General features: G+C 41.5%; 11 protein-coding genes across 21 annotated transcripts in view; 8 read left to right on the top strand and 3 right to left on the bottom strand.

Annotated features, from left to right (window-relative positions):
* The window catches only part of arl16 (ADP-ribosylation factor-like 16), a 3063-nt gene extending 482 nt beyond the window's left edge, over positions 1–2581 (top strand). The window contains exons 2-5 of the mRNA XM_066675442.1: positions 1405–1459; positions 1784–1900; positions 2170–2285; positions 2416–2581. Coding sequence (XP_066531539.1) covers positions 1405–1459; positions 1784–1900; positions 2170–2285; positions 2416–2581 — 454 coding nt within the window. The remainder of the gene's footprint in view (positions 1–1404; positions 1460–1783; positions 1901–2169; positions 2286–2415) is intronic.
* Positions 2582–3850: 1269 nt separating this feature from the next.
* On the bottom strand, positions 3851–22922 carry epn3a (epsin 3a). Of its 4 annotated transcripts, none has more exons than XM_066675432.1 (11): positions 22633–22922; positions 17237–17986; positions 13772–13890; positions 9385–9474; positions 8824–8916; positions 6891–6977; positions 6087–6225; positions 5798–5962; positions 5621–5692; positions 5268–5504; positions 3851–4973 (listed from the first exon to the last, which is right to left on the bottom strand). In XM_066675432.1, the coding sequence occupies exons 2-11, from the start codon at positions 17832–17834 to the stop codon at positions 4690–4692; spliced, it is 1884 nt and encodes a 627-aa protein (XP_066531529.1). In that variant the 5' UTR covers positions 17835–17986; positions 22633–22922; the 3' UTR covers positions 3851–4689. The 4 variants fall into 4 exon arrangements, with proteins under 4 accessions (XP_066531529.1, XP_066531527.1, XP_066531528.1 ...); XM_066675430.1 differs by having other exon boundaries at positions 5621–5695; positions 22633–22921; XM_066675431.1 differs by having other exon boundaries at positions 5621–5695; positions 8824–8913; positions 22633–22921.
* A 1897-nt stretch (positions 22923–24819) lies between these two features.
* Positions 24820–31046, bottom strand: rsad1 (radical S-adenosyl methionine domain containing 1). Of its 2 annotated transcripts, XM_066675436.1 has the most exons (10): positions 30756–31046; positions 29992–30302; positions 29554–29687; positions 28854–29058; positions 28081–28446; positions 27712–27775; positions 27494–27641; positions 27332–27386; positions 26862–26965; positions 24820–26557 (listed from the first exon to the last, which is right to left on the bottom strand). In XM_066675436.1, exons 2-10 carry the CDS (start codon positions 30103–30105, stop codon positions 26434–26436), a joined length of 1314 nt encoding a protein of 437 aa, XP_066531533.1. In that variant the 5' UTR covers positions 30106–30302; positions 30756–31046; the 3' UTR covers positions 24820–26433. The 2 variants fall into 2 exon arrangements, with proteins under 2 accessions (XP_066531533.1, XP_066531534.1); XM_066675437.1 differs by lacking the exon at positions 29992–30302.
* A 30254-nt stretch (positions 31047–61300) lies between these two features.
* On the top strand, positions 61301–62578 carry LOC136699437 (GTPase IMAP family member 9). Its single transcript, XM_066674143.1, has 2 exons — positions 61301–61328; positions 61554–62578. The coding sequence occupies exons 1-2, from the start codon at positions 61301–61303 to the stop codon at positions 62576–62578; spliced, it is 1053 nt and encodes a 350-aa protein (XP_066530240.1).
* A 1654-nt stretch (positions 62579–64232) lies between these two features.
* si:dkey-120c6.5 (GTPase IMAP family member 7) lies at positions 64233–68695 on the top strand. Its single transcript, XM_066675440.1, has 3 exons — positions 64233–64324; positions 65393–65454; positions 66582–68695. The coding sequence occupies exons 2-3, from the start codon at positions 65439–65441 to the stop codon at positions 67541–67543; spliced, it is 978 nt and encodes a 325-aa protein (XP_066531537.1). The 5' UTR covers positions 64233–64324; positions 65393–65438; the 3' UTR covers positions 67544–68695.
* Positions 68696–69361: 666 nt separating this feature from the next.
* btr02 (bloodthirsty-related gene family, member 2) lies at positions 69362–79149 on the top strand. The gene is made up of 7 exons (XM_066675435.1): positions 69362–69452; positions 71502–71798; positions 72591–72680; positions 73445–73672; positions 76191–76332; positions 76494–76520; positions 77393–79149. The coding sequence occupies exons 2-7, from the start codon at positions 71505–71507 to the stop codon at positions 77935–77937; spliced, it is 1326 nt and encodes a 441-aa protein (XP_066531532.1). The 5' UTR covers positions 69362–69452; positions 71502–71504; the 3' UTR covers positions 77938–79149.
* A 406-nt stretch (positions 79150–79555) lies between these two features.
* Positions 79556–82078, top strand: cldnk (claudin k). The gene is made up of 2 exons (XM_066673850.1): positions 79556–79814; positions 81046–82078. The coding sequence occupies exon 2, from the start codon at positions 81212–81214 to the stop codon at positions 81860–81862; it is 651 nt and encodes a 216-aa protein (XP_066529947.1). The 5' UTR covers positions 79556–79814; positions 81046–81211; the 3' UTR covers positions 81863–82078.
* A 3045-nt stretch (positions 82079–85123) lies between these two features.
* hgs (hepatocyte growth factor-regulated tyrosine kinase substrate) lies at positions 85124–97330 on the top strand. Of its 7 annotated transcripts, none has more exons than XM_066674874.1 (21): positions 85124–85262; positions 87980–88064; positions 88207–88282; positions 88443–88535; positions 89607–89730; positions 89839–89891; positions 89979–90047; positions 90188–90312; positions 91031–91166; positions 91595–91693; positions 91779–91874; positions 92107–92145; positions 92232–92393; positions 92628–92838; positions 93026–93198; positions 93284–93424; positions 93611–93794; positions 94995–95128; positions 95294–95389; positions 95544–95630; positions 95745–97330. In XM_066674874.1, the coding sequence occupies exons 1-21, from the start codon at positions 85226–85228 to the stop codon at positions 95856–95858; spliced, it is 2334 nt and encodes a 777-aa protein (XP_066530971.1). In that variant the 5' UTR covers positions 85124–85225; the 3' UTR covers positions 95859–97330. The 7 variants fall into 7 exon arrangements, with proteins under 7 accessions (XP_066530971.1, XP_066530970.1, XP_066530975.1 ...); XM_066674873.1 differs by having other exon boundaries at positions 89610–89730; positions 92625–92838; positions 95745–97329; XM_066674878.1 differs by having other exon boundaries at positions 91058–91142; positions 95745–97329.
* A 74-nt stretch (positions 97331–97404) lies between these two features.
* zgc:103625 (methyltransferase-like 26 B) lies at positions 97405–99272 on the bottom strand. The gene is made up of 7 exons (XM_066673503.1): positions 99150–99272; positions 98501–98703; positions 98192–98354; positions 98041–98100; positions 97805–97872; positions 97631–97709; positions 97405–97508 (listed from the first exon to the last, which is right to left on the bottom strand). The coding sequence occupies exons 2-7, from the start codon at positions 98701–98703 to the stop codon at positions 97437–97439; spliced, it is 645 nt and encodes a 214-aa protein (XP_066529600.1). The 5' UTR covers positions 99150–99272; the 3' UTR covers positions 97405–97436.
* A 1744-nt stretch (positions 99273–101016) lies between these two features.
* On the top strand, positions 101017–103585 carry mrpl12 (mitochondrial ribosomal protein L12). Its single transcript, XM_066675095.1, has 5 exons — positions 101017–101265; positions 102333–102525; positions 102618–102692; positions 102797–102934; positions 103402–103585. The coding sequence occupies exons 1-5, from the start codon at positions 101207–101209 to the stop codon at positions 103516–103518; spliced, it is 582 nt and encodes a 193-aa protein (XP_066531192.1). The 5' UTR covers positions 101017–101206; the 3' UTR covers positions 103519–103585.
* Positions 103586–106928: 3343 nt separating this feature from the next.
* Positions 106929–116549, top strand: slc25a10a (solute carrier family 25 member 10a). The gene is made up of 11 exons (XM_066675228.1): positions 106929–107332; positions 108597–108716; positions 110865–110979; positions 111219–111267; positions 111354–111395; positions 111613–111656; positions 112850–112920; positions 113003–113095; positions 115057–115134; positions 115401–115457; positions 115765–116549. The coding sequence occupies exons 1-11, from the start codon at positions 107159–107161 to the stop codon at positions 115870–115872; spliced, it is 951 nt and encodes a 316-aa protein (XP_066531325.1). The 5' UTR covers positions 106929–107158; the 3' UTR covers positions 115873–116549.
* Positions 116550–142163: the final 25614 nt, after the last annotated feature.

The raw sequence follows: 142163 nt of genomic DNA, 5'->3' as shown, positions 1-142163 counted from the left end.
TATATAAACAATAACGTTTGTGGCCAGAAGCGTACATAAATGACTTGTGTTTACGCAGCTTTTTATTGTCTCACCGCTTAAAGGGGAAATCCGCCAAGTTTTCAAATTTCAGCCTTAATAAGTGGTATTAAATACCAAGACAGTGGTGGTGATAGGAACGAGGCTCCTGGAGTATTTAATTTTTCTAAAGCTTCCTTTATAAAAATGTTAGTACATTAAATACGTATGCAACCTTAAAACTGAGACAGTTTTTAAGAGCCACTTAACCTAAAAGAAGAAGAAGAACAACAATAATAATAATAAATGTCATTTTTAAAGCGCTTTTCAGTAACCCAAAGACACTTTACAATGAGATGAACATGTAAAAACAATCAAACAAAACAAGAGGAACAAGGAACAAAAGTAAACAACACGGGCTAAATGTATCTAAGCTTTTTTTTATCTTTAATTTTATTTTTTGTTTAACTGTTTATTTGTTTATTTTTATTTTATTAACCTGTCAGTGCCATGGCTGAGCATTTCTGCTTCGAAACTACAGTGTTCCAGAAGTAGTTTAATACAGGCAAAGTCAGACAGCCAGGGTTTATGTCAAAAACATAAGGAACAAGTCCCAGTAACTTGTGGGGCACGGCTTTCTAAGAGTAAAAAGAGTTAGACGTGGGGACTATTTGTATATTCATATGTACATAGAGGGCGGTAGTGTCGCAGTCGCACAGCTCCAGGGGCCTGCAGGTTGTGGGTTCGATTCCCGCTCCGGGTGAGTGTCTGTGAGGAGTTGGTGTGTTCTCCCCGTGTCCGCGTGGGTTTCCTCCGGGTGCCCCGGTTTCCTCCCACAGTTTCCTACCTCCGGTTTCCTACCAACACATGTTGGTAGGTGGATTGGCGACTCAAAATTGTCCGTAGGTGTGAGTGTGTTGCCCTGTGAAGGACCCCTTCCTTGCGCCCAATGATTCCAGGTAGGTTCTGGGCCCACCGCGACCCTGAACTGGATAAGCGCTTACAGATAATGAATGAATGAATATATTCATAGACACTTGCACACTAAATGAAAGCAAAGTTGTAGACTTTTAAGAGTTTTTTATTTTTTTTCGGTAAGGCAACACCCTGCATGCTGGGAGGCAACACCTTTTAGACTTCACAGTATTCTATAAGACTCAAGTGCATTTACTGGGCATTTTGGATATTAAATAAAAATGCAATGTGTTGTTGATACATTATCACTTTTACCTTTTACAACTGAAAAGAGAACGTTTATCTTCAGTGGGCCATTTTACATCAAATGACAGTTTAGGCCATATCTGAACCTCTGAATCATGTGTAATATTTAAAAAAAATATATTGGATTCCTCGTTAACCAAATGAACAGCCTCCTAGAATGGAATGCTTTCTTTAGCTAAAACTACAGATGTGCCAACGGGATGGGACTGATTTAGGTGAACCACCTGCTACGCTGCCCACGGTAAGCTATTCATTCTGATGATTTGAGCAGGACATATATTCTGAAGTCTGATTTTCAGAAATCCACAGGAAATAATACATTCTCCCTCAGGGTTCTAATCTCTGAACATGTGGCTTTGTTTGACCTGTCAGATGTCATATTTTTTAATAACTCAGAGACCTTCGCCATTACTGTGGCAAATTATCAGTGGCTACACCAGCAAATGTGACAAGCCTGACCATACAAGTCAGATTTGGTAACTTGTGGACACTGTCAAAACATCAAATTACTCCAATTGCTTTGAAATGGGAACAATAGCTCTTTTTAAATTTGATGGAAACATAGGTCGGCACAAACCTCACAGACCTGACCCTGAGGAAAAAGAAGGTGATCGTTCGAGAGTTGGGTGGCTGCATGGGTCCCATCTGGCCCAGCTACTTCATGGACTGCACATCTGTTATCGTAAGTGCTGAGGAAATATGAATTTAATATTGTGTTATGACATGTCTCGTAACATTTAGTGGTTGTGGAAAATGAACAAACAATAAAACAATGAGAATATGAGTATGTTTAACACTGAGGATGTCAGTATACAGTTTATTAACTTTGAATATTTAAAAATATATCAGCAATTATCTTTATAGCAGTTATCTTTATTGTTTTCATATACCAGATTCATACATTCCAAGTGTCTTTTGTGGAAATTAACTGTGCTATATTTATGTCTTCAGTTTATGGTGGACTCCGCCAACATCACCCAAATTTCCTCATCCTGTATCCAGTTGCTTTCTGTTCTGGCTGCTGAGCCTCTTCAGACGGCTTCTGTGCTCATTCTGTTCAACAAGAGGTCTGACTGCTCAAGAAGTGATCTAATTAACGAGGGCTGTGATTTTGCAAAGCAGAGATTATTTTTGTAATACTAAAGCTAACAAAATAATTAAGTCTTATGTGTTTCTAATTGCAAACTGTCTTTCTAGGGACCTTCCGTGCACTATGTCTCTTGGTGAAATGAAATCCCTTTTCAGGATGGATGACATCATTGCATCTGCCGCTCAGTCAATCACAATTCTGGAGCTCAGTGCACGCTCTGGTGAGGGCCTTCAGGATGTGCTTCAATGGATGGACACTGTTCAACCTGATTGACCATGGGCCTGTCTCACTAAGAACTGCATTTCAGCTTAACAACACCTAAAAAATGCATATTTAACAGCTTTTGGTGTTAACTTAGGTTTAAATAATTGAGCTCTGGTTACATGAGAGCATGACATTCATGCTGAACAGCCAGTTGTATAAAACATGAACAAGTGGGTTTGTATTCTTAAGACATACCTTTCATATTACTGATACCACAGGTGTAACAAAGCCAAAAGAAAAAGACAAGGATCAGAAGTGGTCAACCTCAACCTAGATCCGATTGTTGGGAAGAGCCGTTCATGCCATCCCAAAATCTGGAGCAAGTTAGGAATACTGCATATAAGTTACTATTGTGATACCAGCAAACATCCAGGATTACACCAAACTGAGGTTAATTTTAGTTGGCCAAGATGGCAATCCTGAAACAGACTCCTGAGCTACAATATTTCAGAAAAAAAAAAAATATAATCAATAAAGGTCCTTAAATAGTTCAATTTGATATTTCTCATTTCCAGTAGTTTTTTTTCTTCCGATCTCAACATTCAATTCCAATTCATGATGAAAATGATAAGGTGAAAGTTAGTCTTCTCTCTAATATTTTAATAAGCATCCATCCTGTCATTCAAGGGCTGCCCCAGTCTCATGTTCCTGTCCAATACGAGGGAAGTTTGCAGTAATGTCACAAGCCATGAATCTGAAATCTGAATTTGGAACATCCTGAATAGGCTGTCACAAACTCAGGATGAAATGGTTTGTGGAACAGTGCTTATTTGGACGAGAACTGGTTAAACACTTGCCTCATAGGATTGGTGCAGTTGTTAATGCCACTGGACATGAAACCAAGTATTAGACCAATCTTTAGCAAGTTACATATACAACCAAATAAAATTCCGTTGAATTGTTATATTCAAATTGATGTTGTTTTTAAACTATTTTTATTTATTTTCACTTAAGCTCCTTTCACACATGCTCTGTAACCCATGAAACTGCCAATAATCTTCGTCCCGGACATTACCCAGACTCAACTCTGCCGGCCCCCAATACAAAGTCCATGTAAGCATGTGTGTGGACAGAGCCAGTAATGTTCCAGAAAATCATACCATCCCTCGCAGGCACTGCCCTACGCATAAAGCATGGGAACATTTACAGTTGTGAGAATGCGTCTCACCCAGAAAATCTACAAATGACGTGTGAATGTCCTGGCCTGATTCTCTGGATTTTTTCAGGAGTTCACACATGAAAACTGCTTAGGTGTTTGAAACATTCTATCAACTAATTAGCCTCTTAAGGTTCAGGAAACAGCTGATGAAGAACATGTCACATGGAGAAAAATAAATAAATACTATGTCAAATCATGCATCAGATCAAAGTTGCAATTTCATCCCTATATTTGATGGGAAATGTTTCATATGTGATACAGTCACCCAGTCATACACTGTTAGTATGTTGCTATGATTCAGTCCAAATTCCGCAGTAAATCCATTCTCTCATTGGAGTATTTTCATGTAGCAGCCAATTTCAATTGTTAAACCAAACATTTCTTAAGTTACTGTAACTGTGCTTTGAGACCACCAGTCAAACCTGGATGAGATTTTTGGCTTATGTCCATGCTGTTCATAGACACTGGTCATCAGTTTGTAACAGGAGGGTGGGTAGGAAGTCCTCAGGCAATCTATAACCTACTAATGGAGCAATAATAAAGCAAACTTGGAAAGCTATAGCAGGTTTTATAGCTAAGCGTGATAGTGTATTGTAAGTTAGTGGATGTTACGGGTCATTACAGGAAGTCTGAGAAAGCAAACAGTTTCATAGGATATGGGTGAAGCTATGATTAGATTAAATTTATCATTTGTGCCATTCACATGTAAATTGTTATAAAAGCTGGGTCCTCCAGTGCTGAGCTTTCGTGAATATGGAAAGACGAGCTGCAGTAGCAAAAAAGCAAAACCAGAAGGCTATCAAAATAGTTAAGCCAATATAAAACAGTAGTGTCATTAAACGGGGAGTTCCAGTTTTCATCCAAGGCTGTGGTTAAACTGTCACGTCATTGCAGGCATTATTACTCAGGCCAGCGAGCTTACGATTGGGCTATGTTTTGGCGATGTTCACAGAGACCCTCATAGGAATGGGTTCTGACTGTGGTCTTGCTGTCCAAGTGTAGATGTGGAGGACAAAGGTAGCAGTGGCTGAGGCAGGTTTCCAGGCATGTCCAAGGGTCCCTGTGCAGGCTGGGTGAAGGAGCTGGGTAAAGAAGTGGGCTGGCTACTGGCAGGCAGGGGTAGAGAGGCACTATATGGCAACGAGGAAGGAGCCGGGGATGTGGAGCTGGGGCGCATCTGATTAAGAGTGAGCCGGGGTGGTTCACTCTGGAACGGGTTGGTGGCTGAAGGAGCGCTAATACCTGAAGGAAATATAAAAGTATATATCACTGGCAAAGCCCACATGCAACCTTTCCAGTGTAGCTTTCCACAGAGACTTGTCAAGTCCAACCACCGTGATCCATTGTCTTTAAAATGCTTATGTAGACAACACTGAGGTACAGGACAAATGTTATAGTCAAGTATACACAAGGCTTTCTGATGCACCTGCTCATATATCCGAAAGTATTAGAAGCATTGTTGGTTGGTCAAGGACATCATTTCATGGCTCAAACTCATTATATTTAACTACGATTTAACATTCCTCATGGTCTCACCTGTTAAAAATGGGTTTAAATTCTTAGAAGCTGGATTTGGAGGGATGAGAGAGTCCAGGTTGACAAGTGAGGCTCCTGCGGGACCCAGGAAGGCCTCCGGGGTATGACAGGCTCGAGGGGTTGGGTCTGTGAGACTCTCTCCCAGCCGGGACAAATCAAATATCTCTGGACTTTCCCCACTACGGCCATTAATGTTCACCTGCCCGCCATCCATGGCCTCGTCAAAAAGATCTCCATCTACAATAAAGACCAATCATTCTCATTAAACACTCAAAGACCTGTGGGGTTCTGTTTGAGCAGAAATGTATTACATCAGGTTAATATTTAAGTCAGCAAAAGCCTGTCTTAATTACCTGAGGGACTTCCAGGCCTTGGAGATCCTGTCCTGTCTGCTGTAGATGGAGTAAAGGGATCTATTCCTTTGGCTACTAGAAAAAGCCACAGAGTGACAGGATTATCTATAGCATTTATTAATATATTATTTATATTGTACATACATTTGTACTCTACAATAAATATCATGTTTGTACCAGTTGGAACAGATGAAATCCATGTTTGATTGTGGGGAACAGGACTGGTGGCATTCTGTGGATTTTCCCATGGGTCAGGAGGACGATGATGGTCCCAAGGCTGAGCATGAACACTGGATCCCACAGGGGCCATCCAGGGAACTCTAGCATGACTTGAGCTAGGATCTGTGTGAAAATAAGGCCCCTTAAATACAATGCTGAAACAAACGTATCATTTCTGGTTGTACATCAAGTGGTACATGCAGCAGGACAGTAAAAGGCATTGTGTCAAAGCTATCTATGACCTTACCCATAGAATCCCAAGGGTCAGTTTTCAGATGACCAGCTGCCTGAGCTTGGGCACCTGCTCCAGTCATTTCCCATGGCTGAACACCAGGGGGCGCGTTAGGGACTGGAACAAATATATCCACCAGATCCAACATGGCAGACTGCCAAGGGAGGGGAGAAAGTAGCACTTTAAGACAAGGAATTTTTTATAGGTCACTTCACACCACTCATTTCAAACAATGCCAACACATAGCATTTGGGGTCATCGGGCCAAGAATGTGGCAAATAAAGAGAAGACCCTGTCCTTCTCTGACCATTCACGCTGATGACTGTAGTTTGTATCTAAACCAGCAGTGTCTAAATGGATCTTCATTATAATAAATTAAAAGCTATCCAATGATATTTCCTGCATTTATAACATTTTTGTTCAGTAAGAAATAACACTGATATGTTTTATGATTTTTAAACTTGGATTTGTCGGGTAGCTTCAATGTCAATGTTTTTCTTGTTGTATACGCATTACCTCAGCCTAGTGTACGTTTGGTTTTGCATGTTTTTAAGTACATGCTAATTATATTTAATAATGCTTTATAATTCTTTAATGAAGTCCTATATTTTCAAAGTATTCATGATGACATCTAAAAATGGAAGCTTTGACAGAGCTGTTTTTGACATTATATCCTTTGTCTCTCTGTTTGCACATAAACCAAGACTAACGGATTTGCAAAGCAGGTTTACAGCATAATGTTTAACCCTTAACTAGATGCAAATTAGTGAGTTCTCTCAAAACAGTTAAAGCAAATTCTAAACAACTGTCTTTTCATACCCCTCCTCCTTTGGCTTCCATTTCTCGTTTACTCTCCTCAAGAGCTTTCTGGAGCTGCGACTCATCTCCAAGGCGACTTTGTTGCTCCTAACAACCACAAGACGAAACATTGACACAAGAGACATGTCAAGAATGAAGGCATGCTCATGAATGGACACAGTCACAAATTTCAGAATCTGACTAACGTGTCCTCTTTCAGTCACACGCTGATAGAAACCAGTGCTGCTAGATGTAAAGGCATGTTGCACTGGAGCACAATAAATCTTTGGGCCAAAGTTGTGAAGCACGATTTGAGAGAAACACATTTCAGCAAGTTCCTCCATTGTACAGCGCTGGCAAAGTAAGCAGGTGCAGAAAGTAGGGGCAAACAGTGAGATTCATTTAAAACATAAGAGGTCTTGTGTTAGCAAAAGAGTCTGCAGAGAGGGGTACTAGGAACCAGATAATTTTTTGAGGGTATCAAAAGAAAGGTGGACTTAGAAAGGACTGTCTGTGACTAGATGTTAGATGTGTACATAACAAAAAACATAGAAAATATAGGTAGGGTACCAACATGGACAGAACTCAGCTTCAAAACAAATGCTTACGTGCTTGAAAATTTAAGATGGATAAGTTTGTTAACCTGAGACGGTTGTGCTGTAATCTGTAATGGACTAGACATGAAAATTCACGTCAGCATTATGCTCCAGAAAATCCTCAAAAGCAGTAACATCCCATTTACCAACAGGTTTCCATACTGGGTTGTTATGCTGGGTTGTTATGCCACTCACCTTTCAGTTCTTACCAAGATAACAATGCAAGTTTGGCCCAAATTTGGCACAATTGTAGTTCTATTCTGGTCCACATTTGGCTTTGAATGACGGTGTGAGTGTGGATGCCTCAAGGTAGTGACAAGTCTACCTTAAATGGCTAAATGTCAGGTGTGTTTTGAACTAAATCAAATCATTTGGTCAACGTCTAGCCCACACCTTAACACAAGTCAAGTCCAGCTAATAATATTTGGTCTGCGCCAAGCACACACAACACTTGCCAACGCTGTAACTGCCAAAAGTGACACAGATTAGGTTCCAATGTGCCTGATATCTGGGTCAGACTTAATACTATACACTTCAGATACATACTGGATTAGAACTATGCACATTAAATCAGATTTCAGAAAAGTTAAATAGGATTTAAACAAGACAAATACCGTATACCTACCAAAATATCAAATAGCTTATGAAATACCTCTAAATTATTAAAAGGCCCATTTCATTTATAAGAGCCACACATTTTTTAAATTCTACACTAACTGGAGTTAAGCTTATGTTTGCCATATGTGGGGGGGGGGGGGGGGCACTCCAGGAGGAATTAATCTACCTGAGGATAATGCCAAGAGTGTGCCAAGCTGCATTAAGGCAAAAGAAGGCATAAATTGAGGAGTCTAAAATAGAAAATATTTTCCCCTTCAGTTTGGTCACAACCATTTTCACTTAAAAGTTAGTGGTCAAGTGCATCCTTTGAGAAGCGCAACCACATTTTCTCTAACTTACACCAAGACGCAGTTGCTGGAGCGCACAACAATTTTGGAGAACACTATTAATAGCCATTTCTGCAGTTTTAGTTAACAGCCGCATCACTGGATTTGGTGAGAGAGGAGACCGGTAATGTTCTCCCTGATTCTCAGACACATTGCTGGGGATTGTACCTCTTGATAAAAGGATCAATGATTAAACAAGGGGTGTTCAGCCTTGTTCAGAAAGGGCTGGTATGGTTACAGGTTTTCATTCTTACCAATCAACAGCAAACTCATAACTTATCAGTTGTTTGAAGACTGATAACAGATCAAACAAATGTGCTTTTTTCGGACGGAAATAAAATCCTGTGGTCACACAGGGCTTTGTCGATAATATTGGTGAACCCTGGTTTAGACAGTTGGGCCGAGGGACTTTACCTGCTGATGTTCCTCCTTGCTGAGGCTCAGGGCAATCTGGAGCTGCGTCTCCTCGTCCATGTCCATGGCAGCACCAGGAGGAGGAGCCACCTTCTTTTTTTCCCCAAAGACAAACAGAGGAGCAGGAAAAAGAATTTAGCTTGGGCTATGATTATCAGGCATTTGGCATACATAATGGTGACTAAGCCCCCATTTACAGGATATCCAGGCAAACAGGCAGGTCTTTCTTTTCCACACCCCAACAAAGGGTCGAGGCCCATTTCACCAAAACAAACAGACGTGAATAAAGAAAGGAGTCGTCTTTTTCCTGAGAGATGCAATGCAAGCTGGTTAGTGAAACCAATAGCCTGGACCTGTTAGGAAAAAAAAGGAATGCATGCAGTTGTACTGGTCAGGGTACCAGGGGATGAGAGGCCAAAGCTGGGATGAAAGGTGAAAGAGTGGGTAGTTCATGCGATGTTAATCGCAAACATAGGACATCAAAACGGATGCACTGTGCTGACAGAAGGGGGTCAGAAATAAGAACAGGAGGGGCAGCAATTGTGCAGAGCATTGCAGTACCTTATGGGCCTCCTCCTTGCTGAGGCTCATAGCAATCTGGAGCTGAGTCTGTTCATCAATATCCACAGGAGGAGGAGGAGGAGGTGGTTGCTAGAGAAGATGGGGCATGGGGTTAGAGGTGGGGTAACAGCTACATACCTTACATTAGTTAGGGAAAATTGTGTTATTTCTTACTTTTACCAAGCTTTTATCACATACTTCTATAACCTAGCCATCGCTCAGTAAACAGTTTGTATAATAAGTATTTACTATGTAAACAGCCAGAGAGTTAATGCATTGCCTATTTATGAGACATGTATAAGAGTAAACCTATATCTAAATATATATCAATACTCTCATTATACCAAGTAATTAAGATGCAATGTATTAAAGTGAAAGGTAAAAATGTACACAATTTAGAAATGCACTTTATGACAAATACTCTCAGCTAGCACTCAGACACAGATACACTGACGTAGATCTTCACTCCATCAACATCAATATGGCATACTGAGCAGACCAATGAGCACTAAATCAATACTTGAGTCCAATACCATGTTACCACACTCTCCACAGTGAGATCTGACAGGCCAGCAACATCCGATGAAGGATACTAAAGCTCTCTCCTCACATTAGGGAATAAGAAGAGTCAGATAATGTCTGCAGTTTTTGAATGGAGCTTAACAGCTCTTTTAATAGAGGAAAAAAAACACCAAAATTTTGTTTTTCCAAAATGGCAGCTTTATAGGAGGAAGCTATTTTTGGTTTCTTAATTAAAATATTTTTGGTTCTCAAATTTTTTCAGGAAATCTTCAGGAAAATTCCATGCTTCAGCCTTAAAGGCTAAGCACCAGCTACATGAAAGTGTTAAACAAATAAATACAGTGGAATTTGAGTTCCTAACTTGTGTTCATTGATAGTCAGAAAACATGTTATTTCTTACTAATTCAAGGAATAAGGTTTAAAAGACAGTTGCCCCTCCCGCCGGTGTTCGGAAACTCTAATAGGCGTCTTGCCTGTGACGTAGATGGTGGACAACAACTCTAGAAGTTGCACTTAATTTAATGCAAAATGACGAAAATGTATGTACAGTGGGACATCTGTACACAAATGGCCCAAAGATTCCAAATTATCCAGAAATTGACTGTGTCAACTTTAAACGGGCACTTTGGAAAGGACCATCCGCTCACTCCGTTATCTGTAGCTCATTTCACTGGCGCTTTTCCAACAATATGGGCATGTAAGGAAACCAACGAAAGGTGTTCAAGAGCCTCTGTAACATGGAGGTAAACAGGGTAAGGACACTTCGCCTGTTTTAGTTGGTGTTAGTTAACGTTAGCTTGACTTGCTAAAGTGGCTCAGATTATACTCGGCTACGTAGCTGCATTACGGAGGTCTATAGTGTCGGATGAATTCGAGTTCGACTTCGATCACATTTACAAGAATAACGGTAACTCTACATTTGAGTTTAGCTTATTGCTAGGCTATTGTCATGAATAATGTTGGTTATTTAGCTAGATACTGTCATAACAGTCAGTCATAACGGTGTTTTACCGCGGCGTTGTTCAGCTGTTGTCCACCAGTGACGTCACTGTTGCATTCAAGAATTTCTGTAGCGAGCTCGGGTTTTTCCGTCAATTTAATAAAATTGTCAGTTTTAAAGCAAATTAAGCTGCTATTTTCATTTTAATTCATACTTATATCTGTCAGTAACTAAAATAATGTGAAATATTCATGGAGGTCCATTAAGTGGTGCTTAGCCTTTAAATATAAGGTATTTTTTGTTACACCCAGTAATATTAATTCTTACACATCAACACATTCATAATAAAGGTTTTATTTTATATAATGAGATGATATAATATAATAACTATATGAAAATAGGATATATGCTCTTTCTAAATTCAAAGCTAAAAAGTTCTTTTTCATAATCCTATTTGACTGAAACATCTGCAAATGTCATCAGGGTAGAGTTTCTATATTAAATCTACATGTAACAAACACACCTAAATCAAGAGGGTTGTTTTAAACACCTTGTTATAAATATGACACCAATGCTACAGGAAAGTAATATTTTGTAAAATCGTGCTTTGGCACTTAGAGATTAGTGCCTTTTATAACATTTTGAATATAAAAGTAACCAAGGACAATAGAGAACAATATCCTTCTCACAGTAACTCAAAGCAGCTGACAAGAGCACATCCTAAAATATGCATGACATCTGAAAGTGTGCAAATTTGCTGATTCAGGCTGTTGACAGCTGGCAAGCTACGGACTGGGTGTTTCAGCACTCTATAACCACACATAATAGAACTGTAATAATATTATCAAAATCAAATTAAAATATTTTTAGCATTAAAACTTAATCTGATATATTAGGCGACTGGATAAAACAGGGCAGTATAATATGATGATTAATTTAAACTCATGTAACCGAGTGCTCTCCCATCTCGCACAGGCGAATAGAATTAGTTGTCCATTAAGGTGACAATTGACAACGCAATACTGAGCAAAAGGATGCAGTATACAATGACGCACACTTTAGATTAAGCAATTAATCTGTTTGCAGGATCTGGATTTTGATGTCATTTTTACATCCAAGAACTAGCAATCAAAAATTATTTACGGATTAATGCTCTGTAGAGTGGGCCCTCCATGGGGGAAGACATTTAAAACACATGTAGTACAGGAAACGAGGTGTCAGCAGATATATGTTTAAGAAAATTTGAACACATTCCTCTTTAACGACAAAGTCATTTTATAAATCATACTAAATGTTCTTTTTATACCCTTTTGTGTTTCTAAGAAAAACACAGTTTTAGTGAGGGTCTTTAAAAGAGTGCATCAGTTCCACTCAGTGATATTCAGGAGATGGAGGAGGGGGAGGTGAATCATAATAATACTGGTTAAATATTAATTCCATTGATTTTTAAAATGGTCTCTCAATCAAAGATGTGAATTCAGAGAGGGTTGAAATGAATGTGAATTGTTTGATATCAAGTGTTCACAGCTGTGGGGATAGGAACCAGATGTGAATATATCACCTTTGAAAGCTTCCTCAAATGAATATTATTTATGAATGTTCTGCCTGATATCAGAGATATTATTTTACAATAGTTCTAGCATAGGGCTTTCTTTTTCATAACATTTTGTAAATCCATTAGTGCCAGAGAGGTGCAAGCAAGGCTTTGAGGAACAGATATATTTGTTATTAAAAGGTAAACAAGGCTAGACTGTTTTGCTGTGGACTTACTTATCCATGGTTCTTATCACCACAACCCTAGAGAAATCTGACTCAGCAAGATTCTCTACAATTAACCACTGCACATCAAACCTCTGAACGACTCTTATTCACAACTTATGATGGAATATTTGTTTGCTGATCCATTGTGATGTAATCAGACGTAAATTTACTATATATTGACAGGAGACACTATGCTAACAAAAATGTATATTGTTGCTGTACAATTAAATTATATTGTTGCTAAACAATTAAAACATTCATTCATTCATTATCTCTAACCCTTATCCAGGAATCATTGGGTGCATGGCGGGAATAAACCCTGGAGGGGGCGCCAGCCCTTCACAGGGCAACACACACACCTACAGACACTTTTGAGTCACCAATCCACCTACAAACGTGTGTATTTGGACTGCAGGAGGAAACCGGAGCACCTGGAGGAAACCCACGCGGACACAGAGAGAACACACCACACTCCTCACAGACAATCACCCGGACTGGGAATCGAACCCACAACCTCCAGGTCCCTGGAGCTGTGTGACTGCGACACTACTTGCTGCGCCACCGTGCCGCCCTCAATTAAAAAATGCATCTCCCAAATTAATAACTATAGAGCAGAAGAAAAAACTTAAATTTCAATGGAGGTTAATGTAAAAAGATTGTATTCCAAGTAATTTTGGAGCATTTCTATTAGTCCCTTCATCATGAAATTTTACCACAATTTGAAGGACAGCTGTTGTGTTCAAATTATGTAGTAAACTAAAAATCAACAAAAATGGAGATACATGTTTTTAATTGGAGAGCAATGCTATATTAGATTATGCTAAATGATTTGTAAGACCAGAGACATAAGCTTATTGCCAGTTAATTAATGTGAATGTAACAATGCACTAGCCAACACAACATGTAGCAGTATAATCACAACACTATCATTTTTTCTGTGTCATGCTCCCCCAACAGTATCAGCTAAATAACTCTGGTAGGTCTAGCTAAGTGGAACACATTGCTGCTATATACGCAAAACATAAGGGTTCAGTGCCCCATCCCTACATCCTAGGGCAAGATTCCTAACACTCATGAGCTCGCACCTGTAACATGATAACGCTACCCCATCTTCACATATCCCATATGAGATTGAATAGTAGCTTAGATGTGTGAGACCCTTACCTTCTCGCTCTCCTCTCGGCTCATAGCCAACGCCAGCTGCAACTGCAGCTCCTCCTCTCCACTGGTCTTCGGACGAGCCTGCTCCAGATCAGGGGCCAGATGAGGGGAAGAAGAGGATGCTGGGAGGAAAAGAGAGAAAGCCATAAAGCTAAGTTTAACTACGGCTGGGCAATATGACAGCATTTTTTCTCATTATGAAATATTATATGACATGCCATAATATGCTTTTTTGAACCAAGCCTTGTTGTAATCATTTAAATAGCACTCACCATCTACATAGTTCAAAACAAATCATATAATCTTTGTAGCTATAATTTTTGAAAGAATTATCAAATGCAAAACGCCTCATGAAGCTTGTAACTCACTCATCTTTCACATTAATCAGAGTCAAATTATTTTTAATGTTTTGTAAAAGTGGTGATTTCCACCAGTAACACTGTTTGTCCTATATGAAATGAGGCACTCCATTGTTTGTCTGTTCCAAATCTCAGAAAAATTTAATATAATGATGAATAATGTGCATTAAGTAAATGTCCTGAAGTCCTCAACCTTATATTTATTCATTAACAGGAAAAGAGCCAGCAGAGGCCAGTATGCCAGTGTGAGTCTGGCACTGCCTCTGCATATTAAGTTTGTAGTAAGCAGCCGAATGGCAGCGGTTCCAAGCCCAGGCTGGGATAGCTTCCCCGCGCCTCTTTGACTCTGAGAGAAGAACAATGGGGTGTCTGTGTGGGGCAGTTTGGGGTGGGGGTGGTGGGGTCATGGGTGTTGGTTATTCCTCCCTCTGCAGTCTACACCACACACAGATCCATGTTTGGATTGGCAGTGGACAATTCTGGAAGCCAGTCCAAGGGAGGGTAGAGAAGCAGACATCAGCCTAAGTACTGATTCCTACCACTGCAACCAAAAAACAAAACCCCTGGGTCCAGCCTGGAATTCAGTACCAGCATTTTCCCTGCCCATCTTCTTCTGTAAGTGAAAAATGAAGTCGCTCTATGAAGATAAGACACATCATAGATTACTTTATTCTCTGACAGTAAAAGAGCCATATCCGTTTCATTCTTCTAGTATTTAAATGTTTCCTTGTTTTGTTTTTCATTATTTTTGGATTAAGAACCCTGCATGAACATTTCTTTACTGATCTGAAGTTCAGTCTTAGAGTTTTCTGATTCTTCTCATCCACGTAATCCCACACACATTCAGTGATGTTGAGGATGGGCTCTTGGATTAGCGAATTGTCTTTTTTTACTGGCTCTTTCCACTATTGTCTTCTTAACAGTTCCACATACTTTCGGATTCATAACGTAATAGTGAAATGGTGGGACCTGGTTTGTGGGTTCGAGTCCCCTTCCAAAGTGTGTTCCTGCCTTGTACCCAGTGATTCCGGGTGTGCTCTGGACCCACCGCGACCCTGAATTTTATAAGCGGTTACAGACAATTGATGAATGAATGAATGAATGTTCCATTCGAACACCTTACATTTTTGGTTACTCTATTTGCTTCAATATTAATTATGAATTATTCATCCAGTCATTGCTTGCATCCACTTATCCTGTTAGGGTCAGAAGCCTGCCTGGAATCACTGGGTGCAAGGCGGACACACACCCTGGACGGGATGGCAGTCACACATTCACACTTATGGGCACATTCAAGTAGCTAATCCACCTACCAACGTGTGTTTTTAGACCGTGGGAGGAAATCGGGCGCACCCGGAGGAAACCCACATGTACCCAGGGGTGGGGGACACACATAACTCCTTACATACAATTACCCAGAGCGGGACCACCCCAGGACCCTGGAGCTGTGTGACAGTGACAGTCTGTTGTGCCACTGTGCCGTCCAATTAAATTAGATTAATCCATTTAAAATAAGATGACATAATACACACTTTTATATTTACCAATATTAAAGACATTGAAATACGCAATGCCTAACCTCCTTTAATTGCCATTGAATCAATAATTTCCTAATATGCTGATACGTTTTCTGATAGGTTACATAGTCAGAAACCACACATGCAAATCTGGTTTGTGGTATGTGTAGATAAAGGCAAGTTAAGATGCTTAGTTATTTTATCTTTTCTTGATATTTACATTAACCTCCAAAACCCTGTACATAAACTAAAAACAAAGAGCCTGTGGTTAAATGTGGTTAAGGACCACATTTGAGATGAAAATGAAAGTGTGTCTATTTGAATTCTGACTGAACAAAAATCTTCAAGCCACACTATGCAGTGCTGTGAACTGTGCTGCCCATCCCTGTTTAAAACCAAACAAACCTCCACTTCCTGCTGGCAGGGAAAACAGACCAAGCCGCATGGATATGTGATTACTCATGAGGCCTGGGACTATTCATAGCATCACTGTGTCTGTCAGGAATGTAAAAATATATTGATCTGAATGTCCTGATTTAACTGCATAGATTGTGTTTGATGGGACCAGCTTTTTTTGGGTGCTTTTTGAAACATAAAAACTGAAAATAAGAGCTCTATTGTTTTTATTGTCAACATCCCTCTAGTTACCCTAATTAAATTCTGCCCAAAATAGGGCACACACCGAGAGGGCAAATAATAATTTTATACTTCTTTATACCCTATTAGCTGTGCATTTCATGGTTTTAAAATACATTTTACAAAGCCCACCATATAAATGTCATTTTTGTTACACTTCCACATTTCAGAACTGTTATAACTCATGTGCTAAAAAATAATGAAAACAAAACACCTAAGTGTAGTAAAGCATCATTGTGTGCTTGTTAGAAGAGTTAAAATTTGGAGATTTCAGAATGCACTGAATCCTTTCCTAAAGACCTGTAATCAAATCAAATTCTCACATCACTTGTGTGAATACATCATTTACAAAAACACAAGCTGTTTGGGCACTCAATATATTCTGCAAATTTTCATTCATTCATTCATTCATTCATTCATTATCTGTAATCACTTATCCAGTTCAGGGTCGCAGTGGGTCCAGAGCCTACCTGGAATCATTCCTTCACAGGGTAACACAGACACACACACACATTCACTCACACACTCACACCTACGGACACTTTTGAGTCGCCAATCCACCTACCAACGTGTGTTTTTGGACTGTTTGAGGAAACCGGAGCACCCAGAGGAAACCCACGCAGACACAGGCAGAATACACCACACTTCTCACAGACAGTCACCCGGAGGAAACCAACACAGACACAGGGAGAACACACCACACTCCTCACAGACAGTCACCCGGAGGAAACCCACACAGACACAGAGAGAACACACCAAACTCCTCACAGACAGTCACCCGGAGCGGGAATCGATCCCACAACCTCCAGGTCCACTGGAGCTGTGTGATTGCAACACTACCTGCTGCGCCACCAATATTTATTAAAGAAAAACAATTAAAATTTGGAAATTTAAAGATGCTTTAAATTATTATATAATAGTTGGAAACTCAAAATTTACTTCTGGGCATTACTCACAGGTATATGAGGAGGGAGAGCCTCTGGACTGCCTATATTCTTCCCCATGTATTCCTGCCATGGTGGATTGGCTGGTACGGCTTCCAGGGTAAGGTGGAGGTAAAGAGCCATATGCTACAGCGCTGCTGACCCCAGCCATTCTCTCGCGGGTTTTGTGGGCTTGGCTCCTCTCATGCCGGAGTTTCTCCTCATCCCGGAGCAAGGCCACCAGCTGCTTGGCCTTCTCCCTCACATTCACGCCCTGGTCCTGCCCATCCCGGTCGATATACTGGAAATCCCGGAGGGTCTGAATGGCATAAATATTCTCCCGGCACTGCTGGGCCACACGCTCGGACCCGGCCTTGATCAAATAATCCAGCAGGGTCAGCGCCTTGTACACGTGCCTCCAGTTTTTGCCGTGGTCATTGAGCCGCTTCCAGACCATGCCCATGACCTCCGTGAAGGCCACCACGTTGAAGGTCAAGTCAGCAATCTCCATCATGAGCGAGCTCGAAGGACCCCAGGGGTCATTGGAAGTGGCCTCCCGCACCTTGATCTCAGCCTCTGTGTAGTTGTTCACCATGTTCTTCACAGAGCGGCGCAAGGATGAGGTCGTCATGGTGACGGGATTGTTTTGGCGGCAACGAAAGCGTGATAAACTTCAAGCTCTCCTCTTTGAAAAGAGCCGTAACAGTTTTTGCTACTCAGGGGTAGAGAGACGATTCAGGCTTAGACTCAGCAACTTTCAGAAGAGCCCACAGCACTGCAAACCTGGTGTAAATAGAAAAGAGAGTGAGATTTATTTAGGTAAAAATACTCTATGTTCTGCCAGATAACTTAATCATAATCCCAGCATATTTTAAACCTTTCTGCTTACCTAAATGGTTAAGAGGTAAATAGAGTTATTCAGAATGGAAATTCACCATTCCAGACTTACTCTGTCAGCAATGTTCTAGGCTGTGGTGATAGAAAACAGATGTCTAAAGTGTTTCATTCAATAAAAGCTATGAAATTGCTACTAATACAGGAGACATTGCTTTATGAAAATCCATTTAAGTAAAGAGGTATATGTAGGGGGTACTAAGGCAAAAATATAGATTTTTTTTTTTGTTTTTGTAAAAACAATGGAATTATCCATTAATAACTATCACATTTCAATGCATACAAGACAAGAATTCTTCAACACCACCAGAATTAAAATAACAAACTCAGTACCTCCCAGGCTTTTGAAACATGAACCATGTGGTAAATAACTAGAATAAAAGAAAGCACAATCCATTAAAGTCGGCTGCTTTCTTCACAGTGGGAAATGTGTATTTGGGCATTTGTCAAATATTTTCCCACAAGTGAAGAAAGGAGTATTCCGGATGCTTGCCTGACAGTTTAAACCTAGTCCCAGAATAAAAAGGATTTCCAGTGGTGAACAGCTCATGGTAATGTTATTAAAGCATGTACCTGCTTTGAACAACTGTCATAACATTAAATTAACTTCAGTAAGAAAAAATGTTTCTTTGTATACGCAAAGTATTATATAGTATATGATGTATAAGATATAATAATAGAAAAACACTGCTTCCATTATAAAAATAACAATATTTCAGATGTTTAAATAAATGTAATTATATATTGATTCCATACTTTTGAATGGTAGCGTCAATCCAGAACAGTAATATTGTCTTATATGCCATCTGTAAACACCTGAAGGTGGAAGACATTTCCAGACGTGTGTAAAACATTAAATACATACAGCCTTACAGGAAAAATGTGAAAAGGGAAAGTTTCCTGTTTCATGTCTGAAGACTATGTGGACATTGTGGTTTGCTTTAAAAGCAGCAGACGGGACTGAACTGACTTGATTTAACTGGGGTAAATGTAACAGTTGTGCAATAAGACACAAAATGTCAGGTGACACAATGTGTTCTTTTAAGGTGACAGTTACACAATATGTCCAGGATTTGTAAATTCCCCTTATAATAAGAAAATTCAGCAGATGACACCTATTGTGGGCAAAGGTGTCCCACTCTGCACACATTGCTTTTATAATGTCCATAGAAAATCACAGAAACTCACAGAGTGATGGAGCACCATCAGGTACGACCTGCTACCTCAGACATTAGCAGGAGTGGTGTTTGTGATCCTTACTTGGTCATCCAAAATCAGCACCTCGCCTCACAATTCTCTTTTGACTAAAAAGCATTAAGTACTCATAGAAATGTTCCAACATCCAGCGTAAAGATTTCCCAGAGGAGTACAAAAGCGCTATTGCTTTAAAGAGAGACGAACTAGTTACTGCTGCCCTTTGTTTCAGAAGAAATGTTGGTTAAGATAGTGTCCACAAATATTTGGGACCAGCTCATTCCTGTGTGAATAAGTTAACCACAGTTTTGCACTTGTGGGTTGCATAGTCACCCCACAACTGAAACAAGATAAACACAAAGACTAGTTTTGTGGGTCTAAATCATTTATTCTAATTGACCCTGTAACGGTTAGTGGACTCTTGTTTGAATGTGGGGCTTGGCTAAAGTGCTGGCCTAATGAAATCAATAGGCTGTAGACTGACTGAGCTTTATTGGCAGATCATAACAGTGGCGTTAGGCTGTGAAATAATGGCAAAATCTCTTTTGTCTTTTGATCGATAAAAGAGCACACCCTCAGCTGCACCCTCGCAGAGAATGGCGCCGATCTTACTGACGTTGCATAATGTGTGTGTGTGTGTGTGTGTGTGTTCATTCAGTTCAACTGTGTAGCTAGACCAAACATTCAATGAGCTAGACCTTTTGGTCCCACAGAATGTCAGATAAAAATGTAATGGCTTGCTAATGGACATTCTGTGCTTGAGATATGTTGGTTTCATTCCACTCTACTGTAGAGTAGCCAGTTGTCAGATGCTGAATCTCCTAACACAGACATAAAGAGCATCATCTAAATACTTCTTGCTGACTGCTGCAGGACAGGCCAAACTGTGCCACTGAAATTAATCCAAAATCTATTATTATTTTGTTAAACCGACTTGTCTCCAATTAAAAAATAGACAATATGTCATGTCTCTGGTACAACATATCATTTTATTATTGAACCAAAACAAAATTTATAAAGTTCATTCATTATCTGTAACCACTTTTCCAGTTCAGGGTAGCGGTGGGTCCAGAGCCTACCTGGAATCATTGGGCGCAAGGCAGGAATACACCCTGGAGGGGGCGCCAGTCCTTTACAGGGCAACACACACTCACACATTCACGGACACTTTTGAGTCGCCAATTCACCTACCAAAGCATGTTTTTGGACTGTGGGAGGAAACTGGAGCACCCGGAGGAAACCCACACAGACACAGGGAGAACACCCCAACTCCTCATAGTCAGTCACCCGGAGAAAACCAACACAGACACAGGGAGAACACCCCAACTCCTCACAGACAGTCACCCAGAGCGGGAATCGAACCCACAACCTCCAGGTCCCTGGAGCTGTTTGACTATGACACTACCTGCTACGCCACTGTGCCGCCCTATAATTTATAAAGTTGAAAATCTCAGTTCAATCTTTATTCAGGGTTCAGCAGTGTAATGTTTGAATTCTTTTGACTACACAAGGATTTTCTCCTGGCTGGCTTAGTTAAGACAAATCAGGCATATTACTGTGGTTTTATAAACATTTCACATGGAGTTTGTTGAACAACTCGAAACTCATTCTCTAGCTCTTACATGACGCTTTCAGTTTTATATGAGCACCAAGCTAACACAGCAAGTCATTCAGTAACGTGTTTCGCTGCATATCTCTTGCATTTCACAATTAAGCCTTAAGCATTATTATTTTTAACCCCTAACTCAGACTGCACCTAGATTAGCCTGTTAGCCATTTGTAGATACTATATTTAAACAAACAGGGTTTTTTAAGTAGAATCGTTTTTACAATGTGTTTTCTTTCTTATAAACAGTGCTAAGATAAAAACAAATCTAATAGACATTTTTGTGAATAGATTCACAGTCTTCCCAAAGAGAATCACAGGGCATAAAAATTATATAAACATATTTAGAGACAAGGCTTTTGGGTCAAAGTAAAAAAAAAAATACAGTTTATGCAATTTCACCTAAGAAATAGATACTCTATCCCATTCCAAAGTCATGACCTTGGTGTCATACCATCCTTCCTCTTCGACTGAACTCGCTTTAGGCAGCAATCAATACTCTTAAGTGAGCTTAACAGTCACTGAGTATGCCATATTTCCTGAGCAGTTTCCAGTGGGTTACAGAAGTAGATTTAGAAAAAACACTGCAGGTACAAAAACAGTGGTACCTCGGAAAAGCAGTGTTTACATTGTATATTATATTTCTTTGACATTCTCCTAAACCAGTTGAAGTTAGAGCTGGGAGGCTTTTTTTGAGAATGACGTAGCTTAAAATTATTCGAACTACACTAACAGCCAAAGTCATTTATCGGAACTGAAGTATTATTAGAACAAAGTAAGGCCCATAGTTTAGCTCCTAAGTACTTTTCACAATTCAAATCGTGATAAAAATCTCCACAAATCACAGATATAATGGATTTAGATTTAAAGCAGTGGTGATGGATTTTATGGTTCGGTCCAGATTCCTAATGACATGCTGGGAAAGTCCAAGGACTTTTATGACCCTCATAACAACAACTACAGGTTCATCATCAAAAATAATTGAGGTCAAGAAAGGAAAACTGAAAGTACTGATATTCTCTCCCAGAATATATCTTCACTGTTTCCTCATACACCAAATATCCACAATGTTCAGAGAGGGGGGAATACATATAAACATATCAGTAAATTAGGCATGTGTGTTTTTCTTAAAGTCCACCACGACTAGGTTTTCTTGAAATTAAAAAAATAAAATAAAATACTGTCTCTGACGTCAGGCAGCGTGTTCATGACAAATTACTGTAAATAACTTTATGAGGAACTCTTTAGCTGTCAGATTCCCACCACTGCTGATGTTAACATCTCTGATTCAGCAGTTTCCTCCTGAAATTAGCATTGTATCACTACATCACACCCCTCGGAGTGGCTTTGTTATAATCTTAGCCCTATATTTATGCCGTATTTTTGAAAATGAGTAGCATTCCCCTTTAAGAGATGTTTTGATGGGACAAGGGAGCACACTGGACATGTAGAGGAGACACAGAGGACCCGTCCCAGGCAGAAAAGTATGCCAGTCGTGATCATTAGTGATCAACGAAATCTGAAAAAGATGGAAGTCTAAATAAATGAGCTCAACTTTGCGCTGCAGAGGGGCTTTGAGCTGCCTTCACATTCACAACATTGCGTCAACTGCTCTACACAGCCCACAGTGACTCAGCTAACAGCAACAACCTGCACTTCTTCCCACAAAAAAAAACATTAAAACCATTAAAAACAACAGAAAATCACGGCTCTACACACAGTTCTCGCCTCTTACCTCTCGTTTCCTTTCATAGCGATCCCAACTTTGGGCTCCTGATGGTAACTGAGCTCCTTTTCCACATCTCGCTGACCCACAGAGAGAGTTTGGTGCTGTTGTGGTTAATTCAGAGTTTGAAATATCTGCTGAGCCGTTTGTGTTAAAGTTACGGGCCCAAGAGACACCGGGCGTTGATGAGCTCAAGCTAACTCCCCCCCGGTAAAAAAGCAGCGAGTAAAACCCGAGTAAAGTGAAGCGGAGCGGGGGAGGGGACCAGGCTTTAGTCCTGATTAACCCTTCAACAACCGGACCGATAACCGTCACAATCACGGGCTGAACTCTCACACCTATTCTAAAACAAGAATTACATCTAAAACGACTTAATTATGGACAAAACTTAATTTTCCAGCAGGTGAATTTTATTTTGACTGTACCTCCTAGCACCTGTTTAATACCTGGTTAATAAAAACATTCACACCTTTAAGAGACAAAACAAATTCATAAAAAAAAAAAAAAATACACACAAATGTGTGTTTAAATATAAACATCTGAGCTAAATGTGATTTAAAACGTCTAATAATAATAATAATAATAATTATTATTATTATTATTATTATTATTAAATAATAATAAGATTACACCCTTTATTTAATCAAATGTTTCAAAAGACCCATTAAAAAAATGAATAGAAAGATTTAATAAGAGGATTTTGGCAAGACATTAGTCACCTTTATAAATATGATATGTACAAAATATAGAAAACATAAATTTAATTAGTATTTTTATTGTGAACATATTGGTAATTTGCACACAAAAGCACACTGAAATTATTTATGAGGATTAAATATAACCACAATATTCAGCCCTGTGTTTGTTTTCTCTTTGGGTGAGGGGTTTAAATGCCAAATTAATAATTTGAAAATCTACATATTGTTCCTGGTTGATACAAAGGGTCAAAATACTGTTATATTAACTTCTACTGGAAGTTAAGAATGTTTTTTCCTTTCTATTTAGTTACTATTTTTGGAAACACAGTGCTTTATTCCAGCAGCGTATAATGTCACTCTAAATGAAGAGGTTCAGATTTGTGTTATTTTTGTTCAGGAAACCAAAACAGCTCTGCATTTGAGAATGTGGGAGGGTGAAAACTGGTCGATCAAGCAAACGTGTAAGCGTTTCTGGAAAGACCAGCTCTCCTATAACTCTACAAGTCACACTCGAAGGCCTTTTAAGCAGCATGCACACACAAATCTCCCAGCAGCTTTTTCCACTTCACAATTAATATTTTTCTTGTGATTCACTGAGGTTGTCCACATGGTCCTTAAAGGGCCATGTTCTGCCTTTATTTATTTATTTATTTATTTATTTTGCATTTTGTGTGGCTTTTTAACCCAAACTCAAATTCCTTTCTACATAACCACTTTCCAAACTCTCACCATGTAACAGTGTATCCTTGTTCCTGTGTCTTTATTACTGAAATATAGAAATGAGCTGTTTTGATTGGTTGACCAAAAAAGAAAGCAGTTTCCACATATAAACTGTAGGAATAGAGGAATCAACAGTGCTTCTGAATGTCATATTTTTCATATTTAAAACATGTATTTAAACTAATGGGAATTCAGTTGTCCATGATATGGCCCATTTAACACTCTTGCTAATCCTGCTTTGTTGCAGCACACTGTCACTAACTTAAAAAGCTGTCAGTATATCTGTACCTTGAGTGACAGCATTCCCATGAACCTGAAAAGCCGATAGTCTATCAGGACCTGAGTAAGTGCTTCAGGCCAAATATTTAAAGGCAAGAGGTCTTAAACCTCTACTGTTCTCAGAAGTAACATTTACAGTCTTACCATTAAAATAATCATCTCATCTAACTTTTGACACACCCTAAATAAGGCCTGTAAACATAAAACATCTCAGATTAAAGAAGTCTGGGGATTTTCAAAACATGCTGCATAACTCCAGGGTTGTGATATAAACAAGGTCATGACCATTGTCCCTCTTTAGACTACACTTCTGGGGTTTTAAATGTGAAGGTAAAATAGTGGAAGATCTGACAAACAAATGTATTGGGCGTCAGTTTATCCTTTTAATACACAATGTGTTTTTAAAAATAGATACCACAAAAAATTTGTAGAAAGTCTGATGTAGGATGTGCTACTGTCAGTAACATTAATACAGATAAATATCCTCCTATGGGAAGATTACTGAAATCAGGCCCTGGACAATGGCCTATATCACACATCACTCAAAACTCTAACACTGCTCTGGAACTGACAGCAAGTGTGGATCCATAATTCATTTGTAAAAAGGCGAACACTCAGACATGTTTTTCTTGCTGTCCTGGGCGTGCCACTTTTGCTGAAGCCGACAGCTCCTATTGGCTCAAAATGGTGTGCTCTGCACTCTGGTAGGAGCATGCATATTTAATGCCCATGACATCATCTTTTTTTTTTTGTCCAGATTCCAGCACAGGGCAGAAACTGGTTAACACTCTTAGTGCATGTTTTACACAATCCACGTGTCTCTTTCTCTCCAATTTCAATCTTTTTTTTTTTGCACCTCCATTGCTCTATTCATTCTGCCTCAGGCTCCTGACCAAATTTTTTTTATTTCCAACAAAAGCCTCGATGATGTCATTGGAGTGGGGCATGCAGACAGATTTAGGGGTTGTGTGGGGTGGGGCAAAGACAGTGGGGGTATGAACTGCACCAGAGTGACATCACAACACACAAGAGTTACCCTGAGTGAACTGGACACTTCTGAAAACTGTTTCCCGCAGCTGCTGCTCGGACCTAATTATAGAATAATAAATACTTGATCAGTCTGCATCGTCCCAAAAGCCAAAACTAAGTAAGAATGCATCTTAAACTGGTGCATTATTACTATAAGTGATCCATGGTGTAAATATGAATCAGCAGAAGAGATAGGATTTCTTTTTAGCTGAGCTCAGCAGTCTGCTTCAGCTCATTTTGCTTTGCTGCACCCATGTGGCTGTGGATGGTAATTTCAGTTCACTCAGTGTTTACCAATCCACATCCTGTAGTACTTTCTAGGGGAATTCCACTGATTTTCAGAACTTCAGTATAATTCAGTCACTTAGATGTAGACAAACTTTTTTAAAGAGTGGTTTATATTGGAATGCGTCTGCGTGGAGAAATACAATGACTGATTTTTTCAGCGATAGGAAATGGGATGTGATGTTTCAAAAACAAACGTCTATTATATGTATTCTCCACAAATACCAGCGCTTCTGAATGTACATATGTACTGCTCATAATAGTAAAAGAGTGGTAGATGCTTAATGTATTTAGAGACCACTTTTAAGAATTAGTCTACTTTAAAGTGCACTCTGTTATAGAGTAAAAAGAAGAACAGAGACAAACTGACAAATTCTTATTATAATTATCAAATAAGTTAAGCATTTTTGTGCATCCATTTGAAAATGAGAAACTGATCCAGAGGCTTTCAGAAGAAATATTTCCCCGCTTTAAAAAAGAGAATTTCAAGGTTTGGCTGATCCACACATGTCCGGTGAATGTTTTCATTCTTTGAATAGTTGAAATACACATCTATGATTTGTTTCCAGATGGAAGGATTTTATCCTTAGAACATCCTTCAGTCCACCACAAGAAAGGAGCCATCTGTTCTTACACAATCCAGCAGAGAGAGGATTTGCTCCAATAAAAACATTCCTTCTTTAAAAGGGAAGACAGAAGAAACTCTGTTTCTTACATCAACGATAACTAATACATATAGTGCGTTTAATTGGACGTCTGTTGTTATAGTATTTTCTGACAGAAAGAGGGCTAGGCTTTGTCATCTGTCCATTTGTCCATGTGTCCTGTCAGCCAGATTCTGAAAGAATGTCTCCAGCCTCAGCAGCAACATGGGCAATATACTGTCCAATAACGCTAAACCTTCCCAGGAGCAGCGCAGTCCCCTACAGAAAAAGGTGGAGAATTACAGCTAAATACAGTTTGTCATTGGTGAAACATAAACTGTAACTTTATAAGAAAATGCAAATATATTCTTGGCCTTTATTGCAGTAGACTTGGTTTCTCTTTAATTCTGGACCATTTCAATTGGATCATTCATCATGACATTAGCACACAATATAGAAGGCAACTGGTAATATTAATTATGGATAATACGTATTGAAGCAAGAACAATACAGGTCTATTAAGACTGAGAGTAGAGAAGGGTTTTTGAAAGTTTTACATTTCTTATAATGAAAATTAAGTAACCTGTCATCAAGGATTAGAAGCCCTCTCTGTAGCAGTTCCTTAAAATCCTCAGATACTCCAAATATCTGGTGGAAATTCTTCTCTGGACTGAACGCTGCCCAATGCTGTCCCAGCACAAAAAACAAATTTGCCAATGCAAAGTCAGATATCCCAGAGTTAATCATAACTACTCCATTAAAAAATGTTCATCTTAAAGGGGCACTTCAATTTAAAATCATATGGAGTGGTATATATTTGCTAATTTCCATTAAATGTGGCTCTTCTAAATATGTGACTTATTTTTCTTTCATATCTCCAAGAAAGCACAGTTTTGTCTGTTTACAGCCACAAAAAAATTTGTGTAATATTGCCAGATTATTAATTTTTGGACATGTCACTTATGTTTGACTTGTTTATTTATTCTTTTTTTTAATAGTGTAAAGTCACACTTCTGTAGATAATGTAAGAAATGCTCTGGAATGTTTGAATACCTGGTGGGAGAGTCCATTATTCATACGCAGTCCCATAACTAAGACTTCTTCCAATCTACAAGCACAAAAAGTCACCAGCTTCATCAACATCCTCTTCTCTCTCTTCAAGCTGTGTATTATTCTCAAGTGTGTTTATCTTTATTAAAAACAATCAATCCTCACAACTCAAGATGGCTAAGCTGTATCCTCCTGCGTGTAGCATGTCCATGTTGCTGGACTTCTTTTATCCAAACATCTGGCTCTAATGTCTGAGTGCGAGCCTCTCTCAGAATACCTCCATCAGCATGTGCAACAAAACGGCCATGTGCTCCTGACATAAAAAAAACATGATTATTCAAATGTACTTATTGTGGAATAAAAAACCCTAACTACCAACCTACCTGGTCCAACGCCAATGTATTGCTCTGCTTTCCAGTAGCCAACATTATGTGTACTGACAGCATTCTAAAAAAACAGAATATATATCAAGAGGCTAAAAAGCATAAAATATAATGCTACTATTACAATAATGGCAGCTTTGTCAGGGAGTGAAACACATTCTAAATTATTTAGTTATTCAAAAAAAGTCAGACCTCTCAGAATATATTTATTTGTTTTTAGGTCTTTACAATCATATTAAATATATATATTATTATATTAAATAACATATTAAATTCTTCTAAATATCATTATGGTGATGCAGGTTTGTTGTGACAATAGCCATTAGCCTAAATTTTAAGTTACACACTTAGATCGTACTAAAAACTTACATTTTTGGCGAAGTTGGACACTTCGTACTGAAGAAAGCCTGCCTTCTGGAGAATATTTCTTGCAGATTTGTACATTGAAGCTGTGACATCCTCACCAGGCAAGGTTACTTTGCCCAGCTGGACTTGTTTGAAGAGGTAAGTGCCCCTCTCCAAGGTCAGCTGGTACAGGGACACATGGTTATCACAGATGGACAGCAGCTCTTCCAGCTCCATTTCCCAGGAACCTACACTTTGATCAGGAATCCCAAACATCATATCTGCGGACACACGTCCGGGGCAAAGTCTCCTGGCTTCCAACAGTGTCTGGATCGCTTGCAGTGGACTGTGATCCCTCCCCAACACCTTCAGATTGGCATCATTCAGAGACTATAGAGAAATTGCATACTGGAAGTAACTCGACAAGGACAGATTATAGATATGGTACTTTATTTGTTGCTGTACTAGTGTTGACGTGATGCAGATATTATGAGGCTAAAAAATGGAATTCCATGTTCCATTATATCTACATAATTGAATAGTTAATGTCCTTCAGAGTGACTAGGTGCATCAATTCTGTTAAAGATCACTGTGTAAATTCACATGTAAATTCACTGGTAGAATTAGGGTTTGAATCATAGACCAATCGCCAATAAAAAATATTTTTTTTATCATTGTTTCTGTGTTTTGCTGCTCTATACGTATTGTTATTTAAAAAAATAAAGGGTGCTCTTAGACTCTTACACAGTATTTTATCCTATAAATTTACTATTGATAATTGCTTGTCTGCCAGTCACCTGCACGCCTATGGAAAAGCGATTGACTCCAGCTGCTACAAACTCTTTAAGTCTGGCTTTTGCAGCAGGGGTAGGGTTAACTTCAAGGGTGACCTCAGCCTCAGCAGACAGCTGTGCATTTTTGGATGCAGTCTCCAGGACAGCAGCAATGGTAGATGGCTGAGCCAAGCTGGGTGTCCCACCACCAAAAAACACAGAGGTGATGCTGGAAGACAAGACCAAGAAACTGTCAACATCATGGGGTTCATTATTACACTTGTTGACTCTGTATACTTATTTTCCTTTTTAAAAAAACAAAAGACAATTGTGAAGATCTCTATATGGCGAAAACGGCTGAGAACACCTGCACGCCACACATATTTGACAGAGGAAAATGTTTTTCCCAATGCTATTGCTACATGGATGGAAGCATATTTTCTAAAATGCTATCGTGTTTACAGTACAGCAAGAAGATTTATACAATTGCAGGCTGCCAACAAAAGGGGCTGAGCCCAAATTTTTGAAATCCGCCACAGATGATTATCCCACCTCAAACTAATTTTACAGCTGGCAATTTGTGAAGTGTGATTCATCACTCCAAATTCGGATATTCTGATACTGCATTGTATAGTGATAATATCATTATACCCATGACACCCCCCATTTAAAAAAAAAAAAAAAAAAAAAAAAAAAAAAAAAAAAGATCAATACAAACACTTACTGAGACACCTGACTAATGTGTAGCAGTGTCTCTGTTTCCTTCTGTAGACACTGTGTCATCAACAAATGGTCCACTGAGCGAGGGATGTACTTATTGAAGTTGCAGTAAGAGCATCTTTTTAGACAATAAGGCCACTAATTTTAGAGAGAGAGAGAGAGAGAGAGAGAGAGAGAAAGACAGACAGAGAGAGAGAGAGAGAGAGAGAGAGAGAGAGAAAGAGAAAGACAGAGAGAGAAAGAGAGACAAAGACAGACAGACAGAGAGAGAGAGAGAGCGAGAGACAAAGACAGACAGACAGAGAGAGAGAGAGAGAGAGCGAGAGAGAGAGAGAAAGAGAGAAAGACAGAGAGAGAGACAAAGACAGACAGAGAGAGCGAGTTTTATTTAACATAATAAGACAAAACTTTCTTTCTACAAACAACTGAAGCTGATACTCACATGGACATAGAGCGATGCTTCGTTCGTAAAACATCTCCTAAATAAATTACCACTTTCATATACTGGACTCTTCAAAATGTGTCGCTGAGAAAGAGCTCGCCATGCTTGTGTCATTTTTTTCACATTATAATCACAGACATATTGAACGAATATAGATATGAGAAACTTAAATGCGAGCAAAAACGGATAGAAATCAAATTATGCCTTGCCTTTAGCTGCTCATAGCTGTAGAACAAGTTGAAAAGCAGTGTTTTCTGCACGGCACCATTTCGCTGTAACTCATAACATACTCCTGTTTCCACACAAAGGCGCTATTGAGTCAAAAAGTCGGAAATAGAAAATAAATAATTAAATAAATAACCATCCAAACTTGGAGATAAATATAGCCTCCTTAACCCTCAGAGAACATGACATTGATTTTATAACTGTCTATTATTGTTTTCCTCTTAAAACCGTTATTATGAAGCCACTGAGTAACACAAAAATAAAGTCTTTTTATATATATTTGTTTTTTGGCTTCGTTTTCGTTAAAGGTTACACCCATGGGTTTACCACATTTTAGTCATCCAGCATTGCTTCTGAACAGAAGGGTATTAATAGAGTATTGGGGATGTGTATAGTGAATATTTAATTCTTCTCTGGATATTATGCAGGGCCTGTAAAAAAAAACAACTGAACGTCTGTGTTTAAAGGGTTAATAACAGAATAATATGCCCGTATTATGAATGCTGATGTAGTGTCTTTTCACTGTCCTCCTTTCTTACCCTCTTTCTGTCAGCACTCTTCTATCCGCACATGATTTATGTGGGACACGGGCCTTTACTCTCTCCTGATCACCAGAGTGTGTTTCAATTTCGCTGAGCACCGGATGGTACTGCTCCATCCATAAAGAATACACAGCCCTACCTTGGCTTAAACCGTCTTAGTGGACAGTTCTCACACACCTCGGAAACACTTCACCCTTTTCTTCTCAGTGTCAAATAGTACTTAATTAGGCGCTTGTTTACTTGGCGAGGGAGTTGACCGGACACAGTGTACAATTCTTGGATCTTGTAACGGTTACAGCTACGCTGTGCCTTTAAGAGAGGGGACCTCTTTGTTTATATATATATATGGGTGCAGGTATATAAGGGTCTCTTCAATGAGGGGTGGCGCCAGTAGAGTGACGTGACCCCAAGGAGAAGAGGGTAAGCTATAGTGATGGGAATTTCGGCTCTTTTTGGGGAGCCGGCTCTTTCGGCTCCTAAATGGCTCTTTGTTTTACCACTTTTTTCCACTGGTACAGAACAATATTACCTACATTTTACACGACTATATGGAGAAAATATTATTGTTCAATATTAAAAATAATAAATAGTGTTGCAATGGCCAATTGTTTTATGGCTGTCTTGTAATAACTCACTGACTGCACTCACACATTCAATTGTATAAATAACTGGATTTTTATTTAAACACCTCAATAAAAAATCACTTGTAAACTCTGAAATACAGCCAATGGAACCCAAAAGGTAGGTTTTACAAAAATAGTTTATTAAATTAAAATAATCATCCATTTCTGGGAAATAAAATAAACAAATACTCTGCAAAACAGCAGCATTCAACGGTAGTGATTAAAACAACCACAACTGTCAACAAACATTTAACTGATTTAACATTTTCTTCAACTATTTTGAGGAAGGCAGATTGGCACTCAGGAAAACCAAGTGTCTCATCCGGTTTCTTCTCTCTGTCCTTATCTGCTCAGTTTTTGAAAATACTGCTTCTTTTCCTTTCGGTCATTTTTCTCCCTTCGGCTCTCCCTCTTCACTTTCCTACTGTTTGCCACCCACCCCTCCCCTCCCTGCTTGGTGGTATAGCCCTTCGCTGATTGGTACCTTTGCTTGTTGTTCTCTGATTGGTTGAATGACTATGGAATCAGATTTGTGCCAAAAAAGAATCGCACAAAAAAATTCATCTCAAACGTAAAACATATAATTTTCAAACAAAATATCCAGCTCTGACCTTTGTGCTCCATGGTTTTAGTGCGTGCTCTCTGAGTTTTGTGCGCGTGCTCTCTGAGTTTTGTGTGCCAGCTGCACGAGTTTTGTGCGCATGCTCTCTGAGTTTTGTGCGCCAGATCCCTGAGTTTTGCGAGCAGTTTTGGCACAAAGCTCTCGCGTGGGCGGGACTTCTCATTGGTGCCTTCCCATTGGCTAATGAGTTTTTGAGTGACAACTCAGTGCCCACGTCATTCGTTGCAGCTCAGCAACGGAGAGACAGGAAAGATTTCAACATTAAAGAGTTAGTAATTTTACACAAACACGAATTCTCTTTGTACTTTACTGTTTAAAAACTATGAAATATCTGCAAAAATGAAATATCTGCCAAAACTGCTCGCAAAACTCAGGGATCTGGCGCACAAAACTCAGAGAGCACACGCATAACTCAGAGCTCACGCACTAAAACCATGGAGCACAAAGGTCAGAGCTGGATATTTTGTTTGAAAATTATAAGTTTTACGTTTGAGATTAATTTTTTGTGCGATTCTTTTTGGCACAAATCCGATTCCATAATATGACAAGCCTTAGAAAAAATGGCTCGGTCTTAGACGGGAACCGGCTCTCATCGTTCACTTACAAGAGCCGGCTCTTTGAACCGGTTCGTTCGCGACCGACACATCACTAGTAAGCTGGTATAGCTGGCATTAGACTCTACTGAATCCAGTAACACTATTAAGAAGCTCCCCGCTGCCCTTTCCTTTATGTATGAACGGCTGGGGTAGCAGCCGTGTGACCTGGCTTTGTATGGTCCGTGTAGTAGCTAAATAAAGTAGCCTTGGTGCAGCCCACTCCGGAGTATGTGTCCTGAATGCTAACTGCTAGCGGCTTACTACACACCACGTAACCTCTAGGCCTGGAGCTTCTCAAATTCCCCGCCCTAAAGGCGAGGTTTGCACAGAAAAAGTGTTACAAGTGGCGCCCGAACATCTTGTTAAAAGAACCGAGAGCCTTCGGTGAGTGGATATCCTGATTTCGCATCGCTGCCTAAAGACTACCGAGGCCACTCCACGCGGCTAGCGGTCGGCGCGAAGTGAGTGGCGGGCGATAGTGGACTGCAGCTGGGGACGGAAAGAGCGGAGGCCGGGTCAGCCTATTGTGGAGGTATCCAAGTGCATGTGAACTTTTCGCCGGATTTTTTTTTATGAGACTGTCGGTTGAGTCGTCTGGTTGTGGGAGAGGGAGAAACTACACTGTTTCACGGAGTTAAGCTGCCGGTGAACGGACTTTTTTTTTTTCCGCGCGTTATGCGCGCGAGTTGGCGGGAACGCGAGACAAGCGTTTTTTCTCCCGCATCTCTCTCTTATCGCGAGATTTTCTGACTCGAAGTAATATAGGACTGAAACGAATCTCGAGTGACTATAAAGAGAGAGTTTAAGCTGAATTTGATATCTGGCAAGCTCATTCCAACGAGGTGGAGCAACTGTGTTTTTTTCTATTCTTACTCCAGCTTTCTCAAGCTGCAGCGAACTGAACTTTTTTCTACACATTCTCTCTGCGCATGAGCTGTGGAGCTGTTTTTCTCAGAACTTTTTTTCCCTGGCATCTTATTCTGAAGTGTGTGGCTGGACTCGTGTTGCATTGTGTTCACATGAACATACATAACATTTGCCAAGTTTAACACTCAAAAAAAACTATATATATATATAATTTATTTTATTTTTTTAAAAACATTGTTTATGCACTTGTCTATGTAACGTTTAGCCACCTTGACCCACAGACTGACTTTCCTGACCGAGACTGCCCCCAGACTGAGGTTGCCTCAGCAGTCTAGCGGAGGTCTAACTGAGCAAGTCCAATCACTGAGGTCTGAGGTAAGACTCTTACAGCAATGTTTGACAGACTCACTGGATTTACAGAAAAGCGTGCTTGAACAGTGGGGCCATCCACATAATAGAATAGAGACTGATCATCATACTGGGCATGTTACATCCTCAGCATCTAATACAGTGCCTGTACCAGCACATGCTTCCACAGATAGACGTGCCACCCAAGACCCCCAGTCTAGGAGTGCTTTTTGCACTTCTCCACAATGTCTTGACATGAATAACACTTCTAGGATCCTGGCATCTATTTTACACCAGTCAAAGCTAGAGCCCGCTGTGTTTGCAGCTGATGGTAAAGTCCAACTGGACAACTGGCTTCATTCAATGAATGTCTATCGGATGTCTTTTGACCTGACTGATGCACAGGTTTTCTTGTAACTTCCATGTTTTCTGGCTAAAGAGCCACTGAAATGGTTCACTGTCCTTAGAACGCATATAGTCACTTGGACACAATTCTGTGACCTATTTAAGAAGGTCTTTCTTCTAACTGACTTCCAAGAGCTAGTCATGAGAGGCATACTTGACTGAGTCCAGGCAGCTGATGAACCACTTCCCACATTTTGAGTGAGTTTAACAAACTGCAAAGTCCTCCTCCAGAACGGGAACAGATCGAACTTTTTGTAAATACACCCTGGACAGATACAGAGTGGCACTTTACGGCACACCCATTGTGTCAGTTATGGACCTTCTCTTGCTAACTCATGAACTTCATTCTGCTCTGGGCCCAGTGGACATCATTGTCAGAGTGTTCAGGGAAGGGCTAAACACCTTGATAAAACACATTGCTTTAAATGTTCTCTGCCTGGCTTTACATCATGTACCTGTCCACACTGTAATTCCCTATCTAGGGATCATAACAGTAGTCCCAGTATACCCTCTGATGCTGCACAATGCACCTCCAGTTCAGTCAGACCTGTTCCTGTTGTGGATAGCGGCAAATTTTCTGATGGCAGGAGGTCTTCAGGCAAGCTGCAGGGAAACGTCAAAGGGGGGAGGTCGTTTTACAGAGGCACCCCTCCCCCCCAAACAATAGACCTGCCTCACTCAGCTCAACCATATTTATTACACATGGAAGACATCACTTCAGGAACTTTCTGGAACACTCCTTTTAAAACTAGAGTCAACCTTAGAGGGGAAGCAATCCTGCCACTTTAGACACAGGCACCTCTCTGTCAGCCGTGCGAGCCAACCTGGTAACACCCAACAGCCAAAGCAACCCCAAAACTCAACCATGGGCTGGTCCACCTTTACAGTTAGCTGACAGATATGGAGCTAACTGTCCTGAAGACAGTACAAATGAATTGAATACTCCATACGTTGAACTAAATGGGCTGTTATACTTCCTCGACCCTAAATCACACTGTGGTCCGCATCCTTTGAGACAGTTCAAGCTGTATGTACCTACTGCCATTAGGGGCACATTACTTAAGTATTACCATGACCATCCCACAGCTGGCCACTTGGGAGTCTCCAAGACTCTAGCGCGATTGAGGCTCAGGTTCTTTTGGCCTAAGATGGCCTCTGATGTGAAATATATGTGGTGTCCTGTGCCGTCTGTCCACTCACAAAACCCTGTCAGAGGAAGCCTGCAGGTCTCACGGTACCCATTAAACCTGAAAGACCTTGGGAGTATGTTGGAGTTGATTTTGTGGGACCTCTGCCCTGTACGTCTTGTGGGAATGTGCACATAATTGTTTTCATTGACTACTTCTCAAAATGGGTGGAGATTAATGCAGTGAGGGAGGCAACATCTCAGGTTGCAGCCAGCAAGTTTGAGAGTGAAGTTTTTGCTCAGCATGACACCCCTTAATACCGAGGTACACTCCTTGTTGCAGATCTCTTTGAATGTGTGCTGGCCACACTTGGGTCTGAACACACACACAACATAAGTCCTCACAATTATATAAAAACATGTACACATCTTGCAAAATCTTCATAGTAAATCCTTTACTGAAAGCAGTTCCACTGCTCCACAGTCCATAACTGGGTGCTATAAACACGGCCTTGAGCATAAGGAAGTAAGCTCATGTGCAGCTGCTCCAGCGTCCATGAGTGCCCTTTAAAGTAGGTGAATTCACTAACTGTAAGAGGTCTCTACAAATGTTTGAACTAATGGTGTATTTAATGATTAGAGTTGAATCTTACAGCAGGGTAGGGATGTTTTGGCTCAGTCACTCCCTCACCTCTGCCCACAGGTCGTATTGATGGTGGATTCAGTTGCAGGAATGCGCCAGCCTGCAGTGTGTGACTGTCAGCGTCTAAACTTTTACGGCCTTGATGCCTGATTGTGTTTTGTTGTTAGACATGAAATAACCTTTCAGATCCACCTTAAATAATAAGCTGGGCATACACTACAGCATGGGTCACCAATGTTAACCACAAAGGGCCGGTGTGGCTGCAGGTTTTCGTTCCAGTTGAGCAGGAGCAAACCTGATTCTACTTCTTTAATCCACTAGCCTTTAAAGAGTTATACAGGGTGTGCTCCTGTTTGGTTGGAATGAAAGATTGGTGCACTAGAGTGAGGCTTAAGATTCCTTCTATTTGGCCTGAATTTTGCATTCTACCTTAAATGATGCAGGAGTGACAAGTTTCCAAACACTATCTGCAGGGTCATTTAAAGTGGAATGTAAAAATACCTCCTTGTATTTATTTATTTATTTATGTATTTTATTTTTTTATTTTTTAAATAAACCTTGCTGATCCACTGCCTCTCATCACTGAGGGGGTGATGATGATTCAGACATACACCGTATGTCCAAAAGTCTTTTGACACCCATAATTGGTTATTTTTAGCTTGTTTAGGACGGAATCTTTATGAACACAGAGATTCAGTAGCGCAAACAGAGTTTGTAGTCTCCATAGAAAAGTGTTCAACAGAACGACATGCTCTGGAGCAGCTGCACATGAGCTTAAAGTTATCATGCTCAATGCCAAACATGTGCTAGAGGGAAAAAGCCCCCTGCATTGGGCAGTGGATTGTATATTCTATGGAGTGGGTCCCAGGGTGTCCAGGACCCCTGTAATTAACCCTTTGGACCCCCTGAAAGTCATAAAGACTCCCTTAAGAACATGATACACCCTACTGAGTTTGTGACAAAAATAATGGCATGAATTAGTTTTCAAAAGTCTTTTAAAAAATAAATGTAATTAAATTTTAGACTCTTTTTGCTCTGCTTTTATTTTTCTTAACCAACCAGCAAAGCAGCACCAGTCTGTCAGAAGGTGGAGCTGTAGCCAACTGGTGAGTTATCTCTCTCCTCTTTTTTGCTCTGCATGGGGGGGGGGGTACTCCTGCCTACTCCTGCCTACTCCATCCTCCAAACCTCTGCTCCCTCGGCCTCTGCTGTTCCCAGCGTACTCCCTCTCTTTGCTGTTTACTCCATCCTCCAAACCTCTGCTCCCTCGGCCTCTGCTGTTCCCAGCGTACTCCCTCTCTTTGCTGTTTACTCCATCCTCCAAACCTCTGCTCCCTCGGCCTTTGCTGTTCCCAGCGTACTCCCTCTCTTTGCTGTTTACTCCATCCTCCAAACCTCTGCTCCCTCGGCCTCTGCTGTTCCCAGCGTACTCCCTCTCTTTGCCGTTTACTCCGTCCTCCAAACCTCTGCTCCCTCTGCCTCTGCTGTTCCCAGCGTACTCCCTCTCTTTGCCGTTTACTCCATCCTCCAAACCTCTGCTCCCTCGGCCTCTGCTGTTCCCAGCGTACTCCCTCTCTTTGCAGTCCACTCCATCCTCCAAACCTCTGCTCCCTCGGCCTCTGCTGTTCCCAGCGTACTCCCTCTCTTTGCTGTTTACTCCATCCTCCAAACCTCTGCTCCCTCGGCCTCTGCTGTTCCAGCGTACTCCCTCTCTTTGCAGTCCACTCCATCCTCCAAACCTCTGCTCCCTCGGCCTCTGCTGTTCCCAGCGTCCTCCCTCTCTTTGCTGTTTACTCCATCCTCCAAACCTCTGCTCCCTCGGCCTCTGCTGTTCCCAGCGTACTCCCTCTCTTTGCTGTTTACTCCATCCTCCAAACCTCTGCTCCCTCGGCCTCTGCTGTTCCAGCGTCCTCCCTCTCTTTGCGGTTTACTCCATCCTCCAAACCTCTGCTCCCTCGGCCTCTGCTGTTCCCAGCGTCCTCCCTCTGTTTGCTGTTTACTCCATCCTCCAAACCTCTGCTCCCTCGGCCTCTGCTGTTCCCAGCGTCCTCCCTCTGTTTGCTGTTTACTCCATCCTCCAAACCTCTGCTCCCTCGGCCTCTGCTGTTCCCAGCGTCCTCCCTCTGTTTGCTGTTTACTCCATCCTCCAAACCTCTGCTCCCTCGGCCTCTGCTGTTCCCAGCGTCCTCCCTCTCTATGCTGTCCACTCCATCCTCCAAACCTCTGCTCCCTCGGCCTCTGCTGTTCCCAGCGTCTTTCCTCTCTCTGTTGTTTACTCCATCCTCCAAACCTCTGCTCCCTCGGCCTCTGCTGTTCCCAGCGTACTCCCTCTCTTTGCTGTTTACTCCATCCTCCAAACCTCTGCTCCCTCGCCCTCTGCTGTTCCAGCGTCCTCCCTCTCTATGCTGTCCACTCCATCCTCCAAACCTCTGCTCCCTCGGCCTCTGCTGTTCCCAGCGTCCTCCCTCTCTATGCTGTCCACTCCATCCTCCAAACCTCTGCTCCCTCTGTCCTCGATCGCTCTGCTGTTTGCTAATTGCTTCCAGTTTTTCCTGTTCTCTCTCACTCTCCTTTGCCTTCTTTACGTTCTGAATCCCCTCGTCTTTTGCTCCTGTCTCGCCCTCCTCTCCATTTGTTCCTGTTTCATTCTTTTCCTTTCCTCCTGTCTCACACTCCTCTTCATTGGCACCTGTCTTATTCTCCTCTACTGTTAGAAGAAATGAGTGTTGTTAATTATTGAACCTGGAGCACTGTTGTCTGGATTATTTTTTGGCGTCCAAACTCATTATCTCTGATGAGGGAATAAACACTTGACCTCTTTGCCTATAGTGACAATACAACTCACTATGGCAACTACCTACCAATTCCCTAGCAACAACCTAGTTCTAAAAACCACTGGGCCGTGCTCTTTCTGCTTCTCTCCCCCAAGTTAGTTTTACTGGATCTTACTCACCCACTGCTTCACTCATCCTCATCTTCACTGCGTCATCCTTCAGGTGCCTCACCCTCTGCATGACCTCCTCCACTCTTGCCAAGAGCTCTCCTTCAACATAAATAAACAGTCAGTTTTCCAATCCCAATTCATTCCTCATGTATTCACACTGTTTCCACCACTCACCAGTGAATGCGGAATAAACAGAGCCTGTCTTGGCCTCCAGCTCCATTCCTGAGCCATGCTCTGAAAGAATCAGCAGAGGTTCAGCTAAATGACACGTTTAAAAGTGTGTGGACACATGTTCAGATACTTCAATTATATAGTCACAGACATCAGAGCTATATAACCTTAATAAAGCTGGAGCAGCTGTACATGAGCACGAGGTCACCATGGCAAACGATAAATCAGAGCTAAAAGGGTATTAAAGCCCCTTGGCACTGGGCTTCACTGGTGAAGTGGTGCTCCATTCAATATCTATAGTATGATTTGGTGCAGTGTTTATGATCCAAAACTCATCATCAGACCCAGACCTCACCTGAAAATAACACTCCTTGTGGCTGAATGCCATCAAATCTTCACAGAAAGCTTTCAACATCTAGTGTACAGCCTTCCCAAAAGGGTCAAGGGAGGTAAACGTCTTCATAAATACGTTTCACACCAGAAGAAATGTTGGCTGACAGGTGTCCACAAATTTATGGCCACATAGTGTATGTTTTGATCAAACATTGTAACTCTGACCTGATTGAGTTTAGCTGATCATCAGCTGGTAAATTAATTAATAAATTAATTCAATGATTTCCAAAGTGGAAAGCAAAAAAAAAAATGCTAAAGGTGATTTAATCATTTTGTTAATTTTTTTGGTTCAATAACAAGTTGTAGTTTTGAATGATTTAAAGTGTTTATATCCTGTGTTGTTCCGAAGTGTGAAGATGGCACTGCAGGAAAAGTTTGGGAACCACTGAATGAGTCAATAAGCTGCAGGAATGGACCAATAGCAGCCCAGTTTACTTGGTTGCCACGGCAACAGATGGTGTTCAGGCTGGTGATACATCACCACTCATTACAACAAATAATTTTTGTAAATCAAATCCTGGCTAGTCACCTAGAGGTTGGGTGTCGGAGCTTTGATGTTTCAGGAGCTTCTCCAGTAACTCAATGACTTTTCCATCTTTCTCCGTCAAACTCATTAGGTCCTTCATGATTCCAACTGTTTCATGTGAGTAAATATTAACAGTTTCACAGTGGGGTCAATATCATAGTCTGTGGTCGACTACCTAAAACAACATAGCAACCAACTAATAACCAGAACTGCTAGTTTTTACGTTTATAGAATTACATTTTAATTAATTTACTCACCCAGGGGGTGGTGTCTCAGGGGCCTGAGCTGGTTAACAAGGATTTTCAGGACCTCAGTGGCAGCCTTGATTTGGGCGTTGATGTTCACTGAATTATGTTAAACACATTGTTTATACACATTAATCCTAATAATAAACAGAATTCATAAAATTTCATGGATGATATTATAATGTCTTCTGTTTCTTACCCAGAGTTGTGTCCAGAACCTTGACCTCCAGCTTCTGCTTGTAGAACTGATAGAGGTCTCTGATGACATCCCCCGCCATAAGCATTATCATCGCTGTAAGAGTATTTCTTGTGCTCTCCTCTGTCCAAAAACACAGCTAATATTAAGAAACTATTTCATATAGATGCGACGTATCTGCATTTAACTCATAAGGGAATGTTGTTATCTTTGCTGTGTTGTGAAGACCCTGATCTATATGGTTCTTGCTCCTTTCCAAATAAGGTAAACATAATGGTTGGTTTACGTTTGCGTGTTTTAGGGACTAAGGGAGGGGTAAAATTTATAGTCTCCTACCCTCACTGACAGCTTATCCTAAACATTTCTCTCTGTGGAACACAGAAACAGAGCATATGTCTGAACAAATAAAACAGTGAACATTTTTTAATACTGCACTTAAGGCCTTATGATTAAATATACCTCAGGAACAAACAGTAAATAACATACTCAGGAGGTGTTACTAATACATACTTGTTTCTTTTTACCTTCTTTATTAACTGCAAGCTGAGCGTTTAAGTTCATTAATAATTAAAGAAGCACTCAGATTTTTCTCCAACGATTCTACCTGATGTTTCGGTCGTTGTACTGACACCTAGTGGCCTGTATGTGTCGCAGGTTCTGTACTAAACATGCATGTGTTCAAAACTATTTACTATACACTGCATTGTTTGGGGGTTCCGCCATTTTGTAGTAGTGTCCGAAAGCATAATATTCAGGGCACTCAAACAATCCCACAATGCACTGCAATTAGTAGGGTACAACCCATGTACACTCACAGATATCAGATTATTCATAAACCACTACGTTGTTTTGGTGAAAACCTGCATGAGGTAGTGTTCCAAATCATTCTCTACCCTCCTGAATTCAGTTCCCTATAATAGTGAACTATATAGTGAACTATATACCTCCTCCTTGGATCACCACCTTAACGTGGTGGAGGGGTTTGCGTGCCTGCGTGAGCCTAGGAGCTATGTTGTCGGGGGCAATAGCCCCTGGTAGGGTCTCCCAAGGCAAATTGGTCCTAGGTGATGGGCCAGACAAAGAGTGATCCATAAAGACACAGATGAAAAAGACAACGAGGACACAGCCTCCCTTGCCCGGAGCAGGGTTACCGGGGCCTCACCCTGGAGCCAGGCCTGGGGGAGGGGCTCCTTGGCGAGCGCCTGGTGGCCGGACTTTCACCTATGGAGTCCGGCCGGGCTTAGCCCGAAGGGGATACATGGGTCCACTCTCCCATGGGCCCACCACCTGTGGGAGAGGTAGTAATCCGGGTCTGGTGCATTGTGGATCGGGTGGTGGTCGGGGTCGGGGGCCCTGGCGTTCCGATCCTCGGTTACTGAAACTGGCTTTTGGAACATGGAACGTAACCTCTCTGGTGGGAAAAGAGCCTGAGCTGGTGCGCGAGGTTGAGAGGTACCGACTAGATATAGTTGGGCTCACCTCGACACACAGTATGGGCTCTGGAACCAATCTCCTCGAGAGGGGCTGGATGCTCTTTCACTCTGGAGTTGCCCAGGGTGAGAGGCGTAAGGCAGGTGTGGGCTTACTCATAGCCCCCCGGCTTAGCGCCTGTACGTTGGGGTTTACCCCAGTAAACGAGAGGGTAATTTCCCTGCGCCTTCGGATTGGGGAAAGGGCTCTGACTGTTGTTTGTGCTTATGCACCGAACAGCAGTTCAGAGTACCATGCCTTCTTGGGGACCCTAGAGGGAGTGCTGGAGAACACTCATTCTGGGGACTCCATTGTTCTGCTGGGGGACTTCAACGCTCACGTGGGTAATGACAGTGAGACCTGGAGGGGCGTGATTGGGAGGAACGGCCCCGCTGATCTGAACCCGAGTGGTGTTCAGTTATTGGATTTCTGTGCTCGTCACAGTTTATCCATTACGAACACCATGTTCGAACATAAGGGTGTCCACAAGTACACCTGGCATCAGGACACCCTAGGCCGCATTTCGGTGATCGATTTTATAGTCGTATCATCTGACCTGCGGCCATATGTTCTGGACACTCGGGTGAAGAGAGGCGCTGAGCTGTCAACTGATCACCACCTTGTGGTGTGTTGGATCAGATGGCGGGGGAGGATGCCGGACAGACCTGGCAGGCCCAAACGTGTGTTGAGGGTTTGCTGGGAACGTTTGGCAGAGGAACCTGTCAGAAAGATCTTCAACTCCCACATCCGGCAGAGCTTCGACTGCATCCCGGGGGAGGCTGGTGACATTGAGTCCGAGTGGGCCATGTTCCGGACCTCCATTGTTGAGGCGGCTGAACGGAGCTGTGGCTGCAAGGTTGTCGGTGCCTGTCGGGGTGGCAATCCCCGCACTCGGTGGTGGACACCCCGGGTGAGGGAGGCTGTCAAGCTGAAGAAAGAGTCCTATCGGGCATGGTTGGCTCAGGGGACTCCGGAGGCAGCCGACAGGTACCGAGGAGCCAAGCGGCTCGCAGCCTCGGCGGTCGCTAAGGCAAAAACTCGGGTGTGGGAGGAGTTCGGTGAGAACATGGAAAACGACTTTCGGTCGGCTCCGAGAAGTTTCTGGCAAACCGTCAGGCGACTCAGGAGGGGAAAGCAGTTTTCCACCAACACTGTATATGGTGGGGGTGGAGAGCTGTTGACCTCGACTGGGGACGTCACCAGACGGTGGAAGGAATACTTCGAGGATCTTCTCAATCCCACCAGCACGTCTTCCGTAGAGGAAGCAGAGCTTGGGGACCCCGGGGGGGGGCTCGTCTATCACTGTGGCTGAAGTGGCCAAGGTGGTAGGGAAACTCCTTGGCCATAGGGCCCCGGGGGTGGATGAGGTTCACCCCGGGTTCCTCAAGGCTCTGGATGTTGTGGGGCTGTTCTGGTTGACACGTCTTTGCAACATCGCGTGGACATCGGGGGCAGTGCCTCTGGACTGGCAGACTGGGGTGGTGGTTCCCCTTTTTAAAAAGGGGGATCGGAGGGTGTGTTCCAACTATAGGGGGATCACACTCCTCAGCCTCCCCGGTAAGGTCTATGCGGGGGTACTGGAGAAGAGTGTCCGACCGATAGTTGAACCTCGGATCCAGGAGGAACAATGCGGATTCCGCCCCGGTCGTGGAACACAGGACCAGCTCTTTACCCTCGCTAGGATCCTGGAGGGTGCATGGGAGTTTGCTCAACCAGTCTACATGTGTTTTGTGGATCTGGAGAAGGCATTCGACCGTGTCCCTCGGGGTATTCTGTGGGGGGTGCTCAGGGAGTATGGGGTACTGGGCTCTTTGTTACGAGCTATCCAGTCCCTGTACAAACAGAGCAGGAGTCTGGTTCGTATGGCTGGCAGTAAGTCCGACTGGTTTCCAGTCGGAGTTGGACTCCGTCAGGGCTGCCCGTTGTCACCGGTTCTGTTCACAATTTTTATGGACAGAATTTCTCGGCGTAGCCAAGTGGCGGAGGGTGTCCGGTTTGGTGGTCTCAGGATCCCATGTCTGCTTTTTGCAGATGATGTGGTCTTGTTGGCTTCATCGAGCCGGGACCTCCAGCTCTTGCTGGACCAGTTTGCAGCCGAGTGTGAAGCGGTAGGGATGAGGATCAGTACCTCCAAATCCGAGTCCATGGTACTCAGTCGGAAAAGGGTGGAGTGCTCTCTCCAGGTTGGAAGTGAGATCCTGCCTCAAGTGGAGGAGTTTAAATACCTCGGGGTCTTGTTCACGAGTGAGGGAAAGATGGAGCGTGAGATTGACAGGCGGATCGGTGCAGCGTCAGCAGTAATGCGGCGAGGAGGCCCCGGGGCAGACCAAGAACACGCTGGAGAGACTATATGTCTTGACTGGCCTGGGAACGCCTCGGTATACCCCCGGAGGAGCTGGCGTTGGTGGCTGGGGAGAGGGAGGTCTGGGTTTCTTTGCTCCGACTGCTTCCCCCGCGACCCGGACCCGGATAAGCGGTGGATAATGGATGGATGGATGGATATATAGTGAATAATATAGGCAATGGGGAGACATTTCGGACACTACTTCATGTGGGTTGTTACCAAACAACGCAGTGGATTATGGGTAATCTGATATCTGTTAGTGTACATGGGTTGTGCACTACTCTTTGCATTGTGGGATTGTTTAGTGCACTGAAAATTTTATACTATGTTTTCAGACACTACTACAAAATGGCGGAACCCCAGTAAGTTCACCAGTGTTATATCAACACTATTAGTGTTAACGCTGAGAGTGTTAAATTGTTACACAAATAGTGTTGATTTAACACTGCTGAATTTACGGTGTATATAGTGAATAGGGCACAGCGCGGGTTTAAGTGCAGCGACCCCAATGGACACAGGGCAGGGATCAAAGAAGCCCCTGGGGGCCCTTACTGTTCAGAATTCAGTTCACGGTGTCAGCCATTTTGTAGCACTCCTCTACTATAGGCCAATAGCAACAGCAAGGCAGCTTTTTAAACATAGAGAGCTGATTTTTGACTGAAAATTTAAACATGAACTTTCCCTTTTGCTTCTCTATGATTATCTGAGGCATTAATAAATAATAAATGCTCATTAGTTACTATAAATATAAAGTTTCTAGCATTTTCAGAATCTAAAATGAATTATTTAAAAGCTATAATTTGTCGGTAACTGCTCTAAATATTCAGTAATTGAGTGATTTAGTAACTAAAGTAAATTAAAGTAAAGTGTATATATATTTAACATATTTACTCACTCATAACGGAGGGCTTAGCCTCTTCCTCCATCTTGGAGGTCTGTTTTTTCTTTCTCCTCACTCTCTGGCTTCCATCTCTGTCTTTGGGTGTTACTCCTTCTGTGTCGTAACTCACTCTGACCTGGAACTGCAGAGGAACATTCTTTTAACTTCCTTTCATCTCTGAGACATCACAACCAGGCTCCTTCAGAATTTCATTACACTTATCATTTTCATTATGTAACACTGAGGTCCTCAACATTCTGTAGCAGGTGTCATGCCCATATAATGACACCCCTGGCCTCTGATAGAAATTAATGATAATGAATGAGATATGTTGCTTATATCTGAGACACAGTCTCAGAGAAAAAAGGTACAGTAGAGGTACATTATTGGTCAGTAAAGGTACAAAGATTGCTGTTAAAATCCAGTTGTGTTCCTTAAAGGTACATTACATTCTCTTCTCCAGTAAGAGAGATGATTTTTTTTTGTAATCTTTCATTATAGAACTGTAAAATTAAAGAGCATAATATAAGCCCTGGAGATCAAATAATAACAACATAACAAAAATCTACAATTAATATAGAAAATAATACAATAATGTTCCCTAACTGAAGGTATAGAATTAGACTTGAGGATAACCACCACAGTAACATTTTTCTGACCGTGTGTATCATTACAATAAATACAAATCACTGAATACAGTGTCGTTACCATGACGTATTAATCTTATATCTAATCTAACTATAATACTTGAATAAATAAGTTCAAATAAGTTTCTAGTTCTTTTAAAAATACTTGAAAGATGAAGACGACTTCTTGGAAGATCAGCAGGCTCTTTATTTTCTTAAAGCATTGGGGAGCAGTCTCAGAAGCCTCCTGCAGACTCACTCACAAAGACACGGAAAACCACAGTTTACATACACTTTTTGGGGTGAGGTCATCTCGCCCCTCCTCTTAGGTTGCATTCCATAGGACTCCAATTCAAATGGTACCCTTATCAACTTAAGGATGCAGTATATCATAGGAAGTCGTATTTCACACTGTACCAGACAATCTCATGCTACACCATTCTCCTTTTTTCCCCACAGAATTCAGGCCTGAGTTTTAACTCAAGTATCCCTTTGACCATTCTAATATCCTCTGCCGCAAAACTCATTTGTTTAAAATAATACATTCTCTACATTATTTGTTTATTACAGTCACGTGTTTCTATATTCTTACCTCTGGGGAAATGTCCCATGCCTCATCTATGAATAAGTGAATTCATATATTTTTCATATGCTCACTTTTTTCCTAATTCTCCATCAACAGTAAAAGTAAAAGGATTTTTATTTCTAAGAATGTAATAGATGTGTTGGGGAGCAGGTGTTCCTGATGTTCCCATTTATCGTGTGAATTTGTGAGTTTTAAGTATTTAACTGGGTGGTGCAGCAGGTAGGTGTCAGAGTCACACAGCTCCAGGGGCCTGGAGGTTGTGGGTTCGAGTCCCGCTCCGGGTGACTGTCTGTGAGGAGTGTGGTGTGTTCTCCTCGTGTCCGCGTGAGTTGTGGAAATTCAGCGGGAATCAATGGAGAACTCTTCAGAAACAGATGCTATTGATCTGCTCTTTTGGGAAGTCGCAAGGAAAATGATCCCACTGTGATCTCGTATTAACTTTATGAACACGGTCCAAAACCTGTCCAAAGGTTTCTGGACACCGCTATTAACTCTTATCTAGTTTAAATGACATCAGAAACTCCGCCCGTCCTGTCTGACTGCCTAGTCCTAGTGTCACTGCCTACCTAATATCTCAGGCTTAAATGTCCTGCCCAACCTCCAGAACAAGCCTCAAGAGTTAGGGCTTCCTGATCGCACTCCATGGAGCCTTCGGCATGTGTCTGAGTGTCTCACATTCACAGCCTCCAAATGACCAGTGAGACTGGGATTTTACTCAAAGTAGAACTGCTCCAAATTAATCTTCCTTGAGCTACATGTGTGCTATAATAAATCAGATCTTAACACACTCAAATCATGACAGCACAGACTACACTCACTAACTGCATTTTTGCAGTGTAACTTATATTTGATCTAATAATGCTCTTTCTTTATACATTGCCCTCTATTACTGTTCAGTTTATGTACTGCTCATTGTTTATATACTGCTCGTTGTTCATATACTGTTCTTTGTTAAATGTTACTCTGGTGTCGACTGGTCGATGCTAGTTACTCCAGGGCTTGGTGCCAAACTATTAGCTCAAAATTCTGCTCAGGTCTCTGATTCTAACAAGCTGAACTTTATCTGTTTTGCCTGCCCCTGCTATCAGTTGGCCTTGGCTGCTGATAATTTCAACTCCTCCAGAAGGAACGGTCGTCATGGAGATCTGCTGCACCTCCCCTGTCTGAGCTGCGGGCTCAAGGACACGTGACCACTAGTACATTCTTGGACTTTTTCACGAACTGAACCTGCAACCCCCCCCCCCCACTTTCCCCCTTGAACAGGCCTCCTACTGCTTTTGTCTACGTCACTGAAACTATTTGTGTGCTAAAGGTGTTGTTTTTTTTTTTAAGGCACAGTCTGGGACCTTCTTTTTTTTTACCAACACTTCCCTGTTGTAATCCTGCTGTCTTTTTTCTAACTGTAAGATGGCGTGGTGCATCTGCTGCCGTCACGTCTGTTGCACAGACCTGACCCCTGTTGGGCGAGTCGACAGACGAAATAATCATTTCGCTGCAAGGTTGTACTTGTATAACTTTGTATGTGACAATAAATGCAATTCATTCATTCATTCAAATCAATCACTCCCTCAAACATTCACTCACTCACTCACACATTAATTCTCATACAGACCTACTGATTAACTCACTCACTCAATCTCATTAAGTGCCACAAGGGGCACTCTTCAGTGCTTTACGTCAGTGACGCTGTGTCCTTTACATTAGTGTTGGTGATTAATAATATATTTTTTTTACACGCACAAAACAATACTTCTTTAAAGTCATATAAACATGACATACCTTATATTCCAGAAGTATTCTTTAAATAATTAATAAATACTACAGGGAAGAATCCATTCTCCTCCTGACTACTGCTATTACTGCTGCTACATACACGTTACACAGCATAATATCCAAAATACCCCATCGATAAATATCTGTAGTGCTGTTTACTGGAGCCCTGTCTCACAGAGAGGACATTTTGCAGTTTGTGTGTCGTTGGAGCCTCATCATTTCAGTGCTGCAAGGAGTTTATTTTAATTCAGAGAATAACCAGAGGGCACGAGAAATAACAGCCACAGACTCCACAGGCAACATTAACAACATATACACCCATCAGCCACAACATTAAAGCCACCTCCTTCAGCTCCACTGAACATAAACTTAGAAGCTCTACAATTACACACTTCAGCTCATGTGTTTGCTCTGCATACTTTGTTATTCCGTTCACCCTGTTCTTCAACGGTCAGGACCCACAAAGGACCACCTCTTTATTGATAGTGGGTCGTTCTCAGTGCTGCAGTGACACTGACGTGGTGGTGGTGTGTTAGTTTGTGTTGTACTGGTGTGAGTGGATCAGACACAGCAGTTGCTCCTGGGGTTTTTAAAGCCTTTGGTGTCACTGCTGGACTGGGAAATGTGATGGGAAAATGCAGATTAACACTAATGAGTAATGGTTAATAATAACTAATGATACAATATATTCAGGGAGTAATGGTTTTGATTAATCTTGATTAATTCTTACTAACCGCGAACCTGAAATGGAAAAGCGGAAGAGAATATGTATGTATGTAATTCTTACTAAATTATGTAGGCCTTAGTGCTTGAAGGGAATTACTTGAATTGCATTGTGTGGTTACGGTGACCTGTGGGAGGAAGGCACTGAGCAGATTAGAAGGAAGGCAGTCAACAACTGAAGGACATTCTCACCATTTTTTCTGGCAGTTATAAAGTTAGAGATAATGAGGCACCAATAAGGGAATGTTTGGGTTGATGGAACGAGACATGATGTAACATGACTGGGGTCCATATATGGCTTGGATTTGTTCAATAAACTCGAGAGATGAGAGAGAATCTTTGACTGCGTGTCTTATTCCTCTCTTCTCCCCAAAGAATTCTTTGAGGATCGATCTTCCTTCCTGGTGATACTAAAAAGAGTGAGATCATTTTTAAATTCACCATAACAATTTGGGGGCTCGTTGTCCGGGATATCTCGTGTGTCTGGTGTCTTCCGAGCGGGGAAAAAAGGCGGATTGAAAGAGCAAATCCAGCCATCCACCAGAAGCCTCCAGGGTGGGGAGGTGGCTCCGTTTCGGGTCCGCCGGCACCGCTGATATTGAACTTGGCACGGGACACCAGGAGGGAACACCGATTGAACCGCGGTAAGGTGTTGATGATTTTATGTTTCCAGAGCTGAGCTCCTAGGGCAGGACATTATATTGAGTAAGGTGCCTTTAGAAAGTGTCCGCTAGAGTTTTATCAACCTGGGGTTGGTATAATAAAAAAAAAATTAATATATATATACATATAAGGGTTTTTTCTTTCAATTTTGATTAATTAATTCAATTAACTTGGGTTTTATTTAAAAATAAAATTATGGGGTGTTGTTACAGCAAAACGACACAGAACCAGGCTGAGGAAAAAGATCAAATTCAAAAGAAGGAGTATGGCCCAAGCAGTGTGAGGCAGATGGGAGAATGGGTTAAACTGGGCTTTCCTGAAGGAGGAAGATTCAGTCCAAACCAGTTGGAACGGTTGACAGATGAATTAACACATAAAGAACAGGAGACTGAAATACTCAGACAGAATATTCAGCTTAGTGCATGTGGGTGTTGTAAAAAACTTCCAGAGCCGTTTGTAGCGGACCGGCAGGCGCTACAAATGTGGAAAGGAGAAGCAGATAAAAGAATTCAGAAAAAGAACAGAAATGCAAGAAAGAGAGAAGTTAATGAGGATGTTAAACCAAATGTTTGTGCTGAGTCACCAATATCTAACGATGTTTATGCTGTTCTTCCATGTATGCCCATGCCTGTTCTGGCCCCTCCACCCCCTCCTGAGTACGGCCTATATCCGAAGATCAACTGGGACCTGGACGTGAATCCACATCGCCCAGCGCAGGCCTCAGTACCTCCTCCTCCTCCGTATTCACCTGCACTCCCTCCACCCGCCATGACACAACCAACCACTCAACAACAGCTGCAGACTCCGCCAAGGGACCCTCCCATCCAGGCAGTGCAAGAGATAAGGGCGAAGGAGGATGAGACTGATGAGGAAGCAGAGCCACTGTTCCCAGGCCCTCCCTCTCCAGACACGCTTGAAAGCATCACAGAGCCAAGTGTAAAGCCCAAAGCCACAAAAAAGGAGATTGCGCCACTAAGCATGAAACTCCACTCCAGGGACAACGACGAAGGAGACGAGATTCCCGGCCTAGTCCAGTCCATGAGTCAGTTTAGCACGACGATGCTTAAAGTTCCAGTGGGTGAAACCATCGGACAGGTGTTCAGACCATGGACTTTTGCTGAGATCAAAGAGGTGGCCGCTTCTCTCCCCGATGTCACTGATGGAGGAGAGGAATTCTGCAAACGCTTAAAACAGCTCTGTGAGACTTTCCGTCCGAGCCTGCACGAGCTGGGAAGAGTGCTGGCCGTCCGGATGGGAGTTGACTGGATGAAAGTGCAAGGGGATCTCATGACTGGAGTGGACATTCAACCCAACAGGACAGAGTTGGGTCAGGCGTATCTCACCAAATTTGATGCATTGTGCGGGCGCATCAAAGGGAGGTATCCGCTCCAATATGACCCACGAAGAATTGCAGAGTGCAAACAACAGCCAGACGAATCAGCGCGGTCCTTCCTTTCCCGCCTTCTGGAGGTGACAAGGAAACATGGAGGCGGCGGACCACCAACGGAGGACTGGGAGACTGCGGACATAACAGCCTGGGAAAGCCAGCTGAAATATAACTTCGTGTGCGGGTTACGCCCAGATCTACGCGCCTGTGTTGAAACCAACTGTTTAGATGTGGACGTGGGCCGACTGAAAGAGGTGGAAAAGTATGCAGCACATGCAGAAAAGCTCCTGAACGCCAAGAGAGAAAAACGACGAGAAAAGAAGGCGCGCAAACTGGTTGATGCACAGCTGGCTTTGTGGAAGCAGGCAAAGGACCACGGTCAAAGAGGTGAGGGATGGCGCGGAGGTCGAGGCAGGGGTCGAGAATTTGGAAGAGGCCATGGCAACGCTGGCAGAAGCGCAGGGTGTTTCGCCTGTGGAAGCCCTGATCACTTCATAAGAGACTGTCCCAACAGACATGGAGACCAGAGACAAGCCCCGCAAGCAGTGGAGCCTTCTGACTGAGAGGAGGCCTTGGGGGTGGAGGAGCTTGGACGGGGATGGAGTGCCTGGAAGAACACCAGAATAGATAAGTGAACAGTTTTTGTTATTAACACAAACTGATTCTTATGTTGTCATGCTTAGAATAAAGATGACAATAACAACGATAGAATTTAGCTTTTAGTAGATTCATGAGCAACCACCTTTGAGCTTCATGTTTTTCGATTAGACCTCAGCATAAGGGGTGTCTGGCCAAAGCTACAGATGTAGTAACAGAGTCTTTAGGATGCTCCGTGCACACAGAGAAAAAAAAAATGCATTTTTGTTTTCTAAATTTCGCCCAATGAATCTCCTGAGCAGGGACTTACGGATTTAATGTGTAAATTGAGTATTTAATATATACTGAGTCTATGTGGGCATTGAGGTCTGTGTGGAGGATGACAGTGGTGTCATGGTGAAGCAGGCACGTGGCTTGCTGTTATACATATGAGTGGAAGCTGGGAAAGCTTGGCTTTATCAGCAGATTTACTGTCCACTGTTAAGTCTAAATTTCTGCAATCCACTGGCCTCCTTACAGACTGGGTCGATGTCATGTCAATAGAGGACTTTCATCGCACTGTGCACATGCATGAAGGGCCTGATGAAGATTTTTTGATAAAGGAATTTGATGGGTTTTAAGTGAAAAGCTAAAGCTTGTTTATCTCTAGTGGGGATAATTGTCACTCCGTGGCTCACATCATCCTCTCACCCTCACAAAAGCAATTGTTTAAACTGTTTGTTCAAAAGAGAAGTATATTTGTGCATTCTGAGCCTCTTCCTGAGGATGGGTGGAGAGATCTGGGTCCATGGCAGTGCAAGTGCACCTCCCTGAATGATTGGCGGGATCATGAAGGGGGTGTGAAAAAAAAACGGTGAAAAATTCTGAAATATTCCGCATCTAATACACAGCTGTGGTTTCTTTTTTCTCAATTGACATAAACACACACACAAACCAGAGCTGTGTTTGGGTTTCAGTTCCTCCTGAGGATCTGGCTGCAGTCCCAGACTGCTGATATGCAAAGTGCAAATAAAGTTGGGGATGATATGCGCCCAACCTGTAGTAGTTAATCCTAAAAGGGACTATCAACCGAAAAAGCTGCTCAAGCGCGTCACTATTGAGGGCATCACATCAATGTTCAATTCGCTCGTCGCTGCTGGTGTGATGGTTCTCCGCCCTAAATCAGCGGTTCATACCCTAATTTATTTGGTGAAGAATAATAAATGTTAGTGCTTCAGGGGAATCTGGAGAGTGGAGATTTGTGTAAGACCTGGAGGCAGTAAATTCTGAGATTAATCCTGAGATTCATCCACCCTCTCCAGAAGTTCCAAATCAGCACATGGTCTTATCCCAGGTACCTGTCAAACCTGTTAACAGCACTTTTTTTTTTATTCATTTAGTGAATGCGTTTTTCAGCATTCCGGTGCACCCAGAAATCCAGTACTGGTTGGTAATTTTATTAAAGGGTAAACTGTGGACATGGACCCGATTGTCTCAGGGTTATGCAGAATCACTGATCATTTTTAATGCAGCCCTTAAGGCTGATTTAAGGATTTATTTTTCCAGGAGGCAGTGCACGTCTTCAGTACGTAGATTATTGGTGTGTTTGTCTGATGCTGAAGCATGTCATGAAGATAATGTTGCATTTTTGTGTTCTCATGGGGTTGTTTATAATTAATATTAATATGCACAGGTGCATACTTCTCCAGCAAAACTGGCGAACCTAGCTTCTAGAGCTATCATGGTGTTAAAACAATTTTTTGATGTTGTTGGTTCAACATGAGGTGTTAATGGTTTTTGTTAGAACAGGAAACATCTCATTTGTCAGCTGCACGCTGGTTACTTGTTGCCTTGTTGCTTTAACTGCTGAATGTTACTACTCAGTGTTACACAATTCTAAAGCCTGCTCCTTACACAGGATGATGGAGAGCCTCATGATTTTTGACAGCCATCTCTCAGGTCTGCTCCTGGAGACCTGTTTTAAAGGATATTCCTAACACTGATTTTAATTTGTTTGTTGACCCTGGTTGCCAGGGTCATTCTCAGCTCAAGCAGCTGAATTGGTGGCTCTCACAGAAGCATGCAAACAGGCTGAGGGTAAGACTGTGAATATTTGGATTGATTTTGAATGATATGGTCCCACAGGAATTTTTCTGACATCCACCAGGAAACACATTGCACATCACACATTTTGCAGATGAAGCAGCAAAGAAAAAAAAAATGATCCAATGTTTTCTCTTTTCCAGGAATCCTGTGTTCCGGAGCCCCACCCTCTCACACTCTCACACACAGAACTAACCTCGCAGGCCTCAGAAGCAGAGCGTTCTGCTTGGCGCAAAGCAGGCTGTATTTTCAAGGTTGGAATGTGGCAAGCTTTAGATGGTAGGCCTTGCCTACCCTCTGCTTATTTTCCCTATTTTGCAAAATTGTCTCATCGGAGAGATCATGCATCTAAAGTGCATCTATCTATGGTATCTGAAGTACAGCGAATCTGGTACACAAGAGGGTTCACTATTTTTGCACAAAGATTTTGTGAAAAATGTCTCACATGCGCCCAGCACAATGCAGCTCGAGGCATTAAAATAACACCAGGGGCACATCCTCCACCCAATGAGCCATTTGAACATTTGCAGATGGATTTGATTGAACTCAACCAGTGCGAGGGGAAAAGGTATTGTCTGGTGGTAGTGGATATGTTTTCTAAATGGGTTGAGTGGTTTCCTACCAGCAAACAAGACGCTCAGGCAGTGGCCAAAGTTTTAATTCAGCACATTATTCCTCGTTGGGGTATTCCTCAACGCATTGGGAGTGACAATGGACCAGCTTTTATCAGCACAGCACTCACTCAGCTAGAAGAGAAATCGGGCATTGATGTGAAATTACACTGTGCATATCATCCACAGAGTGCAGGAGCAGTCGAGAGAGAGAATGCAACAATCAAAAGCAAGCTTCAGAAATGTGGCTCAATTGGGTGCAGGCACTACCACTGGTTTTGATGTATATACGTATGCGAGCCAGAACCAAAACTGGTTTAACACCTTTTGAAATTTTGTTTGGATCCACCAGGGACTCTTGGAAGACCACATGTTGTCCTATTGTAAGAGATTGCTAACAATCATGCGTTCTGTTCACTCACAGGCCTTGCCTAAACCGTTGGAGGGGAAGTTACACTCCTTGAAACAAGAGACTGGGGAACAGCGGTGGTTGGGGCCCTTCCAAGTCCTGCTGAACTGTTAATCTTTATCTTTTGTTTGATGTTGTTGGCACCAGCATTGACTGGGTCATTTCAAGGTTCAGGCTATCCCAGCGGCGCCATACGATCAGGTATAAATCTTTGGCATCGACAAGCTAAATATGCTGTTACTACAGCCACAGATTCATCATGTCATGTGTAATATGGGTGCTCGGGACGTTCCAATTATCATGCTGTTTCCTTACAATGCTTCCACTTGTGCCAAATACATGAGAGAAATGCATCCAGATCCATTAAAGATAGTATTCTCACTGCAGGGGAATAAAAGTAAAATGTGTAAGGATGAAGACATCCTAGATCAGTCAATAAAGAGGGCTTTATGTGTCCTAGAGATAGTGCTCTAGCAGCTGGCTCAAAAACATTCAACTATTCAGTTATACATCGAGAATCACGTTTGTTGATCGCTGCTGCACTTTCATTTCTAATCGTACAGCAGCAAACGGGTCATTCACTGAGGCGATGAAGGAGTTAACAACTTTTACTGGGAAGTTGTATGGATTTTCAGGTGTAAACATTGACTGGATGGCATGGTTTGATTCCTATTTTGGCAAATGGGGAGCATTGGGGCTGAAGCTGGCTGTGACGGTGGTCATTTCTCTATTAGTAATGGCACTAATCGGATGTTGTATTATTCCCTGTGTCAGAGGTCTGATCATCAAAATTATTGAGCGCTCTGTTACATTCAGTATGGTGAGTGCAGATGTGTACATGGAGCTTGACCCTGCAGCCTTTGGTTGCGAAAGAAATCTGCTGGATGAGATGCCTCTTGAAATGCCCCCGCCAATCTATGCCTCATTGGATGGGGAGTAAATCTTTACATTAAACTCACTTATCATTTATTAATGCTGATTTCAAGTTGATTTTATGAATTTAAATAATAATTTGACTTAATCATTTGACATGTAATCATTCAGTATGTTTTTTAAGTTATGATGCCTAGACTGAAAGCTTAGCTAGTCTATGGTTGATGTTATCATTTGCATTTTCTTTTAGCAATATTATGATTAAAAGTTCACATGCATTGATGTTTTTAAATCATAAAAAGGGAGGAATGTGATGGGAAAATGCAGATTAACACTAATGAGTAATGGTTAATAATAACTAATGATACAATACATTCAGGGCGTAATGGTTTTGATTAATCTTGATTCATTCTTACTAAATTATGTAGGCCTTAGTGCAGGGGTGGGCAATCTTATCCGCAAAGGGCCGGTGTGGCTGCTGGATTTAAGTCCATTCAGGCTCAAGCACACCTGATTTCACTCCTTTAATTAGTTGGCTTGAGTAAAACAAATGATCATGTGACCTCCTGGTTGGTTGGAACAAAAACCAGCAGCCACACCAGCCCTTTGCGGATAAGATTGCCCACCCCTGCCTTAGTGCTTGGAGGGACTTATTGCATTGTGTGGTTACGGTGACCTGTGGGAGGAAGGCGCTGAGCAGATTAGAAGGAAGGCAGTCAACAACTGAAGGACAATATCACCATTTTTCCTGACAGTTATAAAGTTGGAGATAATGAGGCTCCAATAAGGGAATGTTTGGGTTGATGGAACGAGACATGATGTAATAATGGTGTACGTGACTGGGGTCCTATATATGGCTTGGATTTGTTCAATAAACTCGAGAGATGAGAGAGAATCTTTGACTGCGTGTTTTATTCCTCTCTTCTCCCCAAAGAATTCTTTGGGCATCGATCTTCCTTCCTGGTGATACTAAAAAGAGTGAGATTATTAAAATTCGCCATAACATAGTCCACCGACCAAAAACATCCAGCCAACAGCATCCTGTGATTAAAGACTTCAGCAGTGGTTCCCAAACGTTTTATGCAGTGTCTCCTTTAAATAGATGAGAATATATTTAAACCTACTCTCTGACCAGTGCTGTTTTAAGGTCCTGTTGACTGGAGAAGGGGGACCGACACTGAAGGACATGCATTCCTGCTGTGTGTGTGTGTGTGTATGATTCTGAGGCTCAGCACTTCTGCCATGTGTCTATACTGTCCTCATTTTCTTTACTCAACAATACCGTCCCTCTGTCCACACAGATGCTTTCATCTTCTTTCCATACGTCTTTGCATAGAGTCTCTATTGCCTGAGGACAGCCGTGAACATCTATATTATTCTCATCTAAGTCATTCACCTTGAGGAGCTATTTCTGAAGAGATTAGATATGAGATAAACCCCTGTGCAAGGAAGGGGATGTCCAACAAATCATATGTGGGAGTCTTAACTATACAGCGCGAGTCCTGGCAGGCCATCAAACCCATCCCCATCAGACACACAGCATTCGGCTTTCATCCCTGAGAGGAAGTCATGCTGTCTGTGTCCATGGAGAAGAATGACTCCGCGCTATGGGTCTGAAAGTATGTGGAGCTGTTTAGAGGTTCATACTGAGAAAAGGAAACAGTAACAAAAGAAGAACAGAGATGACAGCTGGTGTTATGTTTACAGCTCCAGTGTTGTAGTGTGTGGCCGGTGGTTCAGAAATCTGCTGACGCAGACTGCAGCATCTCAGCTGATGGCAATGGACGTCATTAGGGGGACGATTTCCTAGAAAACTTCTCGGAGTGTTTTATTTTCCGTGCCATTTAAACCTTTTTACCTGCCATTTACCTGCGTTTAGACTATGATTAGGAAAAACTCACAACAGTTTCTTGTTACCTAACGTTTGAGGATCTTAAGCGTATGTGTGGATGCTCTACAATATTCATTCATTCATTCATTGTCTGGGACTTAAAGGGGTTAAATATATAGTCTCTTTTGTCTCTTAAACAAAGCATTTTTTTTTTCTCTGAGTGTGACGGCTTTATTTCCTCTCTCTCTCTCTCTCTCTCTCTCTCTCTCTCTCTCTCTCTCTCTCTCTCTCTCTCTCTCTCTCTCTCTCTCTCTCGCTTTCTCCAGATGTTTAATTTGAGCTACTGGGTGAACAAGAAGTTATGAATGCATTTTGCCTGGAAGCTGATCGATTCCCAGCCTCATCTTCACCTATGTACAGACTTCCAGCACAGGACCCAGTACATCAGCCCCCCACACAAACCCCACCCTCTCTCTCTCATCACTGAGTTTGTTTACATGCAGACAGGAAATGGGTGATCGATGATGTTACATCACATACAGATCAGAAACAGAGCTGAGACTCGCTGTGGGTTTGAATAAATCTGCTTGGACTCGAACAATAACACTCTGCTTTTGAGAAAATCCCCTAGACTCAGATTCCAGAGGAAATGTCTCTTGGCGTGGGCTGGACTGAGGGCCAGCTGAAATAAACACGAGCAGAAAACAGAGCAGAAACATTAATTAATTAATTAATTCATTCATTGTTTGTAAGCTCTTATCCAGTTCAGGGTCACGGTAGGTCCAGAGCCTACTCGGAATCACTGGGCGCAAGAGAGGACGCCACCCTAGAGGGGGCGCCAGTCCTTCACAGGGGGGACACACCTATGGACACTTTTGAGTCTCCAATCCACCCATCAATGGGTGACTGTCTATGAGGAGTGTGGTGTGTTCTCCCTGTGTCTGCGTGGGTTTCCTCCAGATGACTGTCTCTGAGGAGTGTGGTGTGTTCTCCCTGTGTCTGCGTGGGTTTCCTCCAGGTGCTCCGGTTTCCTCCCACTCTCCAAAAACACATTGGTAAGTGGATTGGCGACTCAAAAGTGTGTGAGTGAATGTGTTTGTGTGTGTGTGTTGCCGTGTGAAGGACTGGAGCCCCCTCCAGGGTGTGTTCCTACCTTGCGCCTTGTGATTCCGGGTAGGCTCCAGGCCCACTGCGACCCTGAACTGGATAAGCGCTTACAGACCATGAATGAATAAATACCACAATGGCTAAAGGCTAATTAAAGTGTCTCAGCCTTCACAGCATTAGCAATAGATTTCCAGGGGATAGCCTTGAAAACTCTTGTCACTTTCTCACAGTACTGAACTTTGTCTTTAATACCCTGAACAAGTACCGTGTTTCCCCGAAAGTAAGACAGTGTCTTACATTCTTTTTACCCCCGAAAGTCCCACTATGTCTTACTTTCGGGGTATGTCTTATATTGGTAAAAAATGTCGATTTTTGTTTTAACCATAAAATTAACATTTATTAACAACCTGAACAGTATGGTATTCACCATAAAACAGTTTTATAAAAGCAAGTGCCAAGAATGTCTTGTTACAACCGTATCATGATGGTATTTCCATGTATAACATGTAAAACAATGAAAAACGGTAAGAACGAACAGTTTGAATATGTTGTACTGGAAGATAAAACAGATTTATTCCATGACAACCATGGCCATGCCAATCAGAGCGGCCACCAGCGGCTGCACGAGGGCACTGAGGCTGCGTGTTGGACCACGGACAACATTACTGCTGCTCCCGCGGCCTCCACATCCCTCCGCTCATTCCGCTCCAGATCCGTCCGCATCCCGCAGTTAATGCAGCAAAAGGTACCGGTACTATGGCTTATATTTTTCCAACGTACAGTTTACTATGTCTTACTTTCGGGGTACGTCTTACATTAGCCGACCCCCCTAAAACCCACACTGCGTCTTACAATCGGGGGTGTCTTACTATCGGGGAAACACGGTACTATTATAGACTATAAATTTACATTACATGTGAACATGCTATCAGTTATCACTCTCCTACTGCCTGAGGGGAGCAGGTCAATGTGGTCAATCAAAAAGTCTAAAAATGTGGCTACTGCCCTGTGTAGGACTCCATAAATATCTAGAAGACACTATCTATGGACACTTTTGAGTCACCAATCCACCTACCAACGTGTGTTTTTGAACTGTGGGAAGAAACCCACCCAGACAGAGTGAGAACACACCAAACACCTCACAGACAGTCACCAGGAGCAGGGCTCAAACCCACAACCTCAAGGACCTTGGAGCTGTGTGACAGCAACACTAAATAATTACCTTTAGAATGAATAGGAATGGAGTCTTATCACTGAGCATCATCAGCAGTGGGAATCAGTTAGGGATGGAAAAATATGGCCTAAGAATAACAAATAAAGTTTATTACTGAGAGGAACACTGTTGTGAGTGAACATGTCTTAGTCCTGTCTCAGATTCAGGCTGGTTTTACTGTAAGAATAATTCATTCATTCATTATCTGTAAGCTCTTATCCAGTTCAGGGTCACGGTGGGTCCAGAGTCTACCTGGAATCATTGGGTGCAAGGCGGGAATACACCCTGGAGGGGGTGCCAGTCCTTCACAGGGCCTGTAAGAATAAAATAAATAAAAATAATAATAAGAAAAAAATAATCTGTGTTATAGATGCAGTCTCTAAAAAGATAAACGACTGTGAATTCCTCCTGCTCTGCTGCTGTGATGTTAATAGGAAATAATATAGCTCAGAGATGTAAGCTGAGAGAGACAGAACAGAACAGGACAAGGAGCCAGTGGAAGAAAAAAAAACCCAGACAAGCATGCACTTTTTTTCCATGTACTGAGGGGACATTACCCAGATTTCCAGTCAATTTTGCAGAGATTTACACTGAACTCTGAAGTAGTTCACCACTTATCCAAATTTTTTTTTGACATTTTGGCCAAATAACATGGTATTTTAGATTGTGGACAGTGGACTGTGTGACTGTCAAAAACTCATTGAAGTTTTAGTGACAGTCATTTTCTGGCATAAAAAGATAAGTAATAAGTGAGATGTTGTTATTACTACTGATCAGTTTGTTAGTTTTGGCTCTAGTTTGCACTGCTGAGCAGACTGGCTTCCCAAATGTTTTCATCAGCCTCAGCTACTAGCACCATGAGGGGGACTATTGATTCATTTATTCCAAGCATCCTGTCTGATGTAATCTATTCTGATTCTGAGTCACCTAACCCTGTAACACTCCATCTATGGGACTACTGTTAACTGTAAAATGGTGGGATCCTTCAAAACTGTAATCAGGGAAAAGAAAGAAATTGATAAGACAGTTATACATTTTTGACAGAGTCTCATAGGATTGGAGCAAGTAGTTACATTGTTATTAAATACATTTATGTATTTCTTTATTTACAATGTGTACTTCTAATTTTTAATTTTATAAAATTTGTAGGTATCTTTTTTTTTAACCAGGATCTGTGAAATCAAACGTTCACTGGATATCTAGTATAGTAAATAAACTATATTTGCCCTCTATATATTATAATCCAAGATCCCTTTCAATTCCAAGTCACTGTGACTAACTTTGTCATCAAACCTATGTAACCTATCATTTACTTTTTTATGCAGAAATATTTACATTTTGGGGAATTTCTCTTTAAACACTTTGGTATTATTAACCAACACCAACATAAAGTTCAAAATGGAAATGATTCTGTTATGTGAAAGTGTTAACATGAATGAGAATGCACCACAGATTCAATTAGTCTGTGCCCAGAAGGCAGTTTCCATCTAGTATTAAAGCTGTAGCGTCTGTAGGGATAAAACACAAAGTGAGAGCATAGCCATCGGAAATTGATGTAATATTTCTCTGAAGGATAAAACATCCTGAAAGTACTTTGATTTAACAACCTTGATTATTAGCATAGACATTTCTGCCAGGTTAAATCTTTCTGAGGGAGAAAACATGATGAAAGGCTTGTCTAAGAGGGAAGGTAAGTACAAATTATTTCCCCTTAATTGACTGTATCCATTTGTCTAACTAAGCAGGGAAAGGACACTTCACATATTTACTTTTTGAAATAATGTCAAATTAAATAGGACTTTGGCGGTGTGTTAAATATCCACAAGATACAGTCATTTTAATAATATTTTTAAAATATAGCCCTATATTTTAAAGCAAGTCTTCTGTCTAATCCCCGCCTCTTTGTGTTTCCTAGTAATTAATGAGACAGAGCTGAGAATAGTGATCATTGGTAGCAGTGGACCAACTCAGTTCCTTCTCACCAACTACATTCTGGGAAAAGAAGATTTCTCTAAGGATGTGTACAACATTACTGAGAGCAGAAAAGACTTGGGAGAACTAGCAGGGAGACAGGTGGCAGTGGTCAATGCACCAAACTTGTTTGACAAAGACCTGTCTAAGACCAAGATGATGGAGGAGCTGAGAAGAGCGATGTGTTTGTCATCCCCTGGTCCTCATGCCATTCTCATTGCATTCGACTTGGAAAGGATCTCTACAAATGACATTAACACTCCCAAACTGGTGATGAAGCACTTTGGGGAAAGCATTCTGAACCATACCATGATTCTGCTTGCTTACGAAGGACATCTTGGGGAAGCTGAGGTGGACTATAAGATAATGAAGATTGACTGGCATCTGCGGAAGCTCATTGAGCAATGCAACTGTCGCTACCATATCTTCAGCAAGAACTGGAGGAAGGGCAGTAGAGACCTGGAGCTCCTACAGAAGATTGAGTGGACAGTAAGAGCTATGGGAGGGGGATGTTATACGAGCCCAGCCTACCTCAAGGCGGAGAAAAGTGTGAGGAAAGAGGAGAAGAGACTGGTGAAGAAGAAAGCTGCTGAGACTGAGAGGGCCTGGAGGGACCTGAAGGAACATTATCAGGGAGAAGAACTACAGTGGCGGATGGATACCTACAACTCCAGCGTTGGGGCTGAGATCAGAGCCAACGCTGAGCTGGCAAACAGCTGGCTCAGGACTTCGCTGGCCATGGGGTTTGCACTGGGGTTTGCAGTAGGAGCTGTGATGGGGATGATCATGGGTTCAGTGGAGGGACTCGCTGGAATGGCTGTGGGAGGGGCTGTTGGAGGTGCTGTGGGAGGGACAGCAGGGGGTGCAGTTCAGTCAGCCATTGAGCATCTGAACGAAAGAGTGGGACCCCATGCCAACAACTTCAATTCAGTTTTTATTAATAGATTCTTCAGAGCTCCACAGGCCTGAGAAAGTAATGTTCTTCATACTGTGAAGAACATACATAGTCAAAAGTTACTGTGTCAAAGAACCCAGGTGTTATATCCACATGGTCTGACAACAAATGTGGATACTGGATTATTTAATAAGCAACAACCCAGTTAGAAAATATACAACTTCGTTTTACAGAGATTTTACGGTGATTTTAACATTAGGAGTCTGATCTCTCCTAGAACAACACTGGCACTGTGTAATCTATTAGTCTCTAGCATATGTTACAATTATTATTTAGTCTCTGCACAAACGCACACTGATGTAATGATTCATTTGCTTCTATTATTTGTTCATTCTTAGGGTAAATAAAAAAAGACTTAAGGAAAGTTGTCATTATTCTGTGATGATATTAGTGTCTCAAGGCATAAGTCAGTTTCACCATTCTGTGGAAATAAAATAAAATTCTATTTAAAGTGTCAAAAGTATAGTGTTTTGTTAACATACTGAGAACATTCACTGTTTAAACAACATTATTTAAACAGCGAACACAAGAACCCCACCCCTGCGGGCTGAGACTTGTTCCAATCCACTTTTCCCTGGTATATCTCCATAGTGGACCAATTCACAAGAATGTCAGATAGCCTGAAAGTGATTCTGGCTTCTAACAAACCATTTTATATCTATTTACATATTCTGTGACACTGAATAAAAATAATCTAGAGTTGGCTATTGTAAATAAGAAGAAATGACACTTCGTTTCTCATTCGTTCTTAACTAAGATTCAGGATTTTGATGGTTTGTTAGATCTATTTTCATAAGCTTATGTCATAGACAACAGTCTTTTATAATCCAGAGAGCTACAGGATATAAGCAGAAAGAACAGGTCTCTTTCAGTCGTCCCATATGTTAAATTCAGATGGTCAGAATTCAAAATCTGTACTGTAAAATTACTACTATTCTTTTTTTATATTTACGATTTATTAAATCTTAATTCTGGTGTCTCTTTTAAAAGACAATAGGGTTAGGCCTCACTGAATTAATCAGAGGACATTTCTTATTCAGTATTCTCATGCCAAGTTCAGATGGTCAGTAATATTTGTAGATAATTTAGTGTTTCCCAGTAAACAAGGAACGTCCCTGGACGTTTAAAATAGGTCTAAAATAGTCAGTCCGTCAAGGACAAAGTTTAAACATCAATGGACGTCCAAAATCCATCTTACTATGTCAGTTAATTGGTGACCAATTAATAACGTCAATGGACGTCCAAAATACGTCTTTTTAACGTCTATTTGGACGTCTTTTCAACTTTCATTTTCAACCTTAAGAAAACGTTGATTAGATGGCAGTCATTGCGTTATTTCAACGTTGAATCAACGGCTAAATGTTTACTGGGTTGTTTTTCAAAATTTAATTACAATCTATAGCCACACTTTGTGCATAAAAGCTGATGTAGATTTCACTTTTGAATAATTACGTGTCGTACGTGGTCGTCAGGTGTTTCGGCAAACCTGCTCAACTTGCCTTTAGTTTGATCTTGTGAACGGTTCAAATATTGCCATCTGCCGGCCAAATTTTGATATTGCAACGTAGGCTTTGGTGTTTGTCGCTACTTTCTTTTTCATGACTTTTGTTCCGTATTCTTCAACTGTGACGCTTCCTGACCTGAATACCGATTACCAGCAGAGCTCACTAGAATCTGGATTCACAAGGCGAGGAGTTCGGAAAGAAACAGGAATGTAACTCCGTATGTGCCTTCTGACGTCAGCTACGTCAGCACGTCAGGTATGAGTAGCGATATATGATCCCAGTAAAGTTACTGCGGTAAAATCGGTTTCATATGCGACATTCGTTTGACAATCGGAATTCCGCTTTTTTTCGCCAATTACCAAACGTATATTCATCGGTACAGTTACAGATTCCTAATGTAACAAAGGAAACCAAAAAATTACATCCATAACCTTTATTTACTAAACTTTACTTGCTGAGATTAAGCCAGAAACGCGGCCGATTATAACTGCATTAGGAATCCTAGCGAAAAATAGCGGAATTCCGATTGTCAATGGAATATCGAATATGAAACCAACTTTACCGCAGTTATGTTTTATCTATCTCTGACTTTTATTTAAAGAAAACAACAGAATCTGTCAATTCAGTCTCCATCCATCCATTATCTGTACCGCTTATCCAATTTAGGGTCGCGGGGGGTCCAGAGCCTACCTGGAATCATTGGGCGCAAGGCGGGAATACACCCTGGAGGGGACGCCAGTCCTTCACAGGGCAACACAGACACACACACACACATTCACTCACACACTCATACCTACGGACACTTTCGAGTCGCCAATCCACCTGCAACGTGTGTTTTTGGACTGTGGGAGGAAACCGGAGCACCCGGAGGAAACCCACGCTGACACGGGGAGAACACACCAACTCCTCACAGACAGTCACCCGGAGCGGGAATCGAACCCACAACCTCCAGGCCCCTGGAGCTGTGTGACTGCGACACTACCTGCTGCGCCACCGTGCCGCCCTGTCAATTCAGTCTCGATTGTGCTAATTATTTGATTCAGTAAAAAGTTGTTTACTCTGAAACTTTAGGTTGCATCTCAAATGGATGCCTACAGGCTAAATAATGGAGTGTCGGTAAAAATGGCCATGTTTTCCGAACACTGTAACTGTGCTGATACAGGATTCGCCCATATGTGCACAGCATCCCGCTGGACACAAACACACACACACACACACACACACACTAACCTTATTCTGTGTAATGATGCACATTTTAAAACAGTTGGTGGAATTAACCCAAATAATGAGTCAACAGAATTTTCAACACAATTTCCTTGACAGCTGGAAGACCATGATATCTGAATGACCATCATTTAAATAAACAAACATGGCATCAAGCAAAGGTAAATGACATTTTGACACACTATCACTTAGCATATTCTGTTATGTTTTTTTTTTTTTTAATTTACTGAAACGGAGTATTCCCTTCTAGGCCAGGATTTACCTGCTGTGGAACGTTTTGCATATTTGTCATGAAGTTTTGTCATCTTTAAATAAAATGTAATATACGACAACATGGGTAACAAGAGACATTTTATTAATGAGTGAAAAATGGTATCCAGCTGGCCTTTTTTGATAAAGCAGTTACCTCCTTAATTCATTCATTGTCTGTAACCACTTATCCAGTTCAGGGTCGCGGTGGGTCCGGAGCCTACCTGGAATTACTAAGCGCAAGGCAGGAACACACCCTGGAGGGGGCGCCAGTCCTTCACAGGGTGACACACACTCAAACATTCACTCAAACCTACGGACACTTTTGAGTCACCAATACACCGACCAGTGTGTGTTTTTGGACCGTGGGAGGAAACTGGAGCACCCGGGGGAAACCCACACAGACACAGGGAGAACACACCAGACTCCTCACAGACATTCACCCGGAGCGGGACTCGAACCCACAACCAACATGTCCCTGGAGCTGTGTGACTGCAACACTACCTGCTGCACCCTACCCCCTTAATTCATTAATTGATCTATGGCCGCTTCATCCAGAAAAGAGTTGTAGTCTATGTGCAAGGCAGGAACATACCCCGGACAATGTATTAGTCCATCACAGGGCACACACACACAGGGCAAAACACACCTCTGTACAATTTTGCATAGCGAACCACCCCACAAACATGTCCTTTTGGGTTGTGGAAGGAAACTGGAGCACCCAGATGCAGACACAGGGAGAACACCTCACAGACAATGACTCAATGCAAGAATTGAACTCAGGACTGAGTTTAGAGTCAGTTATTTTTCCACATGATAAATGTGTTGTAAATCCTTTTCTTTCAACAAATGAAATGACTGTTTTGTGTTTCCTTATGTTCTCTTCATCTTATATTCCATTTCATATGAAGATATAGAAAATCAGGAACGAAAAAATACTTCTCATAGTTCTTTTAGGAAGTGTATGTAAAGGTATATAATCTCTAATTATATTATAAATGTTATAAATGTGTATAACTTTCTCTAAAAACCTTTCCAGTGTCAGATCTGAGAATCATGGTATTTGGAACCTCAGCTGAAGATCTATTCACCTTTTTGAATTCGATCCTAAAGAGGGATGTCTTGAGCAGTGCTGGACCTAACACTGTTCTAACTACGAAGTTATCCGGACACATCCTGGACAGAAACGTGATGCTGATCAGCACCTCAAACCTCAACCACCACAGCTTGTCACACGACTCACTTAAAAGAGAGTTGAAGAAATCTGTTTGTTTCTCCTGCCCTGGGCCACATGTCATCCTTTTCACATTATGCCCTTTCGATTTGCTATCAGATCCCTGGGATTTTTTCCAACCTGTAGTGCAGTTCTTTGGAGAAAATATCCTGAACCACACAATTGTTGTTCTTTACCAAAATGGAGAGGCGAAAATACAGATTGATATAGAGAACATCAGGGAGCTTATCAACAAGTGTGGTCAAAGATACTTGGACTTCAATATTAAGGAGAACAGGGAGGACAGTAAAGAGACGAGACAACTCTTCGGTCAGATTGACCAGTTGGTTTCAGAGCAGGGATATTATTCAAACAAGGAATTTGAAGACGCTGATAAAAGGATCAAGAAAGAGGAGAAATTCCTTGAAAAACAGCGAGAGACAGAAGTCAGGAGAATGCTGGAGGCACTGAAGAAAGAGCATTCAGGAGAAGATCTGGAGAGAGAAGTCAGAATTTATCAGGAAAAGATTAGCTTGGAGAACAGGGAGAAGGCTGAGCTACTGATAGCAGACAGGCTTGGCTTTACTCTCAGACTTGTTGATTATGCGGCAGCTATAGGAAAAGAAGTGTTTGTAGGTGGGATATTAGGCACAGTGATGGGGCCTGAGGGCATGGCAGTTGGGGCGACAGTTGGTGCAGCTCTTGGTGGGGTATATGGAGGAGCGGCAGGGGCAGCTTGGAACTACATTAGAGGGGCTTTCGCAGATGCCCATAGTGATTTCCCTTAAACTGGAAGCAATATCTGTGTTCCTAGGGTCCTTGTTTAATTGTTGCTTAGTGAAATTAGTGGAATCTTCTAAGACCACGAACCAAGTGAAGCAATGAGCCATTTCAATACAAATTTTAGTCATTGTACTTATGAAGTTTGTTGGTCATCCATTTGCAGATCATGAAAAGGAAACGGTGGACAGGAATTTTTCCCCGTATTATAGAGACAGTTTTATTTATGATGGTTAAATGCCTCTAAACACTATGTCACAGGAAAGACTGCAAAAAAGAAACGTCTGTATGTGAGATGAAGTGTATTTTCAATACCGTTCATGCTGGAGAGGGAACATACAGTGTAGTATAATGCAAACTGGTACAAGACGTCTATAGCTCTGTGACTCTGGGGACTGGTGAGGTAACAAGCCAGGAAAGGAGCAACAAATTTGACCCAAGGGGTGGAGCTCAGAGCCAGGCCTTGAGCTGCATGGATTGAGATGGGGCTGTGACCACATGACTCTCCTAAATATGTTTGGCTGCTGTGTACTTAATGACAAACACCTGGCAAAATTGCACTGGAGAGCCAAGAAGATGGAGGAAGAGGGAAAAAACTGGTATTGGTTTGGGCATTTCTTGCCCAAAGGCTTTTTCATTCATTCATTCATTCATTCATTCATTCATTCATAACCACTTTATCCAGTTCAGGGTCACGGTGGGTCCAGAGGCTTCCTGGAATCATTGTGCGCAAGGCGGGAATGCACCCTGGAGGGGGCGCCAGTCCTTCACAGTCACACATTCACTCACACACTCATGGACACTTTTGAGTCACCAATCCATCTACTAACGTGTGTTTTTGGACTGTGGGAGGAAACCGGAGCACCCGGAGTAAACCCACGTGGACACGAGGAGAACACACTACACTCCTCACAGACAGTCACCCGGAGTAAACCCACATGGACACGAGGAGAACACACTACACTCCTCACAGACAGTCACCCGGAGTAAACCCACGTGGACACGAGGAGAACACACTACACTCCTCACAGACAGTCACCCGGAGCGGAAATCGAACCAAGAACCTCCAGGTCCCTGGAGCTGTGAGACTGAGACACTACCTGCTGCACCACCGTGTCGCCCTTCATAGGCATTTTAAAAAATATATATTTTTTGTTACTGTTGTGAGAAAATAAACATCCAGAAATCCAAATCACCCCTGTCTCCAGCATCCACTTTCCCAGTTTTTAAACAGCTTGCACCAATATTTTTAAATTTATCTTTATTTAATATTACATTTAAAATGTAGAAGCCATTTAGGTTTATTTTTTTCCTAAAGAAAGGAGCATTTTGCATCAAATCAGTTTATATTGTGGCCACATTTTCAATGTGTGTGTGTATGTGAAGGTATGATAGTAAAACAGTATCATTACAACATTAAGAAAGTATATATATTGTACAAATGTATTGAAAAAACCTTGACACTTTTTTCAGGTGTGTTTTTAACATATAGATTACAACATGCACAATACTGAGCCAAAGTCAGTTGTTTCGAGTAAAATTACATTCATTACAAGTGATGAAATATAGGATTAACTTGAATAAGGAAGGGAAAGTCAAGGGAAAATGACTGAATTAAAAATGACTTTAAGAGTATGGAAAATGACAATGACACAATAGGTTATGGATAACAAAGGAATGAAAATTTGAGATTATAATTGATGAAAAATTAATAACTTAATGGCAGTGGTAAAAGGTAATGGGTGGTGCCAGACTTTTGTTCTGTGCTGTATTGAACTTTATGGTTAGTCAGACTGTGTCTGGCCCTGCCCCTTACTTTGGACACACCTGTGTATTTGATGGTTTTGTTCATTACAAGGAAACTGTACCAAGAGAAACAGAGTATAATACGCTATCATCACATTCTCAAATCCCCAGGTAAGATTTAAGCACAACACCTTATTTGTTAAAGTAGTACCACTGTATAACCTTTAATACATTAGTGTAACATACTCTTCTTACCATCTATGATGATCCTGATTAAATTATTGATTACAACTTAACATCCACATTTTATGTAGTAGATGTTATGGTATTAATCTAATACTAAATCTAATACATTTTGTGCATTATGTTTGTACATTTTATTTAATAATGAGTAATGAATTTTAAACCATAAGCAAGATGAACAGAAACTAAATACTGAGTACTTTGTTCTCCTGGAATTCTAGAAATGTCATTCTCACTAGTTCCAGGGTGAACTGTTCTGTTCTGATGACGTCTGTGTGAAGGAGTTTCAAGTAAAACTCGTTCTCTTGCATGCCACACACTGGAGGATCTTTTACTGACTCTTGTTTGTTGAAGCTGAAAAAAAAACATTTGTAAAGGTTATATATACATACTCTTGTAGGTACAGATGTATGCAAAACATACACTCAATAGAGAACACATGTAAAGAACAAATGACATCTGATGCTTCACATCAGTGAAACTGTGCGTACTTTTTGCACAATCACTATTTATTTGCCGAAGATAAAAAAGAACATTAAAATGGGTATAAAATAAGTTATGATTAAGTTTCATTCCTGACATGTTAAAGTCATCCATCCATCCATTATCTGTAACCGCTTATCCAATTTAGGGTCGCGGGGGGTCCAGAGCCTACCTGGAATCATCGGGCGCAAGGCGGGAATACACCCTGGAGGGGGCGCCAGTCCTTCACAGGGCAACACAGACACACACACATTCACACCTACGGACACTTTTGAGTCGCCAATCCACCTACAACGTGTGTTTTTGGACTGTGGGAGGAAACCGGAGCACCCGGAGGAAACCCACGCGGACACGGGGAGAACACACCAACTCCTCACAGACAGTCACCCGGAGCGGGAATCGAACCCACAACCTCCAGGCCCCTGGAGCTGTGTGACTGCGACACTACCTGCTGCGCCACCGTGCCGCCCACACGTTAAAGTCAGATAACTATAAATTTTACAAAAGAAGGCTGCAGAAACAGGCTCCCTGTAAAGTATGTGTACTTCATTACCAATCACAAAAAACAATTATTCAAGACCAGAATAAATGCTGAAATCACAGTCTGAAAAGTGTGTGCAAGTGCATTGCCATGCAAAGTTGCATTTTTAAAAGTTGCATTGGAGTAATTAACATTAATAAAATAACCAAACAGGGTCTGCACGGTTGCACAGCAGGTAGTGTTGCAGTCCCACAGCCCTTCAGGGTGTGTTCCCGCCCAATGATTCCAGGTAGGCTCTGGACCCACCGCAACCCTGAATTGGATAAGCGCTTACAGATAATGAATGAATGAATGAAAATAACCAAACAAAAGAATACAAAGGTGTCAAGTTAAAAAAAATGCTGAGTCCTCTTTAAAACTATAGTGGAACTACAAATGTCAGTGTTTTATTTTGTCATATGTACAATTGGCTAACTATGCTATAATGGCTGTGGACCAAAACTATGTATCTCCATATATTTGTTTGTTCTTCATTTCTGTTTTAAAAGTTTGCAACAATGGACAAATAGAAATGTTCCAAGAATAACATTCAGTCAGATTCACTGAAAGAATGTTGCTTGCTTCTCCTTACATGACTCCTGACAAAAAATTCAAGTAGTATTCTTACACCTGGGTAGAGATTATTGTAGGTGAGAGGACTACAAAAAAACAGTACTGGTGTAGTGGACAGAGCAGAATTATAAATGTAAAAAGGCCTTTTAATTGTTAGAAAATATAATAATTATCAATGTATTATGTAAAACAATTGGGTACTGCCCCCTTTGGTTGTGATAGCATCAAATGTATGTTTTGCCGAAGCTGTGTGTGTGTGTTTTTTTATAAAGTTTTATAACGTTTTTTTTTATATATATCTTTTTAAAGAAATGGTACTGCAAACTCTTTTAGAAGACATTAAAGATAGCAGGAGTTCAGGACAATGGAAACTGTGAGTCATATTACTGTTTGTTTTCCAGGGAATGGCATCCACAATTGGCCTGCTGTCTGAGAAGCACTTCCTCTGCTCCCTGTGTGAAGATATCTTCAGCAGCCCGGTCACTACGCCCTGTGGCCACAGCTTTTGTAAAGTGTGTCTGCGTAAGTACTGGAGCCGCTCTGGCTTAGATAAGTGTCCACTATGCGGGAAGCCCTTCATCTCCAAGACTCACCTGAGCGTTAACCGCATACTGGCAGATGTCACGGAGCAATACCGGAAGTCACGGTCAAAGCCCAAAGCCAGGGCCCACAGTGTGGAAGGATTCCTGAACGAACCTGTGAGTATCTCTTTAGTGAAACTGTCTAAAGTCTCTGTTTTTTCAGAAATCATAGTAGCTCAATTTGCCAAAATGTAGTCAATCGCTCAGTTTATCTTTATGGTCTAATGGCTTTACTTTTATTGTAACACTAGAGCTACTAGTAATGGAGTGTTATAGATAGCAATAAAGAATTTATAGAGTTCTGGAGGAGTCTTTGGAGTTTTGTGCTATGGAGAGGCTTCTTTCTGAGGTTGTGTAGACTTTCACTGCCCATAGTGTGCTAGTGTGTGTTTGTGTTCCCTGCCATGGATGGGTTAAATGCGGAGGTCATGGTTCCCCCGTTCCTTACAGTTTGTGTTTAAAATTGAATCACATTTTTTTTGCTTACTTTTGGGACCTCCTGTAGAATGAGCAATACATCCACATATTATTACATTATTATCAACAATTTTGGAATCAGTGTTGAACATTTTCTTCTCCTTGTACCGCACCAGTCTCCATCTTTCTGTATTGAGATAGACTTCCATGAAAAAATATAAAGCCACTGTAACGTTTCCAATATCACCAGTAAAATATGTCAATAAATGCATAAACGTGTTAGCTGACTGGATATTTGCAATAAAGGTTGGGACTTGCAGGAGGTTGATCTCAGATATATTAGCATTCAAACCTCCTCTACAAAGTTAAAGAAACAAATTTCAGCTGTCGTGATTAATAAATGATACATTGAATGATACATTGTTTGTTTGTTTGTTTGTTGTTGGTTGTTTGTTTTTGCCAAACTATGACCCTAAATTCATGTATTATCAGGTGTTAAAGACTGACACAGACATAGAGCGCATGATTGAACAGAGAAACCAGAAGGTGGAGAAACTCAAGCAGTCCCTGCAATTGCTTAAGGTATTTCTTCCAAATTTCCAACAATCCTCTGAAATTTGTCAAAAAAAAAAAATCATCCTGTAAAGGAACAATCAGCCTGTTTTTTTTAATAATTCTGCTTAATGTAATGAAGCTCACATCTTCTAACATTTTAAACATCACTGGTCCCATTTGAGGGCGGCACGGTGGTGCAGCAGGTAGTATCGCTGTCACACAGCAGGTGACTGTCTGTGAGGAGTGAGGTGTGTTCTCCCTGTGTCTGCGTGGGTTTCCTCCGGGTGACTGTCTGTGTGGGTTTCTTCCGGGTTGACTGTCTGTGAGGAATGTGGTGTGTTCTCTCTGTGTCTGCGTGGGTTTCCTCCGGGTGACTGTCTGTGAGGAGTGTGGTGTGTCAACCAGGTGCTCTGGTTTCCTCCCACAGTTCAAAAACACACGTTGGCCTGTGTTGGGTCTGTGTTGCCCTGTGAAGGACTGGCGTCCCCTCCAGTGTATTCCCGCCTTGCGCCCAATGATTCCAGGTAGGCTCTGGACCTACCGCGACCCTGAACTGGATAAGCACTTACAGATAATGAATGAATGAATGATCCCATTTGGGAGACCCACTCTGGAGCAAAGTGGTGTATTCGGGGACTATAAGCAGTTGAGTTATTCATCCCATGTAAATTGCACTTAATTGAAAAAAAAAGTATAGAAAAAATATAGTTTTCTACTTCTTGGTGTTACAAATTTTATCTTGTACCTCTAGTATTTATATGGCTTTTGATGATTGGTGATTTCTTTTTCAGAGCCAATGTCTAAGAGAGATTCAGGAGAGTCAGAGGGTTTTCTCAGCCCTCTTGACCTCTGTGGAGACAGCCCATAAGTCAGTGATAGCTGCAGTGGAGGAGAAACAAAATGAGGCAGAGAAACGCGTGGAGAGATTGGTGAGGGACCTGGAGAAGGAGATCATCCAGCTAAAAGGTGGACAGGCCAAACCAGACCTTATGCAAGAAGGAAAGGAACAGCTTACGAAGGTGAGCGCTTTGCACTCTTTGTCCCAGCAGGTGTAGACGTTTGTTTAGTTAAAAGTGCATTCAGTCATTGTGACTAATTATGAAACAGCAATTATACTGACACATACAGCCTTTAATATGGTCTCGAATTGTCAGACTCTTTAGGGAGAGTCTGGTTCCTTTCGCCACATAAGCTTGTCAAGAACCTCCTACACACAAAAGGTCTCACCAGTCTGCTATTGTGGTATGACGTGTAGGAGGCAATTCATGTCGGACCACTACCATTACAAAACGATACACAGAAGTGTGTATATGCAGACATACAGACAGCCAATCAGAATGCAACTGTCAGAATCCTGTGAGCGAGTCAGTTTAGTGCACGTATTTGACAACTTGTGGGAGGAGTCTGTGGATGAGACTAGCTTTAATGTATAAGAGCTTCTTTAAATGTCTTAACGATTGCCGCACTCAAGATGGGACCTTGTTCTATGAAGAGTGAATTGGTTTATTCAGGGACTACAAAGCAATTTGTCTCTTCTCATGTGAGTTACACAAAAATGTAGATTTATTAATTAAGGTATGTTATTAAATAGCTGCTGTGAATTTGTGATAACAGGGTTAGAACGTCGATTTGGATCCATTTGTAGGAGTTAAAATATGATGTAGAATGTAAACATACACACACAAAATACAGAATCAAGTCAAGGTCAAAAACAAAAAAGTCCAAAACCAATAAAGGTACAGAAAAACATACAAATTTGCAGAAGCAAAAGGCAAAAACAATAAGTCTAGAAGGGATAAAACAATGAAAAAAGAACTGGTAGGCAGTGGTGAGGACTAGTAATACTTTGTAATGAGGAAGATATCCAGGGAGTATATGTTCAGGCCATGATTGTCACTGATGTGTGTCAGGTGTTTAGATGCTATGGCTGTAGCTATTGTGCACATGAATGAGATCTCAGATGGTCTGCACGAGGCTGTGCATTGCATTCTTGGTGCATTTCTGACAGAGTGATTCACACCTACTATGAAAAAAAAGCATGGCCACAAATATAGGGCAATGGGTGGAGCCTTGCCTTAGGTTACTTTCTGTGTGGAGTTCACTGTGTTTTCCCCACGCTCTGCCTAGCCGCTGAGGTTACGCTGTGCTCAGACACTTCTGGTGCCAGTCCCAAACTTGGGTCAAATGGGAAGGTTGTGTCAAGTCTACTGTGGGAAAAGGTCCTGATGAAAAAATGTACACAATTAAAGAAAGTGTAAAACTCAGAGGCTAATACTAGTCAAATATTTTGGAGTCAGAGAAAAAAAACAATATTTATAGCTTCCAATTTCTTCAGGACACAACTCTGTGGACCTGGAAGTTGTGGGTTCAAGTCCCACTCCGGGTGACTGTCTGTGAGGAGTTTGTTGTGTTCTCCCTGAGTCCACGTGGGTTTCCTCCAGGTGACTTGTCTATGAGGAGTTTGGTGTGTTCTCCCTGAGTCCACGTGGGTTTCCTCCAGGTGACTGTCTGTGAGGAGTTTGTTGTGTTCTCCCTGAGTCCACGTGGGTTTCCTCCAGGTGACTTGTCTATGAGGAGTTTGGTGTGTTCTTCCTGAGTCCACGTGGGTTTCCTCCAGGTGACTGTCTGTGAGGAGTTTGGTGTGTTCTCCCTGAGTCCACGTGGGTTTCCTCCGGGTGCTCCGGTCTCCACCCACAGCCCACAAACACATGTTGGTAGGTGGATTGGCGACTCAAAAGTGTTCATAGGTGTGAGTGAATGTGTGAGTGTGTGTTGCCCTGTGAAGGACTGGCGCCCTCTTCCAGGGTGTATTCCTCCCTTGCACCCTGTGACTCCGGACCCATCGCAACCCTGAATTGGACAAGCGGTTACAGACAATGAATGAATGAATTAATTTCTTCAGGGGATTTGCTTTAGGTTTTTCAAATAAACTTTCTATGTTAATTTGGCACACCACCAAACTACAGCTTTGCAGAATGCAAGTAATCTCAGCTACATATGTCTTCTCACAGGGGAAAGATGGATAAAAACACGTGTCCAGTGTGGGTGCGTGTTTTACATAGAATTTGGATTTTTTTCATTCATCTGACAGAAGATGGCACTATAACTCTAACAGAGTGTGTCCAATGGCAACTCAGTGCCACCTTCTGGTCAATACACCCATGTGGGTTCAATATGGAGCATCTGGCAGAGTACCAGCAACATTGTTTACTATTTCTCAGGTTTAAAAAAATGACATTTGGTCAAGGATGGCCAGGTTTTCATATAAGACTAAGTATTCACTGAGCAGAAACACTGCACGTTATTGTGGGTTGATACCCGGGTTACAAATGGGACCTTGGTTCGTTGCTTTATTCTAGATAAATATGGGAAGCCCTGTAACTATATGACAACAATAATTTCAGTCGTTTGGCCAAGCTTGGACAAACATGCACATACCACTATAAATCTGCAAAACTTCCTCTATCGTTTTCTTGCTCAACAAGGAACAAAATGGTTTAGCTTGTCTCTCATAGTGACTGTTAAATATACTTGCAGAGTTTCAGCCATTTACCCACAGAGATGAGGGACTGGTCAAAGGTGACCCTGGAGACAGACCCTTGTGTGGGTTACACCAGGAAAGCAGTGATGGACCTGGTGGACGCTGTCAGGGTGGAGGCTAACAAGCTCTCTAAAGCAGGTCTGTATGTCCAATACTAGTGCCTTTTTAAAGGAATTTGAATTTATTTGCCTCTCATGTGGTGTACTTTACATTTTTAAGTCTTCTGACATCTGACACATCCACTTGGCATCTCAGCTATGATATGAATGTTGGGTTTTTCTTGTTTTGTTTTTTTACAGAGCTGAAGAGACTACAGAAATATTCAGGTAGGTGGTGAATGAACTTAGACTTTTATAATTACAACATGGTTCTGACATAATACTGTAGCACAGTGGATGACAATATATTCAAGAACTATTCTTTTTGACCAAAATAAAATAAAGTGACAAAAATTCAGAACAAGGACGAATGGCTGTGAGGAGTGTGGTGTGTTCTCCCCGTGTCGGCGTGGGTTTCCTCCGGGTGCTCCGGTTTCCTCCCACGGTCCAAAAACACACGTTGGTAGGTGGATTGGTGACTCCAAAGTGTCCGTAGGTGTGATTGTGTAAGTGAATGTGTGTGTCTGTGTTGCCCTGTGAAGGACTGGCGCCCCCTCCAGGGTGTATTCCCTGCCTTGTGCCCAATGATTCCAGGTAGGCTCTGGACCCACCGCGACCCTGAATTGGATAAGGGTTACAGACAATGGATGAAATGTAAAAAAAATGAAATTCTGAACAAAAGTTTAAACATGCTTAGTTTTGTTTTTATAATTATATGAAAATATATGAAAAGAAAATGACAAAACACAGTCTTAGAAAATAAAAGGTGTTGATAAGTGTATTGTAATTTTAATGTCAAATGAATTATTTTCTATTTAGAGTTTATTTCTCAGTGTTATTTATGTAGATAGAGCCAGGTGAGCTCTCTCTGTAGTTAGATTTTCAGGAACTGAACCAAAGACCTAAGCACGTGGGATCAGTTAATACTCCAATCACAGTTCGAATTTCTATTGGGCAGTACCAATTTTGAGGTGGTACATGTCAATATGTTAAAACTTCTTCAAATTAAAATGATGTTACATCTGAGCAGTCTTTTTTACTTCTAATGTAAGCTGATTTGTTTTTGTGATCTGATTGTTTACTGTCTCTTTTTGCTGTAGCTGAGCTCAAGCTGAATGCCCGCACGGCTCATCCTCACCTCGCTGTGTCTGATGATAGAAAGGAAGTATGGCACACCAAAAAGCAACAGGAGGTCCCAGAGAACCCCAAGAGATTTGACAGGGTCACCAACGTGCTGGCTAAGGAGTCCTTTGGCTGTGGCAGGCACTACTGGGAGTTGGACGTGGGAAATAAGACAGACTGGGACCTGGGTGTGGCCAAGCAGTCTGTCAACAGGAAAGGGAAATTCACGGTCAGTCCAGCCAATGGCTTTTGGACCCTAAGTCTGAGGAACGGAAATCAATTCATTGCCAACACATTACCGCCTACCTGGTTGGCCCTTGCTTCCAAGCCCAGGAAAGTGGGTGTTTACTTGGACTATGAGAATGGCCAAGTGTCTTTCTTCTGTTTAGACTCCGGGGCTCACATCCACACTTTCTCAGACGCTTTCACTGAGAAGCTGCATCCAATCTTCAACCCTGGTCGGCCACACGGAGCCAAGAACAGCGACCCACTTAAAATCATTACCAGCTGCTGCAGCATTTAAACCAGCAGGGCACTGGACAATGGAAACTCAAGCACATTTACACACAAAGTTTATCTGAATATTTATGGCTGATTAAATTTTTTTTAATATGCTTCATTTTATTTGTAATTTATTTGATTAAAAACTGTATTTCATATTTTTCATATTTCGTATTTGCTATTACATATGTTCTATACTATATAAATTTAATAAACGTAATATATATCACAATATAGTATTCATATTATTAGTTTAAAGTATGGAAGTTTTGTAAAGATAGCAGTTAAAATGAAACATTTCGCTTATAGTTCATCTCCTGAATTCATAACCATAGGTAGGGCTTACTTAATTGTATTAACATAGATCCTAAAAAGAATACTGATTAGACCATAGTTTTTTAGGGATTTAACCCTTAATTTAACCTGATATCTTGTTCTGATGATTTTTAACCCCAACTTAAATATGAATACCATGCTTAGAGAGTTCAAATACAAAAGCAAGATCCTTGTATTAATCTATTACAGACGTGGGGTGCTACAGTGGTGCTACAGGTAGTGCCACTTCCACACAGACCCAGAGACTGTGGGTTCACCTACCCTGGTTCACTGTGTGTGAAGAGTATGGTGTGTTCTCCTCATGTCTGCACGGGTTTCCTCTGGTTTCATCCCACAGTCCAAAAGCACATGTTGGTAGGTGGATTGACTGTGTGAAAGAGTCCGCAGGGGTGTGTGAGTTAGGTGAGTGTGCAATGCCCTGCGATGAACTGGCAGCCTTTCCGGGTGTGTGTCCATTGATTACAGGTAGGCTCCAGACTTACTGTGACTCTGATCAGGATAAGGAGGTTACAGATAGACAGTAGAGAGAGAATATACCGGAAGTGTTTATAGAACTCTAATGGGTACCCGTTTAGAAATAGCCTTAACACTTTTGTCCGAGGTTAATGGTGACTCCAGTGGATGGGCCTGTTGTTTGCTGAGTTTAGGTTGGTAGAGTTGCTTTGTTTCCCTAAATGCTTCTACTTTTCAGTTATACCACTCACAGCTAATGTTGGAATTTCACAAACTGACTTGACGCAATAATGACATCCTATTACAATACCACATTTGAATTTAGTGAGCTCTTTGGGAACGTTTGTAAAGACACTGCATGGCAAGGTGCTTGATTTTACACACCTGTGGCAATGGGACTGAATGAAACGCCCGAATTCAGTGATTAGGAGATGTGTCCTAATACTTTTGTCCATGTAGAATATAAATAAATGTTTCAAGTCAAACAGTAGAGCTGTGTCAGTCGTGTATATTCAGCATGCAAATTAATTCAGTAATCAAGGCTAATCTGTGGCTGTTTTTGATGATAAACAAACACAAGTTGAAAGACTGTTATTATGTTGAACACTGCCTATTCAGTGATTCATATCAAAAGTGCGTGAAGAGTGTACAGAGTGAAGAAAAGAGGGGGTGGGGGATGAAATGAAATAATGTTGAGGAGTAAGGAGGCGAGAGATGAAAAAGGGGACAGATTGAGGGGTGGGGTGATGGTGGTGGTGGAGGGGTCGAGTCCAGGAGCGCGAGGGCGACAGAACAGCGGGTCATTGTGCTGGTCCACCAGGCACTGGTAGACACACACTCGGACACATTAACGTATTCACACACGGCTGGGGAACGCACACCCACAAGCGCGTGCTTCTGCCCACTGCCCACAGACCATTGCTGGTATCGCAGCAGGCAGACCCTCTCTCCTTCTCTGCTGCTGTAGCTTGGCCCAGTGGAGCTTCCATCTATTTGTTGATCTCAACATACCTAGATCACCACCACCATCCAGCACCAGAGCGTTCAGCATCAGACAAGTGCACTGACCTCCAGAACTTATTCTAAGGAGAACTTGGAGAATTACTCAAGGTAACAACGTCTTTACATTCTTTCTTTTGGTCCTTTGGCTATAAATTGGTTTTTAAAAATACAGCAAAATATTGTTCTTGTGTTGAACTGCTTCAAATTCCTATTTTTCTGCAACAGTATTTTTTAAAGTGTATGTCACTCCATGTGTAAGCCAGAATATATTCTTATGTATCCATCTAGTACATTAACAAGAGAAAAAAAAACCCATCAACATTCAAATTTATTGTTATTTTTGTAGTGTATTGAGAATTGAACCCATGACCTCACTATTGTTCACACTCAAACATTTGCAATGCAGATTGATCTGAAGGTAACTGGTATCTAACATTACATCCAACATTACAACCACTAATAGATTCACATGTAGAAGTTTTCTTTTGTAGCTCCTGAACAGCAAATGCAACAGGTTTTTATAAATCCAGATTAAACACATTCATGTTGTATATTAAATCATCAAGGCTAATGCTGTTTTTTTTTCCATCTGCATATTTTTACTTCTTATATCACAGTACTGTAAGGACACATTGTGACGTTTTGATGCACACAGTAATGGCTTGAGGAGTGGCTCTTGTGAAACATCAGGAAGCTCACTGCTGGACATTGAAAAAGGGCGCAAACAGATGCTAGTCTCCTTGGCCCACTCTGCGAGCAGCCATGAAAGCTCCTTGTGTTCAGGGCTCCTCATGTTTTTCTGAGATAATCCACTCGCCCCACCAGGCGTAGCTCGACACCCACAACAGTGTGAAAAGGATTCATTCTCTCGCAAGCCTACGGGAATCCAGCATCGCTCACTGTACACACAAGTCTAAATATTTATGATGGGTCAAATCAATACAGTGTGCCACATAATTTAAATCTTACCACAGTGTGGTTTCATTTTAAGGCATGGTACCTGGTAGCCGCGTCATATCCACAGCAACTTGGTATTTGATAACGGAAGGGTTAAGAGTTTGGCCTAACAACTCTTATTGGAAATAGTGTGGTTCACTTGCCTGGGCAGGGACTCAACCACCAGTCTGACACATAGAGAGTGGTTTTGAGTTCCACTAGGTTATACCTTACTATATAATGCTATTTGGCATTGTTACAGCCTAGTGGATAATACTGTGATATAGAAGATAGTTGTGTTATTTACTAGATTACACAACATCTACTATAACGAGTAGATTTGTGCATATTAGCAATGTAGCATGTTCATAAGTCTAACTGCATCTGTGATATTTTCTTTCAGGGCAGAAGGATAAGACAGGAACCAAAAAAAATATCAGAGGGCTCTTGCTAATGTTGAAGGACCAATTTAGTCAAGTATTGGTCACTTTTATAACAGTTTCACGGACTTGATCAGCAACAGATCGGCTAGAAACAGTGTTGCAGACCCCTCAGACCGAAAAGTCGCCATGGCAACGACGGGCATGCAGCTCCTGGGCTTGGTCCTGTCCATCATTGGCTGGGTGAGTGGCTTCATGGTGTGCTCCTTGCCCATGTGGCGGGTCACCGCCTTCATTGGAAACAACATTGTAACTGCGCAGATCACATGGGAGGGGCTGTGGATGAACTGCATTGTCCAGAGCACTGGAGAAATCCAGTGTAAAGTCTACGACAGCCTTCTGGCCCTGCCCAGTGATATGCAGGCTGCCCGTGGCCTTACTGTGTTCTCTCTTCTCCTCTGCACCCTGGGACTCACCCTGGGGGTCCTGGGGGTCAAGTGCACCAAGTGTGTGGGTCACCAAAGCCCGAAGGCACGGCTGGCTCGGGTGTCTGGCATCATCTTTGCCGTTGCAGGCTTCCTCTACCTCATTCCTGTCTGCTGGACAGCCCACTCCATCATCAGGGATTTCTACGACCCCTACGTAGCTGCGCCACACAAACGTGAGCTAGGCCCTGCCCTCTATCTGGGCTGGGTAGGCTCGGCTCTACTGCTGATTGGTGGATCTCTGCTTTATGCCGGTTCCAGCCCCCCAGGAATCCCCTCTTCCCCCACCTTCAGTAGTGGAGAAAGCAGCCCCCGTAGGGCTGGAGGATCCACGCAGGTCAAAGGCTATGTTTAACAGTCCTTCAAGCCAACAACAAGCCCCTCTGCTAGTTTTCCCCATTGTTATACAGTCCAGTTAATATTAACACATTTTTTACTATCCACTGTTATTTCTGTTGGAGCTGATAGAGGAGAAATGTGAAAAAAATGATTTTGTTTTGACTTCGCTTGCATCCTCTTGTAACCATGTCTCTATATTTTTTTCCATGTTTAAAATAATAAAGACATCAGCTCTCACACAAAGGTGGTCCTCAATTTTTTTGCTTCAAATAGTCAGCCACCAAAACCTCAGAACTTTTTCACCTAATGTTTAAATTATGCAAACATTCATTCATTGTCTGTAAGCACTTATCCAGTTCAGGGTCACGGTGGATACAGGGCCTACCTGGAATCATTGGGCACAAGGCAGGAATACACCCTGGAGGGGGCGCCAGTCCTTCACAGGGCAACACACACACTCACACATTCACTCACACATTCGGTCACTTTTGAGTCACCAATCCACCTACCAACATGTGTTTTTGGACAGTGGGAGGAAACCAGAGCACCCGGAGGAAATCCACACGGACACGGGGAGAACACACCACACTCCTCACAGACAGTCACCCGGAGGAAACCCACGCGGACACAGGGAGAACACACCAAACTCCTCACAGACAGTCACCCGGAGGAAATCCACACGGACACGGGGAGAACACACCACACTCCTCACAGACAGTCACCCGGAGGAAACCCACGCGGACACAGGGAGAACACACCAAACTCCTCACAGACAGTCACCCGGAGCGGGACTCAAACCCACAACCTCCAGGTCCCTGGAGCTGTGTGACTGCGACACTACCTGCTGCATCACCGTGCCGCCCTTATGCATTGTGTTAAAATTCCCATAGACCCAATAGACTTCATGTAGATTTTTCATGTTTCTATTCAGTGCCAAGCCCATATTAAGTGCTCTTTACCTAAAAATGTTAATAATATACTTATTTTCATGCAAGGTCACTTCAGTATGCATGTAGCAAGCAGCATTATATATATTTCACTGATGACATTGTAAATCAGAGATTTCAGTGACACTGGATGAATCACAAGTTTATTGAACAATATACATGGCTGTGGAACATGGGTCAAAAAACTAAATGAAATTTTGCTATTAATAATACTTCCTTAGATCAAAGGTTCCTAATGAGGACACAAGTTCAAATCTATAAAGAGTGTCTTGTACAATACCATTACAATAACATACTTTATAATGAAGGTAGCCTTTCACCAATCTAGTATTATACATGCATTATTTCACATATACACGTAACTGCTGAGGCAGGAACATTCACTGATTTAATTTCACTGTGGTCATTGAAAACAGATTTAGGTAAAGTGCAAGGTGTCATCATAAATACTTACAAGAATGCTCAGCTCTGTTTACTGCATGTGAAGCATGTGTGTTTTGAGTCAGTAGGTTTTCTGCTTTTTTATAAGTAGACAGAAGCACCTTAAATGTATTAAATGTGGTGTATTAAGTATGTATTAACAGTGTCTCTATGCTAATTAAAAAGAAAACAAAGGCCTGCAGCACCGGAACTCTCTAAATGAGCTTTATAATTACATCATCTGTAATACAGTATCCATTGAGTATCTGCCTTCTTAAAGTTTTTACACCTGGTTCAATAGGTGGAAATTTAATAAAACCCCAACGTATCATCTCTGGACCCAGGACAGAAGGTTACAACATGCCCCTCAGACTAAGTATAAGAAGCCATCAGTCTGTAGACGAGATGAGGAATGACCTGAAATTAGCAGAAACAATTACTGCACCATAAACATTTTCATTCCTACACACATTCCAAGCTCCTCTGCAAAAGAAGATTAGAGATACGTATCTCAAACACACACTAATATAACTATTTAAACCATATGGATAATATAACTCAGCAAGGTAAATGTTCTTGCATGGTCTAGATATTTTTCCAACTTGAATCTCATTTAAATTGTGACAAAAACAAGTGTCTAATCGTGTGTTTAATGTCTTTTCTGTTCAGGTTGTGTACAGGTTTTTTTTTTTAAGTGCTCACTGCATAATTTGTGAAAAGCATTGTATTTTGCTTGATGCTGATGAGAACACATTTGGCTCCTGCTGTCTCCATAGGGAACTGTATCTAACTGTAGTAATGGGGGCTGCTACTATACAGCAGCAACACAATGGTATTGTATGGAGCACAACAGACACAGCAGCAACAATAGCCCACAGTGTTCCATGTAGCCACTAGTGAGTCATGTGTGACCTAATGGTACTGGTGCAAGATGTGGGGGATTTTAAAGCTAGAAGATATAAAGAAACCTCCTTAGTCCAGGGTGACACCAGGCCATGACTGAACTGTCAGAAAGACTGCTGCAGGAAATATTTTATTAAAGCGTTATTCATTATTGGTGAATTAAGGACTATATTATATGTAAATATGTTTAAATCCAGATTTTTAAGTGATTTAATTTTTTAAAGCTAAAGTTCAATAGTTGTTGTTTTGGGGAGTCTACTGTGGCACAGCAGTAAATCCCTAAGCAAAACTGGTTTGGCAGAATTTGCATTTTTATTTTCATATCATATATATTTAGTTACATTTTATTTTCTAGTAACAATACTCAATCAAAAAAAAAAAAATCCATGAGTATCCTTGCTGTGTCAACCAGTCCTGGATGTTAGGGAACAATCTGGAGTTGGGAGTGTTGATATCTTGAAAAATGTGGGTAAAAAAAATTCTCAGAAAAAGAAAATGAAAAAAGAAAAAAAAAGAACTAGCAACCACCAAAAATAATATTGTAACTAATGAAACATAATATAAAATGTATAATATAACATAATAATATTATAATTACAATATAATAAAAAAGCCATAAAAATCAACCATATTAATAAAGAACAGTAGTTGTAGTAAATATTATGAATAATGTATTATTATTATTATTATTATTATTATTATTATTGTTAATATTATTAACATTAATAATAATATTATCAACACTTGATTAAAAACTTGTATAACGTCTGATCAATGTGTTAAAAAGAACCTCAATAACTAAAAAAGGTAATAATAATAATAATAATAATAATAATAATAATAATAATAATAGTAGTAGTAATAGTAGTAGAATTAGTGCTAGTAATAATTATAAAAAAACCACAACAATAATAATCCTACATGATTATTATATGTTATTAGCCAGAATTATATAGATTTATAATAGACTAAGCCGAATGTGGACTTTTAAATGGTCAGTTCCAGTCGTTCACCCGGATCCGCACCCATCATCATCATCATCTCTGAACATAAAGAGCTCGGATAGTGTTTAGTCATCAGCCTCGGCAGAACACAGAGAGGGAAAAACCATGGGGAAAGGCGGCGGCACGTTTGAGAGACTGCTCGGTGAGTTTCAGACTCGTTTTTAATGAATATTGTGGATCCAGTGGGCTCTGGTTTTGTGTTAGTTTAGTTTAAAGATTGTGCTGTTAGCATTAGCTCCGGCGGCTGTCTTCTTGTAGTCCCGTTAGCATAGCTAAAATCGGCTAGTTAGCACACGGCGATAGCCACCAAAATACTGTCGGTTTTTACCGTTTTTTCCCGAAATTAACGTAAATGACACCAGTTCCGTCCGTTATTACGGACACTATAAAACCATAAATGTGTGTCACTCAGTCTCAGTACTTTCATATAATAACGTTAAATGGACGAAACGTTAAAGGCTAGGAGCTTGAAATGCAGGATACGTTGCTACTAACGTTAAAGCATTTCTGAATATTAAGAGTAAAAACATTAGATTTTAAACGCCTTAATGTTGTATTAAATGGGGGTTCCCTCTCTCTAAATTGGAGTCCTGTATCTGTGAAGGCTGTACAGTTTTATTTACCGTAGAACTTCGATAGTGATATGGTTCCTGTGTTTACAAAAAGAAAATTAGACATATGTCAATACAATAACCGTAAAACTTCGAAATTCAGGCGTTAATGAGTAATGGAAATGCAGACTGTAATGGGTTTAACACAAAAAGGCTGTCTGAATGGTTGGCTGATGATAACCAAGTCGTTTTGCCCAACAAACGAAGAAGGAAAATCAGCTATCAGCTAATTTTGAAATCTGACAGCTGCGTTATAAAAGAATGAGTAACTACAGTTGTTTAAAGAATGGGAAAGGGGAATTTATGCGTTGCCACACATTAGAAGGATATGGCTACGGGGTAAACTGTGGTATTTTGTTGGCCTTAGCTTTAATCCTTTATTTGTTTTTTTCTGAGACATGACCCACCAATTACCTCAGTTCTAAACTACCTTTTGTTTGTGTAGTTAACGTGATATTTTACCCCAAACCTGCTGTTCTCTCATCACACAGATGAAGGCCAGAGCTTGATTAAAAATAGATTTCTATTTCAAACTATTGATTTCTTTTCAATGCTGGAGAACGAGGGATTGTAGTGAATATACAACACAAATATAAGCAATATATTATTTTTAATGATAGTAATGTAATAAATTATTTATATCAAATACAGTCATGGCTTATATGCTCTTGCAGGAACATCTCTATCTTAAACTTAAGTATCAGGTTTTAAAAGTCTCACGCCTCAAGGAGAGTGTTCATAACCATTTTTTGACCTGAAATTTACAAGGCATTAAATGCTTTAGACACTATCTAGTTACCATCACCACCACTGTCTCAGAATACTTAGAATGTATTTGTCTAAATGATTCACGTGTACAGAACATTTTGAAAAGAAAAACTGCAATTCCCTTTTATAAAGAATTATAATGTGGCCAGGAACTTAATCAGTTTGATGAGCTGGTTAGTCTGATTTCTGTGTTTGTATGTCACTCATTGTACCATCCACTTAGATATGGGTGCATTTTGTTTTATGAAAAGCTGTTTTGTTTTGTGAATTTGCATTATGATATTAATCACACAGCTTCCTGGAACACATGCAGAAAAGCTTACACTTGAACTTGGTTATAGCTTTAGTAATGCTGCCTGAGTGCTCTGAAATAGGCCTAGTTTTTCTTAATCCAAAGTGCAGAGTTCATGTAGTTCTAATGCAGATGTGTCAAACATTGATTAATCTAGTTTCCTGGCATGGCAATGAGGATGTGTACCTCAACCAATAGTCCAGCAGCCAGCAATATATTTTCTTTTTTCTTTGGCTGCTGTTTTTTATTTTTAATTTTTGCTCGAAAGGTAAATGTTTACAGAAATATTGTAGCTTGCATTGATATGCTGTGTTCATCATCCTGTGCTCATAGGTGAAACAGGGTGTCTCAGTTCACAAGACATAAACAAATGATGCTCTGTAAACTACTGTTTATTCAAAGCAATTTAGCACTGTTATTTCATGGACAACAATGCATTTGGAAAGTTGTTGCCATTTAAAATGTGTATTGTTGCCCTGAGTTGGCAAAAGTAAAATTTGAAGTGGTCACTAGCCCATGTCATGAGTTTTGTTTTCTGTGCTGATCAATACAAGATAAGGCACGTCATTTGTAACATTTTTAAAAAGGGATTAGGGGCTGAATTCTTCACAAGTTGAAGCAATCAAAATAATTAAACACTGTATATTTCACAGCAGACCTCACAGACTGTTAAAGGCGATGTTCATGATTATATTCAAAAACACTTTTTAAGAAATCTTGGAATGTTTCCTTGCCATTTCTCTGGACTGTTTGCATATTCAAAATTTGTCTAATGTGTTTATGAAGCCACTGTGTCAGTAAATGGCTAAAAAAAGACCCCCAAAAAAACAATGTCTTGGCTTGGTATGCTAGGCTTTCGCTATTTCTGCTCAAGGGCTCTGGAGATTTTTTGGACAATGGAGAAACCTTCAAATGTTGAAAAGCATGAACTGAGATTAGCATATTGCTTTATTCTTGCTCCATAAGTTGTTTTTGCTGTAGAAGGGGCCAATGCAATTCCCATGTGAAGAAATCAGTTTTTATTTCTTTTGCCTTTTTGAAAATATGACTTTGTCCAAATCCCTTCTCTTTAAATCATTGCTATATCTATCAGTTATTTATAGAATTTGTAAAAGCCTTTGCTACATTTAAAATATGCAGAGTGTGTAGCTGTCTTAACAATAAGACATAAGTTTTGTTTCTTTACAGACAAAGCCACCAGTCAGTTGTTGCTGGAGACAGACTGGGAATCCATTCTGCAGATTTGTGACCTCATTCGACAAGGCGACACTCAGTAAGAACCAATAGTGTTTTCATGCATTGCTATATTACTTTTTGTCTGGACGCTTTAGGAAATAAAGAATGCTTAATCAAGAAATATTGGTTGGTTTTGCTGAAGTCAGGGCAACGTTTGTAATACTTTCTCACACACACAGGGCTAAGTATGCTATTGGCGCAATTAAGAAGAAGCTTAATGACAAAAACCCACATGTAGCCCTCTATGCACTCGAGGTAAGGACTGTTACATTGTTCACAAAAAGAGTACATGTTTTGAAACATGGGTGTGATGTGCCCAGTTTTATCTGTCTCACTGATCAGCTGCTAATTAGAGAATATGATAAAACACTAAAGTGATTTTTAGTTCTAAGTCAAACGTTTTCCCAATCAACAGGTGCTTGAGTCAGTGGTGAAGAACTGTGGGCAGACTATTCATGATGAGGTGGCTAGCAAACAGACCATGGAAGAGCTGAAGGATCTCCTTAAGGTGACATTTTTTCAAGCTCTGTGTAAAATCCCTTCCCATGTTTCTATTGGTATACAAGGTCAGTTCTCAGTTATCTGTTCAGTAAACTGTTTCTATTGGTTCTCCCAGCTTTAATATATTATTCTTCTTTTCAAGTGGGTCATACTGTGATGACTCATATTACACTACACTATACTTCCTTGTTGTGTCATGTCATGTCACATGCTCTTTTAGTTTTGGGGAGTTCCAGCAAGTTTCGGATTGAGAATCACCAAGGGCTTTGGTGCTTAGCTTTTTATGGCTTTTCAGACTATAAACAGGTGACAGAACCTGTAATTTTATAATGGGGCTTTGTTGAATTTAAACTCTTGTTTGAAACATGTTATATATTTAAACCTGTGATAGTTGTTGTCATGTCTTGATGCTGTTAAGTTAATTATTACTAGTTTCAGATTTAGCTGCTCCTGAACGTAGAGGTTGTATTTATTCTGCATGTACAATTTGCCAGTTTGTCATTCATGTATGCTTTATCTCACACACACACAACTATGCTTCACTACTTTCTTTTTGAAGAAACAAGCAAGAGAAGTGTGTGGAGTTTAAACAACTTACAGCACACATTTTAATAAGTGACTAAACAAACAACTTTTCAAACTAAAAACTTTTAAATCATTTAATTTTTAGATATTTTGGCAATAGAAGAGAAACTATTTCAGTTGAGCTTTATTCCATTGTGATTAGTACTGAGGTTTTATGTAGCTGAATCTTTCAGGGCATAGAGTAGATTTGTATTGGTGGTTTTATCATGTTAATCAGGTTACTGTTTATTATTTATGCTGCCGTGGCTGATAATTGAATACATTTGATCTGTCCCTGTCTAGGAATGCTGTTTGCTCTTTCTAATGTCATAAAATACCATGTTTATAAATATAAGGTGAATGACCGAACAACAGAATCAGATTTGCACAACAAACTGGACATGGGTTACTTTTATCTGATTGTATCTTAAATGTGTTTGGTTTGTTTGTTTATTATTATTTTTAATTTGTAATTTGTTTGGACACAATTTGAATGTTGCTTTGTTGCCCCCAGAAGCAAACGGAACCAAATGTCAGGAACAAGATCCTATATCTGATCCAGGCCTGGGCACATGCCTTCCGCAATGAACCCAAGTATAAAGTGGTCCAAGACACATACCAGATTATGAAGGTGGAAGGTATAAATTCATATTAGCCGAAGGAAAATAAAATACTTTATTTCTTTGATTGTAAAGGTTTTTTTACAAAAATAAATTGATCTCTATATTTATCTCTGTTCTTGTCAGGTCACGTTTTCCCTGAATTCAAGGAGAGTGATGCCATGTTTGCTGCAGAGAGGGTGAGTAATAATCCTTGAAGGTGTGTGATAGTTTGTATGTTTGGTATTTTGTGTGTGTGTATAATGATGATCCTGTTTTTAATTTAGGCCCCTGATTGGGTGGATGCTGAGGAGTGCCACAGATGCAGAGTTCAGTTTGGAGTGATGACCCGAAAAGTAGGCATCACATGTAGTCACTAGTAGTACTATCTTGTAAAAACAGCATTAGATAACTGGTGTTAAAATATACATTTACGTTTCCTGAGCATTTGCTCGGTGGTACTTTGTTGACCTGTGTTTTTTACCAATTGCTCCAGCACCACTGCAGAGCATGTGGGCAGATCTTCTGTGGCAAGTGTTCGTCCAAGTACTCCACTATTCCCAAGTTTGGCATCGAGAAGGAAGTGAGAGTCTGTGAACCCTGCTTTGAGCAGCTCAACAAGTAAGTTGAGGAGAAAAGTAACACAAGGAGAGCCTTAAAACCTCAAACACAACAGAGCTATTGTTGTCCTGCTCTTTATTTTTAATCAAAGGATGTGTATGTAAGAGTTCTTAGAAGACTAGGGATGGGGGGGGGGGGCTCCCTTTAGTAAATCTCTGACCATGACAATATATGGTCCATTATTAAAATTTAGAAAATTACTTAAATGGTTTCATTTGTGTTTTAGGGTTGTTGTTATTTTTCAGAATGATTTTTAAATGAAAGTTCTATAATATATGCAAATATAACTGGAGAGTTAAATTTGGTAGAACAACAACAGCACATTTTGTAGGGCAGGGTTATGTTGAAAACCATGTTGATAAAATTGATCTAACATTCTAAAATATAGTTTTATTGTTGTTGTTTTTTTTTTCTCCCTGAGCTGTTTTGCTTTGCTTGAGCTTTCATCCGTTTCTGAGCTGTGCAAACCCAGTTTTTCTGCAAGTGTTTGTATTTTGCCTTGTCAGACCCGGTTGAGAACACATTGGCTAGACATGAATCCTGTTGTGAGTTGGGTCTGGATTGCATCAAGACTGGCTTTGTCCCACTTTGCTTTGTGTACACACTTTACTTCATGTTATTTGTTAATTGTCCCTAAGGATGCACATGTTCAAAGCTTCTGCAGATCTCCAAAGATTTACCAGCTTATGTGTGTCTCCTGATCCCTCCTCCTCACCAGCCACCCCTCCCTCTCTCCCCCTCCTAGGAAAGCAGAAGGAAAGAGCAGTGGCGGTGGGCAGGCTGATTTGCCCCCTGAGTACCTGACTAGCCCTCTGGCCCAGCAATCTCAGGTAGTGCCCACAGTTAGTAAGGAGGTGAATTCTTATTTTCTTTGTTTAGCCCATACTTGTGTGGGCATTATAATAATCACCATTACTACTGGCAACATGATTGATTGATGTAAATAGAAAATACTGCAGCTGACATTAATAGTATTAACAAGAGATCATTATTAATGCACTAATATTTTAAATGCTTTAATGCTTTTAATGGGAGCCATTCAACTCCTCAGCAGTAATCCAATACCATCAGCAGCTTTTGTAAATCAACAAGAATCAAACTGACAAAAGCAACAGAAATTTGTAAAGCACAGATTCCTCTCAAAATCCCCCACTGATAAAAAAGAATTTAATGACTCATGATTTAGTAGTATGTGGCAGATATTCTGGTTATGTTCTCCCTCCCTGTTTGAACTTTTCTTTACGACCTCTGCTGATATCCTGTGGATACTCTGCTTTCCCAGATGCCCCCCAAGAGAGATGAAGCAGCCCTGCAGGAGGAAGAGGAGCTGCAGCTGGCCATTGCTCTGTCTCAGAGTGAAGCAGAGGAGAAGGAGAGGATGGTGAGACCGTTAGACAGTGAGACAGAATATTAAACATGTTCATGTGTGATAATAGAATATTACAAATTTTCTTTTACATACACAGCGACAGAAGAATTCTTACTCTGTGTACCCCAAAACTGATCCCACCCCAGTGACCTCTTCTGCCCCACCTGCCAGCACTCTGTACTCTTCTCCTGTGGTAAGACCCGGGACACAGATGAATCACTACACTACATTCAGAGATCCAGAATTCTAGTTATTTCACTCTCTTACAAGGGGAAAAACGGTCCCCTTACATAGCTAGCATGTTGTAGTGTACCATTTTACCACATTCTCATTATGACCATTTGAGGTATCAGGCCTCACAAGACTATTCCTACGTCAGTCTACTGTAAGCTGAGCTAATTTGTTGTTCAATGGTCTCTTTCCAGAACTCCTCTGCTCCCTTAGCTGAAGAAGTTGATCCTGAGGTAAAAAAAAACTTCTGCTTGTTTCCACTTTCCTCCAGCAGTGCTGATAATGAGGTGACTTATTTTAAGCTGTACTCTGTTTCCAGCTGGCCCGCTACCTGAACAGAACTTATTGGGAGAAGAAGCAGGAAGAAGTACGAAAGAGTCCCACCCCCTCCGCTCCAGCTCCAGTGCCATTGGCTGAGCCTCTGCCAATCAGCCAGCCAGTGGAAAGCCATGCTCCAGTGCAGCCCATCAATATAGTGGAGGTATATTTTAACTGTGACAACTGCCTGGATCTAGGAAAAATAGAAATAAATCCCTTGGTCAATTACTTAGGCTGGGTGTGAGTGGGGGTGGATGGTGACATTAAATCTTCTGCTGCTGAATAACCCTTTACTAGATTAATAAATACAGCAGTTACTTATTTTTCATTAGACTGTACCTTTTTATTCTGCCATTGATAGACAATAACCAGAATGAAATTTGTGTTTCACCAGCAGCAGTACCAGAATGGGGAATCGGAGGAGAATCACGAACAATTCCTCAAAGCTCTGCAGAACGCCGTCACAACCTTTCTGAATCGCATGAAAAGCAACCACATGCGTGGGCGGAGCATCACCAACGACAGTGCTGTACTCTCTCTCTTTCAGTCCATCAACAACATGCACCCACAGCTACTAGACATCCTCAACCAGCTTGATGAGAAAAGACGTGAGTAAGGGCTGGCACGCCTTTCCTCTTGTGCAGTGATTTATGGGTGAGGCAGTGGTAAAAACAACTGTGGCCTTACCATGTCATTGGAATCCTCTCAAACATTTTACTCATTAAAATCCACTATAAATATTTTTACTTATTGTCACCACCACTAAGAGTGAATTCGAACTGTTCCATTGTGCAGTGTACTATGAAGGGCTGCAGGATAAACTGGCGCAAGTGCGGGATGCCCGGGCGGCTCTGAATGCTCTCAGGGATGAACACAGAGAAAAACTCCGGCGGGCAGCTGAGGAAGCCGAAAGACAGAGGCAGATACAGCTGGCCCAGAAACTCGAGATCATGAGGCAGAAGAAACAGGTAAGGTCTGCAGAATTGAACTCTGATACTGTAGGACTGGACATATTGGGAGTCTCTGATATTTGTGATTGCTGGTTTCTTGCAGGAGTATCTGGAGATGCAGAGACAGCTGGCTATTCAGCGTCTGCAGGAACAGGAAAAAGAGAGGCAGATGCGCTTGGAGCAACAGAAACACACCATTCAGATGCGTGCTCAAATGCCTGCCTTTTCTCTGCCTTATGCTCAGGTCAGCTCAGTGCCAAATTAATAAGAGTATGTTTAAAATTTGTATTCCAGATCTATAATCCTCCAGGAGTATATTTTCTCATCTGTAAAAGAATACCTTTAGCTTTTATAAAAAATAAACACACACAAACACAGATGTTTTGATCAGTTTGTGTTTGAATTGTTTAATGTGTTTTGCTTGGTACAGATGCAGTCACTGCCCCCTAATGTGACAGGAGGTGTGGTGTATCCTCCTGCTGGTCCCCCCAGTTACCCAGGCACATTCAGCCCTGCTGGTTCAGTAGAGGGTTCCCCCATGCATAACGTGTACATGAACCAGCCCGGCCAGACGGCGGGAGGCCCCTACCAGGCCATGCCTGTTTCTGCCACAGGTGAGGTGGCCATGAATCCGAGGGAATTGTTTGATATTACTTATTGTGCATTATAAGTGAATGGTTACATAGCATCTCATATCATTTAAAAAAGAGGCAAAGTGACAGTAAAAGGTTTTGTTGTGAAATTGGTTGCAAACCGTGTGGTGCCAGTTATGTATTTTTAAGGAAGACCTTTGTAATGAATAATAGTCCAAATCTTCTCATAGATGAAGCTTTCTTTCAGACGGCATAAAAATAACTACAGCAAGATTTCTATTCTATTTTTGTTATTTTTCTAGAAACTGCAATTTATGCATTATATGTTCATTTCACCCTCCTTTACAACATGGTGCCCAAATTGATGAAAAGTCACTGGATCAGATTCTTGCTAGCTTGCTCTTATTCCATTTTGAGGCCAATCTAATTTCCTGGAGCAATTTGAAAACACAGTTCCTAATCAGAAATATGGAAGTCAATTTGACCAAAAAATTGAGGCTTGAAAACCTCCATCTGGGAAGGTCTGTGATGAACTAGGTGACGATGAGTATTGGCAGCAGTTAACCTTGCAAATTAATTTTCTCAACACTGGGTTACTTCTGGGGCCGCACAGTGGAGCAGCAGGTAGTGTCCTGGAGGTTGTGGGTTCGATTCCCGCTCTGGGTGACTGTCTGTGAGGAGTTGGTGTGTTCTCCCCGTGTTCGCATGGGTTTCCTCCGGGTGCTCCGGTTTCCTCCCACAGTCCAAAAACACACGTTGGTAGGTGGATTGGTGACTCAAAAGTGTCCTTAGGTGTGAGTGTGCCCTGTGAAGGACTGGCGCCCCCTCCAGGGTGTATACCTGCCTTGGCCCAATGATTCCAGGTAGGCTCTGGACCCATGGCGACTCTGAACTGGATAAGCGCTTACAGATAATGAATGAATGGGTTACTTCTGCTTGGAAAATGATGAAGATCTTGTCCAGATGGAATTAAAATATCACAAAACGAAAGGATGAAAAGGAAAAACGTTCGGCCTGTAACATTCTCAGTGGAAGAGCAGTGAGAAATAGAGACATGGCCAATACAGAACGGGGCACTTTTTTAAAATAAATAAAAATACCCCAGGACCCCATGTATATTTAAACCCATCAAAGTAACATTTATGTGAGTTATAGGTACACCCAAACAAATTCTTTACATTTTTTAGATTCTGAATGGGGTCTTTGTTACTTTTCACGCAGATCCGAATATGGTGAACGCCTACATGTACCAAACTGCAGGTACTGGTGCACAACCTCCTGCCCCTGGTCAGGCCCCTCCAACAACCAATCCTGCCTACACCAGCTACCAGCCCACTCCAACACAAGGCTATCAGGTAAGCAGTGCAGGGCAGCATTAATGAATCACACTGCAGGGAAAATACTAATAAAAACTAGCAGTTCTCTGCTTGTTGAAAGTATTTGTAAAATAACATGTTTAGCTTACGTCCATATAATCATTTATGGAAATGATTTGATGTTTCTCTCCATCTTCTGTATAGAGTGCTGTGTCTCAAGCCCAGAGTTTGCCCCCAATGTCCCAGGCTGGTCCAACCAATGGCATGGCCTACATGGGCTACCAGCCGTACAACATGCAGGTCAGTGTTCTTGCCCAACCACAGGATTGGATGGAAGATTTTCCATGTCCATTAGAAAACATACCTCCATACCATTTGAAATCATTGAGAGTGATATGCTGTTGGAGGACAGAAATTGGAAATGATAGTTTCTTGTCTTATTTCATTCTTCTAGAACATGATGTCTGCACTTCCAGGGCAGGACCCAAACTTGCCTCCTCAGCAGCAGTACATGCCTGGTCAGCAACCCATGTACCAGCAGGTGAGTTCACATGGGAGGTGCAGTCTCTGTGGCATGTTATTAAATATGCATTCTGATGCTGCCGCCTTGGTTGGTAAAAGACATATTTAAATCCCATTTAATCTGTTTGTATAGATGGCTCCCCCTGGTGGTCCTCAGCAGCAAGCGCAACAGCCGCCGCCCCAGCAGCAGCAGCCCCCACAGGCCCCTCCTGGCAGTGCAGAGGCTCAGCTCATCTCTTTCGACTGATGCTCAAACACGATACACTCCCACTCACCCCAGACCTCCCCCCCCCCCCCCCCCTCCCCCAGGTCCAGCACACTACAGACAGCCCCTGCACTTTCTCTTTCTACATCCTGGGTTTTCACCTCAAAAACTCTGCCTGCTAGCAATGTTTCTGCAACAATCTGATGATAAAATGCTCAGGTTGTTGGAAATATTGTGAGGGTCTTATGCTGCCATGCACTCTCCTTTGTCCCCACTGCTTTATATGAAGGAGAGAAGGCTATAAATGGCCCTGGTGGAGACACCCTTTCAATTCTGCCAACTTTTATCCTCTCTCTGTCTTGGTCTTTTGAAATGTAAGTACAGTTTCCGTATGAAACGAAACTGAATTTCAGCTAGTCATTCGTATTATAGAAATAAAGGAGTACACAAATCTACAGATATGAATAATACAAAATTATATCAGGCATTACCATCTTTTGTCTCATATTTTTCTAAAAACCAATCTGCATGTGTTTCATTATTGTTTTCTGAGGTGGGGAATGCGTGTATGTACAGCAACTCTTTCCTCCATTGTGCTGTTTGAGTGAAAAATGTTTTTATTAATTTCAGAGGCTTCAGAATGGCTTTAGTGATGAGAGGCTGAGACAGGACACATTTGTCAGAACAAGAGGCTGATCCTGCTCCTCCATATAATACTCATATTCCTATATTCACCAGGAGATACATATAAGCCTTGAGACGAGATGAATTATTCTGGCATCATTTTAATAGCCACTCTTTCACAAATGTGATGACATTCCAGAGCAGTTTTCCCTGTGATCAACTTTAGAAAGATTTCAGATTAACTGACGTACCCTGCATTGGGATTTTCATTATGGAATCCTGGCTAATAATCGTTGCTATCGTCAGCATGGATCTTGGCTTCTGTATATTTAAATTAGATGGGACAACAGCTGTGTAGCCTTTTGCATTTAGTGCTGATTTGTACAAAAAAAAATTGGCTTATGTTTCCAAGTACTGCGTGTAGGTAGGTTTCCCTGAACTTGCTGGGCATCCCAACTGTTAGGTTTGTTTTTTTTTTTGTTTTTTTTTTCAATAGGGTTATCAGTAAACCAGTTAGCTTCAGGTCAGTGTCTAACTACAAAAGAAATCTGGTAAAAGCCTCTGTCTGTGCCCTTTCAAGCTGGCGAACTTTGTGGTTTTGAAGGTTGTGAAGGATAAATGGCATCTTAATGTGATACCGCTGAAGGACGGCATGGACGTTGATTTTAAGAAGGGACTGGCACTGCATGTTTGTAACCTACACCAACCAGTGACTTCTGTAACCCTTTAATGCCATCTGTGGACAACTTTTCATCATACTGATCTGTCTGACTCTCAATGGAAAAGAATTTTAAGATTATATTTAATAAATATCTCATTCTTTTATTGTGCATACTTTGGTGACAAGGCTTCTTTTAATGTGTATTCATGAACAAGCAAAATAAATCATGAAGGAAATCCTGGGTAGATGAATACATTTGTTGTCACAATAAAGTAAGGGACCCGGTGAGGCTGCACTGTATCTGTTAAGAAAAATCACGCCGATGTTAGTGGAGGTCAGTCCGTGTGGGTCTGTATCATCTGGACCTTTCTGAACACCAGGCATTTGTTACTTTCTTCCATGTCGATCTTTGGGAGAGAAAACAAAACAAAAACATTCCTTTGTTACATGAAATCCGCAGGGATCATTTTTTGTGTTTCCTACTTCTTTTACCCCCTGCATGTTTTATACGTCATAAACCGATACGCACCATTCTCTCTAGACGGAGGCCATTTGCAAATGCTAGTTGTCTTAGCACATCGATGTCTGGAAGGCCCCACTCTGGATTCCTGGCAGATATAAAACAGCAGTGATTGACACTTGTATTCAAGATTAAATTATTTAAAACCAATACAAGACTCAAGGACTGAAAACGTAGACCCACATTTCTCGTAATCTCTGATCCAGTTCTTCATTGTAAATGGGTGTGATCACGCCATTGATGGCATATGGCTAAACACAAACATATATTCAGGGTAATACAGTAAAAGGTGAACAACAGAAAAGTAGAATAGCTTATGTTTTATTCTTATATCCAAAATGTTTTTCAATTTGTTGGATGCTTGAACATATTTAGGTTATGTATTATTTTGGAGGGACTGTCCCTTTTCTACAACTCACCCCGTATGTTATTAAGAAGCCATTTGTTTTCAGAATCTGTCCGGATCCTTTAAAGACACCCTACAGACACAGTAAGATATTCTAATTAAACAAAAACAGACATCTTATACAGCCTTTTGCTAAGAGTATAGTTGATATATGAGAATCATACCTCTGCAGTACTGAAGCTACTGTATTGAAGCAGGTTGACTGCTATGATGACATCACACGAACTTTGTGAGAGTCCTGCCCATTTCTCCCAGGGTTCTCTGGCATCCAGAAACACTGGCTGCAGCACACTCTGCACTTTAGTCGCGTCAAGATAGGCGCGGATGCTGCAGTATAGAGAGAACGGTGTAAACATAAATACAGACGGGCATTTTGTCATTGGTTAAGGTACAACAAAATCAGTGTTCCACATATAACTCGCGCATGGCAGTGAATACACACACATTCTAGTCCTGCTGCTGGGTCAATGTACCTTTTTCGTGACTCCTCTGTAATGTCTGAGGGCTGCCATGTGATGAAAGGCAGCTTCTGAGCGAAGTGAGTGATGTGCTGCCCTGTTCCTGACCCCAGCTCCAGGCCGAACAACTTGGTATGAGCCTGGTCCTCCAGCACAGCCTGGAGCACAGAGAGCAGAGGGTCCTGACTACGTTCGGCAGCAGGGGATACCAGCATCATCTACGCACCAGAGAGGAACCATTACACAACTTCTTATCATACTACATACAGGGACATGGCACTATTAGAATAGTATGTACCCTCACTTTATCTTCTCTCTTATTAAACTATGGCCAAACCTAATCATGACACATTTATCATGACAAGACATGTTTGAGTCTTTAAAAAACTGCACTTTCAAAGCAGAAATGGTCAGCCATTGCTATATCATTCGTTACATTATCTTTTAGCTTATAAACTACACCACAAGGACATGTTACAAATGTTAAACACATGATTTCCACTGTAGGTGTGGTTAACAAGGCATTTTAGCAAATTGTTTGTACAGATATGAGTAAAAAACACAGGCCAATGTTTTAATCTACACTAATGACATGTTAGTTCCTTACTACTACTACAGCTAAATTTTAAGGTTGTAATTTCCCAGTAGAGTATTTAACACTCACCACTTCCCACTGCTTATTTATTGAAGTTCATGAGCAGCCACTGCACCTAATGGCAGCAATGTAGACTACTGATGGCAGATGGAACAGGAGATTACTGATAAGAAGCTTCCCAAGGCCTCCTCCCATGTTACACGCTGGTCAACACACTGCTTTACTTTACAAAGGACAATAGTCAGGTCAGAAAGAGCTTTGTGATAGGTAACATAGACTTGGGGTGCAGGATTCATACCACGTTTTTTGTTTCCGGGTGCTCCGGTTTCCTCCCACAGTCAAAAAACACACATTGTTAGGTGGACTGGTGATTCAAAAGTGTCATTAGGTGTGAATGTGTGAGTGTGTGTCGCCCTGTGAAAGACTGGCGCCCCCTCCAGGGTGTGTTCCTGCCTTGCGCCCAGGAGATTCCGGGTAGCCACCAATTGGATAAGCGGTTACAGACAATGAATGAACATTCTCTACCATGGCCATTCCTCCCATAAGATCCTCCCACTTTCAGAAATTTTGTGTCTGTACAGTGCTGTGCAAAAATTAGAATTTCAAATAAAAAAAGCTGAAATTGCATAGCAGCCTCAACAACCACACACATTCTTTTTAAAGAAATCTGAAGGCATATTTTTTCACACATTTAGTGTTCAGTCTTAGACTTAGACAGTGACTGCAGTGATAGTTTCCATAGTGTTGTCTTATCAGAGGAAAGATGGACACAGACACCTGTGGATTGGGCGTTTTTATTGTTTTGTTTGTATGTTTTTTTTTTTTACGTGAGAACAGAGCTTTATTTTCTCCTGTCTGTCAGAGAAACAGTTACTATTAATCTGTTTTGATGTTCCTACTGGTTTTGCACAGTTGTTATCGTGTAGTTTTGGAGGCACACTGACTTTACTCTTGCAAGTGGATAATTTATATTCCTCCTACTGTGCTATATTTAAAGCAAATTTTTATTGGAAATAACTACTCTATATGTAATTCTAATGAACAGAGGTTAGCAGTTTAATATATGGCTGGAGAACAGACGAAATAGAAGGAATAAAATTTAAATATGGACACTGATTTTATTGTATAACACAAATAAAAAAACATGAATGAAGTGCCCTTTTTTACATAAGTAAATGAAATATATTGAAATTGATTACTGCAGATATGGTCGTTTTCAATAAAGTTGTAAAATATGGGGATTGAACAGTATTGGGTTGCCAAGTTTGGATAAAATCCACAGTTGATTCAATTCTAAAATAAGTGACATTTTAAAAATAGAATTTTTGAGTGCTCTGTTTTAAAAGCTTCTTTAAAACCTCTGCTGAAAGCACTTTGAATTATGTAAAAATAAATAAGTCATAGGGAGAATCAAAACACGGACATGGAGCCGAATGAAATGTGTAATGGTGATGTTTCACTTGGAAATGAGTCGACACTGCATACCGACAGTAGCTGAGTCGTGGGAGCTAACTCATTCATTGTCCATTGCTTATCCAATTCCCTGTGAACCCAGTCCTTCCCAGTGCGATACACATTCACCTTTGAGTCACCAATCCACATACCAACATATGTTTTGGAGGAAACCCAGGGAGACACGGGGAGAACACGCTAAACTCCTCGCAGACACTCACCCGGAGCGGGACTCTAACCCACAACCTCCAGGTTCCTGGAGTTGTGTAACTGTGACACTACCTGCTGCAATGGTAAATGTTCGTATAATGATGGACGAGTGAACGAAATGTAAGCGCTAATAAATCAGAATTTATAATAGTCTAGTAGTCTGCAAAAATGAACAGCCGTTTAGGAGTCGACTCTTTCTGGTGAGCCGGATCATTTGATCCAACTCACTACTCAATGTAGAGGAGAAATGTTGCAATCTGGCAGCCACGTCCCCGGCATTGCATTGTGGGTAGGTCAGGGAAAGAGAGTGGAGGACGCCATGTGCTTTTGAAAGCTAGAGGGCTATACAGAGTGAGAGAGAGAGGGAGCCGGGGTCTGGAAGAGTGAGAGAGAGAGAGAGAGAGAAAGACCGGAGAGAATATCCGAACACAGAAAGAGGAGAATAACATTAGACCAGAGCGGATATGTACTGCACACTGCACTGTATCCGCACATCGCTGCGGAGAGTGGCGCAGACGCACGGGTGAGCGGAGATATTGCTTTATTTAAGACTAGAGAGGAGTCAAGGACAAGAGCCTAACGTTAGTTTATTTCAGGACACATTTCAATAAGTGAATTCTATTGGTTTTTATTACTTCCTTTATTCAGAAGTTGCGGTCTGTTTCCTTTAACTATTTATTAAAATGTCCTCATTATTCAATACCGTTGTATAAGAGCCATGCATGTGTGTGTATATAGCAAGGGAAACATTGTTTTTTTCCCCTATATTTACTGCTCTAATTGGAAACATAACCACATTAGCTTGCACGAGAATGAATGAAAGAGAGAGAGAGAGAAATGATGCACCATCAAGGTCAAATGTTAAACCCTCCTTTTGTACTTGCTTCAAATTTGGGCCAATTTCCTTCAATCACAAATGGCTCTCTACTTTATGTTGTGGACTAATGAGTCAAGAACGCATGGCTTCTGCATGAATATAGTGCATTTATAGTGTGCCCTAGTCTGGATGACTCCCTATCTATTGTACAGTGCACTTTACACTGTACTGTAAAGTAGTTTTCTCCCAACCAACGGTGTGCCCTATGTAGGGAGCAAGGAGCCATTTGGGATTGAGCCTTGCCTGGTGCTGATGCTTTTCTGTCTGGTGTAACATGGTCCATATGTCGTATACAAGGCATAGGCAGACCCAAGGAAGCCAAGTATCAGATGAAGCTAGTTCCTTTCTCTGTGCTCATCCTCCATTTAATTCTGATTAGAGATGCATTGTGGGCCAGTGGAGTGTTTTCCACATACATATCTGCTGATGCTGTTACACATAAACTACAAAAGCTTGACATTTTGTTTACCGTAAAGTATTTTTTTAACCGAAGAAGGCACTAATATGGGAATTCTAATTTAGCGTCTGTATCCAATATTTTTACGTCATATTTCCCAAAAGGATAATATATTGATTTCAGTAGCGAAGTTAACGTTGGAATCTGTTTACTCAATAAAATACTCCGTATATGATGTACTATATACTCCGTATATGATGTATATACTGTGATTTGTACGCAATGTCCTTATTGTAGAAATTGGTTCTTTCCACAGACATCAGCTCTCAGCCCCGGCTCTGTGTGCTCTGAGGACACTCAGGACCAGCCCTGCCAGTCTGACCAGCGCCATAGCTACCCCTCCATTAGACGGAGCCCCCAAACAGTACTCACCCAAAATCCAACAACTGGTCAATGATATATCCAGTCTAACTCTTTTAGAAGTTTCTGACCTCAATGAGCTTTTAAAGGTACTGTACATTTAAGTGAAGTTTTTTCATATAACAGCTCTTCGTGATGGCACAGCTATCAGTGATTTCTATTTCCTGTTTATTTTCCTTAGAAAACCCTAAACATTCAGGATGTAGGAATGGTGCCCACGGGGGCGATGGCTGCATTGCCGTCTGCAGCAGCTCCAGTAAGTTCTGGGTTATCCAGAGATATTAACTTATTTATATATATATATATATACTCATTGTGATTGTCTAATCTTTTTTCTTGTTTGTGAATTTATTTTTACAGGCAGCGGAAGAAGATGCAGCCCCGGCGAAGAAAGAGAAAACTCATTTCACAGTTAAACTGACAGAGTTAAAGGCAGAGGATAAAGTCAAACTCATCAAGGAAGTTAAAAACTGTATGCAGGGCTTGAATCTAGTACAGGTAAATTCCAATATGTTTCATATTCTGTTTGTAGTTTAATAATATATGGAGCTAGCTGAATAGCCAGTGTGTGGGTAGTCTCTGCCTTTCAGTGCACAACCCTGGCCTCTCTGTTAGAATTCTGCCAGTTGCGTTCTGATTGGCTCTTTGTACATCTGCATATACTCACTTCTGTGTATCGTTTTGTACTGGTATTGGTCTAAAGTGTATTCTGCACGTCATGCCAAAATAGCAGAGAGAGAGAGATTCAGCAGCCAAACATTACAAGCTGGTCCACAGTCTTGCATTCTTACAAACTTAAGACAATTGAGTTATAACAATGTCCAACCAAAGCTGCTCTTAGGACCCACCAAACCCTGACACCAAAAATCACTTTATGAAAATCATACCCCTTGCATTTATCATTTGCTGTAATGTGTTTTTCCGTTAGATAAATGTTCTACTTATTTTTTTCTTTCTTTTGAAAGGCAAAGAAGCTTGTTGAGTCCCTGCCTCAGGAAATCCGAGCCAACGTTTCCAAAGACGAGGCTGAGAAGCTGAAGAAGGCACTTGAAGCAGCAGGTGGCACTGTGGTTCTGGAGTAAACTCTGCACTTGGCTTTCAACATCTTGATTACCATCATATTGTCGGTTCCTTTTTTCTTTTTTTTTTTAACAACAAAGAGGAAATCAATTTTTGGAAAGCAAATAATGCCTTTAACATTACCATACGAAGTTCCGGTGACTCTGGAGATGAGTACACTCAGACTGAACTCTAGCAGGCACCGGACCTGCACAAACTCATCTCCTGGTCATCAGCTCTGTGTGCCTGTCTAGGGGCTGGAAACGCCGAGCTGCTAATGTGCGGGCCTGGCCAGTTCAGATGGAGCACTGTCTGTATGTCTGTTTCTGTTTTGTGGGGCATGTCTTGGACACAGAGACATGGTTTCCATTTGCCTGTGGTTAAATAAATATGCCATATAAAACTCTATCAAATGGTGTCATCATGTGAGCTAGGATAATATACAATAGTGTGAGAGTAAAATGGGTTTTTATGCCTGGGATTATTTGTTATTGGGTACATTTTAAACAGGAGCTGTCAAATATTAAAAAAAAAAAATGCTGAATAACACTGTCTGTCATATTATACTAGTATCTGGCAGTTATCTCTGTGAAAAAATGTAATGTTGATGTGCTTTCACAATGACTAATTAGCTATATAATCATTTGTTTAACATAGTTCAGGATTTCAGAGATTGAAGAGCTTACCCGGTCCAATATTAAATTCTTGTGGCCCATAACTAGGCTTAGTCTCTGCCAGGGGAAACAGAATTTATTTTTCAGACGATCAAGCATTGGAAACATTGCATTACTGAACTAGAACCAGGACACACGGGGGAGCACTTTCCCCATTTTAAGTGTTTTATTTTGAGAGCTTAAATATTTGACTAAACTTACCACTGAATAGTTTTTGAAAGAAAGCAAAGGGAATTATTCAGATCATTCCACAAATGTGCTCTTTTATTTAATAATTCAGGTGTTAACCCCCCCTTGGTTTGGTGGAAAGTGCTTTGTTCCAGAGAAAGTTCAGTCAGTGTTTTTAAAATAGAGGTGTGATGGTAACCAGATGTCTGTGTTCAAAGCCTCAAACTGCCTTGGAGAGTTTAAAATTTAATTGGTTAAGAATATACTGTTGCTTGAGACAAGGATTCTTATTTATTACTTCACAAAATTAGGAATCCCCTATAACACGTTTTTACCTCACACACTGACCGAAACCAACAACCTAAATTGGTATCAACCACCAAGCAACACATGCAAAAAACAGGCTTGCATCAAAGCGTGGTAAAATGATGTTGATAATATGTGAGACATCTTTACATTTCTTTCAAAACGTGTGTGACCTCTGAGCTATTCAGTGGCATATGTCAGTAACTTTCCAATAACCCCAGAGGGGTTTCTCCTGTTGTATATGTGGGTGTTGTGTTTCTGTGGTGCATCATGTCTCTTATTTGATTTGTTGCCCAGAGTTGTATGCTCAAAGACTTTCCGCCCTTTACAATTCAATCCCTTGACCTATGGCCTACTGCACATGTGTTAGTGTCAGATGTGTGCAGGCCGTGGTACACTTGAGTATTTATTTCTAGGGGTCTTATTTTATGCTGTCACAACTTTATTGGGTTATGTTGTTAACTAGACCCACTCTGTAAGTTGTGTGCTGTCATGTTCTTTCACAGCTGGTCCATTCACAACTCCTGCTGAGGTCATGAATAGCTTGCTACTATTTATGTTCATCACGTAGACCAAGGCAATGTCTCCACCTGGAAACCGGCTGTGTCCAGTGCCCAGCTCAGAGAAGCTATCCATCAAGGTACTAAATTGACACACTGAGTAAACCTGCCCTCCACAACTCTTACATGTCACAGAATTTGCTCTTAAAGGTTTGTAGGGGATCAGGTAATCTACTAAACAGAGATTACCAGGTCATTTGGAGAAATCAAGATCTGAGAGGTTTTGATATAATACATTAAAACTATTGAGGAAATGGCACAATGATTACAGTAATAATTTTATGTACAAACAGGATGTCTTGAGTAATAATAAAAAAAAATCTGTATAGTGATATGAAATAGATTTATAAAATTTAAACCATAGTCTAATTACTACATCAAAATAATATTTGAAGATAGCTTCCAACCCAGCCCCCATACCTTAATAAAATTGAATGTGATTGGTCAAACCTGAAATAATTGAGGGAAAAAAAATACTTTTAATGTGTTATTTTCTGTTGAATGTAGGACATTTTCTTCTTGGCTTACAAGTGAATAATCTGTATTGTAATACCTTGTTTTGTACATCCGTACAGTGCTTAATTTTAAGAATAATTATAAATATCCTGACCATGATTGACCCAATTTAACACGTTCTACAATCAAACAAACACCCTTGTTCTCCTTACAGGCTAAGCACCAGCTATATGAAAGTGTCTAACAAACAAATACAGTGGAATTTGAGTTCCTAACGTGTTTATTGATAGTCAGAAAACATGTTATTTTTTTACTTATTCAAAAAACCAAGGTTTAAAAACCGTTGGTTCCCAACCAACAGTGTTCGGAAACTCTAATAGGCGTCTTGCCTGTGACGTAGATGGTGGACAACTCTAGAAGCTGCACTTAATTTAATGCACAATGACGAAAAGGTGTGTTGTTTTTGGCTGCAATCATTCAATGTACAGTGGGACATCTGTGCACAAATGGCCCAAAGATCCCAAAATATCCAGAAAATGGACTAAATTTGTCAACTTTAAACGGGCACTTTGGAAAGGACCATCCGCTCACTCCGTTATCTGTAGCTCATTTCAATGGCGCTTTTCCAACAATATGGGCATGTAAGGAAACCAACGAAAGGTGTTCAAGAGCCTCTGTAACATGGAGGTAAACAGGGTAAGGACACTCACTTGGCCTGTTTTAGTTGGTGTTAGTTAACGTTAGCTTGACTCGCTAAACTCGGTGGCTCAGATTATACTCGGCTACGTAGCTGCATTACGGAGGTTTATAGTGTCGGATGAATTCCAGTTCGACTTCGATCACATTTACAAGAATAACGGTACCTCTACATTTGAGTTTAGCTTATTGCTAGGCTATTGTCATGAATAATGTTGGTTATTTAGCTAGATACTGTCATAACAGTCAGTCATAACGGTGTTTTACCGCGGCGTCGTTCAGCTGTTGTCCACCAGTGACGTCACGGTTGCGTTCAAGAATTTCCGTAGCGAGCTCGGGTTTTTCCGTCAATTTAATAAAAATTTTCAGTTTTAAAGCAATTTAAAAATGCTATTTTCATTTTAATTCATACTTATATATGTCAGTAACTAAAATAATGTGAAATATTCATGGAGGTCCATTAAGTGGTGCTTAGCCTTTAAGACCACTAGGAGAACTACCCCTCCCTCCTTCCCCAGCAACAATGTCCCTAAGGGTATTTGATCTTCTTTGGCACTTGAGTTGGGACAAGTCTGAAGAGCAGCTGTAAGCAGTGCAACCTCTCCCCGAACGCACAGCAAGGGCATGGAGACCAGCATTTGGGCTTTAAACGGAGATTTTATATTTTACTAATTCATTTTCATAAGTTCCATCTTGTGTAAGTGGGATAACCTCTGTTTTGTGAAATGGAGGCTCTCCGTCAGCAGTAAAGTTCGAGGAGGATAAAAAGAGCAGAAGCTGAGTTTCATAGCCGAAACATTTTTATGAGGTACAACAGAGGAGCTCCAGCCTTCAGATATAAACAGCTGTTTCTCATCAGAGTCTATGAACAAATGGGGTTTGAAGTCATGGCAGAGAAGCGGGTCTCTCGCTGGTATTTCGGGGGTCTTGCCTCCTGTGCTGCCGCCTGCTGTACACATCCTCTGGACCTCATAAAGGTAGAGTTACGGAAGTGAAGGGGTTAACGTTAACGTGCTCAACGGTTATTACGGGATTTTCCCGCCGTTCTCGGCTCCGAGTACAAATAAGCCTTAAAACATTAAAACTCGAATGAAGTTTCAAGTCGAACGTGTTTTCTAAATCTAGTTGTTGTTTTAGAATTGGTGTCCTCAGGTTTCTCGGGTATATTTCTCAAAAGTTTTAAAGTATACGATACATTTAAAAAAAATATATTAATTCAAAACCAATGACTGTAGAAACATTTCTTTTTCATTGTCCACAACCAAATAACTGCTGCATTAGGAATTGTAAAAAAAAAAAGCAAAATCTAGTCTCAAATTTAACGTTAGCTAACACTTAATAATGACACATTTACATCTGCTAATTCTACTAAAATATATATATAAACACATGCTGGTGTTGCTAGGTGGGCGACCTGGAGGTTGTGGGTTCGATTCCCGCTCTGGGTGACTGTCTGTGAGGAGTTGGTGTGTTCTCCCCGTGTCCGCGTGGGTTTCTTCCGGGTGCTCCGGTTTCCTCCCACAGTCCAAAAACACACGTTGCAGGTGGATTGGCGACTCAAAACTCAGGACTGTGAATGTGTCTGTGTGGCGCCCCCTCCAGGGTGTATTCCTGCCTTGCGCCAGATTATTCCAGGTAGGCTCTGGACCCACCGCGACCCTGAATTGGATAAGCGCTTACAGATAATGAATAATGCCGGTAGATTGGCTACTTAAAATCTGGCCATAGATTTGAGTGTATGAGTGACTTGTGTGACATGCCTCGTCCAGGAAGGCATAGCCTTGGGCTCACCGATTTCGGATAGGCTCTGGAAAACACTGCATCCCTGAAAAGGATGAAGTGATTTCAGATAATGAATTAATTAATGAAATACTTGTTTTTGTGACTGATGGTTTGTCAGTGGGATTAGGGCATAAAACGGTTAATTAAACCTTTAAAGTCCCAGGTTTATAACTTTCTAATGCTTATTATACATCAGCTACAAAGTTTCCAATGTAAACTGAAAGGATAGAGGTCCAATCCATGTTAATTCAATTTCGGAACCCACAAAAAGGGTTAAATTTTAGCAAATGGGCTGTTTGGAAATATGCTTTTGAATTTGTAGTTATTTCAGGAGGACACAGTTTACTGAAAGTTGCTTGGGGGATAGCTGTCTTCCCTACAATAATTTGCTTTAGGTACAAGGCTGAGCTGAGAATATGTCATATATAATCTATGTTCTGATGCCTCTGTGGTGTGTAGGTTCACTTGCAGACTCAGCAGGAGGAGAAGATGAGGATGACGGGGATGGCTCTGCGAGTTGTGCGAAGCGAGGGTGTGCTTGCTCTCTACAGCGGACTCAGCGCCTCCATGTGCCGTCAGGTTAGTTCTCTACCGAGGGAGTTCGAATTCCAGTCTAAATTTCTGGTCTCATTCTAACTTCAAAGCATGTGTTGTAGACTTAGACCACAGGGCTTGTAGTAAATCCTATTCTGCCATTCATCAAAAGAGTTCTCATAGTTGATTGGATGGGATTCTGGAGTTTGAAGCTGGATTGTTACAGAGCTTGTTCTGTCTCTAAGGAAGCAACTCTGTCCGCACCCACAAATGGACAGATAACGGTTGTTATCAGTGTCTGCATACCAGAGACCTAAGAAACAGGACTTCCTTCAGCTGTTATACTGTTATATGTCAATACAAGCTGGTTGCAGTGTTTCTTATGGTGAGTCACTTCTAGTGTGTGGTCTTGATTGGTCAGCTTTTTTTATTTTTATAAAATATTGATTTAAAAACGTGAGAGACAGAATAATCCCCACAAATTGAGGAACGTGGGAGATGTATAGAGATTTGCTCTGACATAGTGTCCCCTTTCTTTCCTCCCCCCATTCCTGATCCGTCTGTATCCATCTATGTTTTTATATATTCTTGACTGAATGGTCACTGGATTGGTACTACTTTTTTTCTACATCCATTGTCCCTTTGTAGATCTTTTTCTGCACATTATAATCCATATTTCACCCTGCTATTCAATAGTTAGGACCCTCTCAGGACCACCTTAGAGCAGGTGTGGTTAGGGTGCTGAAAAATTCTCAGCACTGCAGTGATTGATGTGGTTGTGGTGTGTTGCTGGATCAAACACAGCAGTGCTGAGCTTTTAAACACTTTTACACTCTGTTATACACACCTACTTTCTTGGCCCACCTTGTAGATGTAGCTTGATGCACAGTTTGTGTTGATCATCCTCTAGTCCTTCATCAGTGGACACAGGATTGTTCTTTTTTTTTTGTGGACTATTCTCAGTCCAGTAGTGGCACTTGAGTGGCTTAAAAACTCTAACAACACTGCTGTGTCTGATCCACTCCTTTCAGCACAACACACATTAACACATCACCAGCACGTCAGTGTATCTGCAGTACTGAGAATGACCCAACACACAAATCATACCTGCTCTGTGGTGGTCCTTTGGGGTGAAATGGAGATAACACAGTATGCAGAAGAACAGACGGACTACAGTCTGAAATTGGAGAACAATAAAGTGCTACTCTATGATCAGTGTAACTGATGAAATGGAAAATGAATGTATACACGGAACGATCAGTAGATCAGCAACACATACTTTGTATATATGCATATACAGGGGTTAGACAGTGAAACTGAAACACCTGTCATTGTAGTGTGGGAGGTGTCATGGCTAAATTGGAGCAGCCTGGTGGCTAATCTTCATTAATTGCACATTGCACCAGTAAGACCATGTGCATCCAATGGTTCAGACATTGTGTCCTGAAGGCGGTGCCGTGTATCAGGACGACAATGCACCAATACACACAGCGAGACTGGTGAAAGATTGGTTTGATGAACATGAAAGTGAAGTTGAACATCTCCCATGGCCTGCACAGTCACCAGATCTAAATATTATTGAGCCACTTTGGGGTGTTTTGGAGGAGCGAGTCAGGAAATGTTTTCCTCCACCAGCATCACGTAGAGACCTGGCCACTGTCCTGCAAGAAGAATAGCTTTAAATCCCTCTGTCCACTGTGCAGGACTTGTATATGTCATTCCCAAGATGAATTGATGCAGTATTGGCTGCAAAAGGAGGCCATACACCATACTAATAAATTATTGTGGTCTAAAACCAGGTGTTTCACTTTCATTGTCCAATCCCTAGTATGTATGTATCTATCTAAAAACTCAGCTGCAGCCTTGCCTTGCAGTCATAAGTGTTATTGAACATAATCAGTCCTTCTCCCTTTGAGTCCTCTGAACCCACATCTCTGTAAAGTCAAAATATAATAATAAACCCCCTGAGCAGGGACTACTTAAACTTCCTGAGGACAGGGTCTCCCCAGCACTTTCTGAATATATTGTGGCACTGGGCTGACTAATGTCTTACGTGCGCAGTTTGTTTCAAACCCCAAAACTATTCTTCAAACACTAATGGAACATGCTTTGTTCTAAAATTGAATCAGCTGGTAAATGTGGGCCCTGGTTGTGACCTTTTATTGAGTGATTTGTTTTTTCTTGGTTCTCCAGCTGACATACTCAATGACCCGTTTTGCAATTTACGAGACTGTGCGAGACACGGTGGATGACGGAAAGCATGGGCCCATGCCTTTCTACCAGAAAGTGTTACTGGCCTCATTTGGAGGTACACACACCATTATATGTCCAAAGCACAGAACACAAAGCTGAAAGTTGGTGAATATTGAACATGTTCTCTTATCATCACCATGTTTTTGAGAGGAGCAAAGCAAGATTTCCTCATATAATGTCTTATATATTTTTTTACATGTACATTATATTAACTCCCAGTTAAAACCTCATCAAACCCATTAGCACTAGTTTGAGGGCTCACACAGTGCCGATAATGATATTGTTTACCTGAAGGACTCATAGGGGGCTTCATCGGAACCCCAGCAGACATGGTGAATGTCAGGTGAGATGATACTTTCTCTGCTATTTTTTTTACAGAAATTTACCACATCTATTTGATGTGTGAAATTTATTTTCTTATGTAAACAGAATGCAGAATGATGTGAAGTTACCACCAGAGCTTAGGAGAAAGTGAGTATCCGTGAGTCAAATATTCAATCAGTGATTACTAAGTTTAATAGTAGACAGCCATGGTTCTTTTTAAATTGAATAGTGCATAGTACGCTGTTTTTTTAAAATGGCATAACGTATGATTAATTCTCTGTGCAGATACATTAGAAATACATGTAGCCTTTTGATTCTCCGCTGATTTACATGCTTTTATATGAGGATCTTGTGTATTTTGCAGTTATGCACATGTTCTAGATGGAGTGGTCCGCGTCAGGAGAGAAGGTCAGCTTTATTAAAAACCAGAAGAAGGTTAACATTTGCTTGTGTTTTATTACCAGTAGAAATGTCGGAATATGCCTTTGACTTCACTGATGCTGATATTGAAACCTTGAGTCTTGGCCAGAACTAATCCAATACTGTGGATTTCTGCATTATCTCTTTTCAAACTCTTATAATACTTAGAATTAAAATAAATGTGTACCGTGCCTTTTGAACTATGCAACTGTTCTCTGCCTGATTTGGACTCTGTGAGTCTTATTCAGAAAATAACATGTGACATTATCAGAACAGTGAATCTACAGGGTGGGCCATTTATATGGATACACCTTAATAAAAGGGGAATGGTTGGTGATATTAACTTCCTGTTTGTGGCACATTAGTATATGGGAGGGGGGGAAACTTTTCAAGATGGGTAGTGACCATGGTGGCCAATTTGAAGTCTGACATTTTGGATCCAACTTTTGTTTTTCAATGGGAAGAGGGTCATGTGACACATCACACTTATTGGGAATTTCAAAAGAAAACAATGGTGCGCTTGGTTTTAATACTTAAACTACGGATACTGGAAGCCTGTGCTAGCATTTCTTCTGCGGTATTGCTATCAGTGTGAAGAGTGGGAGAAGAGGGTTGCATTGACAATCCAACACAATGGGCAGCACTTTCAACACATTTTATAAGTGGTCAGAAACTTGTAAATAACTCAAGCACACCATTGTTTTTCTTGTGAAATTCCCAATAAGTTTCATGTGTCTCATGACCCTCTTCCCATTGAAAAAACAAAAGTTGGATCCAAAATCGCTGACTTCAAAATGGCCGCCATGGTCACCACCCATCTTGAAAAGTTTCTCCCCTCCCATATACTAATGTGCCACAAACAGGAAGTTAATATCACCAACCATTCCCATTTTATTAAGGTGTATCCATATAAATGGCCCACCCTGTACATCAAATTATATTAGTCAAGCCACAAAATTAGTTATCTGTAGTTATTCAGTTAATTCTTTGGTAAGCACTGAGATCACTATTGTTCATTTATTTGTACAGTTCAACAACTCGTGTTAAAGTTACACAGTGGTACATTTTTAAGCAGCTTTTTTCAGGAGTTTTTTTTATTAAATTTCATGAATGGATCTTGAAATAACAGGCCCTTCAAACAGAATCCCGTATTAATGAACAAGTATTTTTTTCTTCTGCAGAAGGAATAAGGAAACTATTCTCTGGAGCCTCCATGGCATCCAGCAGAGGTGCTCTAGTCAGTGTAGGACAGGTATGGTTAAATATCTAAATATCTCCTTTGGTTTCTAAGGTTTATGGCCAGTAAAAGCATTTTAAATTTGTGTTTTGTATAGCTTTCCTGTTATGACCAGGCAAAGCAGCTTGTGCTGGGGACTGGCATCTTCACCGACAATATTGCCACCCACTTTATTTCCAGCTTTATTGCAGTGAGTCCACCCTGTCTTACATCTGTTATCTTTTCATTTCGTGTGCAACACCCTCATGCTCCTGGAAAATGAGCATTCATTTTCCAAACAGATTCTTGCTGTATTATTTTTATTTGGAGGTGTACTGTTATTTATGTCAATTTTGTCCAGCACATACCTGCCATTTCTCATTGAAAAATACCAGACTGGAGAAGTTAAATGTTCTGCTGGTAATGTTTTCTGAAATTAGTATTGTAATTTCTTACATGATTGCATGGTCCAATTTTTTAGTACCACATTGGTACATTGATATTCTTTTAACATGTAAAGAGACTTTATTGTTGGCTCTGTTATTGAAATTTCCGACAAGGCAGATTCTTTGAAAGCTTAACTATAAAGCTGGACTGTATGACAATATATATTCATTCATTCATTCATTATCTGTAACCGCTTATCCAGTTCAGGGTTGCGGTGGGTCCAGAGCCTACCTCGAATCATTGGGCGCAAGGAGGGAATACACCCTGGAGGGGGCGCCAGTCCTTCACAGGGCAACACACACACTCACACATTCTGATGCATGGAGGAAACCCACGCAGACACAGGGAGAACACACCACACTCCTCAGACAGTCACCCGGAGGAAACCCACGCGGACACAGGGAGAACACACCACACTCCTCACAGACAGTCACCCGGAGGAAACCCACGCGGACACAGGGAGAACACACCACACTCCTCACAGACAGTCACCCGGAGGAAACCACACAGACACAGGGAGAACACACCACACTCCTCACAGACAGTCACCCGGAAGAAACCCACGCAGGCACAGGGAGAACACACCACACTCCTCACAGACAGTCACCCGGAGGAAACCCACGCAGACACAGGGAGAACACACCACACTCCTCACAGACAGTCACCCGGAGGAAACCACACAGACACAGGGAGAACACACCACACTCCTCACAGACAGTCACCCGGAGGAAACCCACGCGGACACAGGGAGAACACACCACACTCCTCACAGACAGTCACCCGGAGGAAACCCACGCGGACACAGGGAGAACACACCACACTCCTCACAGACAGTCACCCGGAGGAAACCCACGTGGACACAGGGAGAACACACCACACTCCTCACAGACAGTCACCCGGAGGAAACCACACAGACACAGGGAGAACACACCACACTCCTCACAGACAGTCACCCGGAAGAAACCCACGCAGGCACAGGGAGAACACACCACACTCCTCACAGACAGTCACCCGGAGGAAACCCACGAAGACACAGGGAGAACACACCACACTCCTCACAGACAGTCACCCGGAGGAAACCCACACAAACACAGGGAGAACACACCACACTCCTCACAGACAGTCACCCGGAAGAAACCCACGTGGACACAGGGAGAACACACCACACTCCTCACAGACAGTCACCCGGAGGAAACCCACACAAACACAGGGAGAACACACCACACTCCTCACAGACAGTCACCCGGAGGAAACCACACAGACACAGGGAGAACACACCACACTCCTCACAGACAGTCACCCGGAGGAAACCACACAGACACAGGGAGAACACACCACACTCCTCACAGACAGTCACCCGGATGAAACCCACGCGGACACAGGGAGAACACACCACACTCCTCACAGACAGTCACCCGGAGGAAACCCACACAGACACAGGGAGAACACACCACACTCCTCACAGACAGTCACCCGAGGGGGGGGGCTGTTATTTATTTGTTTTTTATTATTGATTAAGCCTTTGATGAAATTGTAATGCAGATAGTCTGTGCTGCCTTAATATATGTAGTATGTATTTGCTGTGCTGCCAACTCTAAACTTAACATCACCCCATTTTCTTGGCAAAATGATCCACTGAATGTTTGTCATTAGTGTGGTGTCCTACTTGACTTGGTTAAACCTGGCTAAAACACTTCCTGTCTTCTGAAATGCTTGTTCAAATAGGGAGGCTGTGCCACTATCCTGTGTCAGCCAATGGACGTGGTGAAAACCAGGTTGATGAACTCCAAAGGAGAGTATGGGGTGAGTCTTAAAAATAAATCTCAGCTGTTTTGTGTAGCCTAACTTTATTAGAATATACAGTGCTTTTATATGTATATTTTCTAATTCACCTGCACAGTGAAGTTATTAGTTATGCTCATCTTTATAGAAGTCATGTTGTGTCATAATCAACATTAGTGAACGTATTGGAGTCTGCATGACCTCTGCACCAGTCCTGCTTTTTGTTTTGATGTTCATTGATTTTTCATACAATTATTGTTCACATATAATTGTTGTTTTGGTGCTAGGGAGTAATTCACTGTCTGCAGGACACTGCCAAACTTGGACCCAAAGCTTTCTACAAGGTGAAGAAACCCATTTCCACAAGTTTCAAAACCTCTCACACCATCCCAATGTGTTTGTTCGGTTGGACAGTGGTTGTATGCCAACTTTTTCTCGCCCCACCCCTCACCATCAATCTGTGACCCCACCAATTTATCCCCTTTTGATGAAACAGGATCTGTCCATCCGTTATATTTCAAGTCATGCCTGTACCTCTCTAGATTTTGTTAAAAAAAAAATAACAGATTGATTTAAAGTGATTTGTAAGTTTGCTGCTCACAGCTTTCTTTGTTTCTTCCTCTTTCTTTTTTGCCTCCTTCTCATCCATAGGGCCTTGTTCCAGCTGGGATTCGTCTGATCCCACACACTGTGCTAACGTTCATTTTTCTGGAGCAGCTGCGCTTGTACTTTGGCATCAGAGTTGTCGCTTCAGCGTGAGCGCAGCAACAATCATTCTCCTCTTTTCTTTTTCCACAAATGGCCAAAAATCTCAGTGTAGACACTCAGCAGCTGCCACTATAAAGCATGTCCCTCACTGAGAGCAGATTAGGATTTTAAGAGGAAAGCCATGACCATCAAGAACAAAAAAAAAAAGTATCAATTGATATTAAGGAACTGGCACGGTCAGCAACCGCTGAGTGTTACACTGAACTGTGCCACTATCACAGTGCCATATTTTTGAAAAGACTTTTGACTGGAACTTAGCCTCCACACATTGTGAAATGTCTGCAATCATTTAAAGATTGTTTTCTTAAAGGAAATCCCAAGTGTTTCTCACCTAAGATCTCTCTCCTGCAACTGTAAGGACAACTGCACATTTATATACAACCTTTTGTATTATTGAATTTAGCCACTGTAGCTTGTACCCACTGTGAGCTCAGATGATCAGTTGTGCACACACTGCTTGTTTAATCTCCGTAGAAAAGTGAAACAAAACATAACACATCGGAGCAGTCAGAAATGATCCAATGGGCACAAAAACAAATGTGAAGTGTTCGCAAAAGGGTGTTGCTTCATCCATTTGCTTTGGGATGAGAGGGAGTGGTGTTTGTGATTCAGAACTAATCAACCAACATTGTTCTCCTGGCTATATACCATTAAAACCTCAGAAATGTTCCAACCTCTATAAAGCCTTTTTGGGGGGGTGGGTAGAGGCTGTGATTGCTATAATCTGGTTCTGTAGACAATCATTTCCCTGTGTTTATAAAAGAACAGAAAACATATTTACTCTAAATAAATATAGCAGAAGCCAATGATTCATGGTTGAACAATAGATTAGGTCAATGGGTTTTTTGGTCTTTTCTAACTACGGGAAATTGTCAGCCATTAGAGATTATATATCACAGATGCAGCAGGTAGATCACGTCGAAAATTGCTGGAGATTTCCTTTGATCATGTCTTGGTACTTAAGGGTTTTTCTTGTTTGCTGTACCTCATATAACAGGATATTAATCCATATAATGGTCTAACTAGCTCAATCTTCTGATCTTGCCTTCAAAAAGGTAACCAATTGGGGGGCTTCATAATGGCTGAGATAAAGCTGGACAGTTGGAAAGGGAAATAATGAACTGGGTCTTTATAGGTCATTTATTTTTGTTTTTATTTGTAGTTTTATGTTCATGTTTATCCAGTGAACAGTAGCCAACTTACCATTTCTCAATTCTAAACTTCCCATATTTAGCATCAGGGGGCAGTGCTGCACTGTGCATAGTGAAAATGGCTGGCAACGTCTCCTTTTTCACAGTTTTATAGCCGTATTCTTAACCAGCCATAGGGTTTCTGTGGGTCCATGCTTTTGTTCCAGCCTTTGTGCAACATGCTACATTCAGCCACTTGAAGCCACAGTTGATTATAGTCATTCTTTGACCACTCGAGTCAGGTGTGCTGCTCTTTTGCTAGAACAAAGCCCACGCTGGCTCTTTGTGCATAGTTTTAGGGCCCACTGTGTCCACACCAGAAGTCCTGCTTTGTTTCATTTGACTGACCTACTTTTGGCTCGATCCATATCTTTTGTTATGATATCACATGTTTTACTGTAATGCCTCCCAGCTACCGGTGTGGTACGGCCTGTGCATATCATAACCTCGGTTTATATCGGGTAAATAATTTGTGATGGACGGACTAATAGAAATGATTCAGCATTAATAGGAGTAAAATCCTGTCACTCTCAACAACACAAACATCAGGGAAAGCCCTTAATGCATTTACATCTCAGTCACAATGATAAAACATTTTTATTTTTCTGAGGAGTCTGCGTATAAGTCTAAAGGGAACGCTGATTGACATCTCTTTTCAAATACCATTTCAGAGCATAATGAGCGGAATCATTTGAGCAGTAAAATGACTGGACTGGAATCCTGTCCTCCAGGATTTAATTGGGGACCCTGGTGTTAAGAGTTTATTCCTTTCCCCTGGAACACTCTCTGTCTTCCTGTGAAGTTGCTTTTTGCTCCATACAGTGACTTGAGAACTGGATTTTTGTCAGTGTCACACGCAGCACTCTGGGTCAAAAGCGATTTTAGGACGTCGTGCTGGGTGTAACTAATTGTGTCAAGGAACAGCTTGGTATTGGGGGGGGCTTTGTTTTGATGCTTTGAACCCTGAGAGTTTAGCTCTTTGTAATATTTATTTCCCATTGTGCTTTTGCATCTTCATTTAATTGATAATAGTAATCTCCTCTGATGGTAGTCATTTATTCTCCAGGCACCTTTAAAACTGACCGGATACCTGTTGTTCAGTGTTAGCAGGTGCAAGGAGATAATGCCAGAGTGCAGTGTCTTAAAGTGAATTACCTTTCTTATCCTCCCAAACACCTTTGCTGTGAAATAATGGGGATTTTAGGTGCTGAATGCCAAAGGCAAAAAGGGTGGGTGCTGTTGCTTTTGTAAATGATAAGCTCACATGTGGTTATTAAATAGAGCTGGCTCCTCAGTAGCACCACTTATCTTCCATCACTCAGCTTGGTGCTAGTCAATTCCTATTAGCTAACATAATGTGATTAAGCTGTTAGTGTGCCACTGCAAGCATGTTGAGCTTTTCAATGACGTTATCCTCACCCCAGCTTGGTAGAACTGTGGAACTGGGGGAGACCAACACAGCAGGTGGATCCGGCAATGACTAAAGATGGCATGAAATCAGGTATGATAACTTTACTTTACTGGTTCTAAGCTTTAACTTAGCATGTATACAAAAAAAGAATATAACAGAACCCATCATGGGTCTCATTAATTTTGCTCTATTTGTTTGTCCTCCCTTAAAGTACTTTCCCAAGGTTTGGCCTGTCTCCCGTTTATTTAGAGCTACAACATGTCTTGATGCGTTTCCACGGAGATGTCATCACCCTGTTCATCAGATCTTCTTACAACACGTTTTCCCACCATTGCAAAGTTGCGAAAAGGTAAATAACCTCCGTAATTTAAAATGGCCGTTCTCTTAGTGGGTGATGTATGTTGTCTGTCTCCCAGCCATACGGTGTTAACTGAATTATTACACCACAGACACAGTCTTGTGTGGCTTGGAGAAACTGAATTCTATTTTAAAACTTACACAACAAACCAGCCCCCCTTCCCCATTTACAAAAACATTACCATTTAAGGCAATAGTTAGCTAATGTCATTATCAGACTTTACCTTTGATGTCCAAAAGCCTAGAAACTCAAAGAATCCCTGCGTTTTGATTTCCATGTAATAATATCGGTTAACAAAAGAATAATTGCAAAGCTGTTTACCCTATCTGCAGCTTCCATTATTATTGCAAGCATTAGCCTGCACTGACCACACCAAATAAGCTGTTCCTCAATATATCCTCTGTGTCTCTGCATTAAACTGGATGGTTCATTCGAACTTCGGTTTTTGGATAGTGAAAACAAGCGCTGTGTTTTAGAAGACACCAGTTTTTGATGAAATCACCTTAACCAAGATCCATTTAAGACTATTTACCCCACCATTCATTGGGTTGTTTAGTGTTAATTGGAACTAAAATGCATATTTTGCAGGCTAAAAGCTTCATAATTGACCTTCCCGCTTTCCAGATCTACTTTTAACAAATATGCAAATTTGAAAACAAAGGTCCCAAACAGTTGTGCCATTAAAGACTTATATTGGAGAATAACAAACAATCCTGCTTTCAACACCAGGTCAACTACTGTCTTCAAATCCTCAAAACAACTGGTCATTATAATCAGGGTCACTCAAGCCTTTACACCTGCCCATTTCTTACACATCCAACATGCAAACGAGAGCCTGCTGTTCTCTTACCATCTAATAGGACCTAGAGAAGTGTTGCAAGATATTTGCATTATTTGCTAAATCTGTAAGTGCTGTTAATGTTTTGTTTTGTCTGTGTATGTGATATCTATCGCAGAGACTGGGATTCAAATATGAATCATTTTGAAAAAACAGGATGATTACATTTTTGATCATCATTAAAATGCTTTACAAGGAGGAAGCACTAAGACCAGGGGAATTCTCAAGTGTTGTGTACCCTCTCAACACAAGAGAAAATGTAAACACGCACAGAAAAATGGATATGAAACATGACAAAAACATGACCTCTGGTAGGAAAGCTTTGGCTGGATATAAGTGCGTCCAGCGTGGTCCCACCTACTCTCAGGAAGCTCCATTAAGCCTGTTGACTTGGCTTGTAGAGTCCAAGCAGTAAACAGTGATTACAGCATAAACCAGTGTGCTGTCCCTTTATCTGTTGCTGTTTTCTACAGGTTAAAAGTGCAAGTGTTCTGGCTGCATTTTGGAGCTGAGCTTATGGATGAGGGGTCAGCTGAACGGAAGCTGTGAGATTATAAAACAACTAGATAGTGCCAGAAAGATGTTCTCTAGACACGTCCTTTCTCCCTGTGCTGCTCTGGTCCACTTTAGCTGGCCAGTAGAATGTCCTGAGTGATGAGAAGCAAACTGACCTGCAGGGGAAACATGAAAAGGCAGTTAGTAAAATCCCTTTTGAGAACAATACTCTTTGTTTCTTCTGGTAGTGTGTTCCTTTGGAGCCATTTGCTGAAGTAGCAGCCCCTACGTCTACACTGGCTATGGTAGGAACATGTGGTAGCTGTGATAGTTTGTTTGCATCCAGCCACCAGAGCATTTGTGAGGTCAGGCACTGATGTTAATTGACTAGCTACTGAACCCAAACCCTTCTCCTTAACCCCGACTACAACTGCGCACCCTAATGCTGGGGACTTTATACCCCTCTAACCCGCACATGGCATGGGCATTGTGAGTTTAAGCTCATGAGCAGCTGCTCCAGAGTTCCCCCATTGTATTGGTAATGTATGTCCTTGGCGCATAAAGCTTACACACTGTTTGTACCTTTCCTGTCAGAGATGGATGTACCTTAAAGTGGCTGAATTCATTAATTTTGAGAGTGTTTATAAATGTATGCCTTTAGAATATCTGCGAGCCTGTCTGCTCCAAAGTAAATGTGATATATCACTGTGGCAAAGCATTTCCCTTTCGAGCCAACGCTGTTTCTCAAGAAAGGATAGAATGCCTAATGGGAACCTCATGGATGGACAAGCAACAAAGCTCTGGCAAATGACTGGATTTGGATGTGAATTGGACTGAGCAACTTGCTACAGGGACATATCAGTCTTCTTAACAAGCGTCCAATACATATGCGTGAGCAGGGACTAAATCTCATGCAGGGTGAAGGCGGTGGCGCTCCCAGAGAAGACAGCAAGGCAGGCAGCAGTTTTCCATTGCACTGGCTCTTTGACAAGCACGACGTAGACACTGACCTAGTGACCTCTTAGGCCTGTAATGGTGGGGGGTGAGCACAGGGGACCTAAACCAATACGATAACGAAAAACATAACTGACACAAACACACACAGTGCACTCAAACGTTTGTAAACAAGTGCTATAAACACACAGTGTTACATTCTGGTTCCAAAAAGCTCCATCTCCAACTTGCTATGAGCTACAGAAACAAATAAAGATAATGTCTTTTCTTTTAGAGTAAAAACCCAGTAGCCTGTTTTCTGTTTTGTGTTGTGATGGATTGGTTCACTGCTAATGGAAACTCAAATGAAATTTTAGCTCAGGCCCTGAAGGTTAGCTGTCAATCACACTTCCTCAGCGCATCCGTTTTTCTCTCATCTCTGCCTTTCCACCTCCTCGTCCTCCTCTATCTGCTCTTACACTTTCATATTACCCTGATAGCTTTATTGTTTATCTAACTGTCTATCTGTTATCAAAGATCATTTACTAACCATGAAGCAACCTGTCTTAATATTTTTGGATGTACTCAGACCTAACATCAGTGGTCAGAAACTGATCGGTGATGAACTGGGCAACAGTAGATGGCCTACAGTGTATAATACTGCAATTTGTGGACACCTGCTCATCCAACACTGCTCTAAAATTAAGAGTATGTACAGGAGGTTTCTCCTTTTTTGATGCCGAAATAGCTTTAGTGAATGGTAGACTAGGTAGAACACCGTTGTGAGGGTTTGATTGTTCTCAGCCACAAGGGCTTTAGTGTGGTCAGGCTCTGATGTTGGATGATTGGTTCATGGGAGTGCTTCGGTGTCCAAGAGAGCACAGTTGTCCTCAATGTCTGTGGGTGAGTAGGGTGGGCCTCAGGCATTTATTATCTGATGTAACAGAAATGGTGGTTAGTGATTTCTTTCAAGTGTGCTGAGCCGTGATGTTCGGCTCACTGAGACCACTAGGTCATTGGCACCCACTAATGGAAAACATTTAAAGACTTAGACTTAGGACAGAGTGGTGTGCTACAGATCCATCACTGCTACCCAGCAAACATGCTCGGAAGTCCAGCCGTGTACTTCTACTTCTGTATCCGGTCCTTGGAGGGTCTGCTTTCAGACATGACTTACAGACCTCCTGTTCTAAGAGTGTTTTCTCCTGGGCTGAGGGACCTGGTCTATGTGTGTGGTCAGCATGTGTGTTTTAGACCCTGTGGAAGTGGGAAACTTTCCATAATGCAGAGAAAGGGCAGAGTTTCCTGAAGTGCTGAGGAGAGGTCAGTGCTCTAGGGAGTGGACGGTGGCTCTGATGTTATATAATGCTCTGAAGTCCTGGAAGAGAGAGACAGACTGCCTGAAGGGCTAAGCATGGGCTCCTATCAGGTTACAGACGTGTACACGTTAAAATGCCTCTTCTCATTGTTCAACTCCCCATACCATGGAAGTCCCCTTCTATGTGAATAGTCTGTTTGAGCCTCTTTGCAGCAGTAACACTTTCTGCTTTTCTGGTAAGATTGCTGTGAGGATTTAATTGCATTCAACCACATAAACATAAGTGAAATCTGATACTAATGTTGGATGATATGGTCTGAATCTCGAAGGTATTTGAGGGAGCTCCTTCACTCCAGATAAGGTAGTTTCACTGCTCCACAACCCAGGGCAGGGGCATGAAGCCATATACCCATCTAGTTGATGATTAGCATTGGACTTGGTGACCTTTGGCTAAACGGAGTCTTCTGGAATGTGGGTGAAATGTAGTGAGAGGTAGGAGTTTGGGTGTTGTCCTACTCCCAGCATTTTGTAATCTTATAACTGCATTCATTCATTCACTGTCTGTAAGCACTTATTCAGTTCAGGGTTGCGGTGGGTCCGGAGCCGACCCGGAATCATTGGGCACAAGGCGGGAACACACCCTGGAGGGGACGCCAGTCCATCACAGGTTGATACACACTCACACACTCATACTTATGGACACTTTTGAGTCGCCAATCCACCTACTAACGTGTGTTTTTGGACTGTGGGAGGAAACCGGAGCACCCGGAGGAAACCCAGGCGGACACAGGGAGAACACACCACACTCCTCACAGACAGTCACCCAGAGGAAACCCACGCAGACACAGGGAGAACACACCAAACTCCTCACAGACAGTCACCCGGAGGAAACCCACACAGACACAGGGAGAACACACAACTGTCCTCACAGACAGTCACCCGGAGGAAACCCACACAGACACAGGGAGAACACGCCACACTCCTCACAGACAGTCACCCGGAGGAAACCCATGCGGACACAGAGAGAACACACCAAACTCCTCACAGACAGTCACCCGGAGGAAACCTACGCGGACACAGGGAGAACACACCACACTCCTCACAGACAGTCACCTGGAGGAAACCCACGCGGACACAGGGAGAACACACCACACTCCTCACAGACAGTCACTCGGAGCGGGACTAGATCCCACAACCTGCCACAGTCATATAACTACAACGGTTGTTAAATGTCTAATACCTTTCTATTGAGATTATATAGACTGCAAATGAACAATTAAATGTTAATGTTAATTTCGCTTTATTATTTCATCAAAGGAAAAAAAACCTGTTGGAACTTAGTACATTTGGGAGCATCTTTCTTGAATTCACCAGAATTATGAAAATGTATTTAAATAAATTTGTACTGTAAATGACAAAAATAACTAGACCTCTGATACTTAATAGTCTACAGTCTTCACACGGAATATGGAAGGATACATTAAATAAACTGAGCTGTGCATTTTGCCCCAATCTTACGGCAATGACTGCAGCATATACATGACGTTGCTCACTGTTGGCCTTTGGTGGCAGGCTGAGATACGTGCGTGTGGGGAGCCTGACCCTAGTTCATTAACCACAGCGGCACATTGCGTGATGTTTGTATTCACACTTGTTAGGAGGCAATTTTGCTCATTTTTGCCGGCATCCTGATTTTGCCCCAGGGGCCAGTCATAGCTGGTATCTATGGGCAGGAAATTAGTGTGATCCATGAGGATGAGAACATCACATCCATATCTGAATGCATATTCTGCTCGCTGGTAATAACTCGTGGGACAGAGCTGTTCTAACTATAATACAAATGGCCTCGCGGCTCTGGTTTGATCAGAGCTGGGCAGGAAGGCTGTGACGTCTGAAACTTGGTCATTACCACCTCAATATGCTGCTGCTTATTAACCCACGGAAGGCGGCTGTTACACAGAAATTGTTTTTCATGCACCCTGGCCCCTGAAATATAAGCAATCAGTGTCAGTGTTATCACTGGTCATTACTGTAAATGAGTGCCTCTGTGGTCTTATAGAACTCATTTATGTTTACACTCCACTGTTTACAGCATTCGCGAGGTGATCCATTCTGCTGTGCTGGGTTAGGACCATCATGCTGGCGTAGTAAACAGCACCTAGACTGTCTGTACCTGTCTGTTGGACCTAGATGTATGTCCAAACATAACTGTAGGCACAGTTAATAATTATTACTAATTATTCAGCTACTTTGTGGACATAGATGCATGCAGCTTGTGTAATCTCCATAGAAAAGTAGTCAGTAGAATGGGAGGCTTTGAAGCAAATGACATAACATCACCATACTCAATGCCAGGTGTCAGCCAGAAGGCTATAAAACCCCTCAGCACTGGACTGTGAAGCTGTGAATCTGTGTTCTCTGGAGTGTAATACCATCCAGGGCCATTGGGTCGTGATCCAAAACTAATCATTTAGCATCAGTACCTGTCCTCACTAATGGCTGAATGCTATCAAATCATCGCAGCACTGTTCCATCATCCTTCACAGAAAAGTAGAAGTCGCTACTGCATTTTATCTTCAAGTTATATGTTCAAAAATGAAGTGTCTTTTGATTACATCAGCTCTACCAGGAAGCATAGACTCTGAGATGGTGCAAAACTCAATATGTCTTTCACATTATGGTCATACATGAGTGTACAGTAACCTTAATCGAGGCTTTTCCCACGTGTTCTATTGGTGCATTTGGAAGTATGACACTGTTCTTCACATGGTCATTTACTCTCAACATTTGGCTACTTTTATTTATTTATTTATTTATTTTATTTTTTATTTATTTTAAAGGACCGCTGAGAAAAATCAAAATGAGCAATGAGGTGTACAAGCCAGAGGCATGTGAGTAATGAAGGGGTGGGGTAGAGAGAGAGAGAGAGATCTGTAGCTGTTTTGTGGAGGGTGAGCAGATATACAGTGGTTTGTATGGGTGTATAATAATGGACTTTATGACTATTACATGCTCCAGGCTTTAGGCCTCCTCTCCAAACTGCATTACTCCACACTTCTTACATAATCACTGCACTTTACACATGCCATTACCCTAAAATGAGTTGCTGTAGTTGGCTACTGCTTTTGATGCATATAGAAAGACTTGAGCACCTCTGACCAATAATTGTGTTGAGTAGCACATCCTCTACAAAGAATAAATAATAAATAGGCAATTTCGTCTGCAGGTTTGAATGGTTTGCTGAGATAAATGCTGTAAACATAACAGAAAATGCATCATATCTATGTTCCAGACATGTTTTACACACATTGGTGTGATTGCAGAGCTGAAAGGAAGAGTGGCCTCTGGAAGGTCATCTAGTGTAAAAACCTGTGCCAAGTTGAATATACAGATTGTAATGATCCCCTGTTCGAAAAGCCAAAAAACAAAGAAGAAAAATATATTATAAGATACATATATCGGTTCCTTCTGAGACACATGAAGCTAGTTGGCACATTTCCCCAGTGTAACAGGAGAGCTCAACACCCTTGGAGGAGAATGCTAATCCACTCTACTGTGTTAGCTGACAGACACTGGCTAACATCATGTTGAGTGATTGGGAAGTAAACGGGTGAGAAGTAAGATGTGTGAATTTTAGATGATTTAACTTTCACTTATGTATATACTATATATAGTTTCTGCAGTGTACAGTATGCATGTCTGTCTTATTTTTTAGACGTCCAGTACAGAGTACTTGGCACCACTGAAGAGCCTCTGTCAGCTTCTTGTCAAAGAGCTCTGTGCAGCATCTGAAACCAGTGACCGTCTGCCTTCCTAACGCCAGCTGGATGTGAAACTCCACTCAGTCTGGGAATGTAGCACTGTTGATAAGAACATATGCAACAAGAGACAGAACTACAACCTGTCACTCCGTGGACACTCTTGTGTAGCTTTCTCTCAAGGTGGCCCTAGCTTTTGGGGTAGTGTAGGGATGACCCTGCTGCATCCCGTAGTGCCTTCATCTGTAACACGGTCAGACTTGTATGTCTCTCTGGATAAGAGCAACTGCCAAATGTTGTAAATGTAAGGCCCTTAGACACATTCATCCATTGTGGTTAGAAGTGTTTGATCTGTGGCCAGGGACTCGTGCGTCTAGAGATATTTTCAGCTTGATGGATGTTAACACCGAGTCTATGGTCCACCCACTGCAGTAGAACTTACTTTTTGATTTAAAACAAAGTGCTTGAGCTCCAGAGTGTGTAGAGTCACAAATCTGAGCTGCACAGCAACTAATGATGGAAATTAGTGACATAGCTAATGGCTAAAGGGACTAAGACTGAGAATGTAGTATCCTTTACTTATTAACTTACTATTTTTAAGTAAACAAAATCCTACCAGTATGTGACTGAACTGCGTGTCATCGAGTAAACTAAAGAGTAACTGGTTACTACCCACCACTAAGTTCATTAAGGCCTAGCGAGGTATTACTCTCAGGCTAGCTTTAAACACTGCTATCCCAGAAAAGAAAAACACTTAGGATTCTAAATTTACAACTTAGATTTTTACTGTGTTTGTGTTTGTGTTAGCTGGTCAAGCAGCTGACACTGTCCTGGCCATCCATCAACACACAGACCACTAATAATAAATATACCCCACTACAACATAGTGTTTGGCTGTAAATTTCGTAGGCCTGTCAATTTGCAGTTATGCACTTCATTATTACTACATATACGTTTGAAATATTACGCCATTATGAAAATTGGTGATAAGGCCAATTGGTTGCCTTTGAATATAAATAACATAAAGATCAATAATCACCTCTCCGTATTTCCATTCAATTTGTCCTCTTCAGCAGGTAATTGCTTTCATTTCCGTGCAGCGTGTGGTGTACGTGGGTTTAATGTAGCAGCTCAATCATGTCCCACCATACTGTACATCACACATCACACTTGTAAAAGCCAGAGAAAGTGTGTAAACCATAGAAACTGAGTATGTGCAGCAGTAGAAGTCAAAAAAGAACCAATCTACAGTAGCAATGTGCATGCTACTGTGAGGCCTTACCTTGAAGCTAATATTGCTAATGTATTGTCACAGTGAAAAACATCCATCTCCCAGAATAGCAAGTTTACTGGAATTTTTGAGCATTTCTATTGGTCCATTCATCATGGAATTGTCACTCAATATGAAAGACAGCTGTTGTGTTCAAATAATGCATTAAACTAAAAATCCCCAAAAATGGAGATTGTTTTTAATTGGACAGTACGATATGCTAGACGTCAAGGGTCGCGCCAGCTTCATCAACAACACTTCTCTGAAATTATAACCTGCACACAGGGCCTCACAAAAACTGCACAGGTTTGTTTATTTAGATTAAGACAGTATTTCTTAATGTGAGCTGTTAAATGTAGCTAAAAGATGCAGTCAGCCATTTTAGACAATATATTAGCAGCATAGCATGAATGTTAGCCAGGCTAAACTTCACTTCTGCAATTCCTTTTGTTTATAATAATGAATGATTACCAATTTTAAATTACATTTATTCTTTATTAATGGAAGCAATCTAAATATTAATATTAAATATATAACAGTTTCTGCAATCTAACAGAATTTGGACACATTTGTGTTGGTGCAAATAGAAAACCATGCATTTCGTGCCATACACATTCACAGCTAAAGAATCAGAACTGAGGAAGCCTTTTTCTAGGCACTCATCCAACATGAAAGAATAGTTATTTTTTTTTCTGTCAAGTATTTCTGAACAATTGACAAAAAGATTACCATGTGTCAGTTTTTAGTTTATCGTCTCTTTCATTTGCATTCTCTCAAATCAATTTGTTTATTTGCCAGTCAGTCGAATGTGTTATTTCAAATACTATACGCCTGTCCTTTTCCCTTTTAAAGCAGGGCATCTTTAGGCTTTCAAGAAAAATAGGTAAAACTGGTTATTGTTATTATAGTATTATTTCTTCTAAATGGCCATAAGCCAAATGATAAAGTGCCACTGAAGTTTGTAATATCGCACTGGAAAAAATTATTTATTTTCTCTGAACACTGACCACACCCAAAATTGAGCTTGAGACAGAGGAAGTGAACCCTGAGAAGGCTGAGCATTAGATCTGGGTGGCTGTGTTGTAGACATAGGACACAGACTCCCTCTGTCACTCAGCAGGGGAAAGAAGTCACTGAAGTGTGGATGTCGACTGTGTGCTGGTGGGTTGCAGAATTTGCGTCACAGGAAACTGAAAGGATAGAGGTAGATTTATTCTTTTGTTTTATAACAGTTTAAATGAAAGCAAGATGAAGAAGAAGTTCATGCTCCTGCCTGCGGTGAGATGCTCTGCCTAGAAAGCGAGACGACATTTATTTGATATTTGCGAATATTTCCAGGAGCAGCTCTTGAAACAGTGCAGAATGGTTTCTCTCTTACATTCTCCCTGCAAGACTGAGCTAACGTTATAGACAAAAGTTCCAGAGCACTTTGTATAGATTCAATTCTTCCCTGTTCACAAACCGATGAATGCTGCTTTGGGCCTAGTAAAGAGAAAGTCTAGTGGACCAAGTTTGGACTCATTTACTGACACCTTGGTTTCATAAACATGTTAAACCCACTTCGAGCATGAAGAAGCAAGACTGGGAGAGGAAAAACAAAGAGATAGAGAGGTAATAGGAACCTCACTCTGGCAGGTCTGTGAGTGATGCTGTCCGATGTATTGTGGAGTTGGACGGTTTTGTTTTGTTTTTATATTTTATTTCTCCTCATGGGGCCAGGGGTCTGGGCCAGGACCTCAGCCACCAGCCTGATGAGATACCATTGTCCCTCAGCTGTCTTCAAGCGTAAACAATGGCTTCACCACTCAAATTGATTATACACACTCCACACACTCCAGAGTCCAGAGCTTCCTGTTAGGGCAGAAAATAGCATTTCTTGTTTCTTCAGAACTTGGATGTGAATGCCTGTGATGTCCTGCTGTATTAAAGACTGCAAATTGCTTTTGATGTCAGCCTCAGATTACAGCTGTATGTTGTCCTCACCAGTTTGAGCTGGGTCAGTTGCTGGAGTGTTTTGTTTGACCTTGTTTTCAGCAGCTGACAAATGACTATGTTCATTACACATCTAACACATTCTCTCTGTTCTCTTTCCCCAAAGAGAGGGAAACCTATTACAGTACTTCACTCTCTGTGGCTGGGGAAAGTGAAGAGTGAGTATTGATGTTTCTTTCTGGAGCATCTGTCAGCACCTCTGGGTTCTTGTCCCGCTCCGGGTGACTGACTGTGAGGAGTTGGTGTGTTCTCCCTGTGTCTGCGTGGGTTTCCTCCGGGTGACTGTCTGTGAGGAGTGTGGTGTGTTCTCCCTGTGTCTGCGTGGGTTTCCTCCGAGTGACTGTCTGTGAGGAGTGTGGTGTGTTCTCCCTGTGTCTGCGTGGGTTTCCTCCGGGTGACTGTCTGTGAGGAGTGTGGTGTGTTCTCCCTGTGTCTGCGTGGGTTTCCTCTGGGTGACTGTCTGTGAGGAGTGTGGTGTGTTCTCCCTGTGTCTGTGTGGGTTTCCTCCGGGTGAGGAGTGTGGTGTGTTCTCCCTGTGTCTGTGTGGGTTTCCTCCGGGTGACTGTCTGTGAAGAGTGTGGTGTGTCCTCCCTGTGTCTGCGTGGGTTTCCTCCGGGTGACTGTGAGGAGTGTGGTGTGTTCTCCCTGTGTCTGCGTGGGTTTCCTCCGGGTGACTGTGAGGAGTGTGGTGTGTTCTCCCTGTGTCTGCGTGGGTTTCCTCCGGGTGAATGTTTGTGTGGAGTGTGCTGTGTTCTCCCTGTGTCTGTGTGGGTTTCCTCCGGGTGACTGTCTGTGAGGAGTGTGGTGTGTTCTCCCTGTGTCCGCGTGGGTTTCCTCCGGGTGACTGTCTGTGAAGAGTGTGGTGTGTCCTCCCTGTTTCCTCCGCGTGACTGTGAGGATTGTGGTGTGTTCTTCCTGTGTCTGCGTGGTTTTCCTCCGGGTGAATGTTTGTGAGGAGTGTGCTGTGTTCTCCCTGTGTCTGCTTGGGTTTCCTCCAGGTGACTGTCTGTGAGGAGTTTGGTGTGTTCTCCCTGTGTCTGCGTGGGTTTCCTCCGGGTGCTCCGGTTTCCATCCCACGGTCCAAAAACACACGTCCGTAGGTGTGAGTGAATGTGTGAGTGTGTGTAACCCTGTGAAGGACTGGCGCCCCCTTCAGGGTGTGTTCCCACCTTGCACCCAGTGATTCCGGGCAGGCTCTTGTGACTTTGCGACTTTCTATTGGGAAAAATAATGGATTCCTCTTTTATTTATGGATCCTGAAATACTACCTTAGAAGAAATCTGAATAACAAAAAAGAGCCTCTAAAACTCTAATTAAGAATTGTGAGATACCAAGGCTTTTTTGTTTGTTTGTTTGTATTCTTGGGAGCAGAGAAACTACAGAGATATTAAAGAGGTCTGTTCTTTAATTTTTCTTCACTGTGGTAGTAGTACTTATGGGCTGTTGAGCATGTTTGTAATTCCATCCTTGTTGTAGAGCCCTGTGGGAATGAGATAGAAAGAGACAGAAAGAAAGAATGAGAAAGAGAGAGAATATGACCTGCCAGTGCTGCTTATCTGACTACACTCTCCACTCAGGTCATGCATGGGCATATTCGGAAATTCAGTTCTCTTTTAATTTAAATCAACTGCTCCTAGAAATGGGACTTTTGGCTAATCAAAAACCCCATACTATTTCAGTTGGAGCCCTGGCATTGCCAGGACTCCACAAAAGCATAACTGGCCTCACTGCCTTTGGGTGAGTAAGATGTCCCCAGATATCTGTTAGCTCTAATAACAGAACAGTTAATGTTCTCCTCCAAGTGTGTTCATTGATAAATACGTAAAACATAAGCATGCAGTTAGCACACCCAAACCCAGAGCGCTGGGCAGTCATCCCAAGGGCACCCCAGCCATGGATGTTGAGGGGGGAGAGAGAAAGGTTCCTTCACTCTTCCTATCCTCAATTTACCTGCTTGAGATTGAGCTTGTGAGCCTCCTGTTCCAAGCTTGCTTCTATTACTGTTAGGCCATGTCTGCCCTACATATTCACATTGTGTTGATTTTGTATTAGCAGCAGATGATGAGGTTGAAAACGAGATGGAAGCTGGCTTCACATTCAAGATAGCAATGACGGTTTGGCCCAAACGTGGCACATCTGCAGTTCCCTTATGGCCCACATTTGGCCCTGACTGATGGTGTTGATTCAGGGTGGGTCTGGCTGTACCAACTCAGCCACAGGTCCACCTTTTATGGGCCAGATGTCAGGTGTGTTGTCGAACAAATCTGGGGCCAAATCATCATTTGGCTCACGTCCGGCCCACGCAACACTTGCCAGTGCTGTAACTAAGCCGTAAGTGCCAGAAGCGACATCGATTAGGCCCAAATGTGTCTGCTATCTGCGATTTCCCAGAGGAGGCATGTGCTGTCTTCACACTCTCTGCTTGTTAACATCGCGTGATGGGAGACCCTATCTAGTGGGTGGAATTGGCATTGAATAATGGGGGTCCATTACTGAATCCCATAATAAATGCAGTCTCTAAATATGTTGTGGGTGGCATGTCTTTTAAGAAACAGATATGTACCCTCCATGAATAAATATTATACCACATATAAACAATTTGTCATTATTTACTAGTGTTTACTGAGTGGAAAATACACATGGCGGTATTAAATTGTGTCTGAGTGGTGGAACATGAAGCCAAACGTTCAAGACTTGATCTGATCTATTACATGGATCCAATCACAGTTCACTGACAGTGACTGATAATCAGAATATAGCAACACCTCCTAACTTTGTACAGAATAATGATGTGCAGTGGAATGCCGTACAGTGTATGACTAACTGGAACGTGATGAATATTTTGGCTCTTGAGAAGTCCATTCCTCAGCTTTATGCTAAAGCTGTTATTGTGGCAGATTTTCATGATTTGCAAGTGGCGGCTGGGTGGCTTTAATCTAATATCGCTGTAATTCTGAGAAATGGTAATGGTTTTATCCTTGCTCTCATTAATCATCAGCCAGCCCCAATTCCCTCTCCCATTGTTTCTCTTCAGTTTCACGTTGTCTGATTATGCCACCAGATAAAAGGAACCTTTTGTTTGTCTTTCTGAAGTCTGATATGATACAACAGCAGGTGGTTTCTCTTTTGCATACCGGGGCCTCTGGATTTACGTAGCAAAAGTAATTGTATTCATTAGCTGTAACAGCGGAGCACCATCAAGCCCCTAACTGTTAGTGACAGCTGAGAGATGGTGGAAGCTGAGAGGGTGACAGAGCTCGGAAAACAGAATAATTACTCCACGAATACCTCAAGTTTCCGCTACCAGTCAAATCGCTAACAGATGGGGCCAGACGCATGTATCATTTGACCAATAAAATTGACTGATATTGTGCTCTCATTGATTTAGCAAAGAATATATTTTATAATAGGCTTATTTTATTATGTGGTGTCAGAATAAAAACTTGAACAAATGTAAGAGCAAATTATTTTTGACATAATCAACGTTACATTAAAATTAGTAGCTTGTCATTCCTTGACACAGCAACAGCTTCTTTCCTACTATAACACTGCTGTGAGGATCTGACTGACTTTATTCAAACACGTATAATTAATGAGGTCAGATATTGGTATTCAGTTATTTATTTTCATACATCAGATCATAAATTCCCCTCCAGCTCATCCCAAAAGAATTGGATAGAGCACCATCACTCCAGAGAACACACTGCTGCTGCATAACAGCCCTGTACAGGGAGCTTTATACACTTCAAGCTAAAGCGCAGCACTGGGCTTTGTAATTTAAGGCTCATGTACTGCTTATTAGACAGAGGCCTTCTATGGAGATTGAACAAGTTGTTAGCAAAATAACTGTGTCTGCAATGGATGCACTTTAAAGGAGGCGAAAGCCCTAATTGGTGTAGCCACCATCATATGAAACCCTTGAGTACACAGCAATACACCTATTATTACATACCATTAACTGCGTGTTGAAACTGACCACGAAATCCCAGGAACTCTCCATTAAAGTGGAAGTTGTGATCTGTTGCCAACATCTGGCACTTGACAGATTTCCCTCCTCTCAGGTTCCTGGCAGAGACTCAAGAACCAACAATGCCTATTAACAACAACAATGTTGACTTGTTGTTACTTTTTAAAAGCATGGGCTTCATTTTGCCAAGGTCCAACCGAAGACAATAGGATTCCCAAAGTAAAAAAATATTCTGTATACCCAGGCCTAAGAGGCATGTAATAACAGAGCATGCACACAAAAATCACATATGCACAAAAAAGAGAAAAAAAAAGAGAAAACAAACCTGTACAAAAAAGCAAACACATTCACACAAAAAAGGGAAAAACTTACATAAAAGTGAAACGCACACACACACAAAGAAACACACACACACACACACAGAAAAGGCAATCATCCACACAAAACTAGAAACACAAACTCACACATGCACACAAAACAAAAAATGTACACCAAATTAAAACAAGCACACATTTTAAAAAAAGACAAACACTGAAAAACACACAATTGAAAACACACGCACACACACAAAGAGCCCATTAAATAACACACATGCATGCAAAATTAGATAAATTTACACCAAAAAGTACATGCAAACCCAAATGCACATGCACACAAAAAGGCAAACACACAACTAAAATGACAAAAGCCTACCCTTTTTTAAATAAATCAATTATGGGGTATTTCTCCTCCTTTTTTTGTGTGTGTTCCTCATTTTGTTCGCATATCTCTTTTTTGTACATGCCACTGTACTTTGAATGTAAGCATATACTCAACTGTATGGTACACAAACTCGTCTCCAGTTGAAAACACCCAAATGACGTATTCTGATATATATTAGCATTTTTAACATCTTATTTAGAAAATATGGTTTCTTTTAAATGTCTCTTTGTGTTTTAACACTCTGAGCCTGAAATGGACTAAACGGAAATGTATACGATGATGATGATGATGATGATGATGATGTTTTCTTAAAGATCTATCCATAGATTTGGCACATCTCTCTCTACTGTGAAAACTGCTCCTGCTTTGTCCAAGTCTCTAGAGCATGTTAATTTCCCTCCTATGCTGGAGCTGTGCGTGCTAAATGTGAATGTTTAAAAACATTGTTTCAAATGAATTCTCCTATTAAGAGCCAAATGTAGAATACCTTGATGTTGACTCATTGGTTCATTGCCTGTAACCGTTTATCCAGGTCAGGGTTTGTGGTAGGTCCAGAGCCACTCACACCATGGACATTTGTGAGTCGCCAATCCACCTACAAAGGTGTGTTTTGGAACTGTGGGAGGAAACTGGTGCACCTGGAGGAAACCCACACGGACAAGGGGAAAACACACCAAACGTCTCACAGACGGTCACCTGGAGTAGGGCTCGAAACCACAACCCCAGGAGCTTGTAGCTGTGTGACAGCGATACTACTTCAAAAGCCACCATGCTCAGTGCCTGGGGTAGGTATAAAGCTCTTCAGCAATGACCTGTGAACCAGAAGAGATGTGCTCTATGTAGTAAAGGTCTGTAACTGCATCAGAGAAATAACAAGTGTCCTGTGGATACCCTTGACTTCAGGTAAAACACTGGATGAGTTGATGGCTAAAAAAGTTTTTGCGTATAGTGTATCTCTTACAGTATGGTATGGGGTGTTATAAACACCAAGAAAGCAGGTAGAGGAGGGAGGTAATAGCTGAAGATAATGGTTGGGGCTTAATATAGTCCTATAAGAGATGTGAAGTCACCTGAGGACAGCTGAGTGTTTTAACAGTAGTGTATATGGATATAATGCTGTGTGTGCTCTAGGGTAAGTGTCCACTCCATACCTCTGTGTGGGGACACTGACTGAGTAAATGGGCGTCTTTGAAATCAATGTTTGGTGAGTGGACAAGGGACACGATTTTATCTCCAGCGCTGATGACAAATGGTTTGTTCAGTGCTACAGAAGAAAGAGCTTTTATTTGCTCATATGAGAACTTCGTGTGAACCTGCACCATTTCAGCGAACATCTTTTTGAACATTCATTCTGTTTAGATTAAGTAATGATTTGTCTTTTAATTTCTGCCGGTGGAGAGCCTTCACAGAAGGCCTCAGGATTTCTCGGTAATGATGAAAAATATATCTGGAATTTTAAGTTCTTCTTTTATGCCCACGTTTTGATGGATTTTCTTCCCCGTCATTAATCATCACTACTTCTGTTAGCTAGGACTTCCTCAAATACACTACAATGCCACCAGTCTGAGAAGGTCAAAGTGAACATATACTTCTTCCCTATGAAGGCATGTGAAACCAGCAAACACCTTTTTTTTTCAAGTTGCCAGGAATGTAATGGTACTGGACAGTTCAACACACAGGAGGAGAGTACCAACTGCCCAGTGCTGTCATGTCTGTTAATAAACACCAGGTCTGGCTAGCACTGCACAACATGTGAGGGGAGAATCTGGAGAGGGAGCCATACTATCAACCTAGATATAGGATATACACAAACACACATACACTCTTTATGTATTAAATAATGGGCTGGATATATTTGGCATTGTGTGTATATGGAGTCCTACCCAGGACGGAAAGGGTCTTTCAAAAGCATCTCATATCCTCCTGCCAAGTACTACTTGTCCTATGTCCCCAAAAAATTGCGGAGGGCATCAGTCCATCTCATTTAATCTCTCTGCAATTAATTTGTGTCTTGGAAAATGACGATTTAAGTAATTAAGTGAGGCAGCTTTTTCAACATGTCGCCCCCAAAGATAAAGAAGCCTTTTCATGAAACAGCTAATCTGCTCAGCCCCGCTGAACGGCTCTGGCCCAAAGCAACCCTTGACCACATTGTTTTTAAGGTTACAAGAACATTTACTTATCTAATTCGACCAGTTCTCCTTTCATAGCCTGTTCCCTGGCTCTGAACTGCTCAGAGCTGATGGTTTCAGGGCTTGTTTTATGCTCTGGCCCCTGATTTCAGGCTCTGGAAGTAATTGTGAGGGAGCATTTGATCGTTTTTGCTCACTTTTACTCTCTGCGGTGTAAAGCCAGGTTATGTAAAGCAGTCCATATGCTGCGCTGTCAGCTTCCTATGATTAATTCCTCCTAAAGGGACTTTTAGGGGTTGGTATTTACATGGGAAAATACATAGATGCAGAACTCCACCTGGCATTAATTCCAAGATGGAATCAGTCGATATTCAAATCCATTCTCACTGTTTTCATAGATTGAAAACGTAATCTACTAAATTTGGTTATTTTTTATATTACACCATCAAGAAAAAAAATAATACACAGACTGGTGCTGTATTTTTAACAATGTTTTGGCTGTAGATTTGTCATTTACATTGTGGGAGCAGAGACAGATGGACAAATGAGGAGTTCTACTGAGGGGAATACTCTAAGTCTCAGTGGCTAACCACAGTGGACGAAGTTCATTAAGAGACCCAGACACTGACAGGAATGGACATTGCTTTCAGTCATTTATTCATGTCGCATGAAATAGCTTCTATTCCTTATGTGCAAAGTAAATGATAAAGAAACTCGTGACCTAAGATAGGCAGAGGTCAGCCTTTATCAACTGAGAGGTCAAAGGTTTATGTAAAATCTAAGGCTGGTACACCCAGAGCCGGTCCAGACTTTCCTGGGGCCCTAAGCAAACTTTTGATAATGGGCCCTCCTACCTGAACTCTGTGAGCCAAAATGTGACCATTTCTTGACAGTTGCACCTGACTCTTCACTAGTTTTCTCCTTCTATCTTTGGTTTAAGAATAAACAGCTACAAAACAAAATGAGGCAATGAAGTAAACGTAGCTGTTTATTCTATAGCTTGCAGTTTGTGTCACCTTAAATGATGCAGTAGTTTTATCCAGGCACCTGTAACTGCTTCACTATTTGAGGTTCAATGAAAACATCAAATGTGCCGGTGTTAGTGTGATTGTCTGAGTATCGCGGAAACATTTAAGGTGAAGCTAAAACTTTGAAGACCTCAACAGAGCACTTGGAAATAACTATGTCATTATTTAAGGTGGAATGGAATAGTAAGGAACACTTAAGAGTGTACTGTTGTGTCTGAAGTTTAAACGAGTACTGTCCAGTATAAACAGATCAGTATATGTTCAGTTTTCACTTTTCTGCTTCAAAGTTTGGTTCATGAAACTGTGGAGCTGTGATGTTCTTAAAGTTGTGGAGAGCAGCGGCACAGTGCACGCCATCTCTAAAAATATTCTTGCGGCTATGTTCGTAGACTATTATAATAATTGTAATAATAATAAATTGACCTGAAGGATATTTTCGCTTCATCTTCTGATGACACACTAACTCTCCGTAAGTTTACAGTAGGGGGAGACGAGCGGGCTGTTAATTTGAGGGGCCCTACGCAGAGCGGTCCAGCTCTGGTTATACCTATTAATGACATAACATAGGTTTAAGGACATATATCACAGATATTTTTTTTTTTATTAAAAAATTTTGCTGCAAATGTGACAACACGTATTGTCCATTCCAGCATCCCCCTTTTCATTTGTGGTGATGTTATAAGGAGTGTTTTAGCCTAGCCTGCTTTCTGAATGAGAAACAACAGGGAACAGAGAGGTAATTTACACGGGGCTTAATTTGTAAATCATGAAGCCAGAATACACTGAGAGTGGAGTGGTTCAGCAAGTGCACATATGTAAACAATTCAGGGGGTCCAAATATGAGAGGTGCTGGATTTTTTCAGACAGGATACAGCTCAAATTAAGCACTGCATATTCACACACACTTAAAATTTTCCACATCCATTCAATGAGTAAACACTCACAAACAGTTCAAGTGTCTATAAAATGTCTGCGACATGTAGGGCTGGGAAATTAATCAGAAATTAATCAAAATCGACATTCAGATCTTCTAATTGACATAATCTTGTCTGTATCATTCATTTACATTTTTTTAACAGTTTTTTTTTATTTGTATTTATTCTGTCATATCCCCACTGTGTGTCCATGTTCTGCTACCTTGCTACCAAGCTATAGTCATGTAATTCTGCCCCTCACTGCCCCATGGAAGCAACCTAAATGCTCAAGCAGGCCAAGTGACTCGAGCAGCTCGTACCAAAGACGTGCTGTGTTTTGACTATAATTAAGACAACACTGAACAAAAAGAAGTCAAATGTAAACACTAAGAAAAAAAAAATGTTTCAGCGACCAAAGCACAATCACACACCAAATATAAACAGTGCTCATCAAGAGAGGAAGAAGCTTCCAGCAACATTAGAAAAAATATTCAGCATTCATTCATTATCTGTAAGCGCTTATTCGTCACACCACACTCCCCACAGACAGTCACCCAGAGGAAACCCACGCAGACACAGAGAGAACACACCACACTCCTCACAGACAGTCACCCGGAGGAAACCCACGCAGACACAGGGAGAACACACCACACTCCTCACAGACAGTCACCCGGAGGAAACCCACGCAGACACAGGGAGAACACACCACACTCCTCACAGACAGTCACCCAGAGGAAACCCACGCAGACACAGGGAGAACACACCACACTCCTCACAGACAGTCACCCGGAGGAAACCCACGCAGACACAGGGAGAACACACCACACTCCTCACAGACAGTCACCCGGAGGAAATCCACGCAGACACAGGGAGAACACACCACACTCCTCACAGACAGTCACCTGGAGGAAACCCACGCAGACACAGGGAGAACACACCACACTCCTCACAGACAGTCACCCGGAGGAAATCCACGCAGACACAGGGAGAACACACCACACTCCTCACAGACAGTCACCTGGAGGAAACCCACACAGACACAGGGAGAACACACCACACTCCTCACAGACAGTCACCCGGAGGAAACCCACGCAGACACAGGGAGAACACACCACACTCCTCACAGACAGTCACCCGGAGGAAATCCACGCAGACACAGGGAGAACACACCACACTCCTCACAGACAGTCACCCAGAGGAAACCCACGCAAACACAGAGAGAACACACCACACTCCTCACAGACAGTCACCCGGAGGAAACCCACACAGACACAGGGAGAACACACCACACTCCTCACAGACAATCACCCGGAGCGGGAATCGAATCCCACAACCTCCAGGCCCCTGGAGCTGTGTGACTGCGACACTACATGCTGCGCCACCGTGCCGCCCTAGAAAAAATATTCTATATTTAATACTGCAGCTTATTTACAGTTCTCGTCACTGAACTACGAGGGTCAAAAATACAAAAACAAAATAATCACTCGTTAATCGTAATCGTGGTAAAATGCACAATTAATCATGATATTGATTTGCGCACATATCGCCCAGCACTAGCGACATACATGAATTCTCTCTTCTTGCACTGATAAATAAAGTTGGAATGTGTAAATATTAATACTGACTTGCAAACAAAGCCACATAAATCACAAAACTGGGCCTGGTAGAGAAAATCACAATCAAGAAAACTGTAGCATATTGCCATGTTAAAATGGCTAGGTAAGAGAAGTCTAGGTAATGAGGGGGTGGTCAGATGTGAGGTCTCAAATGTTTGGGAAAAACAGCCTCAACAGTTTAGCTCTTGGGATGAGGCAGCTGTTTTGAGTAAAGCTGAAATGTCTATGTCTTGTATTGACTCATTGTGGCTTATCTGCTCAAGGGGCCAATGAACCACAGGAGGGACAAAGTTCGCAGGTGAAGGGGAGATTTTGGAAGAAAAATACTCTTTGAACTTTTGACAGGCTGTTGGTGGTTTGCTTTACTTTACACCTTCCGTTTCCTGAGTTTAAAGGAACATCATATAGGGGGCACATGAGCGGTGGATGGCCTGGCACACAAATAGTGCAGGCTAGAAAATGAGTGTTAATTCTTTTTTGCCCTGAGTTGTTTTCGTTAAACACATTAACCCGAGAGATTGACCTCGGTTCTCTTCCAGAGGAAAACAGTACCTCTGCAAAGTTGACACATTCACTGAGATTGACCCATGACTGCTGCATTTCTGGACATATGTCAACTTGGCATTTCATTGGCAGATCATGACAGATGCCTGAGGTTTAGACCAATTTAACCCCCTCCATGGAACAGAAGTGCGAACATTCGGAGGGCTGGCAGCAGAACAGTCTTTTCACTCTGTATAATGGGGAGTTTACCAGAATTCAGCTGTCACTAGCAACTGCATTGCACTAGTAAAAATCACTAGAATGTTTTTAAAAATGGAATGAACTTTAACAAAACTTTCAAAACGATGTAATTAGGGACAGCACTGTGATGCTGCAGGTAGTGTCACTGCTACACATTCAATGCTTCCCTCAGGTGACTGTCTGTGAAGAGTTCTTGGTATGTCTGGGTGGGTTTCATTTCACAATTCAAAAACACCTGTTTTAACAGAGCAGCCATGATTTTTGATGATGATATGTGTTTTTAATTGGACAGTGACTATATATATATTGTCTCTAAATGCATTTAGACAAGCCTTGTAAAGTGTCAGCACTAAATGGGAGATATGGAGTGTGGACAGGTCTTGTCTGGGTTTGTAAAAAAAAACATTTAAATTGTATATATTTGGCAAATCATTCTTATACCTGACATCTCTACCTTGGACTGACCTGTGGAATATGTATTCATGTGATAATGCTGTAATCCTCTAGCACCACTTTGGGTGGTGTAACTCAGATTGTGCTTTGTAAGTGTTGATAATTTTGCCCTACTTGGCTTATTCCACAAAACTGTGTAATACATCACTGGAGAAATGCTGTGTTTTTCCATAAGATGATACTCTATAAGACTGTATATCTGAAACCATAACAATAAAGTCAACTCCATTAGTTTAGTTAAGGTTACAGTGACAATGTATTGATTCTATATGGCAATGTATAGCACGGTGAGAACACTGGAAGACCTCCCAGCTCTTTTACATACCAGCAGAGCTTAAGCAGACCTTTCAGGCCTCCCTGCTGAGCTCTTTTTAATGGATGGTATTTTTATTATTTGTTGACAGTAGAAGTAGTAGTTCCTGCATGAACTAGCTAACCAGCTAACTCATAGGATTAGCAAAACAATAGCCTGTTACTGTGATGCTCAGTGACATTGTTTAGTTAAAACACAAAGGTAACTGGTGTGAAATATATTGTTGGACAGCTGATGTTTGATGTTTGAATGTAGAACTACTAAGTCTACAGTGAGTGTACCTTATGAAATCAGTAGGCCTAGTCACAAGGGGTCTATAAATATTTGGACTTTAATATATATATGCGTGTAATAAATATGTGGTGTATTTTTTTCAGTGACTGCATTTGGAAGACTGAGCAGTTGGTTTCCCAGCTTTGTTTCAGGAGACTTCTTACTTTTTCTACTTTCTGTTTTCATATCCTTGATTAGGGTGTTAAGATTCAGTACAGCAACATTCTGCTGACCACATGATCCCAGTGTTCTGCCGTGAAGACTTTGGGATGCTGCTCTACTTTAATCCTGAAATACTGCCTAGTATGTTCTACACTACATTAGTTTACGGCATGTAAACAGAGGGTGTTAATCTCTTAATGCAGCAGCTATGTGCTAGATACACTGTGCTTTCAATCAGGTTGGTCTGCATTTCTCTCTGTGTACATTCAAAATCCAGATTCCACACCTATTTCGGTAAAGAACAGACCAATACATAAACTATTATGCAAGTGGATCTATACCGTGGGGGTCAGTTCAATATTGTTGTATTTACTCAGGACAAACTTTGGATATTTTTACATCTACATGGACAAAG

This window comes from Hoplias malabaricus, chromosome 6, assembly GCF_029633855.1.
Source record: "Hoplias malabaricus isolate fHopMal1 chromosome 6, fHopMal1.hap1, whole genome shotgun sequence".
In the NCBI taxonomy this organism is placed as follows: Eukaryota; Metazoa; Chordata; class Actinopteri; order Characiformes; family Erythrinidae; genus Hoplias; species Hoplias malabaricus.
This window is presented reverse-complemented; position numbering and strand designations above follow the sequence as displayed.

Excerpts from the sequence above, each read along its gene's own strand:
- cldnk (XM_066673850.1), top strand. The coding sequence starts at position 81,212 with ATGGCAACGACGGGCATGCAGCTCCTGGGCTTGGTCCTGTCCATCATT.
- epn3a (XM_066675430.1), bottom strand. The coding sequence starts at position 17,834 with ATGACGACCTCATCCTTGCGCCGCTCTGTGAAGAACATGGTGAACAAC. Across the intron at positions 13,891-17,236 it reads CTCTCCCTCCTCATATACCT|CATCCTCTTCTTCCCCTCAT; the intron begins GTGAGTAATGCC and ends TTTTCCTCCCAG. Across the intron at positions 5,505-5,620 it reads AAGGCCTGGAAGTCCCTCAG|ATGGAGATCTTTTTGACGAG; the intron begins GTAATTAAGACA and ends TCTTTATTGTAG.
- slc25a10a (XM_066675228.1), top strand. The coding sequence starts at position 107,159 with ATGAGGTACAACAGAGGAGCTCCAGCCTTCAGATATAAACAGCTGTTT. Across the intron at positions 112,921-113,002 it reads CTCTAGTCAGTGTAGGACAG|CTTTCCTGTTATGACCAGGC; the intron begins GTATGGTTAAAT and ends TGTTTTGTATAG. Across the intron at positions 115,458-115,764 it reads GACCCAAAGCTTTCTACAAG|GGCCTTGTTCCAGCTGGGAT; the intron begins GTGAAGAAACCC and ends TCTCATCCATAG.
- zgc:103625 (XM_066673503.1), bottom strand. The coding sequence starts at position 98,703 with ATGATGCTGGTATCCCCTGCTGCCGAACGTAGTCAGGACCCTCTGCTC. Across the intron at positions 97,873-98,040 it reads GCTTCTTAATAACATACGGG|CCATATGCCATCAATGGCGT; the intron begins GTGAGTTGTAGA and ends GTTTGTGTTTAG. Across the intron at positions 97,710-97,804 it reads GATCAGAGATTACGAGAAAT|GAATCCAGAGTGGGGCCTTC; the intron begins GTGGGTCTACGT and ends TATATCTGCCAG.
- hgs (XM_066674872.1), top strand. The coding sequence starts at position 85,226 with ATGGGGAAAGGCGGCGGCACGTTTGAGAGACTGCTCG. Across the intron at positions 90,048-90,187 it reads TTGGAGTGATGACCCGAAAA|CACCACTGCAGAGCATGTGG; the intron begins GTAGGCATCACA and ends CAATTGCTCCAG. Across the intron at positions 91,875-92,106 it reads CTCTGTACTCTTCTCCTGTG|AACTCCTCTGCTCCCTTAGC; the intron begins GTAAGACCCGGG and ends GTCTCTTTCCAG.
- LOC136699437 (XM_066674143.1), top strand. The coding sequence starts at position 61,301 with ATGATGAAAGGCTTGTCTAAGAGGGAAG. Across the intron at positions 61,329-61,553 it reads AGGCTTGTCTAAGAGGGAAG|TAATTAATGAGACAGAGCTG; the intron begins GTAAGTACAAAT and ends TGTGTTTCCTAG.
- rsad1 (XM_066675436.1), bottom strand. The coding sequence starts at position 30,105 with ATGACACAAGCATGGCGAGCTCTTTCTCAGCGACACATTTTGAAGAGT. Across the intron at positions 27,387-27,493 it reads CAGCTTAGCCATCTTGAGTT|ATTGGAAGAAGTCTTAGTTA; the intron begins GTGAGGATTGAT and ends TTGTGCTTGTAG. Across the intron at positions 26,558-26,861 it reads CTTCTAATCCTTGATGACAG|GGGACTGCGCTGCTCCTGGG; the intron begins GTTACTTAATTT and ends CTTTTTCTGTAG.
- mrpl12 (XM_066675095.1), top strand. The coding sequence starts at position 101,207 with ATGTACTGCACACTGCACTGTATCCGCACATCGCTGCGGAGAGTGGCG. Across the intron at positions 102,693-102,796 it reads TGCCGTCTGCAGCAGCTCCA|GCAGCGGAAGAAGATGCAGC; the intron begins GTAAGTTCTGGG and ends TTATTTTTACAG. Across the intron at positions 102,935-103,401 it reads AGGGCTTGAATCTAGTACAG|GCAAAGAAGCTTGTTGAGTC; the intron begins GTAAATTCCAAT and ends TTCTTTTGAAAG.
- btr02 (XM_066675435.1), top strand. The coding sequence starts at position 71,505 with ATGGCATCCACAATTGGCCTGCTGTCTGAGAAGCACTTCCTCTGCTCC. Across the intron at positions 71,799-72,590 it reads AAGGATTCCTGAACGAACCT|GTGTTAAAGACTGACACAGA; the intron begins GTGAGTATCTCT and ends ATGTATTATCAG. Across the intron at positions 73,673-76,190 it reads GAAAGGAACAGCTTACGAAG|AGTTTCAGCCATTTACCCAC; the intron begins GTGAGCGCTTTG and ends ATATACTTGCAG.